At 42.8% G+C, this 140,269-nt stretch overlaps 3 protein-coding genes across 6 annotated transcripts in view; 1 reads left to right on the top strand and 2 right to left on the bottom strand.

The window, feature by feature from the left end:
- The first annotated feature begins 21,663 nt into the window (after positions 1-21,663).
- Positions 21,664-22,527, top strand: LOC139417258 (RING finger protein 223-like). Its single transcript, XM_071166516.1, has one exon. The coding sequence runs from the start codon at positions 21,783-21,785 to the stop codon at positions 22,476-22,478; it is 696 nt and encodes a 231-aa protein (XP_071022617.1). The 5' UTR covers positions 21,664-21,782; the 3' UTR covers positions 22,479-22,527.
- A 5,853-nt stretch (positions 22,528-28,380) lies between these two features.
- LOC139416420 (tyrosine-protein phosphatase non-receptor type 11-like) lies at positions 28,381-85,997 on the bottom strand. 2 transcript variants are annotated; one of them, XM_071165016.1, is made up of 16 exons: positions 85,852-85,997; positions 59,689-59,811; positions 49,768-49,962; positions 49,167-49,359; positions 44,357-44,473; positions 43,990-44,103; positions 43,230-43,326; positions 43,061-43,140; positions 41,970-42,125; positions 39,988-40,119; positions 39,389-39,543; positions 37,405-37,472; positions 36,963-37,114; positions 36,541-36,644; positions 36,190-36,318; positions 28,381-31,753 (listed from the first exon to the last, which is right to left on the bottom strand). In XM_071165016.1, exons 1-15 carry the CDS (start codon positions 85,863-85,865, stop codon positions 36,228-36,230), a joined length of 1,791 nt encoding a protein of 596 aa, XP_071021117.1. In that variant the 5' UTR covers positions 85,866-85,997; the 3' UTR covers positions 28,381-31,753; positions 36,190-36,227. The 2 variants fall into 2 exon arrangements, with proteins under 2 accessions (XP_071021117.1, XP_071021116.1); XM_071165015.1 differs by having other exon boundaries at positions 44,357-44,476; positions 85,852-85,987.
- An 11,351-nt stretch (positions 85,998-97,348) lies between these two features.
- The window catches only part of LOC139416419 (agrin-like), a 275,974-nt gene continuing 233,053 nt past the window's right edge, over positions 97,349-140,269 (bottom strand). For all 3 annotated transcript variants that reach the window (XM_071165012.1, XM_071165013.1, XM_071165014.1), the window contains 21 exons: positions 140,203-140,269; positions 139,740-139,845; positions 134,898-135,317; positions 133,178-133,303; positions 131,058-131,185; positions 129,538-129,652; positions 127,905-128,024; positions 127,361-127,702; positions 126,057-126,249; positions 123,085-123,300; positions 122,291-122,520; positions 120,894-121,028; positions 118,606-118,696; positions 114,588-114,752; positions 114,111-114,222; positions 110,118-110,234; positions 109,047-109,230; positions 108,607-108,694; positions 102,498-102,722; positions 101,372-101,475; positions 97,349-100,075 (listed from right to left, as the gene is read on the bottom strand). The exon at positions 140,203-140,269 is cut by the window's right edge and continues 58 nt beyond it. In XM_071165012.1, coding sequence (XP_071021113.1) covers positions 99,894-100,075; positions 101,372-101,475; positions 102,498-102,722; positions 108,607-108,694; positions 109,047-109,230; positions 110,118-110,234; positions 114,111-114,222; positions 114,588-114,752; positions 118,606-118,696; positions 120,894-121,028; positions 122,291-122,520; positions 123,085-123,300; positions 126,057-126,249; positions 127,361-127,702; positions 127,905-128,024; positions 129,538-129,652; positions 131,058-131,185; positions 133,178-133,303; positions 134,898-135,317; positions 139,740-139,845; positions 140,203-140,269 — 3,466 coding nt within the window. In that variant the 3' untranslated portion in view covers positions 97,349-99,893. The remainder of the gene's footprint in view (positions 100,076-101,371; positions 101,476-102,497; positions 102,723-108,606; positions 108,695-109,046; positions 109,231-110,117; positions 110,235-114,110; positions 114,223-114,587; positions 114,753-118,605; positions 118,697-120,893; positions 121,029-122,290; positions 122,521-123,084; positions 123,301-126,056; positions 126,250-127,360; positions 127,703-127,904; positions 128,025-129,537; positions 129,653-131,057; positions 131,186-133,177; positions 133,304-134,897; positions 135,318-139,739; positions 139,846-140,202) is intronic.

The raw sequence follows: 140,269 nt of genomic DNA, 5'->3' as shown, positions 1-140,269 counted from the left end.
CAACACCATATTACCCTGAAAGCTCATCACTAAGCTAAGGATCCTGGGACTAAACACCTCCCTCTGCAACTGGATCCTGGACTTCCTGACGAGCCGCCCCCAGGTGGTGAGGGTAGGTAGCAACACATCTGCCATGCTGATCCTCAACACTGGAGCCCCCCAGGGGTGGGTGCTCAGTCCCCTCCTGTACTCCCTGTTCACCCATGACTGCATGGCAAGGTACGACTCCAACACCATCATTAAGTTTGCAGACGACACAACAGCGGTGGGCCTGATCACTGACAACGATGAGACAGCCTATAGGGAGGAGGTCAGAGACCTGGCCGGGTGGTGCCAGAATAACAGCCCATCCCTCAACGTAACCAAGACTAAGGAGATGATTGTGGACTACAGGAAAAGGAGGACCGAGCACGCCCCAATTCTCATCGACGGGGCTGTCGTGGAGCAGGTTGAGAGCTTCAAGTTCCTTGGTGTCCACATCAACAACATACTAGAATGGTCCAAACACACCAAGACAGTCGTGAAGAGGGAACGACAAAGCCTATTCCCCCTCAGGAAACTAAAAAGATTTGGCATGGGTCCTGTGATCCTCAAAAGGTTCTACAGCTGCAACATCGAGAGCATCCTGACTGGTTGCATCACTGCCTGGTACGGCAATTGCTCAGCCTCCGACCGCAAGGCACTACAGAGGGTAGTGCGTACGGCCCAGTACATCACTGGGGCTAAGCTGCCTGCCATCCAGGACCTCTACACCAGTCGGTGTCAGAGGAAGGCCCTAAAAGTTGTCAAAGACCCCAGCCACCCCAGTCATAGACTGTTCTCTCTACTACCACATGGCAAGTGGTACCGGAGTCCCAAGTCTAGGACATAAAGGCTTCTAAACCGTTTTTACCCCCAAGCCATAAGACTCCTGAACAGGTAATGAAATGGCTACCCGGACTATCTGCATTGTGTGCCACCCCCCAACCCCTCTTTTACGCTGCCGCTACTCTGTTTATCATATATGCATAGTCACTTTAACCATATCTACATATACATACTACCTCAATCAGCCTGACTAACCGGTGTCTGTATGTAGCCTCGCTACTTTTATGTTTCAAATATTTTTATTAAACACACACAAGAATGGTGTATAGGTATACAAGACAGGTATACAATTCTTATCTAAACATACAAGAGCATACAAGAACAACAAGACCCAGAGTTCTGGGTGCAGAACAAATAATACAAAGCACGACATACAAAACAAGGACACGTAGAAAGAAAGAGGGAAGATGTCCCCCCCTATCCCCCCCCCCCCCTCCCCCCTCCCCTCCCAACTGCTCGGGTGGCAGGGCCATCACATGCTGCCCAAAGGTAGATTAAAATATTACAATTGAGAGTGCGTTAATAAGTACAAATTCACAGCGCCGACTCGTCCAAGTAGGAGAGGAAAGGCTGCCAGATTTGATCAAATGTTGATAATTTATTGTTCAGAATATATCTAATTCTTTCTAAGTGTACAGTGTTTGCCAATTCACTGAGCCATAATTTGGTAGAGGGCGCTTCCCTCCTCTTCCAAAACAACAATATTAGTTTTTTTGCCGAGATGAGACCGTACGAGATTAGTTGTTTTTGGGGGTTGGTTAATCCGTTTAGGGACTCAGATACTCCCAGGATTATCAGAAGCGGGTCTGGATCTATTGAAGTCTCCAAAACTTCAGAGAGGATCCCAAAAATTCCACTCCAATAACCATGCAAGCTAGAGCATAGGGCAAAGCAGTGGAGTAGTGTACCCTCCGTAGCCTGACATTTATCACATGTAGGGGATGTGTCAGGAAATATCCTATGCAGTTTAGTTTTGGAATAGTGTAATCTGTGTAATACCTTGAATTGTATGAGACGATGTCTGGAATTAATGGAGCATGTGTAGATATACTCCAAGCTCTCTTCCCAGTCTGCCACCGAGATGTCAGTCCCTAGTTCTTCCTCCCATTTTGCCTTGATGGCATCAGTGGAAGGTGTGCTAACAGATTGAAAAGCATCATATAGACGCGATATCAGTTTATCGGAGGTGGGGCATATTTTTATGCATCCGTCAAACATGGAAGGTTTAGCATTCCCAAATGTTGGGAGGTGTTTTCTAACGTAGTCTCTGATTTGTAGGTATCTGAAAAAATTACTTCTGGGAAGGTTATAAGTTTCCCTCAGCAACTCAAAGGAAGCAAAGGTCCCTTCTATGTATAAATCCCCTATGGTACTTATCCCCAACTCTCCCCATCGCTCAAAGGTGTTATCAAGGTTAGAAGGGGCAAAGGAGGGATTCCTGGCGACAGGGAGCATGAATGACATTGGTCTAAGCTCAAAGTGGACTTTAATTTGCTTCCAGATTCGGACTGTGCTATGTATAATAGGATTGTTACAATAAAGTGACATCTCCAGATTGACAGGCGACAAAATCACAGCGCCAATAGAGAAGGGGTGACACTCCTCACGCTCCATACCAAGCCAGCTGGATGCCGGAAGTACGTCATCCAGCAGAAACGTAACAATGCGGAGGTTAGCGGCCCAGTAATAAAATATAAAATTTGGGAGAGACAATCCTCCTTCCATCTTGGATTTACAGAGGTGTTTTTTTACCTATCCTGTGTGTTTTATAATCCCAGATGAAAGGATTGATAATTGAGTCCAGTTGTTTATGAAAGGATTTAGGTATGAATACTGGGATGTTCTGATATAGGTAGAGCAGTTGTGGGAGGAAGACCATTTTAATGGCATTAATTCTTCCGAGCAGAGAAATTGGGAGAGTTCTCCAAAATAGTATGTTTGCTTTGAGTTTTTGTATCAGAGAGGGGAAATTCTCTTTAAATAGTAAGGAGTATTGTTTGGTAACTACAATTCCTAGGTAGGTAAATTTTTCTGAAGATAACTTAAATGGGAGATGTTCTAGCCAGGAGGTATTTTGCGACCGTATGGGCATTAATTCACTCTTGTTCCAATTTATTCTGTATCCCGAGAAGGTACCAAACAAATTGATCACATCAAGAATAGCTGGGATACTAGCATGGGGTTCTGTTACATAGAGGAGGATGTCATCTGCGTATAGGGAGATCTTATTTAGAGTATCTTTAGTATTATAGCCGTGTATTGCTGCATGAGATCTAATCGTCTGAGCGAGCGGTTCGATAATTAGGGCGAAGAGCATAGGCGACAGTGCACAACCCTGCCTTGTCCCCCTGTTGAGGTTAAATCGGGGCGACAATGATTGGTTAGTGAGTATTCTGGCACAGGGGTTCCTATATAAAAGCTGGATCCAATTTATGAACTTATCTCCAATATTAAATTTCTGTAGGACCTTGAATAGATAGGGCCACTCAACTTGGTCAAAGGCCTTTTCGGCGTCAAGAGATATGACGGCAAGGTCCACGTTGGGTAAACTCTGAGAATACACAATATTGAAGAGGCGCCTGAGATTGAAGAATGAGTTTCTGTTAGGGATAAAGCCGGTCTGATCCGAATGGACCAATTTGCCAATTAAAGTGCTAAGCCTGTTAGCCAGAGTTTTTGCTAAAATCTTTTGGTCTGTATTAAGGAGAGATATTGGTCTGTATGACCCTACCTCTTCTGGATCTATACCCTTCTTATGTATAACTGTAATGAACGCTTCGTCCAAAGTAGAAGGGAGAGCTCCATCCTCATTGGCCTGAACCAACATTTTGTGCAGATAGGGAGAGAGCATGTTGCTGAATGTTTTATAGAATTCACCAGGGTATCCATCTGGGCCCGGGGTCTTGCCACTCTTTAGAGATTTAATTGTTTCTCGAATTTCATCAAGAGATATTTCCTTATTCAGGAAGTTAGAATCTTCCTGGTTCAGGGCAGGAAGACTACAGTCCTCCAAAAATGTTTGCATAATTAAGGGGTTAGGATCCGCTTTAGATGTATATAGAGTCTCATAAAACTGCCGGAATCTGTCATTGATGTCTTTGGGGGAAGAGAGTAATTCCCCAGATGCAGATTTAACCCTGTGAATCATTCGGTCACTCACATTTTTTCGAAGTTGTCTGGCGAGTAATTTGTGTGGTTTGTCACCAAACTCAAAATATTTTTACTTGGCATAGAGAAAAGATTTAGCAATTTTAGCTGAGAGAATCTGATTATATTCAAATTTTAAAGAGGTAATTTTTTTATGTTTCTCCATAGATGGGTGGCTAGCATTCTCCCTATCCAGTAAGTGAATTTGTCCCTCCAGTTCTTCCAGTTTTCCTCTGTTTTGCCTACTCCTGGCAGCCTGAAAGGAGATGATACAGCCTCTCAGATAAGCCTTCAGTGTTTCCCACAATAATGCTGGGGAGGTCTCTGTGTTGTCGTTGGTATCAAAGAAAAATGTAATTTGGTCTTTAAGATATTCACAGAATGTTGGTTCTGTGAGGAGCTGAGGATTCAACCTCCAGACCCTCTTGTTTGGTACAATGTCACCCAATCTCAGGGAGAAGGTGAGTGGACTGTGGTCCGAGATTATAATATCATGATACCTCACATTACAGGTATAGGGGAGTAGTCTAGCATCCAACCAAAAGTAGTCAATTCGAGTGTAAACCTTGTGAACATGAGAGTAAAAGGAGTATTCCCTACCCGTAGGGTTAGCGATCCTCCATATATCAAATAAGTTAGAATTTTTTATGTAGGTATTCAAGAATTCGCTTGAATAGGAGGTAGGAGTTCGCCGGGTAGAGGATCTATCCAAATATTGGTCTAGCACACAGTTAAGGTCCCCTCCAATGACCAGGTTAGTATGGGAGATATCTGGAATCAGGGCAAGGACTCTTTTGAAAAAAGAGGGGTTGTCAATGTTTGGCCCATAGATATTTAGTAGAGTTACTGAGGTAGAGTGGATTTCTCCTATTGCGATCACATACCGACCCTCTTTATCCGCAATAGTGGTTTTATGTAGAAAGGGAATTCCTTTCCGTACCAGAATCGCTGTGCCTCTCGTTTTGGCAGAGAAGTTAGAGTGATACACTTGCCCCACCCACCTACACTTAAGTCTGCTATGAGAGTTATTCTTCAGATGGGTTTCTTGCAAAAATATAATATCAGACGAGAGTGCTTTCAAGTGGGCTAGGACCTTGCCCCTCTTAATTGGTTCGTTTAAACCCTTGACATTCCAGGAAGTGAATGTAAGCCCCGCCCTCCTCTCGTTTGTAGTTCCTTTGGTGGCCTGCATACCATGTAACTTGATAAAAAGGTAAGAAAGCGCACCAAACCATCACGATCATCATATGTAGCACCTACACCCGAGCAGTATCCAACCCACCCCTCCCCCCTGCAAGCACCTTTACTTCCCACCCTGTTCCCCTAATTTCCCCAACACTTACCCCCCCCCCATCAACCCACATTTAACAGGCATGTACAAACAGGAGAGAAAAAAAAGGAAAAAGAAAAATAATAAACACATTGTCTGGCCGATGCCAAAAAAGCACGGCGCGACCTCGAACAAGAGGTAAAACAAAAATAAAATCCCAACTATACGTTCACCTCTCACTATCCTAGAACTTCTACTAACATATGAACTGAGGAGGCTCCCGCGAGTTAAGTGTTCAGTTAACATCTAATAAACCTAAACAGAATAAGTTGCAACTTAAACATATTGCGCATTTAAGCGTCATCCTGGGTCAATCCCAGAGATAAGCAAGATCTAGCCTCAAGATTATATTGCTAAGCACTGCCGGTCAAAAAATAAACCATCCGCAACCGACATAGTCAGCCGTACCTTTACATACTGTGGGTCAGGAGATCGGAACAAGGATTTGTTAAATTAAACGTTCCCCCCATAAACAAAATATGTTTAATAAAAAATAAATAAAAATATTAACACACACACACACACACACACACATATATATATATATATACACATATACATATATATATATATATACACATATACATACATATACACACACATACACACACATACATATACACATACATACACACATACATACACACACATACATATACATACATACATACATATATATACATACACACACACATACATACATAAATACATACATATATACACACATACATACACATATACATACACACATATACACATATACACACACACACACACACACACACACACACACACACACACACACACACACACACACACACACACACATATAGATACACATACCTATATATACACATATATATACATACACACACACACACACACACACATATACATGTATGTATACATACCCACACAAAAAAATCATATATAAAAATATAGATTTAAAGAATATGTATATACATCCATATGCACATATACACATACAAACATTCATACCCCAGACTAACAATCTACACTGATTTAAAATATACACATACATAATACTAAAATGCTAAGAGAAAAATAGTAATAAAGTACAAATAGTAATTATATGTACGCACACCTACACAGACATAGGCACTACAGAGGGCTGGTGGGACTCTAGTCGGGAGAGAGGCCCACGGCCAGAAAGGCAGAACGGCACAAAACATCAACCTGCTAACCAGGTGTCTGCCCCCTCCCAACCATCACCCCCAGTCCCCTGCAAGCAATAAATAAATGGTATGGTAGTAAGAATAATGTAAGGATTGTAAAATAAATAACGAAACAAAACAAAAGTGGGGGAATATAAGTATATCCGTCCGAATGTGTCAGTGATCAAACCTGGAAGTAAAAAATATGCATCGCTGAGCACAGCCGGGATGAAAGTGAATGTAACGTTAATTGAGAGCTCTGACCGCCATCCATTGGTCTGCTCAGCGTCTTACATGTTCGGTAGCCCTTGTTGAGCCCGTTTAATACGTTTTCATCCAATATGGTATAGTATGGATTTGAGTCCATGAGCAGACCCTAGCACGCAATAACAAGGCGCTCTAACCTGTACGGGGGATTGGTGTATATCCCCGGATAAACTTCTCTGCGTCCAAAACCGAGGAGAGCCAAATCTTCTCACCGGAAGGCGAGGTAATTCTTAGTCTTGCAGGGAAGAGTAAGGCTGGGCGAAGATGGAGTTTGTAGAGTTTGGTCATGACATCTCTGTAGTCGGCGCGATGCTTTGCCACATCCGGCGCATAATCCTCATAGACACGGAATGGATGCCCTTTATGTGACAGGTTGCCCCTCATTCGAGCTTCACGCAGGATAAGATCCTTGGTCTTGAAACTGTGACAACAGATGATTACTGGGCGAGGACGTTTGCCCGGTCCAGGCACTGGGACAAGGGAGCGATGTGCGCGGTCCAGCTGGGGATCCGAATCCAAAACATCCGATCCCATTGCATCCTTCAAAAGCTTGGCGAAGAAGTCGGTGGGGCGAGAGCCCGCCTCTACCCCCTCTGCCAGACCAACAACGCGAATGTTATTACGTCTGGATCGGCCCTCCAGGTCCACCACTTTCACAGAAAGCCTCTGCACAGTATCTTGCAATGACGTGCATAGCTTCTCTAACTCGTCGATCCTACCAGCGTTGAATTCAGAAGCTTTCTCAAGGTCCACAATACTCTGGCCATGCGAAGCGACCGTTCGAAAGATGCTCTCGATTTTGGTGTCCAGTTCAGCAATAGTGGCCTTAAGATCCTCAGCTATAGCAACACGTAGCTCCCCCAAAGCCCGGGTAAGTTCTGTGAGTGTCACGTTGTTGCATGTGCCTCCCGCCATGTCTGTCTCGTTGTTTAGTGGGGAGTAGGCCTCCGCTGTGGATTTATTGTCCTTTGGTCGCTTATTACTCGGCATTTTCATATAAAAAGTTACAATCTTGTACTAGAAAGAAACGTTTGTTGTAAAAAGTGCCATAAAGTAGGTTAAATTAGATTATTTCGCAAAAAAGTTGCAGGAGCCTCTCACGCACAGCCGTTCACTCCAACATGCTAGCTCCGCCCCCCGCCTCGCTACTTTTATAGCCTTGCTACTGTATATAGCCTCGCTACTGTTTTTTCCCTGTTGTTTTTATTTCTTTACTTACCTATTGTTCACCTAATACCTTTTTTGCACTATTGGTTAGTAAGCATTTCACAGTAAGGTCTACACCTGTTGTATTAGGTGCACGTGATAAACTTTGATTTAATCTATCCCTGGTTTCTGGTTGGGTAGGTTTTAATAGTCACAGTGGGTACATATTCTATACACTTCCTGATAAACTCAGTCACCGTATCAGTGTATTTGCCAATGTTATTCTCAGAGGCTATCTGGAACATATCCCAGTCCACGTGGTCAAAACAATCTTGAAGCGTGGATTCCGATTAGTCAGACGAACATTGACCAACGTTGAAGTCCTTAGAACGGGTAGTTTCTGCCTATAGGAAGGGAGGAGCAAAATGGAGCTGTGATCACATTTGCCGAAGGGAGGGTTGGGGATGGTCTTGTAGGCATCCCGGAAGTTGGAGTAGCAGTGGTTGAGTGTTTTAGCAGCGCGAGTACTACAGTCAATGTGTTGATAGAACTTCAGTAGCGTTTTCCTCAAATTTGCTGTGTTAAATGCGTGAAGTGTGTATACCCCCTCTACAGGCCAATGGATGTATCCAGAAAAACAACATATAAATGTATTATTCTTTTTCAACTTGAATCAAACTCTGGACATTGGATATGTACAGTATGCGTCAAAACGAAGATTTCACCACTCTCTTTTGTGGCTAAAGGATTAGAATATAAATTGTATTGGGACAATTATCTCGGACATTTTAGCCACTACAGCTATCCTGCAACAATGGTTTTTGGTTCAGGGATGCGCGCTTCACTCAAACATGACGTTGGCTTGTTAACAAAAAAGGGCTCTATGAAAAATAATTATTTTTCTATGTGAAGGCCCCTTAAAGCGGCGTCCATTTTGACAAGCACATTTCTGTGGGCAAAGATTATTTGCAATTACCATTTTACCAGATGGCAGCAATAAAGATATAGATAGTTCTTGTATTACGGTGGCATTTTGGGAAAAATGTTTTTCTAGATTGGTTTTATTTAAACGTGTTTGGGTATTATCCCATTCCAAGTCAACTAATACATTATTGCAGGTTAATGACTTTAAAAAAAGGTTTACCATTCGGATAACACCAATGATGGTAACACCATTGAGACATTTTAGGTTGAGGATTTTCACATATGCTTAAATTTAAGACCATTAACACAAAAAAATGTACTCAAGTTATGCTTAATAATTTAGCTCACAATGTAATTGACCTTCCTTTAAATTGAATAACACCAAGTGACACTTTGTATTTAGACACACTAAAGGTCAATGGAATCCTCAAATGTATGACATACTACAAGCTATTTAAAAATATATCTAGAGACACCTCCCCCGATAACAGTTTGCCATTGGAGGAAATGCTCAAGGTCCTTGTATATCTTTGTAATGAGTGATTTTCAAGGTGGTAACATCACAAAAAGGTTAAGGTTTTGCAGTATGCCTCCCGATTGGTGGAGCAGTCTAAGGCAGTTCATCGCAGTGCTTGAGGCGTCACTACAGACCTGGGTTCGATCCTGGGCTGGACATTGGACCCACGAGGCGGCACACAATTGGCCCACCGTTGTCCGGGATAGGGGAGTGTTTGGCCGGCCGGGATTCCCTTGTCCCATCACACTCTAGTGACTCCTGTGGCGGGCCGGGTGCATGCATGCTGACATAGTAGCCAGTTGTACGGTGTTTCCTCCGACACATTGGTGCGGCAGGCTTCCGGGTCAAGAAGCAGTGCGTCTTGGCAGGGTTGTGTTTCGGAGGATGCATGGCTCTCGACCTTCACCTCTCCCAGTATGTACGGGACAAGACTGTAACTTCCAATTAGATATCACGAAATCGGGGAGAAAAGGGGGTAAAAAAATAAATAATACGTTTTGCAGTATAAATTACTTGCATTATGTTTTATCATTGATAAATAGTTCAATATAAACAAAAATGATGTATTACTATTTGTCATTTTAAAGTGTTTTCATGGTTGCAAAGCCAAGGGACGCCAATGCCACTGTAATTCAAGAACAACCCATATGAGTTTGATCAAATTCTGTTTAGAGAAAACGTTGTAATTGTTGGTAGTAAACCTATCTTCTTTCGGAGTCATTGTTTATCTTTTGAGAAGAGAACCAGTTTGACCTGACAAGCGACGCCCCATATAGCCTCGGTGGTCAGTAAACACTTAAAGATGCACTCCAGCTATTTTGGAATGTTTCCTGTTGAAAAACAATATCCCAGGTATAAATACAGTAATGTAAACACACTTGTTTTGAGCAAAATAGTGTTTTTTAGACACAAGTGAAAACTTCATGGAGTAGGCCATTCAAGGAACTGTTCTGATTGTGCCCAACTGAAGTCATCGCCCCCCCCCCCCCCCCTCCCTTGCTTGAGGAACAATAGAGAAGCAATACAGAACGAAAGGCCCCACCCCTCCATTTGTACCATGTCATGAGGATATCTGGACATCAGCCAGGAAGCATAGGAACTGAGAAGTGGTCTGTGGTCCCCACCTGCAGAACCACTCCTTTATTGGGGGTGTCTTGCTAATTGCCTATAATTTCCACCTGTTGTCTATTCCATTTGCACAACAGCATGTGCAATTTATTGTCAATCAGTGTTGCTTCCTAAGTGGACAGTTTGATTTCACAGAAGTGTGATTGACTTGGAGTTACATTGTGTTGTTTAAGTGTGGGTTTTGATCATTTTTGTGTGATTTTGTTGTCAGCACATTCAACTATGTAAAGAAAAAAGTATTTAATAAGAATATTTCATTCATTCAGATCTAGTATGTGTTGTTTTAGTGTTCCCTTTATTTTTTTGAGAAGTGTATATATATATAAATATGTGTGTGTGTAACAGTATAACTTTAGACTGTCCCCTCGCCCATACCCGGGCGCGAACCAGGGACCCTCTGCACACATCAACAACAGTCACTCATGAAGCATCGTTACCCATTGCTCCACAAAAGCCGCGGCCCTTGCAGAGCAAGGGGAACTACTACTTCAAGGTCTCAGAGCAAGTGACGTCACTGATTGAAACGCTATTTAGCGCGCACCGCTAACTAAGCTAGCCGTTTCACATCCGTTACACACACACACACACACACACACAGTATGTGTATGGGATGTAGAGACATTATGGACAGTTTGTGGATAGAATATTTTGTATAGCTGTATAATACGTAGTATAGAATAGTCTATACACAGCAATAGCGGAATAGGATGGCATTGGCTAGAATACAGTATATACATATGAAATGAGTAAAGCAGTTTGTAAACATTATTAAAGTGAACAGTGATTCCATGTCTATGTGCATAGGGCAGCAGCCTCTAAGGTGCAGGGTTGAGTAGCAGGGTGGAAGCCAGCTAGTGACAAAAGCTGTTTTTCAGTCTCTCAGTCCCAGATTTGATGCACCTGTACTGACCTCGCCTAGCAGGGTGAACAGGCCATGCCTCGGGTGGTTGATGTCCTTGTTGATCTTTTTGGCCTTCCTGTGACATCGGGTGCTGTAGATGTCCTGGAGGGCAGGCAGTGTGCCGTCGGAGATGTGTTGGGCAGACCGCACCACCCTCTGGAGAGCTCTGCGGTTGTGGTTGGTGCAGTTGCCATACCAGTCGGTGATACAGCCCGACAGGATACTCTCAATGGTTCATCTGTAAAAGTTTGTTAGGGTCTTTGGGGCCAAGCCAAATATCTTCAGCCTCCTGAGGTTGAAGAGGATCTGTTGCGCCTTCTTCACTACGCTGTCTGTGTGGGTGGACCATTTCAGGTTGTCAGTGATGTGTACGCCGAGGAACTTGAAGCTTTACACTTCCACAGATGCTCCGTCGATGTGGATGGGGGGTGCTCTCTCTGCTGTCCCCTGAAGTCCACGATCAGCTCCTTTGTTTTGTTGACGTTGAAGGAGAGGTTATTTTCCTGGCACCACTCTGCCAGGGCCCTCACCTTCTCCCTGTAAGCTGTCTCGTCATATGTTACAACAGGTGTAAATATATGGGTCATGACAGTGTTAAGACCATATTATGACAGGTTATGACACGTTATGTCAGCGGGTTATGACATATTATGACATGATTATGACCGTGTTATAACACTGTGTGTCAAGTTAGGTGTTACCAAATGTTTGAGTGCAAAAATATAGGCTTACATGAGAAAATTCTGAATATTTTAAATAATAGTTCATTAGTATGTTTAATATGCTATTCAATAAGGGTTGAATTCTAACTTCCCATTGACGTCAGTCCATTACATTGGAGGGAAAATGCAACATAAGCAAGTGGAACTTCGGATTGGCACTTACATCTCGGAGAGTCTCGTTCATTGCATCAGAGATGCATGGAATAGAAGAATAGGACCACTGCGTTGGCCTTCACTGTACTAAAATAATCTGTTAGCTCCATTCACAGGCCCAGGAAGGCCACTGCGCTAATAAGCGCTGTAAAAAAAAAAAAAAAAAAATCTTTGAATTGAGATGCATTGTATCTGTGGTTTCCCTTGTCAGTGGCCCATGATTCAGTGCCAGGGTTTTATAGTTTAGATTTTACTGGAATGGTTTAATCTATTCATGGTGTGTGCTGAACCGTGGACTGAGGGGAGGGGGGGGGGGGGGGGGGGGGGGGCAAAGACCAAAGACAGGTAGCTGCTGGTTAATGGAGGGTGGAGAAGAAATGCCCTTAAAGTGTATGATTTTCTTTCCACCTCTGATCTGTTGGACTCTATCAATTCAGAGAAATGCTGTTCAGTATAAATAGTAGCCTGGGTGCTTTTTGAGTTGAGCAGTTCAGAGTTTAGTAATACATTGACCATCAAATCCCTCGGTTGACAGCGCTGGCTAATTTAATCACATGCTGCATTGACTGAGTATTAATGACCCATGCATTCCTGGATAACTATAAAATACACAGAAATAGTCATGACTGATTGACTTACCGTGACGCTTCTTGTATTTGTTGCAAGGCATATTTCATATTTTAAATATACAGATCTTGAAGCACTCAAACTAAGTTGAATGCCCCCCAAAATTGTCTTTAAAAAACTAACACGACAATATTTTACAAGACACTTGTGACTTGTGATAACTGAAACCAAATCGCTTCCTTCCTATCTTGCTTTAAGAAAATTCTCCAACAGGCCCAGAGTAAACGGCCATGTAGACAGTAAACATAATATTGTTTTATTGCCCTCTCCAGGGGCTGGTTGCACCCGCCTGGCCCTTCAATGACCTACACCTGGGCGTAGACCCTACACCCAGTAGGGAGCTGGCGTAAGGTGTTAAAATGGGATTGTTCTTTCATGACATACACAGAAAATAATATACATATTTTCAAAATGGTGAGTCTAGTGTTCATGTTTCATAAGCTCTACAGGCTTTTCGAGTTGCCTATGCTTGATAGCAAAATAATGTACTTGATTTATGCTACATAGCATGCTAAATGTGTCTGATCGGATATTAGCAAACAAATAGATGAGCTGCCCCCTCCACTTATTTGCCCAGGCTGAGATCAAATAACCAAATATACAGACGGAGATTCAGTGAAACAAAATCACATTGATTGATCATCAGACAAGTCAAGGTCTGGTTATAGCTTAGACTACTACGCGAGTGAAGAGAAAAATAACCCACCTGTTATGCTAGGCTAGCATAGGCTACATAGCTAGCTAACATGCTAGCTAAATGTTCTGAGAACACTGATAGATTAGCTAACTAGACTAAAGATTATCACCATGAGCACTCATCTCAATTTGGCTAACATTTTCCCTGCCTAATTGTAACCAAATATCAAAACCTAGATTATGTGAGAAAAAAATCGGACATTGATTGATTTATCATTTATCATGAGTCCCCACGCTTGTCTCAAAGAAGTGAGATAACACTGTCCCAATCAGAACTATGCTGAAATTATAGTTGACCACACACGGCTATTGCTTTAAAGTATTTAAACGGTTGGATGAGTTTCAGTAACCATCAACCATAACTGTCCACTCACATGGGGGCACCAGCTACCTCTAGCAACCAATGGATAAAACAGCCTTCTTTCTCATTGGTGGCTGTGTGCGTTGATGCTTATCTTCGTTTCAGTCACACATTTTCCTGCCTCGCAACATATTTATGGGCAAACACACAAATTCCAGGTAGGATAAGGACGTTTATTAAAGGAAGTTTACCTCTCTTACTGTACTTGACCCCTCCCTTCCACCCGCCTCCAAGCCCCCACACCTCAGCAACCAATAAATTACAGTGATACAGCAGTATTTGTATTCCAGTTACTAAATGACATGTGGGCTATGATAGCTGTTATCACTGGGACAAGGTATTGCTAATGGACCAGACCCATGTCACCGTAAACTGCCATGCGTAATCAAACAGATATTTTTCCCTGAAGCAAGCGGATGTCTGATACACCGTTTCCCATGCACCACCTGGTGATAAAACAACGTTGATTTAGGATGGATGTCTAGATTGTCTGTTTGCCATAAAGCAATATGATTGAATATGATGAACATTTAAACCTTTTACTGCAGTGGGGTAAAACCCTAACCCTAACCCCACAGTGATTCTTGGTAGTCTTAAATACATCGACTTTGAAACAAAAGTATACAACTCACACACATTGTTATGGGCTTCAAAAAGTAGACACCTGTAACATGTCAGATATAGATTTGAAATGTATTACATTTTGAATTTGCATCACAATATTACACTTTATATACATCACAGAAGACTAAAATAACAAAACTGTTTGACAGAAATACTGGATTTTCATGGTTTAAAACACTTTAAAAAAATGAATTATGAAAATATGAAAAATATGAATAACGTTCCGCCCATGAGGCCAAAGAGGACGCTTTTGGTCATTGACTGCAGGAAAGGGCTACTATGAGGTGGTGATGTAAGTTTGTAGCCAATGGACCAAATAAAAATAAAAATGACGCCTTTGAACAACGACTTGTCATCTAGTGTTTTGTGTGACTGTTCCAAATTGGAGCCAGTGTAAAGTAGGGGACCCAATGTAGATACACAAATGACTGGGTATTGCAATCAGCTTGTTAATGCAGTCAATGAGGGAACTGTAGTGATTAAATGTCAGGAATTAAGTTGAGTTTAAGTGTATTTGTCTAAGGTGTATGTTAACTTCCGACTTCAACTGTAGGTGTACATTACATAAAACAACCAGCCATTTCCAGCTACAATAGTCATTTACAACATTAACAATGTCTACACTGTATTTCTGATCAATTTGATGTTATTTTAATGGACAAAAAAAATGCTTTTCTTTCAAAAACAAGGAGATTTCTAAGTGACCCCAAACTTTTCAACGGCAGTGTGTTTCCCATGCCAATAAAGCCCCTTGAATTGATTTGAGAGAGAGAGAGAGAGAGAGAGAGAGAGAGAGAGAGAGAGAGAGAGAGAGAGAGAGAGAGAGAGAGAGAGAGAGAGAGAGAGAGAGAGAGAGAGAGAGAGAGAGAGAGAGAGAGAGAGAGAGAGAGAGAGAGAGAGAGAGAGAGAGAGAGAGAGAGAGAGAGAGAGAGAGAGAGAGAGAGAGAGAGAGAGAGAGAGAGAGAGAGAGAGAGAGAGAGAGAGAGAGAGAGAGAGAGAGAGAGAGAGAGAAACGAAAGGGAAGGCAAGGTAGCGCGCCAATAATGTTAGTTTCACTCCTGATGGAGGCTCCCCAGCCTATCCCTATCCCCTCCCCCTACCTGCCTCCCCCTCCTCCTCTGACACTCCCTCAAGTCCACCTTATTGTTCCCTGCATATCAATGTCATTACATTGAGTTGAAAAGGGAGTCGGCAGAGCAGGGAAAGTGAGTCGACCAACGGACACAGTGAGAGAAGGACCTCCAGGCTAATACTAACGCTAACCCTTATGTTACTTTGAAGGCTTTGTGAGCACACCTGCAGCAGCTTGACTTCCACTCGTTTAGCCTATCTAGCGTAGCACCCAAGGACCAGGGAGCACTGTATAGTGATCCCCATAGCTTACACCTTCTCCGTGGTACCCCCCACCCCCCCCACCCCCCCAGTCATCCAGCTTGGCAGGAAGATGTGTTTTAGTCTACAGAAGGCTGGACCAAATACACTGTAATACACTACAAAGAGAAAGAGAGGGGATAATCTGGCATCATTAAACCGGTAAGAACAAACTTTTTCAGGAATTGTATAACTGTTGTTGAGTATAGTACAAACAATGTTATGGATGATATTTTAACAGCAATACTGGGAAGTGGTACCATGAAATAAACATTGATTGTCACAACTGGTAAATACAGGATAAAAACAGGATAAAACAGGATAAAGACATGATAAGAGTTGTAGGATGTTTTTTTTTCACGTGGGTCAATTAACTTCATATTAGACGGTGCAAGTATTAAGCAGAGCAGTATGCTGTTGCACACCTCACGTTTCTGAGGATCAAGTTACGTGTACTTTACAATTGGAGAACAGGTAGAGCAGCAATGGAAGAGAGGCAGTTTAACTGTCTACTCTTAAGGCTTCAACAGATGACCTCACAATAAACCCGGCTGAAGAACACAACGGCCACGCTAGTCAGTTGAAAACACTGTCTGCTGCCCTAAAAAGTCAACATAACTCTACTGGCTTTGTTTCATCGTATCATCGTAACATAATGTTCTTACCTTACCATTTAAAAAAGGGAGACCTGGTAACACTTTAAAATAGCTATCATATATAAGCACTGATAAACTATTTATATACTGTTAATAAATAAGTTTTTTATTATTTGTAAACATTAATATACAATGCCTTCAGAAAGTATTCACACCCCTCGACTTTTTCCACATTTTGTTGTGTTACAGCCTGAATTTAAAATGTACTAACTTGAGAATTGGTGCCACTGATCTACACACAATATCCCAAAATGCCAACGTGGAATTTTGTTTTTAGAAATTAATTAAACATTAAAAGACGAAATGTCTTGAGTCAATAAGTATTCAACCCCTTTGTTATGGCAAGACTAAATAAGTTCAGAAGTACAAATTTGTTTAACAAGACACATAATAAGTTGCATCGACTCACTCTGTGTGCAATAATAGTGTTTAACATTATTTTTGAATGATTACCTCATCTCTGTACACATACAGATAATTGTAAGGTCCCTCAGTCGAATAGTGATTTTCAAGCACATATTCAACCAAAAAAGACCAGGGAGATTTTCCAATGCCTCGCAAAGAAGGGCACCTATTGGTACATGGGTAAACATTAAAACAGACATTGAATATCCCTTTGAGCATGGTGAAGTTACTAATTACACGTTGGATTGTGTATCAGTACACCCAGTAACAAAGATACAGCGTTCTTCCTAACTCAGTTGCCGGAGAGGAAGGAAACCGCTCAAGGATTTCAACATGAGGCCAATTTTAAAACAGTTACATAGTTTAATGGCTGTGATAGGAGACAACTGAGGATGGAACAACAACATTGTAGTTTCTCCACACTTCTAACCTAAATGACAGAGTGAAAAGAAGGACGTCTGTACAGAATAAGAATATTCCACAAGATGCATCCTGTTTGCAGTAAGGCACTAAAGTATTACAGCAACATAAAAAACTGGCTAAGAAATGTAACTTTTTGCCCTGAATACAAAGCATTATGCTTGTGGCAAATCCAACACAACACTGAGTACCACTTTTGTGGCTATCTCATGTTATGGATATGCTCGTCACCGGCAAGGACTAAGGAGTTTTTTTTAGGATAAAAATAATTGGAATAGAGCTAAGCACAGGCAAAATCCTAGAGGAAAACCTGGTTCAGTCTGCTTTCCAACAGACACTAGCAGATGAAATCACCTTTCAGCAGGACAATAACCTAACATTCAAGAACAAATATACACTGGAGTTGCTTACCAAGACGACATTGAATGTTCCTGAGTGGCAGAGTTACAGTTTTGACTTAAATCGTCTTGAAAATCCATGGCAAGACTTGAAAATGGCTGTCTGTCAATGATCAACAACCAATTTGTGCTTAAAGAATTTAGAAAATAATAATGGGCAGATATTGTACAATCCAGGTGTGCAAAGCTCTTAGAGACTTAACATTACCCAGAAAGACTCACAGCTAAATCGCTGCCAAAGGGGATTCTAACATGTATTGACTCAAGGGGTTGAATACTTATCTAATCAAGATATGTTTTATTTTTCATTCATCTTTAAAAAATAAGAGTATTTTATGTAAAAAAAGACAAATCCATTTGAATCCCAATTTGTAACACAACAAAATGTGTAAAAAGTCAAGGGGTGTGAATACATTGATGGCACTGCATAATGGGTTATTCATGTAAGTTATTATACAATGTTACCAAAAACTTTAAACAAGCTAAGGTTCCACTCTGAAACACACTAATTTCAAAATATCTCAACTCAAGCAGCATGTATAGATTTGGAGGCAGTGACAAAACCAGGTCAGTCGGCTAAGCTGGCGATAGGGCAAAAATGTGTCGTATAGATAGTGACAGGGAGAGTAGGGCGCACAAGTGTTCAAGGCAAAACAAAGGCTCTTCTGCCTCATGCTCCTATGGTAGACAATAAGGTTCCGACTTGCCTGACAGAAATTAGTTTAATGACTAACTGTCATTTGTCCCGCACACTAAAATGTGCCCCTAAGCACCTGATCTATAGTCAGTGTTGTGGTTTGTTGACTGTTAAATAAACCTGATTGTTCCAGTTAAGAGTTCGGGAGGGTAAGCTGATCCTAGCTCTGTGCTTCGTTGGTAACTTATACCTGAATTCCAAACAGTGGATTCGGGATCGTGGTAGGACTCAGTTAAAAGTGGTTTAAACAAGTTTAATTGACAAGAAATACGTTTTTATCAGCTCCATTAAAGTGAAGGTTGGAATGAAATCCATAGGCCACAAACAAGCTGGAGATATTCTCACTAGGTCCACTTAGTGATTGTTGTCCATATTTCCCAATGTCAGAGCAGTTGCTACATTGTAGTTTGCGGAGGAGGTTGGGGTGGTCCACCGAGACCTCTATTTGAGGGCCTTAAATTGTTACGGTCTGTGACATGGTGGTGAGACAGAGAGTGAGAGAGAGAGCGAGAAAGAGGAGGCCTGGGCAGAGGCTGGCCCTGCAGGAATGCCAAGGGTAGATGGAGCGATGAGAGGAGAAGGAGAACAAGCAGGCACATTGTGTCAGCCGGCTAGCAGAGCTGGGGCCGGACAGAGAGAGACAGGGGTAGGGCTGCCCCCGCAGGGCACGGCGAGGGGAACACCTGCAACTCAACCACCCCCCACGTCCCAAGCCGCCACCTCATCACAGCTCTCACCTGTCCTGGACCTACTATCTACCTACCTATCCTAAAGGAAGACAAGTGTCAATCACACTCGAACCAATACCAGAGAGTTTGCCATTTGTCAGGCATACATAGTTACAGCTATTCTGACTGCTTCTATACAACAGTAATCCAATCATGTTTTTTTTAACACTTATCCCATACCCATGTATCTATGATAACAACCCCCCCCCCCCCCCCCCCCCCCCCCCCCCCCGAGACTGACAGCTGGCTGGGTGACTTAGAGGTTCTGGCCAGAGGGAGGTCTCTGTCATGGGTGCTCATGCTGACGTCTGTGAGAACAGGGAGTAACAAAGCACTCTGTGTCCGTCCCTAGTACTGCCTGATGAGAGTCCCACATAACCATTCCCCCGTCACTAGAAAGATGCTTTCAACAGCTGGGGCCTCGTTCAGCCGGCGCACAATGTTTGTGGCACGCTCAGATGCGCTTGTTTTAGATGATGTGTTAAACTGTTTGGATCATAAAAATCCTTGTGCCGCCTTATTTATAGACCTTCCCAAGGCCTTCGACACCGTTGACCATCACATTCTCATTTAAAGGCGGACTGAAATAGGCCTGGATCAGGCATCTTGCGAGTGGTTTGAAAATGATCTGTCAGACAGGACTCAATGTGTGATCTCTGATGGTTTTAACTCTAGTTTCCTGGATATTACAAAAACTGTACCGCAGGGGTCAGTCGTGGGGCCTGTTCTCTTTACTATTAATGAAAATAATATTCGGTCTATCTGTTAAAATTTGTAATATGAATCTGTATGCAGATGACAAGGTTATTGGCCATTGCTCCAAGTGTTGATCAGGCTGTTAGAGCAGCAATCGGACTATTTTACCTTACAGAGAGCCCTGGTTGGTTTAAAACTTGTACTTAATGCAGGCAAGACTAAATGCATGTTGTTCTCTAGTTCTCGCAAGAATGTTTCAGATGGACTACATATTTATTCATTGGATGGTTCTCCCATTGATAGGTTCCCACCTACAAGTATCTGGGAATTTGGATTGACAAAGACAATGTTTTAAAAAAAACATATGGATGAGCTAGTTAAAAAGCTATGATTTAAAGTGGCCTTCTTTTTGGAAATAGACCTTACATCTCCCTAAATAATAGGAAGCAGATTGTACAGTCAACTTTCCTGCCAGTTCTTGATTATGGTGACACCATTTACCAGATTGCAGCAGCCACTAGTCTTAAACCTTTGGATGCCGTCTACCACAGCGCTGTTCGTTTTATCCCTGGGGACAGGTTTAATACTCACCACTGCATCCTGTATCAGAGGTTTGGCTGATCTTCATTAAAGTCCCGTAGATCAATTGATTACTCAATTTTTCCTTTACAAAGCCCTACTACACAAGTTTCAACTTACCTAAATTTGCTGCCAACGTATTAAAGAATGAGCGACCAAACCCGCTCGCAGGATTGGTTAACTCTTGAGGTCCCTCTGGTCTCAACCAATTTAAAATCCTCCTTTAGTTTTAGTGCCCCCCCAATTGTTGAAATAACCTACAAAATGGATTCCCTGGTGCCGCTAGGGCAGTTTAAGACTCTGGTATTGAATTAATTAATTGAGGATTGCAGTTGTTTCGATAGATTGTAGGGTTTTAATTGTTGAAATTGTGGTGTTGAGGTTGTGGTTATTTTTTATTCTTCTTGTTTTAATTATAATGTAAATTGTTCTTCCTGTTGTGAGAAAAATGTTGTACTCAGGGCACCGTTGGGAATCAGACCCGGGTCTCCATTGGGCTACCCTGAAGAAGAAAAACATTCTGATATAGGTTTCCAGGTCACCCCTTGTAAAAGAGGTATCTTAATTCAAGGGTCGTTCCTGGTTAAACAAAAGTGATAGAAAATATAGAAATATATTATGTGGAACAAAGAAGCCTCTGACATGTAGAATGAGGAATCGTGTCAGTTCTATTAATGCCATTAATGACAACGTTTCCCTGATGAACGTGGCCCAGGGAATGCAAGAGGTTGCTCAGGGACTTTAGTGGGTTTAGTGAATGGAAGTCAATCAGCCCCATACTGTATAAAGTAGAGAGTAAGCAAGAAATGAATTGTAGATGGCATGGTCTGATATTAAAAGCAAAAAAATTATAGACATATTTAAATTATAGACATATTTATATTCCACCAAATGCTGAATTATTTGTGACTACTGTGTAACCTCTAGAATAGTTCAGAATGTAATCGTATTCTGAAGGGAATAACATAATGGTATTGCAACTCCGTCTGCATGGGGTCATAAACCTTAAACCTACTGTATTTTATAATATGCACTTGACACAAAAATCACAAAAATCCTGTGAACAGTTTGGGATTATGTCCACACTGCATGATTTTAAAAATAGATTTTACTCACCATCTGAGCACGTTATTAAGAGATAATCTGCATTTCCATTCATTCTCAGATAATCCACATCAAGTACAAAGAAGAGAAAGGGGGACAACGACTAAAGGAAGCGGGAAAAGGATACAGAACATCCCTTCAAAATGGCGCAGATCCCTCAGGTGTGGCACACCCAGGAAGAGAAAGTGGACCTGGATATAATGGGGGCTGTTGGCAGCCAACCCGAGTGCTCCATCTGCTTCAACACCTACGACAACGTCTTCAAGACGCCCAAGCTGCTGGACTGTGCCCACACCTTCTGCCTCGAGTGTCTGTCACGCCTCATGGCCATTTCACTGGGAGAGCAGGAAGGAGGAGGCAGCAGCAAGATCCTGTGTCCCTTCTGCCGCCATCCCACCCTCCTGACCAAGGAGGGTCCCCCGGCCCTGGCCACCAGCAGCGAGGTACTGTGTAAGCTGCCCAGCCACCAGCAGCACGAGGAGCCTGTGTGGCTAGATGGAGAGAAGCTGTGCTACAAACGGGCCTTGGAGGCCAGCCCCGAGGCCTCTAGCTCCACCTCGACCTTCTGCATCTGCATCGACATAGGGGCCAGCAAAGCAGGCGAGGTCCCGGCTCAGACACACCCCCACAGCACGGCCTTTATGAGGCGTCTGACCAGCTGTAGGCGGCTGCTGCTCTTCATGGTGCTGATGGTGCTGCTAGTGGTCATCGTGCTGTGGCCCCTGCAGTGCATCATCACCACAGGCAACATGTACTGCATGCCTCGCCCTGTGGGCTCAATACAAGGCTCCATCACCACCACAGCTACCCCATTCACCAGCATAAACCATTCCACATAGGGAGCCTTTCATTAAAATACATGTATGTAGTATGCCAGATTCCACCGCTGCCACATTCTCCTTCAGCTCCACTAAAGGGTATCCAGCCACAGCCCCCCCCCCCTCCCCCCGCCGGATATAGACTGGATAGAGAACACAACTGTGAGAAACTCTGCGCACTATCCAGTTGTTTTAGCAATTGATATTGGCATGCTCAGCGTCATTATTCTGACAAGGAAGTTAGAAATTCATACATGAATTCCAATTCTTGCACTTTGATTAACTGATTTTCCTTTTCTCTTTATAACGTCATTTTGCTGTAGAAATATAATATGTGGATGAAATGTGTTGTACTATTCAGACTACACAGACCATCTGGGTGAAATTTATTCATATCTACATTATCAGATCTGATGGCCACAGTGTAATCCCAACTCAAAATGTTCAGTTAAGAAAAATGTGCAAGTTTATTGCTGTTTTGAAAAAATGGTATGCCAAAACATGAAATTGTAAGTGTATATACATGTATAGTTGATTGTACTATTTTGATATATATTTTGTTTACAAAATTACAATAAATGAAAAACAAAACAGGCATGGTCAAGGTTTTAGTTCTGAAAAATATTCTGTATGTCACGGTTTTCCTCCTCTTCGTCTGAAGAAGAGGCGAGAAGGATCGGAGGACCAATATGCGGCGTGGTAAGTGTCCATAGTTTTAATAGGAAAACTCAAACATGAACACAACTACAAAACAAACGTGAAAACCGAAACAGTCCTAACTGGTGCATAAAACACAAAGACAGGAAACAATAACCCACAAAATACCCAAAGAATATGGCTGCCTAAATATGGCTCCCAATCAGAGACAATGATAAACACCTGCCTCTGATTGAGAACCACTCTAGGGAACCATAGACTTACCTAGACAACTAAACTGAACACAACCCCATTAATCTAATAATCCCCTAGACAAGACAAACACAATAAATCACCCATGTCACACTCTGGCCTAAACCAAAAATAATAAAGAAAACAAAGATAACTAAGGCCAGGGCGTGACACTGTAGCTTTGTTTATGATAGTCTTTGAACAAAATGAAGTACAGTAGACATGGGTTGTTGGCCGAGGTAGGAACTAATGATTACTGGACTACCATTCCCCACTTGCTGTTAGGATCTTATCTGGGCGCACACCAGTAACCTGTAAGGATTTTCCAAATACACAACGATTATTACTAACAACAAGGTGTTGTAAACTGCTTCAATGAAATTGTGAACCCTTCCTCATAGATTAAGGAGTGGTCATAACAGTAAGGAGTGGAATTTCCTGTATTGGTGTGAAATTACTGGATAGGTGTGTACAGGAGACCAAAGGTGAGGTCTGGGGGAGAATCTCAAATGCATTTCCTTGATTCCTTGCGTCCTCTGTTTCCTTCTCAAAATCCATTGGTTGAAATGGTGATTGTATAGACTATTTTGTAGAGTCTTTGTGATGCAAGGTCACAAGTGTTGGGTCGTTCCACGAAACGAGTGCCTTTGATATTTTAAGTAGCACCAGTATTGATTATTTTACTATTAATAAAGACTTGCTAAATTGTCAAAATTCAGCATTTTGGCATGTCCCTTTGTGCACCTTCTGACTTCTAGGAAGATTTTAATCCACTTAACCCCCAAATTCCTCAAAGTTTCCTGCATCAATGTAAATCCTTAGTTATTTTGTTGCTTTGACAAAGTCATTTCTGGAGAATAATTATTGACAGTATTTCATGCGACCAGTGAAACATTTGAAGGTTCAACAAGACCTGTCCGTAAGGTCGACCCTGATAAGTGAACTGAACTCTCGTTTTAATGTGGCGAAACGATTCCTTATGAAATAGTTTTTCAAAAGAAGCATTAAACAGCTACTCAAATCCTAGTGTAAAAGCAGGTGAGTTGGTTCTACTTTTTTGGGCCATTTTCTGGTGTTTTGTGGTGGAAAACTGAGCAGGCTGAGCATCACGCACCAACCATGTTACCCGTAGATAGACAGGTTCGAAATGTTTTAACAATAAAATTAAATTGTTAAAGGGGATTTATGGCTGATTTAAGATGAAATCGTCAACTGTGTTATGGTCAACACTGTTACATTATTCGGCACTTAATAGGCACTTACTATCCTCATTTTTTAAATTTTATTTAACCTTGCGATGGTAACGTGTTATTTATTAAGTTGAACTAGTGCTCTTTTGATCAAAGTATATTGGTCACATACACAGTTTAGTTTATGTCATAGTGGGTGCAGCAAAATGCTTATTTTACTAGCTCCTAACAATGCAGTAAAATGCCAAACAAGTACAAAATATATATATATATATTCCAGAAATGTCAGAATCCAGTTGACATCCCAAATGGCCCTGTAACAGTAGTTCAAATGCAATCTATACATTATATACACCGGATGAACTTACACCAGATACACTAAGAACGATATGTACAGCAGTAGATATATTAGTGACCTATATCAATAATCCAGTATATACATAAATATGTAGTGTGTACAGTATAAACAGCGTAACTAAAACGCAGTAGTAGAAATATGTTGAGAAAATAATATTTAAATACACAGTGTAAGACAGGAAGTGTCTGGTGGTTTAATGTCTCTATAACATGGGACAGCAGCGTTGGCTGTGTATGCGTTTGAGTGTGTGTGTCTGTGATAGATTGTGTGTGTGCGCACATCACCTGGTATAGACTGCTAGTGATGGCTGTTCAACAGTCTGATGGTCTGGTAATAGAAGCTATCAAGTCATCGGTGATAACATAAAATTCTTTAAAAAAGGAGTCAGAACAGGTACATCAGAGCCGGGACCCAGAGAGTGAAAAACAGCTTCTATTACCAGACCATCAGACTGTTGAACAGCTTCTAATACCAGACCATCTGTTACGCACGCCTCTATGAAGAGAGAACGCAACACCCTGCTACAACTAAACTCTCCGTGAAGCGAAAGAGGTATGGACGGACTGTAGGCGTGAGTAAGGATGACAACAGGCAAAATGTGGTACCGTTTACAAAGACTTTATTCCTTTACACTGTAATATGGGGAAAAGGGGCTGGACGGAACCAAAGCAAAGAAAGTAAATCTCAAAGCCCCCCCCTCTCCTATCTTACCTGCCTACCCACTACTTACCTAATTTAGCACCACCTGGTGCCCGAACCAAAATACAGGGGGTGGTCCACCCAAGTCTTACCTATTGTGCCTAGACAATGAATATACTACGGGTATATGTATGCCCGCGGGCCTCTTGCCTAAGCACTCCCTAGGTGCCTTCCCCTTCCCCCCTGGGAACAAATGAAACAGAATATTAAACAATTTCACAAACAAACTAAGAAACAAAGGACATCAAATAAGCTCTACCTGAGCAACAAACTCACATAACATACCAACTGCTACCAACAACTAACATAGTAAATTATCCACAGCCATCAGCCTCCTCTCTCAGCAATGACCTCCCTCACATTCAATCTCTCTGCAATGACTTCCCAGCAAAATCAACCTCCCTCCTGAACAGAACACTGGCTTTTATATAGCTTCTGAAGGAATGGGTAATTGGAGACAGCTGTGTCTTGACGAGGGGGCGGGGTCAGCTCTCCAATTAGCCATGGAGTCGACCAATCAGCTGCTTGAGGGATTTCAGGAAGCCATTTCCTGAAATAAACACATGCAAATACACAAACTACAACACAAACTGGGGAACGTAACACCATCAGACTGTTGAACAGCTTCTATTACCACCAGACTGTTGAACAGCTTCTATTACCACCAGACTGTTGAACAGCTTCTACTACCAGGCCACCAGACTGTTGAACAGCTTCTACTACCAGGCCACCAGACTGTTGAACAGCTTCTACTACCAGGCCACCAGACTGTTGAACAGCTTCTACTACCAGGCCACCAGACTGTTGAACAGCTTCTATTACCAGGCCACCAGACTATTGAACAGCTTCTATTACCACCAGACTGTTGAACAGCTTCTATCACCAGACCATCAGACTGTTGAACAGCTTCTATTACCATCAGACTGTTGAACAGCTTCTATTACCATCAGACTGTTGAACAGCTTCTATTACCACCAGACTGCTGAACAGCTTCTATCACCAGACCATCAGACTGTTGAACAGCTTCTATCACCAGACCGCCAGACTGTTGAACAGCTTCTATCACCAGACCGTCAGACTGTTGAACAGCTTCTATTACCATCAGACTGCTGAACAGCTTCTAATACCAGACCATCAGACTGTTGAACAGCTTCTATTACCATCAGACTGTTGAACAGCTTCTATTACCATCAGACTGTTGAACATCTTCTATTACCACCAGACTGTTGAACATCTTCTATTACCACCAGACTGTTGAACAGCTTCTATTACCACCAGACTGCTGAACAGCTTCTAATACCAGACCATCAGACTGTTGAACAGCTTCAATCACCAGAACATCAGACTGTTTAACAGCTTCTATTACCATCAGACTGTTGAACAGCTTCTATTACCATCAGACTGTTGAACATCTTCTATTACCATCAGACTGTTGAACATCTTCTATTACCACCAGACTGTTGAACAGCTTCTATTACCACCAGACTGCTGAACAGCTTCTATCACCAGACCATCAGACTGTTGAACAGCTTCTATTACCAGGCCACCAGACTGTTGAACAGCTTCTATTACCAGGCCACCAGACTGTTGAACAGCTTCTATCACCAGACCATCAGACTGTTGAACAGCTTCTATCACCAGGCCACCAGACTGTTGAACAGCTTCTATTACCAGACCATCAGACTGTTGAACAGCTTCTATTACCAGACCATCAGACTGTTGAACAGCTTCCATTACCACCAGACTGTTGAACAGCTTCTATCACCAGACCATCAGACTGTTGAACAGCTTCTATTACCATCAGACTGTTGAACAGCTTCTATTACCACCAGACTGTTGAACAGCTTCTATTACCATCAGACTGTTGAACAGCTTCTATTACCATCAGACTGTTGAACAGCTTCTATTACCATCAGACTGTTGAACAGCTTCTATTACCATCAGACTGTTGAACAGCTTCTATTACCAGACCATCAGACTGTTGAACAGCTTCTATTACCAGGCCACCAGACTGTTCAACAGTCTGATGGTCTGGTATTAGAAGCTGTTCAACAGTCTGATGGTAATAGAAGCTGTTCAACAGTCTGGTGGCCTGGTAATAGAAGCTGTTCAACAGTCTGGTGGCCTGGTAATAGAAGCTGTTCAACAGTCTGATGGTAATAGAAGCTGTCCAACAGTCTGGTGGCCTGGTAATAGAAGCTGTTCAACAGTCTGGTGGCCTGGTAATAGAAGCTGTTTTTCACTCTCTGGGTCCCGGCTCTGATGTACCTGTTCTGACTCCTTTTTTAAAGAATTGTATGTTATCACCGATGACTTGACATGGACCAACAACACCACCACTCTTGTCAAGAGGGCACAACAGCGCCTATAATTCATAAGGCGGCTGAAGAAATTTGACATGCCACCCTGGGTCCTCTCCAAATACTACCGCTGCGCCATCGAGAGTGTCCTGACCAGTTGTTCACCGCCTGGTAAGGGAATTGCTCCATCCACGACCACAAGGCTCTCCAGTGGGTGGTATTATTTCTTATTGTCTTTGCATTGTCGAGAAGGAACCTGCAAGTAAGCATTTTATTGGACTGTGTACACCATGTGTATCCTGTACTTACGACTAATACAACTTGGGAAATTTTGTAAAATAGAATGTTTTTTGCATTTTGCTTTTACCTAATAAATAACCAATCAGTCCACATTTCCCTGCATATAAAGAGAAGGTTGTGCCATCTGTCCACGGACATCAGCGACAGGAAGTCCCATTATATCAGCATACAAGAAGGCACTTGACATATTTCATTCATAGATTTTTATTAAACTATTACATTTTGAATCATTTTGTCGTCATTTCTGACATTCTCATTGCATCAGCGCTATAGGCCTGGACAGAAGGCGTTAAGGCTGAGCCAGTGCAAGAGGGAAAAACAGTCTTCACCTGAATACAGGAACAGTCAGTATACCACTACTCAAATCAGGCATATCGCAACCAACTATGTCAACATCATATTCAAGTAAATTAAGGAGCAGAAATAAGATAACTCATATAATTTCTGTATACTTTCAAGAACACCTGCTTAACTGACAATTCATTATCATTATGTTATTATCAACGGTGTAATAACACCAAATAGAAACTAAAATAATAACAATAATCAAACAAATAATCTTACACAATATAAAATGCACCAACAGGAAATGTAAAATTCGAAACACCTCAGTAAATGAAAATTAAATTTACAACACTGATGTCATACTTCTAGCAGACTGTCAACATACTGTACTCTTTTAAAACAGCCAATGGGCATCCTGACAGTCACAGATCACAAGTCTGCAGCTACAGGATTTAGCCATTTTGAATAGAATTTCAAGTATTGAAGTGTTAAGAGCGAACACTAATTTCCACTTTAGTCACATTTTCACATCGTCTCCCACTGACATCAATGCATAACTCAATGAAAATTCATCTTTAAGCTAAGTAGGATTCACCCCTCAATGTTTCACCACATCATACAAAGTTGACCTTTAGAGGCAAAGTGAAATACAATAAAAAATCATCATCAACAACAGTGCAACATAATTAAAGGACTCTAATCAATCACATCCGATTTAGCCGACATCCACACAGTAGTAATTTTGGCAGTGCTGTAGGTGGAACAGCGTTAGAGCTGTCAAATGCATAAGTGTTCTCCTATCATTATACATAAAGCGGACATTGCCATTGGCTGCACGGAGTCACATTAAGAGTTCGAAGACTGGAATGTGAGACGTAATCTACACCTCGATTAGGCTGATAGAAATCCTCATTATTTTGTTTAATGATTTTCAATTTGAGCGTCATTATTTCTATGTAGGCTAAACTTTCTCCTTCTGAACTAACGCGAGTGGGACAGGGGTGGCTTTGTGACAATGATCACAAGAGCAGCTCTTCACCGATTTGACAGCGCCAATGCAGTTCCACTTGCCGACACCGCCAAAACATCAGCTATGCGAGTGTCGGCTATCACCGGTTAACGATTGATCTGATCGAATCTAGGCCTAAGAAAATAGAAACTAAACATTTCCATTTTCATTCATTGGACAAGATTGAAAGTTCGGCCGACAGTTGAACAATGGAGAAGGTTCATTTGACAAAGATTTTCAATGTTCACTTCAGGATAGCATACCATTTATAGCATACCACTTATAGCATGAGTATTATATCAACAACTAAACTGCAGCGAAATATGTGTCCTATAACACTTACTGAACTTACTGAAACATTATTTGAAGGGAAATACTGAATCATCAGACTTTCAGTATTGCGGAAAGTTACTGCACTGGTGTTAGGATGAGCAAGGGATGACGTAGTCAAGCCCTAGTTGAAAGGCCTGAACACTATGTACAAGAACAGCTCTGCACAACCAGCAGATGACACTGCACAGCCTCTATCTAGCCAACCAGCAGGGTCGCTCAAAAGGATGACATCATTGAGCCACTGGCTAAATCCAGTGTGAACACCTTAGACATTAGATTTTTATGCAAAATGCTAAGAATAGTTAAGAAAGAAGCCACTGCCCAATATATATATATATAACTGAAGGCTCTTTGCTGTGTGGTGTCACCCTTCCTATGACATCATCACTGATGTCGGTTTTTACTCTCCCAAACAAAGTCAAGCCTGGATTATAACCATCTTGTAAATTACTTTTTGGAGACAAATCCACTCTTTAATCTTGGGCTGTAGGCCATCTGGCCCAGTAATATTTATAAAGACTTCAGTGATGGCAGCCTGGCTGGCATCCTAACATTTCTTCTCCCCTATCCCATTTTCTGCTACCCTTGTCTATCTCTCACTTGGCAAAGGTTTAACCCTGTTTATTCTGCCATTCGATTAGGAGGAAAACCGTCGCTGAATCCAACGGGAGTTATAACCTACACAGAGAGAGAAAGACTGCAGATCTGACCGATTTTATCGTTTGACGTTGACCTCAAATTTCCCACATATAAAACAGGATCTGCAAAGCAACTGCAAATTCAGAGAATTGTGCTTTTTGTCGCCTGATAATAATGGAATTGGATCTAACATTAAAAACTATGTCCTGTACATTACAAAATCACACTAATAATAACAATAAAAGAAACAAGAATGAATTGAAAGGACACAGATTAAAACTAAATAAATAGAAAAATTGCACAAGTAAATTGGTGCTTCAAGCTCCCCCTCCTTGAGCTTCAAGCTCCCCCTTCCAGCAACCACAGGACAAGAAACAAAATGGAGTCCGGAGAGGAGCTCATTATCCTTGATTCAATAGGCTCTCAGTAGCTGTGATGGTGGAAGCACTACAGTAGATGAGCATGGCACAAAAGACCATCGGTGGAACCAATAAGATAAACAAATCAGGTCCCCACTGACAAAGGCCCATTAGGAATATCCTGACTTTCCTCTTGCCTTTCATGGGAAAGGGTCGTGTAAGGACTTTGCTTGTCCGTGCCAGTGCCTCAGTGGTAGCAGATCACTTCAATGTTTCCCCGCCATTACTCAACGCTGCAGTAATGACTGCTGCTAGCAAAAACAGAACATCGCTAGAGTCTTTGGTTCAAGTAGATGATAGCCAGCAGAGAGAGTGAGCACTTTGAATTGAGAGAGAGAGAGAGAGAGAGAATAGATTGGGATTCCAACAGCGCAAAGAGAAACGGCATAGCTTTACCCATTCTTGTCCCGTCCACCCCATTCATGGTTGAACACGATGGAGCAAAACATCACTTGAACATTGAGTACACCATTGTTTGTTTCTCACGTCGATTTAGTTCGAGAGTCGACAGAAATAAGCAAAGGATATTTGTTGGGTTGGGCGATGAGACGGAACAACTGTGGGACCAAATACGGGGGTTACAGACATGTATGTAGACGAGGCACTTTGTCCGTAGACAGGAGAGGTTGTAGAGACTTGAAGTCATTGAGAGAGAGAAAGAGAAAGAGAGAGAGAGAGAGAAAGAAAGAGAGAAAGAAAGAGAAAGAGAGAGAGAGAGAAGGACAAGAGCACTGTGCTGTACCCCTCTATCCTTGGAGAGGGAGGCTCCAGACAGCCAGCAGGGCAGCGGGGGGGGGGTTCCACTGCCAGAGGGTCAGGGGCCAGAGCTGCAGAGGTCCCCCATGGTGCGCTGGCGAAGCGGCACCTCTGTTGAAACTGAAGCACACACAAACAGCACACCACTTTAGACATACACAGTACCACTCTGCATAGAAACGCACACAAACACAGTTGTCCGCATGACATCCTAATAAATACTAGAATCACTATGATGGTCAACAGCAAAATGTGTTTTTGTGACGTCTTCCCTCATCTGGAATATGTCTGGAACCAATTCATTGGAAAAAAACTGACATTTCTGTCCTGTGTTGCTAGAACAAACAATAACAACTGCTTGTCTGTAGACACTGAGTTCTGTATTTTCAAAGGTTTACTGGGTCGAATTCTGTTGAGATTTGATTATTTATTCACCCCCCCCCCCTCGTATACCCAAGTATATACACAATGACACAGTTTTACCCTGCCTTGGTGTTCCCTTTTTAGGGAGCGGGATCTTTAAAAACTCTTGAAAGGAACCCAACAGTATGCAGAAGTGCATCTCAAATATGATGGTTTATTAACACTTGACAGATGAGAAGACATAACTGCTTGCTAACATCTCTCCATCTGCGCCCGCTCACAGGGTAGCAGAGGATATATCCCAGGCCCATAGCCAATGAGGACCTAACAATTAAGACAGTTATAACCAATCACACACATGCATTCTTTGATCATGCACTGAACAAGTTCATGTACATTTTAGCCAATGGTGCTAACACTGCTGTATATTCTCGTACACAACATTTCCCTCACCCCACCTGCATTGTTTTTTCAGATATCGGCTCTACTGTAATCATTGTACTCAGTTGAAGAGTGCTAAATCTGATTGAAATGTTAAGTTTAACCACCCTATTAAACTTGTATATCCTCCTAACCTCCACATCTTCTGTACGTTGTTATAGTTTGTTATGCAAACCGTTATATGACACAAAGAACATTTGTCAAAACAGACAATAAAACGCCTTCTTAAATCTTCTTTGCCAATAATGATTATTTTTCCTATTACTAATTAAACTGTTTAATGTTGGTTACTTTCTAAATGTAATCAGTTAGTTACTAGTTACCTGGCCAAATTCAGAATCAGTAATATAACCTTTGGATTACCCAAACTCTAATATAATCTGATTACTTTCAGTTACTTTTAAAATGGTGTTCCCCTAAAGAGGTATTAAAAGAAGTTTGTAGGAATGTTACCAATTGAATGACATTATTGTAGGATAAATCAATGTTAGAGTTTACATAGCTGGCCATAAATGGATGTTGCGTTTTAGTTTATGGGTAAATACACTTAGGTTGGAGTCATTAAAACTAGTTTTTCAACCACTCCACAAATTTCTTTGACAAGTCGGTTAGGACATCTACTTTGTGCATGACACAAGTCATTATTCCAACAATTGTTTACAGACAGATTATTTCACTGTATCACAATTCCAGTGGTTCAGAAGTTTACATACACTAAGTTGACTGTGCCTTTAAACACCTTGGAAAATTCCAGAAAATTATGTCATAGCATTAGAAGCTTCTGGCTAATTGACATTTTTGAGGCAATTGTAGGTGCACCTGTGGATGTATTTCAAAGCTTACCTACAAACTCAGTGCCACTTTGCTTGACATCATGTGAAAATCAAAAGAAATCAGCCAAGTCTGTTTCAGTCTGTTTCGTCCTTGGGAGCAAATTCCAAATGCCTGAAGGTACCACGTTCATCTGGACAAACAATAGTACGCAAGTATTAACACCATGGGACAACACAGCCGTCATACCGCTCAGGAAGGAGACGCGTTCCGTCTCCTAGAGATGAACGTACTTTGGTGCGAAAAGTGCAAATCAATCCCAGAACAACAGCAAAGGACCTTGTGAAGATGCTGGAGGAAACATGTACAAAAGTATCTATATCCACAGTAAAAACGAGTCCTATATCGACATAACCTGAAAGGCTGCTCAGCAAGGAAAAAGCCACTGCTCCAAAACCGCCATGAAAAAGCCAGACTACAGTTTGCAACTGCACATGGGGACAAACATCGTACTTTTTGGAGAAATGTCCTCTGGTCTGATGAAACAAAAATAGAACTGTTTGGCCATAATTACCATCGTTATGTTTGGAGGAAAAATGGGAAGGCTTGCAAGCCAAAGAACAACATCCCAACCGTGAAGCACGGGTGTGGCAGCATCATGTTGTGGGGGTGCTTTGCTACAGGAGGGACTGCTGAACTTCACAAAATAGATGGCATCATGAGGAAGAACATTTATGTGGATAGATTGAAGCAACATCTCAAGATTCAGTCAGGAAGTTAAAGCTTGGGTCACAAATGGGTCTTACAAATGGACAAAGCATACTTCCAAGCATACTTCCAAAGTTGTGGCAAAATGACTTAAGGACAACAAAGTCAAGGTATTGGAGTGGCCGTCACAAAGCCCTGACCTCAATCCCATAGAAGATTTGTGGGCAGAACTGAAAAAGCGTGTGCGAGCAAGGAGGACAACAAACCTGACTCAGTTACACCAGCTCTGTCAGGAGGAATGGGCCAAAATTCAACCAACTTATTGTGGGAAGCTTGTGGAAGGCTACCCGAAACGTTTGACCCAAGTTAAACAATTTAAAGGCAATGTTACCAAATACTAATTGAAAGTACATAAACTTCTGACCTACTGGGAATGTAATGAAAGAAATAAAAGCTGAAATAAATAATTCTCTCTACTATTATTCTGACATTTCACATTCGTAAAATAAAGTGTTGATCCTAACGGACCTAAAACAGGGAATTTTTACTTGGATTAAAATGTCAGGAATCATGAAAAACTGAGTTTAAATGTATTTGGCTAAGGTGCATGTAAACTTACAACTTCAAATCTAGGCTTCTTTCTAACCAATTTCTTTCTACTACAGATAATAATACGATTAGGCTAGATTTTTACGTTAAAACGTCTGTCAGATTTCCAGTCATTCCAATTCATTTAATACCCCTTAATCTTCAAGAATAAGAAATGGAAATATGGAAATATAGATTAGCCAAATTGTTTTACCTGAGCATAACTTATTAGCCTACTCTGTTGTTTATGATTTTGTTGTCATGGAGGACTGATTGCTTTGCGTTGAAAAATAAAGGCTGCTCTCATGGAATGGCATGCTTTGAGCACTACCAAAAAGTGCTATATGCATGTGAAAAAGGTACTGGTGCTGCATTTGCTATAGGCTTATGTTTTAGTTGGTGACACCATAGAATACTTCATTATTTTATATAGATTTTTTATTGTCACATACACCAGATAGCTGCAGTGAAATGTGTTGTTTTACAGGGTCAGTCGTAGAAATAGGGAACCCCTGGAGCAAATGTGGGTTAAGTGCCTTGCTCAAAGGCACGTCAACAGATTTTTCACCTTGTGTCGGCTTGGTTATTCGAACCAGCGGCCTTTCGGTTACTGGCCCAACACTCTAAACGCTAGGCTACCTGTCGCCCAGGATCTAAGGATTTAATACAATCTCTATTGGTGACACTTTGATATCTCCATAATTTGCAGTCTATCAAAAGTGCGGGAGTTTAAGCACGTGTCCATTAGGCCTTTGGATTATTTTATTTATCAGCATGAATTACATTGAGCAATAAAAGCCCCACTCGTGGTCTTTGTAAATTAAACTAGTATGGAGCTCAATACCACGGAGGTGTTGGGAGGAACATTTTTCACTGGCTGTCCACTGGTCTCAAAAACAAGGATTTATAGGCAGCTTAAACTTCTTAAATTCAACAATTATTGGGTTAAAATACAGAAATACATTTGTGAAGAGCCATTCACAACAACCACAATCCGCAAGGCGCAAATAGCTAAACGAGAGAGCAGCAGTGTGATTCACATCAATGCTCTATGTAGATATCAATAATAAGTGATATCCGTATCGCCTGTAGGCTACACCACTGCTGTCATCCTTACCTCCAAGCGTTTATTCAAATTGGATCATCTTTGGATGCAGACAGCAGTCACACCATTGAAAGACATAGCTTGGACTGTAGCCTATAAATGTCTATTCCTACTCTTTTCCCCGCGATCCATCAAACACATTTGACGCATTCGCTCAGGCGGAACAAACATAAACTGATTTGAATGTAATTGAGAAAACAGAAAGGTGTTTTTTTTTTCCGCAAACCACCTTTAAAAGTAAAAGTGAATTCAAAAGTAATCCTAGAAGTAATCATCTAGTTTTTCAACAGTATCTGTAATCTGATTACAATATATTTGCTGGTAATGTAATGGATTACCCTCTTTTTTTTGTGTACATGTAATCCATTATAATAATCCCTAACCCTGTAAATCAAATATAGCAATTATATGGAGCAGGTCCTCAACAAAAAGTTAACAATGATTTAGCTAAGAAAATAACAATAACACTTTACTTAGGTATGCCGGTATGATGCTTCGTAACTTGTTATAAGCAGGTATGATCCTTTATAATATCTTATATAATGTATAACTAAACAAGCCACAGTAATTTAACACTCACAGAGAGGTTGAGAGAGGCAGAGGTCTGTGGCTGAACTTTTACTTCCTGGTGTTACTGCTGTTCCCAGAGGTACTTGGGTTCTTGATGTTCAGGTTCTCATACACAGCGGACGGGTCTTCGTTCGTCACTCTGCATCACACAAAAATGGACACGCGCACACACGCACACACACACGCAGGCACACACAGACAAAACATGGTGAGATGAAATTCCGATTCCTGTTCATTCGGACAATGTTCATTGAATTTGGATGGAATGATATAAATGACAGCGGTAGTGTGTATTTAGAGAGAATAAAACACTATTTGCCTGTGTACTATATGAGCAGTGTGTATTTGCAGGGCTACTCACACAGAGGAGGAGCGTGACACACAGGTCATGTTGGGTTTTGACCGAGCGTTGGTCATCTGGGGGTATTTGATATTGGAGTACTCCCTCTCCTTTGTCTTATTCCTCTGCAATGAAAGCAGCAACAATAAACCATATTCTTTTAGCTTGAAAAATAAGATTATCATTGAAACATTGAGGCAAGATAACACACACCTGGCCAACTTGCTTAGCTGGTTGACACCATGAAATGTAATACCTGTATCTCGGGTTTATCTTGATTGTTCCTTTGAATGAAGCTATCATGAAATGCTTGGGGCTCCAACTGTAAGGCAGTCACTTTTGAAAACATGTACTGCGATAATACTGTTGGTGTGTGTGGTAGTTACTGGTACCTTTCAAATTAAACTACTACTGTAGTGGCAATATTATAGTATAACTACTACCTGCTCCTCCTCCAGTCTCTTCTGTGCCGTGTCAATGTACTGCTGGACAGCCATGTAGATGAACTTATACTGGGCCTCTGTCTGCACCATGCCTGACCGCTGCTGACGAACCCTCTGGATGGTCTTAGGGATGTCGATGTCACAGTCTAATCCTGAAACACACACAAGCACAAAAGGTCAAAAGGCAGCATATTTAGCACGGTTACACTAATACCTAATACACACAGATCCCTCCCAAGACTGGATCTCAGAGCCGTAACATTTGGATAGGACTGATATCTAAGTTATAACATTAGGATATGACTGTATTCAGAGCTGAAACGTTTGGATAGGACTGATGTCGGTGCGGTAATGTTTGGATAGGACTGATTTTATTGGTCGGTAACGTTTGGATGGGACTGATGTCAGAACCATCATGTTTGAAAGTTCAACATTCTCTTACCTTGTCTGTTGATGATGTCAATGAGAATATCAATGACAATGATGGTGCCTGTTCTCCCGATTCCTGCACTGGAGAGACAAAAGAGACAATAAGGTGTCATTTTCATAACGGACATACTGCGATTCTGCTAAAGTTCCAAGTAGAATTTTGGGCATGTGCTCCTGAGGACTCCTACGCTAATAATAAGTTACACTTGTAAATATGAACAAATCTATATGAAAGACAGTTCAGCTTGTGCTTGTGAAAATAAAATATATAACTTAAACGTTAAAATGTTTCAACAAAATTGGGATCCTTAACATTAAGACAAATCACTATCCAAAAAAACAATGTTTTTTTTGCCCACAAATTTTAAATCACAGTGCAGTCAACACAAAACATATTATTTTCCGTGTTATAGCCTAACTAGACAATAGGCTATGAAGGCCTGGGGAAAGTTGTGTAATTTAAAGCTAAAACCATAAGAAGCAGATGCAGAAAGTAAACATCAGAAAGAAAACATCCACTGTTTTGGTGCCCTACACATGGGCAGATAGTGGGTGTGACTGTGTGAGAGTAAAGTGTTGCATCTCGCACATCTTAATATCCTACCCTATTAATTGATGATTGGCCCTGCTTTACTGAAGTTGCGAGACATTGCAAGCCAAGAAATTGCGAGATACAATATTCCATTTGGTGGTACAGCTTTTTTGTATTGATGATAGATGTGCCCCGTGCACAGTTCTGACTCTTGTCTGCCTGGTGGCCAACCTGACTATACTGTGCCCCTACCCTCTCTCTCTCTCTCTCTCTCTGTCCCTCACTAGCTCGCTATAAAAGATGCTAGCGTTCATGTTCTCAGAAGTACGGCAACTAATCCATCTCCTCCTTTCCAAAAATACAGAATCTTAGGAGTCGATTCCTCGTGGAACTGAATCTTGACACTCAGAAATGGGAGTCGACACGGAGTCGAATACATTATTTTGGAGTCGACTCTCCACCACTACGGCATCGACGTTAACAGCTGAAAAAAAGTGGCAGAGAAAGGCAAGTGACAGCAGCTAAATGAGAAGGAAATGCAAGCTTTGCGAAGTGGAATTGAGGTACAGTAATAGGAGTACCGGTGCAATGCGTGAAACTGTTAGTTATAGATCTGTTAGTTATAGATGGTCAATGTCATCGAAAGCAAGTCTAAGAAGAGGCAGAAATGTTCTATGTGCACTATTTCTATGCTTCCCATGCTCTAGGCCTAAGCCTATTTAACTGCTTTTCAGTGACTGCTGCAACTAAAAAAAACGAGGCTATTTGCCAGGCTATTCGCCACGAGCGTGCTTAAAACAATCCACAGCTCATTTTTAAAAGAAGCTGAAGATCCTCTGTGGCCAAATCACGCTCTCTGGTGTAGTATTTTGAATGATTTCATTTATTTCTGTATAGGCACGAGTCATTATATAGCCATTTTTTTTGCAAATGTAATTCTATTTATTTTAAGGGAAGCTTATCTTCCCCTAGCCTATTGCACGCGCCGCCTATGCCGACATCAATGTGATGGTAAACCGGTGCGTAAAACAGCACTCAGGCTTACAAGGTGCGCAGGTTGGCATCTGCTCTCTGAGCGATGCTCCGCATGGTCCTAAAGCCAGCCACTCAAACAATATGCTAAAACAGACGTTGCATTTTCAACGGGATTGGAATGATTTTAGTGTACTTTTTTTGTAACATACTTTTACATTTTTGGTCTTGAGCTAGGGTATGGTGACTGCCCTGCCATACCCAACTGACGCAAGTGGACGTTTGTAGACTGTCCTAGACTACTAGATCTATAATTCTAGCTTCATGTTTTGCCAAACATAACAAATAAGAATGGTCAACTCAAACAGGCCCGGTCAACGTGGTGCAGGCATTTAGGCGTTTGTTATGACTGATGTTATGTCAGTAGGGCTTAGAGAGGTGTTGTGTCTGATACATGCGGTCTGTCACAATGTGTGCACCCTGTGTGTTTTACCTGCAGTGGACCACAATGGGCCCGGTGTCTCGAATGGTGGTCTGCGTGCGGTTGACCTGCTCCAGGAAGCTGAGCACACCCCCAGGCTCGTTGGGAACACCGTGGTCAGGCCAGCTCAGGTACTGGTAGTGCCAGATATACCTCATCGGCTCCCTCTGCAGATCGGGAGAGTTAGCGCTACAGTTTACAGGCCTATTCCAGCATGTGTTTTACCTGGTATTTGCTAGGTCTTGGTAAGACACTCTATGATAAAAACAGGTGCTTTATGGTTCTAACTTCAATTCATAAAAAAATGATTATTTAGCTATGTTATTGTTACATAAAAATAAATTCAACATACTACCTTAAAATGTCTACGTAAATATCAGGTAAAGTGGGCTGCAAAATAATGCAAAACTCCAATTTTAACAAGTCAATCAGAAATGGCCCATGTGATACAGGTTCATTAGGAATTACATTTCATACAACCAGAACGTTATACCTAAATCAAGCCCCCAGCAGAAGTGGGCTTATTGTGAAAGAATGTGCCATACTAAAACAGACCACTTTTATAAAGATCCTCCTTTGATTTTTGTGGTCACGACACGGGGCTGTCTTACCCGGTCCAAACGCGTCACCTCCAGTTCCCTCAGGATGTAGTCCTGAGCCGGACGCTCCTCAACGTTCTTCACACACACTTTCCCAAACTCCTTAGTGGCGTTGAGGTCAGGCCAGTAGCGCACACACTTGTTCTGACGAGGACAAAGTGGAACATTAGACAATCTAGAAGGCCCAACTTTTCTTTTCAAGCAGCTTAAACAATCACCTTAGCTGTCATACTATCCTGGTAATCCTGACCCATCCCCAAACCCCACGTCGCTCATCTCCACTCCTAGAATAAAAAAATATATACATACTGAACAAAAATATAAACGTAAAGTGTTGGACCCATGTTTCATGAACTGAAATAAAAGATCCCATACATTTTTCAAGCACACAAAAAAGCTTATTCATCTCACATTTTGTAAAGAATTTTTCATTTGCCAATATAATCCATCCACCTGACAGTTATGGTATATCAAGAAGCTGATTAAACAACATGATCATTATACAGGTGCACCTTGTGCTGGGGACAATAAAAGGCCACTCTAAAAGGGGCAGTTTTGTCACACAACACAATGCCACAGATGTCTCAAGTTTTGAGGGAGCGTGCATTTGGCATGGTGACTGTAGGAATGTCCCCCAGAGCTGTTGCCATAGAATTTCATGTTAATTTCTTTGCCATAAGCCGCCTCCTAAGTCATTTTGGAGAATTTGGCAGTACGTCCAACCGGCCTCACAATCGCAGACCACGTGTAACCACGGCAGCCCAGGACCTCCACATCCGGCTCCTTCACCTGATTGTCTGAGACCAGTCACCCCAAAACTGATGAAACTTAGAATTATTTCTGTATGTAATAAATTTATTTGGATTGGCTGGGCCTGGCTCCCAAGTGGGTGGGCCTGCCCAGTCATGTGAAATCCATAGATTAGGGTTTAATTTATTTATTTCAATTGACTGATTTCCTTATATGAACTGTAACTCAGTAAAATAATTTAAATTATTGCATGTAAAATATAAACATTTAAGCTGCCTCCCACATAATATTAGAGAATTTTGCAGTACGTCCAACCGGCCTCACAACCGCAGATCACGTGTAACCACGCCAGCCCAGGACCTCCACATCCGGGCTTATTCACCTGCGGGATCGTCTGAGACCAGCCACCCGGAAAGTTGATACAACTGTGGATTTGCACAACCGAAGAATTTGTCGTCCTCATCAGGATCTTGACCTGACAGCAGTTTGGTGTCGTAACCGACTTCAGTGGGCGAATTCTCACTTTCAATGGCCACTGGCATGCTGGAATAGTAGTCTTCATAGATGAATCCCGGTTTCAGCTTACCGGGCAGATGGTAGAAAGCATGTACAGTGTTGTATGGGTGAGCAGTTTGCTGATGTCAACATTTTGAGTGCCCCATGGTGGTGGTGGGGTTATGGTATGGACAGGCATAAACTACAGACAACGAACACAATTGCATTTTATCAATGGCAATTTCAGTGCACAGGGATACTGTGACAAGATCCTAAGGCCCATTGTCGTGCCATTCATGTCCAGCAACTTCACATAGCCATTGAGGAGAAGTGGGACAACATTCCACAGGCCACAATCAACAGCCTGATCAACTCTACGTGAAGGAGATGTGTCACGCTGCATGAGGCAAATGGTGGTCACATCAGATACTGACTGGTTTTCTGATCCACACCCCTAACGTTTTAAGGTATCTGTGACCAACAGATGCATATCTGAATTTATTTCAATTGACTGATTTCCTTATATGAACTGTAACTCAGTAAAATTGTTGCATGTTGCGTTTTTGTTCAGTGTAGCATTATATTGACTTGAATATGAATGCCTGATCTAATAATTATATTTTGTTCTCTGAACATATTATTTTTTGGGTTGAAAAGAGCAAACTGGGATCCACACCACGGGGGGGATTATGTGACTCCATAGACGAGACCGATATCGCCCGTTCATAATTCTATTTCTATGAACTCACCCGTCCTCTCTCCATCTCCTTGGTGGTCATGACAATGACGTGCGTGTTCTCCTGGTAGACCATCTTCCAGAAGTCCACCACAGTGTTCTGAAGGCAGCCCTGGGTGGCGATGAACACCTTGCCCTCCTCCACGTGACAGCCCTCTTCATGCATACTCTGAGGGGAGAGAAACATATTTCATTCATTCCATGTCTTCATTGGTGAGGAACATATAAAACGTTGATAGCCTAGTGGTGGTTCAGTCTGTTGGTGCTTTAGCCAACTCCTCACTGCATTAATTCATTTTCATGCCAAACATGGAAGAGTTGGCTGCGACAGCGCATAGGCTACAGTATAGGACCCGGACAAATCTTTAGGGCCCGTCTGTGACAATATGTACGGATCCGTTACTAGAGACATTGTGAGAAACTTCCAGAGTTTCCAGTGCACAGATCAGTTTCAAGTTACGTGTTTCACATCAGAATATGGTCATCGATGAACATGATAGGCATCTCATTCTGCATTTCTAACAGTTGTTTATTATGGTGCTTTAATATTTAATTGTAAGGGGCGAATTAAATTCAAGCCACATTTTCACTTAGTCGTGCATTGATGAAGTGGAAGTTAGGATTCGCCCCTAAGTGCCATGTAAATTATTCCACTCAGCAATAGACACGTGGGTTGCTTAGCAACAAAACTGATGCATGGGGCAAAACAGACAGGGTTGGCTTACATTGTCGACAACATGTAAACTATATTTCGTCGCGAATGTTTATTGAAAACATAAATAGCCCTGGTTGTCTCTCAAATACATCATTACAGTTGTTGGTTAGCTAGCTAGCGAATTTTAGCTAAATTAGCATTGACGTGACATCAATCAAAACACCTCAAAACAAGACATGGTACCAAGAACAAGATAAAACGAGCCACCTATGATTCCCCACATGGCCGCTTACTGTCACCGTTGCTAGCCATCTGACCAACCCAGAATCACAACACATGGACTTCTGCCCCATTGAAGAGCGCGCATCATTTTTGTGACCTCGTCAGATAACCCATCTATAAAGTGCATCGCTAAATTATTGATTCTATCAGTCATCTCCAGAACTCACTCTGATGTAGTTGGCATTGATGTAGTCTGAGCCAGGCACATCTGCATCTGCTTCCCTGATCTCCACCCGCGTAGTGTCGACTGGAACATAGATACACAGGGACGAGGGCCTTTAGTCTCGCACACGCACAGTTTTGTAGACAGGATGTACAGGTCGGTATTTCACTCACAAGGGAGGATGTTCTTGTATCTGTTTTTACTCTTGTTCTCTGCGGTCTGTCCTTCTTTCCTGGGGTAGAGGAGCTTACACTCCTGCTGCTGTAGCACCTGGAAGGAGACAGGATAAAGAAGAGAAGAACAAAAAGAGATTAGGAAAAAAATGAAAGGTTATAGAGAAAGAAGAGATACAATAAAATCATACAGAGGCAGCATCTGAAATGGCATTCCTTCTATCAAGTGCACAACTTTTGACCAGAGCCTTAGGGAGCTATTGTTTGACTCCCCCTTGTGAAGAGCCTGACGTGAGCCACAGACAACCCAATTTATGCTTAACTATATTTATGCTTAACTGAACTAAGCTAGTTCAGTTTGTTTTAGGACCGCTTTTTGTGTGTTTGGCCACACATACAGTAGGGGTCTCTATGGAGAAGATGAAATCAAATCAAAACTCTGCTAGAAAACAGGAGGCTGAAAGTTAAATCTCTCACCACAAGAGGTCACAATGAGACAAATCCCTTAGACCCAGGCTGTGTCCTAAATGGCACCATATTCTCTAGTGTCCTACCTTTGACCAGGGCCATGAACCAGACCATGACAGGAACCAGTGGTGTCTGTCTTAGAGTTAACAATAGTGTTCCTTGGGTTGTCCCTCAGACAATGCCTCATGAACATACTGGACATGACTTTCATGTTTTGGAATATGAGATGATATATGTGATCTAGAATCATTGAAACACACTGATGGTGGTGTTGACATCACCCCCCTTGTACCTCAAACTCTTCCCAGAACCCTTGTTTGGGCTTCTCGGAGTTGTCCGCCACTTTGTTGAGCTCCTTTACCCTGTTCTCAATGTTGGCTGCATTTATTCTGGTGGCATTGAAGGGCTTTCGTTGGAAAAAGGGAAGAGAAATACATTCATAAATTAATTCCATGGATTATCATATGATCCACCATTCACATTCAAGTATATGTTATAGAACTTGCAGCTTAACCACACTTGGACTTACACATAATTCCATATTTAACACACCCGATTTTCAGAGTAGATGTTCTAGAAACAACGTGGCTTCCATTTCTTTTACAAGGACATCACTGTTTTATGTACTGCTGTCTGAACGCACTGGTCCAGTCTCTCACCTGTTTGAGGTGAACAACAATTCCGCTCTTCTCCACCATGGGGTTTTTCTTGTAGTGATCCACCAGGTCAGCTAGCGTGTCAAACCTCTCTCCTCCGCCCACGTCATACTTCCCATCCTGCTGGGGCCACACAGAAACTCTGTTTAGTAGGGATGGAGAACATTCAGCCTGCTTCATAGTCAATATGGAAGCTCTAGTCTACAGTGCCTGGCATTGCCTTATGTCAGATGGCATCACTCCTTCGTGACACTCGTCCCTCAATCAGTGCAGGCGGAATTGCCGTGCTATCTGACCTAAGACAATTGAATGCCCGGCTAAAGAAGAAGCTTTTTAAAACTCTCCATAGTTGAACTAGTTGCAATTTTTTTTAAATCTATGAGTGTGCTTTATTAACTATCATCCTAAATCGAAATATTGAATCATTTTGACAAATGTAATTATTTTATATTACGCAAATGTCGTCTATGGTTGAGTGAACATCTTACTACATTACACAGACTAAAGTTAACACAAAATAATTAAAAGAAATTCACATCCTGTTTACCTTAGATTGGTGATGTTAGTGTAAAAGTTTATAGTCATCACGATCTCACAACATCAATTGCTTAAAACATAACAATATCTTTGGTTTAGTATATATGTTTTTGTCATAGTGTGCCAGTCCGTAGTGGAACAGAAAACACAGCTGCTTATAAATGTCTCTGACCTGACATGAATTCACAGATTTTATGGTTAGCTATCACTCAAATGAAAGCCAACCTCTGTCGCTATTTAGAAACCGATGTGAGGTGGTGATTCGTTGAAATGATCCAGTCAAGAAAAGTGTTAACTTTTTCGTATTAGCCATCTACCGGAAAAAAAATCTTACAGAGATATATAAGTTGATAAATGGCTACTACAGGTTTTCATCTACCGACTGGTGTATGTAGTATACCCAATATCTTTGAGTTTGATCTCTTAGAAGAGTTTAAAAGGGACATGTCGCCGCAGTTATTTTCCCACTTCCATTGATCTCAATACAATATTGATTTGAGTGATTAATTTTGCTCGCTATTGATTACAGTAGAACAAGGCCGCTTGGTAAATATAGGTGCGTGTGCACTTCTAAGGTACTAATTAAGCAATCTGTGACACGTATGTTTAGACACAAATGTTTATGTTTTGGTGTTCCAAATATCATGACATATTTCAGCATATTGATTATGAGTTTGGACATTTAAAACCTGTGTTTTGACACTAGGCTTTTAATTTAAAAAAGTAGAAATGTTACTTTTAACAATATTTTTTCGATGGGATTCTGCTTAATCAGGTAAAAACTACTGAATGAGCCCAAAAAACCTGCTATGATTGATTTTAATGTCATTGGTGAAATCATGAAAATGTGTTTCTTGCCTTCTGTTAGCGCTGTTTGCTACCCCTACTAGCCTGCTAGCCCCTATTATCCTGCTAGCCTTACAAGCCTGCTTTCCCTACTAGCCTGCTAGCCCTGCCAGATAGGCCAATCTAGCTGGCAGGATAGGGGCTACAAGCATGCTAGTTCCTGCTAGTCTGCCAGCTAGCTTGCTAGCCCTACAAGCCTGCTAGTCCCTATATTCCTAGCTGCCCTACTGGTCTTCTAGCCCTGCCAGGTAACCTGCTAGACCCTAAGCCAAAGGCCTTTCTATAATAAAAGCTAGCCTGTAAGAGTTAGCCTACTGCTAGCTAGGCCTGTTTTCAACTAATCAAGCCCCTGTTAATTTGAATCAGGTGTGCTTGTGTTAGGATATATGGAATACTGGTTGGGCCCACGACAGATTGAGAAAGGCTGCTCTAGCTCTTAGTCTAAACAATTAAGTCTATCAAAGTATGTGCTCTACAAATTGCTTACCAAGGTGTGTTATGCAAAGATGGTATATTATAAGAGTAACAATTGCAGTGCCATCCGGCTCACAGAAGGCGCAGGGTAGTGAGTACCTGTCAGGTGAGCCAGAAGCGATGACTCTCATTGTATTTTTTTATATTTCCTTCTGGAGACACAGTGACAACTAGGAAAGACTAGTTCACAACCATGAAAGTATGGTGACAGCTAGGAAAGACTGCTGATATCTGGGAAAGACCAGAGACGGGGAGGCTTGGCAGGCTGAAGCACGACCTTTACAAGGAGATACCCACTATCAATTACTATGGAAAGATATATAATAAGACCCCCAAGGTCGGACGAGAGTGGGGTAGGATGATCGACCTACAGGACAGACCATTGTTGAGACGGGGGAGATTCCAGGGTAGGAGCCAAACCACAGTCCCCAGAATCTCCATATGCAACATCACTGAAGCATCAGGGGAGACAGACGACCAACAGGAGAGACAAGGCAATCTGTATTGAACACCAACACAGGAGAGACCAGGAAGCAACCTGTGGAATGGACTGCTGCATCAGCAACAAAGGAATCGGAGATGTTCAATTGAGATGTAAACCAAGGGCTGGAGGTAACCCTCACAGGAGATGTAGGGAAGAAAATCTGAGCAATGTCAACTATCATCTGGATCATAGGGGCTGACTGCTTTGGAAAGGAGGAGAGGAAATCCAAGGCAAACATCAAGACAAAAGAAAACCGACGTCTGAAGGACATAACACTAAGAGGCGACTTGCGCAGGCTTATGAAGGCTTTTCAAAAACCAAGGGGGGAAGAGAAACTACCATTGAAGAACATCCGTGACAACCTGACAGAGTGCATTCAGACTTTGTGGTGAGCTGAGTACCATCGCAGGGCCAGAAGGAGGCCGATGAAGGAGAGGAGAGACTTTACAAAGAACCCCTTCCAGTATCTATCAAAACTCCTGGGGGACAAAATATCAGGAGAGCTAAAAGCAATGAAGGAAGAGGTGGAGGAGCACCTTCATGGAGTGCACAGTGACCTCAGACGTGAGATGTCAGAAGTCAGCTGGTGGAGGTGAATGACTTTCTCAAAAAGGCCAGGGGAAGATCAAAGCCAGAGCCTAATGGTATTCCATTACAAATACTGCAAGAGGCTCAGGAAGAGAGACTGAGGCTGCTGAAAGGGGCATGGAGGAAAAACTATCTGGCAGAAAGCTGGCTAGTTGCCGAGGGGTGTTTCATTCCAAATGAAGAAAAGTCCACAAACATCAAGCAATTCCGAACAATCTCACTCTTCAAGCGGAGACTTTACCACCACATGGCAGAGGCATGAGAGGGGCATCGTGACCGGGTGCACTCTCAGTCATTGCTTTTTCTGCCGCGATGAACTTCCTTGTGAGACGGGGTGCGATACTGGCAAGCGGCGTTCATGGACGATCTGGCGATTACAGCTAAGTCAGTCCCGGAAGGCATATCGATTTTGCAGGATCTGGAAGAGCTCACCAAATTGTCCAGAATGGAGTTAAAAATCAAGAAGTCTATTCCTGAAAAATATGTCCAGGAACGGTACCGATTCATAACCGGAGAGGAAACCATCTCCACCATCAGAGAGAAGCCTGTGAAGAGCTTGGGGAAGTGGTATGGGGCAGAGATTAATGACAAAGAGAGTGCACTCAATGACATCTACGTGTGCAGGCCAACACGTAGATGACATCTGTGGATAAGTGCGGCCTACCTGGCAAGTGTAAGGCATGGGGCTTCCAACACGGGGTACTTCCTAGACTCCTTTGGCCAATGCTTGAATATGAGGTACCTCTTTTAAAAGTGAAGGCACTAGGAAGGAAACTTAACAACTTCCTCAGGAGATGGCTAGCGGTCCCAACAAGCTTCTGCTCCATCGGTCTGTACAGCACAGGCAGCAAGCTGCAGCTGCCAATATCATCTGTGGTAGAGGAGTTCAAGGCAACAAAAGCAAGTCAAGTCCTGATGCTTTGGGACAGCAAGGATGAAATGGTTTGCCAGGTACTTCCACAGGTCAGGAGAGAGTGCAGCAAAGAGAACAAGGACCAAAGGGATACTTGCCACAGCAGGCAACTGGGAGATGCAGGCAGACCTCAAGAAGCAGCTGCTCTCCCAGAGGAGATAGCCAGCACAAGCCTAAGACCAGATATAGTCCTCTGATCTAGAAGCACAAACCAGGTGGTCCTCGTCGAGCTTACAGTGCCCTGGGAGGAGAGAATGGATGCAAAATAAACACCAGTCCCTCATCCTTGAGAGTCAGCAAAATGGATGGAGCCTGGAATCTACCACTTGAGGTTGGCTGAAGGGCCTTCACAGGCAATTCACTCTGGAGAACCCTGGGGCTGCTCAGCATTGAAGGAGTGGCAATGAAGAAGCTGGTGGCTGATATCAGCAAGCAGGCAGAAGAGGCATCTCGTTGAATCTGGCTGAAGAGGAATGAACGGTGGCAGAGCCAAGCAGGCATTAGGGAGGCTGAGTTGAGTGGTGGGATCGAGGGGGTAATTCCAGAATGCTGGTTCTGCCGCTGAGGCCCTCCGAAGTGTCGTGTGCTTATCGACGAAACACCAGTCGAGGGGGGTACCACACTTCAGAAGTCCCACTCCAGTTACGTGTGGAGCGCCTTGAAGGAGGAAGAATGAGTAGCGATTGCAGTGCCATTTGGCTCACAGTAGGTGCAGGGTAGCGTGTACCTGTCAGGTACGCCGGCAGCGATGACACTCATCGTATTTTGATAAAACCAGAACTAGTTCAGTCTGCAATGTTGGCATCAAACAATGTTAATAACCGTGTTATGACCTGCCTAAAACGTTTGGTGCTAACATGGCACCCATTAAAAGTCTACATCTCAAACATTGCTTGCCAAACTATATGCATAGCTCTGGCTCAGTGTAGGCCCTAGCTGGTCTTACCTGATATCGGATCATGACGTGTTACCTGGTATCGGATCATGACGTGGGTAACCTTGGTCTTGCGGTCCACATTTTCATGCTTCTCCTCGTTGGTGAGGACAGAGAGCACGAAGTCACCTGGTTTACTCTGGCTCTCGCGCACCAGGAAACTGCCAGGCTTGCCCTTGTCCGTAAGCAGCTTCTCAGCGTCGCGCCCAGAGAGGTGCCCGTGGTACCACCTAGGGTAGATTGGTAGATGTAGAGCCAGACAATTTATGACATGACTATTACGTTTGAATATACTAATACCATTGAAAAGCAATGAGGACTGAAATGAAAGTCACCCCAACCCAGCCGTATATATTGAATTGTTAACTTAAGAAATCAAAAAGTGTGTTTGTTTCTGAGTTGAGTTTGCACACGTGATGGTGTTACAAAGAAACTTGAATAGTGTGTGCCTCTGCATGTCTGTGTCTGTATGAGAGCTTGCATATGTGAATGTGTAGAAGGTTCCAACAAGAGGTCTCAGCAGGTGTTTCATGGAGAAGCCACAGAAACCATGCTTGACAGAGATCACACATTGTTCTTAGAAATAGATACATTGTACGTCACAATGTGTGGTTGTTCATTTCTGTGTGTGTGCGTACCTCTCGGAGGTGGGGTCTTTGCAGTTGAGTGGGTACTTGAGCTCGATGACGTCTCCATTCCTCTCTCTGAGGAGGTCGTGCTGCTCTGTGTAGTACTGCACCAGCTCTGCCAGCGTGGCAAACTTCTCCCCTCCATAGAGGTCGTAGTAGTCCCCTGAATTCTGGATCTTAATATGGGTGACCTCATCACTCCGCCTGACACACACACACACACACACACACACACGGAAGAGAGTCAGGGAAGAGAGTTAGTCACAGCGCACATTGTTCAAATAGGTCACTTTTTATTAGGTAACCGGTTTACCCTGCAGTATGTAGCAGAGGTTAGGTTAATTAGTCCCTCCAGGATTTCGCAGGGATTTTTGTGTTTTTGCGGGGTAATATGCTATGAATTTCTAACATTTGTCGCGAAAATGCACCGATGAGAACAAAAGTCTGTTGACTTGTGGCTTGATTGAACCATATTATGTGGTAAATGTTAGGTTGATATGGCGAGCCCTCTTTCTACACTACGGTGATGGGTCAGTTTTGCAATGCTTTGACAATGAGGTAATTATGCAGTGAGTGGTCAAATTTGCAAGCCTTCGCATAATATTTGGGGCATTGTTGATTTTGGTAAAAATGTGGCCATCGCAGAATCCTGTAGGGTTGGCTAATAGAGGTTAGATTACCACTGTTCTGTGTGTGTGTGAGCGTGTGTGTGTGTGAGCGTGTGTGTGTGTGTGTGTGTGTGTGTGTGTGTGTGTGTGTGTGTGTGTGTGTATACAAACAGAGCAAGACCACAAAAACCTGCATGAAAACAACAGGTTGATTTGATCAGTGGTACAGTGAATACCCAATCATTTCTAAACAATAGGAAACCGTTTTTTCAACAAATCTGTACAGAAATAAGACTGTTTCCCTTCTAGAAAAAAACCTTATCAGACAATATTATCCCTCTATAATACCATGTTTATTTCATATTAAAGGCTTAAAAGAGATTTTATTTGAGGTGAGTATTTGAAAGAAGCTGCTTTTCATTAAATGCAGGTGACTAGAGAGCACAGCTCAGACAAGGTCATAAAACAGTCACTGCCACTTTACAAGATACACAGCCACAAACAGACAGTGACACACACACACACACACACACACAGCATTCTAAACCGAAACATTCTTATCAGTATGGAAACAAGTCAGACTTCTTCAATTTTTTCCATTGCAGTAAAAATATCAGAGCACCATTTTTCTGCAGCAACAAGCAAAACCAACCTTCAAAACATACGCTTTGTTGTCTAAGTACACCTACACATTCAGAAGACCGTTTTTGAGCATGCAGCCAACCACAACTCCCACTCCACGCACTTTTACAAAAAAGATCATAGCTAGCGATCTAACACAGGCAATTAGAAAAGTGACAACACTGCACATTACGCTATCTGATATCTAGTTTGAATGTAATTAGCAAGCCTTCGCTCTGCAAATTGATGATCAAGTAACAGTCATAAAAAGTGTAGCTAATCATATCTCCCTCCCTCCCTCCGTTACTCTGCTTCCCATCACTCTCTCTCTCTCCACTTCTCTCGCCATCCATCTCTATCTTGCCTATAAACCTGCACTCCCTCCTTCCCTGTAATTGTGTTATGAATGTTTGAGTGGAGTAGTATGCCTCCCTGTCTGTGGCTACTAATGGCCAGCGACGGCTGCAATGTGCGCGCGTGCATGTGGCAGGCTGTTTTGAGGGAATTTAACACGATTAATGACATCTCAATGAGCCAAAAACATCCAACTAGATTTTACTCTGCAGATGGGCTTGGCCTGTTGCAGACTTGGAGACATTGCACACATTATCAATGTGCCATACTTCATCCTTGAATCTACTAGATACTAGCTCCTGTACCTGATTATGACAACTGCAATATCAAGTAGTACCGCAAAAATAACGGCTGTTAAATGTATAACTGATCAACGAACCATTATACCAGGTCATTTAATGCTTAAAAATGTAAACAAAAATGGATGAATAAGATATTTTGCTATAGAAACGCTGGATTTGGCTCCATTCATTGTGCACTCTACAGTCCGCAAAAACACTACAGTTTAACTATAGTAATACTACAGTATTTAATTTGCTTATACCATGCACATTTCCTTCCCCCATATCCTAATTTGTGCCACCCATAAGTGAGAAACCTACATATCAAGTAAAGTTACTTCTACAAACTAAGGGGTGTGAATACTTATGCAAATAAGATATTTCTGTATATTCATTTCAATAAAAAAAAATCTAAAAACATTTTTTCACTTTGTAATTATGGGGTATTTCTTGTAGCTGGGTGAGAGAATAAAAAAAAAATCCATTTTGAATTCAGGGCAACAGGTAGCCTAGTGGTTAGAGCGTTGCACTAGTAACCGAAAAGTTGCAAGATCGAATCCCTGAGCTGACAAGGTAAAAAAAAATCTGTCATTCTTAACAAGGCAGTTAACCCACTGTTCCTAGGCCGTCATTGAAAATAAGAATTTGTTCTTAACTGACTTTCCTAGTTAAATAAAGGTACAAATATATATATATATAATAATTCAGGTTGTAACACAAAACTCAAACTGTTGTAATATCTGAGCTGTAAAAGTCTAACCTGTAACAACTGGTCTCACCTAGCTATGTTTCAATTAACTTGTTCAGTTATATTTTTGTGGACAATTAGAAAGTTTGCATAGAAAATAGATGTGACAATTGACTGCTACAGTGCGTTTCCATTTAATTGTCTTGGTGTCAATAAAAACCGCTGCCTGGAAGTAATGACATCACAAAAAATATATAATAAAAAAGTAACAGCTGGTGTCGAATAATAATGGGAGTTGAAGCGTTTCCATTATCCATTTAGGCAAACTGTGCATTAATAAATAACAATCCATATGCCCTCACCTATCGGTTTCGTGTCTCAGGTAGCCCGCAGAAGCCAGTTTGGATAGAATGCAAGTAAGTCATCTAATAACTCTAAAGTGCCAATATTTTTTTGTAATGGTGGATTCAATTTAGATTTTTTTTGTTACTGACCTACACACAATACCCCATAATGTCAAATTGCAATTATATTTTCTAAATGTGTACAAATGAATAAAAAATGAAAAGCTGAATTGTCTTGAGTCAATAGGGATTTAACCCCTTTGTTATGGCAAGCCTAAATAAGTTCAGGTGTAAAAATATGCTTAACAAGTCACATAATAAGTTGCATGGACTCACTCTGTGTGCAATAATAGTGTTTAACATGATTTTTGAATGACTAGCTCATCTCTGTATCCCCACACATTCAATTATCTGTAAAGGCCCTCAGTAGAGCAGTTAATTTCAAACAAAGATTCAACAACAAAGACCAGGGAAGTTTTGCAATGCCTCGCAAAGGGCACCTATGGTAGATGGGTAAGAATTTAAAAAAGCAGACAATGAATATTCCTTTGAGCATGGAGAAGTTAATAATTACACTTCGGAATGTGTATCAATACACCCAGTCACTACAAAGATACAGGCGTCCTTCCTAACTAACTCAGTTGCCGGAGAAGCAGGAAACCGCTCAGGAATTTCACCACGAGGCCAATGGTGACTTTAAAACAGTCACAGAGTTGAATGGCTGTGACAGGAGAAAACTGAGAATGGATCAACAACATTGTAGTTACTCCACCATAATAAACTCATTGACAGAGTGAAAAGAATGAAGACTTTGCAGAAAAAAATCTATTCCTAAACATGCATCCTGTTCGCAACAAGGCACTAAAGTAATACTGCAAAAATTATGGCAAAGCAATTAACTTTTTATCCTGAATAGTGTTAAGTTTAGGGAAAATCCAATACATTACGGAGTACCTCTCTATATTTTAAATAATAGTGGTGGCTGTATCATGTCATGGGTATGCTTGTAATCGTTAAGGACTGGGGAGTTTTAAGGATAAAAAAGAAACGGAATGGAGCTAAGCACAGGCAAAATCCTAGAGGAAAACCTGGTTCTGTCTGCTTTCCACCAGACACTGGGAGATGATTTCACCTTTCAGCAGGAAAATAACCTAAAACACAAGGCCAAATCTACACTGGAGTTTCTTACCAAGAAGCCAGTGAATGTTCCTGAGTGGCCGAGTTACAGTTTTGACTTAAATTTACGTGAAAATCTACGGCAAGACCTGAAAATGGTTGTCAACCAATTTGAAAGACCTTGAAGAATAATGGGCAAATGTTGTACAACCCAGGTGTGGAAAGCTCTTAGAGACTTACCCAGAAAGACCCAGAAGCACTTCTACAAAGTATTCACTCAGGGGTGTGAATACTTCATCTCCGTATTTCATTTTCAATAAATTTGTCATCAATTTGTCATTGTCTATTGTGTGTAGATGGGTGAGAAAAAAAATCGAATACATTTTGAACTCAGGCTGTAACAACAAAATGAATAAATCAATGAGTATGAATACTTTCTGAAGGCGCTGTACATGTCCTCAAAGATGGCAAGCTCAGGTATGACCATTCTAGCTAACGATAGGGCAGATATCTATGTGAACAACAGGCACAACTAAGTCGTTTTTTTCTCCAAAGTTGCCAGAATGCCAATTGCATCAACTTATATCAGTACATTTGTAACAGCCTAAACATTACTAAACTTCTATTTCGATCAAATAAGCCTCACATAATTCAACATTCTCTCATAGACTTCCATACAAAAAAGAGATAGTTGATAGTAGCTTTAGTTGCCTGATGACATGCAGTACCAGTTAAAAGTTTGGACACACCTACTCATTCAAAGGCTTTTCTTTATTTTTACTATTTTCTACATTGTACAATAACAGTGAAGACATCCAATCTATGAAATAACGCATATGAAAGCATGTACTAACCAAAAAAGTAGCCACCTTTTGCCTTGATGACAGCTTTCACACTCTTGGCATTCTCTCAACCAGCTTCATCTGGAATGCATTTCCAACAGTCTTGAAGTACCCACATATACTGAGCACTTGTTGGCTGCTTTTCCTTCACTTTGCAGTCCAACTCATCCCAAACCATCTCAATTGGGTTGAGGTTGGGGGATTGTGGAGGCCAGGTCATCTGATGGAGCAGTCCATCACCCTTCTTGGTCAAATAGCCCTTAGACAGCCTGGAGGTGTGTTGGGTCATTGCCCTGTTGAAAAACAAATGATAGTGGGACTAAGCACAAACCAGATGAGATGGCTTATCGCTGCAGAATGCTGTGGTAGCCATGCTGGTTAAGTGTGCCTTGAATTCTAAATAAATCACTGACAGTGTCACCAGCAAAGCACCCCCACACCATCACACCTCCTCCTCCATGCTTCACGGTGAGAATCACACATGCGGACATCATCCGTTCACCTACTCTGCATCTCAAAAAGACACGGCGGTTGGAACCAAAAATCTCAAACTTGGACTCACCAGACCAAAGGACAGATTTCCACCGGTTTAATGTCCATTGCTCATGTTTCTTGGACCAAGCAAGTCTCTTTGTATTATTGGTGTCCCTTAGTAGTGCTTTCTTTGCAGCAATTCAACCATGAAGGCCTGATTCACGCAGTCTCCTCTGAACAGTTCATGTTGAGATGTGTCTGTTACTTGAACTCTGTGAAGCATTTATTTGGACTGCAATCTGAGGTGCAGTTAACTCTAATGAACTTATCCTCTGCAGCAGAGGTAACTCTGGGTCGTCCTTTCCTGTGGCGGTCCTCATGAGAGCCAGTTTCATCATAGCGGTTGATTTTTCCCCCGACTACACTTGAAGAAACTTTCAAAGTTATTTACATTTTCCGGATTGACTTAAAGTAATGGACTGGCAAAGGGTGGCTACTTTAAAACATCTTAAATATAAAATATATTTAGATTTGTTGAACACTTTTTTGATTACTACATGATTCCATGTGTTATTTCATAGTTTTGATGTCTTCACTATTATTCTACAATGTAGAAAATAGTAAAAATAAAGAAAAACCCTGAAATGAGGTGTCCCCAAACTTTTGACTGGTGCGTGATCATGTGCCCTGTGTACCTTCAAAATGATTCGGCACTCATCATTTATTTGAAAAACAGTTTCCATCCTCATTTGTCGCAATAAAAGAAAGTTAGACAAAATATAAATCCACCCGTCAAACAGATAACATTTTTGTCGATCTTTAGAAAATGCCTCCTATGTCAGCCATTTTTACATTACACAACGCAAAGATTTTTTTTGATGACATTACTTTTGTCAAATAAACCTGGGTCAATGGAAACCAGCCTACTTAAATACACATTACTCTAGAAGGGTCTCTGACTCCAGACCCTACTGGAACAGTTAACATCACAATGTTTAACCTTCCCCATCCCCCACTACCCCTCCTGGCCTCCCCCTGCCATCCAGCCCGGGCCAGGAAAGAAGGGAGAGATAAGCAAAGGGAAAAGCAGGGAGAATGAGACAACACAGCCTAGTGGAGTCCCAGGACGTCCATTACAATGAGAGAGAGTCGAGCTGGATTTCCCTCATCTAACATCTACTATAAACTGGGTGGGTTGAGCCCTGAATGCTGATTGGCTGACAGCCGTGGTATATCAGATTGTATACCTCGGGTATGACAGAACATGTATTTTTACTGCTCCAATTCTGTTGGTAACCAGTTTATGTAGCAATATTGGCCATATACCACACCCCCTCGGGTCTTATGCTTAAACCTATTAACAACCTTTTTTTTCAATTTTCGCCTAAAATGACATACCTAAATCTAACTGCCTGTAGCCCAGGACCTGAAACAAGGATATGCATATTCTTGATACCATTTGAGAGGAAACACTTTGAAGTTTGTGGAAATGTAAAATTAATGTAGGAGAATATAACACATTAGATCTGGTAAAGGATAATACAAAAAAAAAAACATGCGTTCTTTTTGGAGTTTTTCCCCCATCATCTTTGAAATGCAAGCAGTATGGGTGCAACGTTTCAGACTGATCCAGTGAAGAATTGGTCAATTGATACATTTTCATTGTACATAACTATAGAGAACATACAAAAATGCTTTGGTAATAAAAATGTTTACACACCCCCAGGAATGTCATGTTGGATCATTATCTTATTCACTAACTTTCACACATCTACATGGTCGGGCGGGGTGGGTGTGGAGCCAAAGACAGCAGTGGGGTCAAAATGTAGACCCCAGTCCCTACATTTGAACATAAAAATAGATTTGATCAAACAAAACTATGCAACATTTTATCTCTGGGACCCTCAGGATGACAAATCAGAGCAAAATGACTGAATGTAAGTACATTATTTACCTTCAGAGGTGAATGTATCAAACCAGTTGCCGTGATAAACATTTGTTGTTGTTGTGCACTCTCCTCAAACAATAGCATGGTACTTTTTCACTGCAATAGCTACTATTAATTGGACACCGCAGTTAGATTAACAAGAATTTAAGCTTTCTGCCCAAATAAGACATGTCTATGACCCGGCTGTTGTATACAACGTCATTCTAGTCACATTAGCGCACGTTAGCAACCACCCATCCCGTGGAGGTTAAGTAAGTAGACACTCTACTAATAACTTGTTAATTACTCTCTCATTGAGTGTGTCTGTGAGAGGAGTGTCTGTGATGTGTGATTGTGTGTGAGTATATACACAATTGAGAGAGAGTGTTAAATGCAAGTGTGTGAGAGTGTGTGTGTGATATGAGTGTGTGAGTAGTGTAATCTCTCACGCAAATAAATGTGTTCGAAAATGGAATCTTATCCATTGATGTCGGTGCAGAGCCTACTTTCAATAGCAAAACAGTGCAGACACAAAATAAGGCTGCCAATTCTCAATCACACACACAGGCAGCCCAAAGTCACCACATAGCCACAGGCATCAGCCAGGTCAGACCTCGACATGGACCCCCGGCCTTAATGTTATTAAGAGCTACTGCCTGGCCTGCCACACTCACCACTCACTGCTGCTGCCAGCCTAACTGCTCTCTCCCCGTCTCTCTCTCTCCCTCTCTCTGCTAAAGAGCGGTGCGCTAAAGGCCGACGCTGGACCTTTTCCAGGAGCTTTTTCCAACTCATGAGCCTCTTAAAAGCTTCCGTTGCCAAAGCAGAGCCACTCTCTCTCTCCTCGCACTGCAGGAAGTCACAGAGGCCTGCTGTTTACCAGAACTCCACACTTCTCTTTTGTAGTCAGCTCTCCAAATAGAGAACTGTTCTACAACTGTTCATAATTCAGTGAAATGTAATGTCATGGGACAGGGTTAGACTTGACGATTTCATACACGGAGGTCAAAAGAGGTCATATTCCTCAAAGGGCTGTTGTGGCGTAAAGGTCGTTCTATATGAATTCAATCACTTTCTGACTGCACTCCTTTTGAGTTGAATGAAACCTTCCTTACATGCGTGCTCATGGTAGAAGTGTTCAGAAATACCACATTTCAGACAGAAGCTGTGGTAAGTTTATATGACCTCCTTTCAAACAGCCCCTTATTTACATTTACCCATTTATACATACCAGTGGGTAACTGGCAAATTGGGAGGGGTGGGGATTGTTGTTAAACCATGGCAGCTGTTTGCAGTTCAAATTAGGGAAGTGTTAATGAATTTACCTGCAGAAAAGCAGAGAACCATTCACACAAAAATGAAAATGCAGTAATCATGACTAGGTCTTTAGGTGGCTTTTATTTTCTATGCCTTTTACCCCCTACACCTTTCAGATATGCAAAAAATCTGGTATAAAATGCAAGCATGTAAAATTAGTGGGATTTTGGTCTGTGTATGAAAGGGATAAATATCCTTTTATGAGCGCTTGGCTCTGAAGTCAATTTGCCGTTGCTGCCACATAATTATGGACACTCCCATCCTGCACACGCTTAGAAACACACACACACACTCCCTATACCCCTACGCACCCTTCTGAACAACAATTACAGACGTCCCAAAGCCAACTCTATAATGTGCGTTTGTCTGAGTGGAAGAAGTACATAGTAGTGGGGACGTGGTGGTGTGGTGTCACGTTGAGAGGTGACATGTGGCACTGGAGATAACATCTCAGGACAGATTGGAGAGGCCATCTGGAGGTCTGGATGAGTGTCCGCAGTGAAAGGGATCAGTTGGACAGGGAAGAGTGAGTGAGCTGTCAGAGATCTGGAAAGTTCCAATATGATACGGGCCTTTGTCTGACGGTGATGTAAATCCATTTAAATTCAATCACTTTTTGACAGCATCCCTTTTAATTGAAACAAAACTTTCCATACATGTTTGCCCATGGAAGAAGTGGTCAGAAAGTTACATTTTGGGCCGGAATCAGGAGATAGAGGTGCTCAAAGTTGACCCATTTTGCATACCCCACCCTACCAAAATACATCCATGTCTTAATCACTGAAAACGATAAACGGTTGAGTTTGATATCATTTGAAAGCTTTCAACATGTCTGCCAGGGTTATGATTACAGGTCCAAAAGTCACCTTCTGACCTCTTCTACATTGGGCAAACACTTAACACTTAAACCTTATGTATGGTAAGGTTTCGTTCAAATTAGAATTCTTGTGAAAGGTTCTTACACCAGTTTTATACTTTTTTTTTCAACCGAGGGGGGAAACAAACGTTCTCCATTTCCTAGAAACTCGGGAGAGCAACAAAGGTATATTTGAGGAGCGATTATTTCCCATTTCAGCTTGGCCAACTGTGCACAGATGACATGCGGCTTGACTCCTGCCTTCATTAAAATTGCTCAGCCGTCCCCAGGAGACAATATACCCGAGTTTGGTTCTCTCTGAATGCTGAAGTTGACATCAGTGACAATGTTGTGGTGTATAGGCGGCTAGCGTTAGGCTAAAGCGCTAGGCTAAAGCGCTAGGAGATAACAATGCTGTTCTCCTTTGGTTATTGGACAAATAACTTTCCCACAACATTTTGGCAACCAAAATGTGACATGCTGTTAACATGGACGCTGCTACCTGACAGAGAGAGTAAAATCCCCCGGGTTGCTCTTGCTCGGCCGGGCTAGGAAACTGCCGTGGACCCCCCGCGTCAACAGGAGCTGCTCTGCCTCGATGCCGGTGATGTTGGGGTGGAACCACCTTGAAGAACACAGAGAGAGTGAGAGAGAGAAAGAGAGAGAATAGTTTTGATCACAAAAGCCAAATCCAGAGTCACCAGTGTTTCTCTATACATCCCTAAGGGACTTCCAGGCGTATACAGAACGTTAGTTAATTACCTTCAAATAACCTACCATTTCCATTCTCAGAACGTTAATAAAACCTCCCAGGAAAACTGTTAGAACCTCCCTGCAACCTAAACATTTACATTCCCAGAACAGGCAAAAAAAAATTTAAACTTAACATTTTACCGGTCAGGAAACTTATGGGTTTGGTCCCAAAACCAATGGGAAACCCACAACTTCCATAGAACCAAATGTGCTAGCTGGGTCAGTTTGGTGACAGTAGTTAGATACACATAAAAAGTGAGATATAAACTTTTGGAAAGCAGAACACCAATATTTACAGAGCTTAATATAACTGGCAAATGTTTACTTCCTCTGTTATATAACCAAGTAGAGAGTAAAAGATAACATTTACTCCATCCAGCTCACATTTTGATAAACCCTATCGTCCACTATCAACCATTACAAATTTGGATGTTACATTGTCCACCAACCTAAAGTAATATAGAGAAATACACACTAGCGTAATTGAAAAGTATGGCTCTGGTCTGTGTCCTTCTATCACTATCTCCCCCTACATATATCCCTACTGTTCTGTCATAAATAAATAAAAAAATCAATAATCAATAATGTTTTTTCCTCTTCATAATGTGTGTTTTTCATCATTGTTAGTATGCTAAAGTAGTGAAGCATGTCAGTAAGTCAGTTGTTTGGAGTTGCAGCTCATGGTTCAGTTAGTTCACAGGGTTCCAACCTTTTCTAGCATGAGAGCTAGTGTCATGTGTTTGTTCACCTGCACCCGGACGCATTTGCTAATAACCCATCTGCAACCGCACAACTATATATGTGATGAAGTGAAATTCTTAAGCACGCACCTGATCCTAACCCATAAATATAGAAAATGCACTGTACAGTCAGAGATAGTGGAATTCATTTTTGACAGGCCTTTTAGATATTAGCCTGTTTCTGCTTATCATTTCCAGCCATTTGGCAGTGGTGTAAAGTACTTAAGTAAAATTACTCTATGGTACTACTTAAGTCGTTTTTTGGGGTATTTATATTTTTTGTCAACTTTCACTTCACTGCATTCCTATAGAAAATAATGTACTTTTTACTCTTTACATTTTCCCTGACACCCAAAAGTACTCATTACATTTTGAACGTTTAGCAGGACAGAAAATGGTCAAATTCAAGCACTTATCAAGAGAACATCCCTGGTCCTCTCTACTGTCTCTGATCTGGCGAGCTCACTAAACACACATGCTTCGTTTGTAAATTATGTCTGAGTGTTGGAGTGTGCCCCTGGCTATCCGTACATTTAAATAACAAGAAAATGGCACAGTCTGGTTTGCTTAATATAAGGAATTAGAAATTATTTATACTTTTACTTTTGATATTTAAGTATATTTTAGCAATTACATTTACTTTTGATACTTAATTATATTTAAAACCAAAATACTCTCAAGTAGTATTTTACTGGGTTTTCTATTAAGGTATCTTGACTTTATGACAACTGGGTACTTTTTCCACCACTGCAATTTGGTAGGCTATTTGTTAGTCAACTTGACTATCATTAGATACATACAGCTTCTTTTCTGTCATTACTGGTTGCCCTATAAGACTAAATAAACCTTTGCTCACAAGAATAATGTTGTGGCGGAGATCTTTGTGTGCTATACTCAGCCTTGTCTCAGGATGGTAAGTTGGTGGTTGAATATCCCTCTAGTGGTGTGGGGGCTGTGCTTTGGCAAAATGGGTGGGGTTATATCCTTCCTGTTTGGCCCTGTCCGGGGGTGTCCTCGGATGGGGCCACAGTGTCTCCTGACCCCTCCTGTCTCAGCCTCCAGTATTTATGCTGCAGTAGTTTGTGTCGGGGGGCTAGGGTCAGTTTGTTATATCTGGAGTACTTCTCCTGTCCTATTCGGTGTCCTGTGTGAATTTAAGTGTGCTCTCTCTAATTCTCTCTCTCTCTTTCTTTCTCTTTCTCGGAGGACCTGAGCCCTAGGACCATGCCTCAGGACTACCTGACATGATGACTCCTTGCTGTCCCCAGTCCACCTGGCCGTGCTGCTGCTCCAGTTTCAACTGTTCTGCCTTATTATTATTGGACCATGCTGGTCATTTATGAACATTTGAACATCTTGGCCATGTTCTGTTATAATCTCCACCCGGCACAGCCAGAAGAGGACTGGCCACCTTACATAGCCTGGTTCCTCTCTAGGTTTCATCCTAGGTTTTTGGCCTTTCTAGGGAGTTTTTCCTAGCCACCGTGCTTCTACACCTGCATTGCTTACTGTTTGGGGTTTTAGGCTGGGTTTCTGTACAGCACTTTGAGATATCAGCTGATGTACGAAGGGCTATATAAATAAATTTGATTTGGCAGTAAAGATGTTTATGAACCGAGGAGAAAATGCTAACTGATGCCATTTCCAAATGGCATCAGACCGGTTTGAAGGACATTAAAAGCTGTTACATCATGTTAAGATTTCAGTTTGGCTCGGATGCCTATTTTATATCATCTCTTAAGATGCTGAAAGAAATAAAACATATTTCTCCTCTCCCGTTCACGAAAAAATTACATTTGGTGTATAATTTTACTGCAAGAAATACTTAATTCTGCAGGAGTTAATATTATATGAGGCTATGTTAGATGTTATAGACCTACGGACAGTGGCTAGGTTTCCATCCAATTGGTGAATATTCAAAAATCGCATAAAAACAATCTGTGCATTTTCCCACCAGTGATGTTTCCATCAAATTGACTTGTTGCGAATAAAAGGGTGTTGCTTGATGACATAGTGTACATAAAAATACCATTTGTAGTTCAATTCCTATGTACCGTGGCATTTTCAACTCTACTGATGGTTTTCTCACAAAAAAATGTTCCGTTATATAGCGAGTCTGCCCACTGCGCACTGTTGGCTAGAGCACACATATGACTAACGGACAAAAGAATGAGATGATTTTTATTTGTCAAACGGCAGCCAACAATCGATTATCATGTCACCAGAATAAGACCCTTAATATTTATTGGAAAGGAGCATCAACCTCATCACCTTGCACTTTCACCATCCTGTGAAGTTCATAATTTATTTAATCTGTAACCTAATAAACTGCATGCTTTCCCGAGTCTAAAGTGGGAGGACCACACAACATGTCATCGCGTGACTAAGTTTACTTCGATATGGTTATTTATATGAATATTTACACATAATTCTTGCATAATTAATTTTAAAAAGACAAAAACATCCCACCTAGAAGTCCCCATCATGTAACTGTCTAATTTGTATAGCACCTCACAAACATAACACTGCCATCATCCTCTTTCACCACATCTTTCCCAAACATTAGATGACTGTTCTGTTCCTCCCTTCTAGATATTTTAAACTCTCCATTTTGCAGCTTTTCTCTTCTTGAATGAATCTCCATTGTTCATTTTGCCTCAGTGGATCAACGTTAACTTTTTCTGCCCAAGTTTCCAAAAGCATTTGGCAATTGATGTGTATTGGTGCGCTACAGTTAGCCCTAAAGCTTAGGCTACGCACTAACGGCAGATTAACATAATGAAAAAAATACGAATATTCAACCTGACCGCCGCCCTTCATCTACACAATATTTCTTGACCCTAAACCCGCCCCGCGGATATAACCGTGCGGACTGCGGGTTATGAGTCAACTTGCACATCACTAATGAGAGCAACTCATTAATGTCTTCCTAGCTTTCAAATAATCACTTGTATTTTCCCGAATGTAGCTTACTGTTATATTTTTCCTTTTAAATTGAATTACATTTTTTTTTAATTTTTTTTTACAAATTACAATTATTAGTAGAGAAACAATGACAATTGATGCCAATGCTTAAATCACATCAGAAGACCATTCTTGAGGGTAAAATATTTGAGTGTAATACCCCTCTAATTGAGAATTTTAGGAGCGAAGAATGTGCTGGTCTAGCAATATTTTTGCTCCTGCATATGTCATGACAGAGTTTGCAAAACAAAAGCCCACCCGATTGATACTGTAGAAAGAATCCTGATATACACTGAGTGTACAAAACATTAAGAACACCTTTTGCCTCAGAACAGCCTCAATTCGTCGGGCAAGGACTCTATAAGGTGTCGAAAGCGTTCCACAGGGATGCTGACCCATGTTGACGCCAATGCTTCCCACAGTTGTGTCAAGTTCTTGACAAACCGGTGCGCTTGGCACCTACTACCATACCCCGTTCAAAGGCACTTAATATTTTGTCTTGCCCATTCACCCTCTGAATGACACACATTCACAATCCATGTTGCAATTGTCCCAAGGCTTAAAAATCCTTATTTAACCTGTCTCCTCCCCTTCATCTACACTGATTGAAGTGGATTTAACAAGTGACATCAATAAGGGATCATAGCTTTCACCTGGACTTACCTAGTTAGTCTACGTCATGGAAATAGCAGCTGTTCTTGATGTTTTGTACACTCAGTGAAATTCTGCCAGGTATACTTACTTTGCAGTTACCATTTAATCGTGAAGGTTTTGGGGAAAGTCTTTGCCTACTCAGAAGACAGTTATCGTTATTGCTAACTGGCTACACAAAGTGAACGATAAACAGAGGCAATATTCCTAGAAATGAATTGGCAGATATTATGTTACGTTTGGCTTTTTAAGCCAATTGTGTCTAACCAAGGGTGGGACAATGTCAATGTGGATTTAATTATATAGTATCTCGGAGCTTGCGGTATCTGATACTTGTGAGATTTGTTTGTGACAGATTGCGGTGGAGCGTGTGAAAAATACAGGCCCTTTCTGAATTATTTGGCAAGCTACTCATACAGTAGGTGGGCTGAGAGCTACTGGTAGCTCACAATCAAACTGTTGGAGACCCCTGCTATCACTACTGTGAGGCTAATCTATTACTTATTAGCGTCGCAAGGCCCATTTCCACAAGTGGCTGCTATGGCCAATGAATTCACAGCAAAATAAAACAGCAAAAGCCAAACCTCAAGACCTAGTTCACTGCTTTACCAATACCACCCTTTCCTACAACTGCTTGCTACTGCACATCTCCATCAGTTGCTTCAGAATCCAAACCATTTAGCGAGCAACAGCACACGAGAGTTTCCATTGAAGTACGCATAAAGTATGCATACTTCCTTAAAGTATGCATTTTCACATTCCCCGTCATGGATTTACAGGCATTGTATAGGTACTGTATAAGCTTTGGGTGGGGGTAGTTTTCGACATTGTTAAATCCCATGACTGTGAGTGTGCAAGTGCACACTTTAGGAGAAGTGTGAAGAACCAGGTCGTAGCTACAGTGAATGTAGTGGTGGTTTAAATACAGCCCTACTTTCAGAACACTGTTTACAATGTGTTAAGAAAAACACTGCAGGGGACTTTTGAAGATGACTTAATACAAAATATCAGCGATAAGAGGGGGATTTTGTTAAATGCCAGTGATTCAACACGAGTGGGAAAAGAATAGATTGACACTAACATTTAGAGAAACAGTGAGTCACACAGCCCATTCATTTCCACAGCAAACGATTGCTTTCCTTCCCCCGCGCTTCCCAAAGAAGCATGGACAGTGATACATGCAGCGAGCGCAACAACAAGAGATCATTTTATTAAACTCCACATACAATCTTTACCAGATCACGTTTCTATGCCCTGGCACAGTAGTGAGTATTTGGGTATTTTCATGTTCATATTTAGGACAGCAAAAAAAACATGACCAGTGTCAGAAAGAAGTTTTTTTTTCTCTTAAGGGACTGTATTCATAAGATAAGGACATCAACAGACATGTTAACACTAGATCTACTTACAAGCCTTGTGAGACTTTCGTACAGCCTTCAAGTAGCCGTGAAACACACATCCTTTCATATTTCTGTTTGATGGCAAAACTATGGATCCAATTTAACCGGACTCGTGGGGAGCTTGAGCTCAACCGCTGGGCAAACATCTATATCGATTAAGTCCCTACAACGTCAAACGAGTAAAACCCAGTCCTTGGAATGGCGGATCGTTGTCCTGTGCCTTCGCTCCGAACCTCCGGTGGAATTGCACTCAGATCAGGATGAATCACGCTTTATTGACAGCTTGTCATTCACAAGCAGATTCACATGAGAGAAAAAGAGAGAGACAGAGGGAGAAACAGAGAGAGAGAGAGAGATGTCAACAGTAGACAGTAGTGGAGCTGATGGAAGAGGGAACAGACGGGGCCAAAGCCACGGGAAGCTGCAGACATCTGGGGACTGACACTGGCCCAGATTGCACCTGACCCCCTCATCCACCCAGGCACCATGCTTTTTCTCATTCCAAGCCCAGGAGATTACTGAGGAACTTTTCAAACAGCAGCAGCAAATCATAACCGATTACCACTGGCATTCACCAAGGGATTAGACACAAAGACATGGCAGGGGGGGGAATGAACAAGGCTCTCTCTGATATCATCAAATGCCCAAGCTGTGGCATTAACATTGGACTGGGATATAGAGCAATTGTTTTTGCGTGTGGAGACTCAGAAACACACCTGATGTACTGTAGAATAGGGATCACTATGGTCCACCTGGTTCAAAAACAAGCAGTCAGTAGGAGATAAGAGGAATTACAAGAACATGACTGTTACCAGTACAATACATTGTATTGCTGTAGTAGCAAGATGACAGCAATGTAGTGTTTTATTCTTTTTTTTGGTATTCAATCTTTTTCTGTGAGTTGTTGAGCACGTTTGACATTTCTAACAGTCAACTTTTTCTCTGTTTGAAATTTCAGCAGCACCATGCTCTGTCTACCAAGCTATAATAACTACAAATCCCATTCTCGGAGCCAAAATCAATGGTTCTGTCAAGGATGGCGAGGAACACCAAACACTTTACATCCTGTGCATTACCACAGGCCTCAATGTTCCATGACTGCCATGACCTCAAGACAAACCAAACCAAACAGCAGGGTCGTATGTACTAGGCACCAAATGGAAGAAAACACACTGAAACAGGGAGTGACTACATGAATTTGTCGAATAAGATACACTTGATTTTGTTTTCCTTTGTTAAAATGTTTTGCTACAGTGTGCACAAATGAATACGGCCCAATATGTGTGAAAACGTAACAATAAAATGTCGTTCCAGTTCCTTGTTTCAATCACAGCGGACAAGAATCAAGCTCATCTCACTAAGCAGTATAGCCTTACGTGCCAGTCTTCCAGATTATCCTACGATACAACGCGAGTATGGCGTCAGGCTTTGCAAAACCTAACTATGCACTTTACAGAGAATACCATACGGCAGAGGTTGGACATAGCTACATAAAACTGTTGTGTCTTCTATAATACTCCACTTTGTATGACAGTACCTTTAACATTCAACAAATCAGTTCTGTACTATTCTACACACGGCTCTGTGGCTTAGCTGTGCAGAAGAGGGAACTATTGCTCAGTACAGGGGGAGGAAGAGGGAAAGAAAAAACGAAATGTAAAGGAGAAATACTGTAGCGCACATTTTTATGTCTATTAGATTTCTGCTGTACAACCAGTCCTTTCATAATCATATATAGTATTATAATTACACTATTACATAATGTGGTAATAAAAAAAAAGAGGTAAATCTAAATAAACAACAAGCTCCACATCCTCCTGATCACACTGCTGCCCACCAGTTGTTACTTGAACTATGAGTATGTACAGTACCAGTCAAAAGTTTGAACACACCTACTCGTTCATGGGTTTTTCTTCATTTTTACTATTTTCTACATTGTAGAACAATAGTGAAGACCACAAAAGGACGAAATAACACATATGGAATCATGTAGTAACCAAAAAAAAGTGTTAAACATATTTTATATTTTTTACAGTAGACACCCTTTGCCTTGATGACAGCATTGCACACTCTTGGCAAAACATTGAAAAAGTTATCCTTTTTAAATAAAACTAAATTAGTCATATGTTCACCAAATAATGGATTTAAACACACAGTTTTGCAATGAAGGTCTACAGTAGCCTCAACAGCACTCTGTAGGATAGCACCATGGTGTAGCCGGAGGACAGCTAGCTTCTGTACTCTTCTGGGTACATTTACTTCAATACAAAACCTAGGAGGGTCATAGTTCTCACCCCCTTCCATAGACTTAAGACAGTAATTATGACATCTTCCGGAGGACATCCTCCAATCTATCAGAGCTCTTGAAGCATGAACTGATATGTTGTCCACCCAATCAAAGGATCAGATAATGAATCTAGTACTGAAAGCATAAGCTGCAGCTAGGTAGCACTGCAGTGCATAACATGTGGTGAGTAGTTGACTCAAAGAGAGGGAAAGACAATAGTTGAATAGTTTTGAGCAAATTAATTTCTTCCAAAATGAAGGAGAAGCAAGAGAAAGACGAAGACAGGTGTCATTATTTATTTTTCACTTTCTTAGCTAGCAAATGGAGCTAGCTACTTTAGCCTACTCAAACACCTTGCTCAATCAGAGGGATACTATGTTAGCTAGCTGGCTATGACTATCCAACACAACACTGGAACTCTTCAAAGTCAAGGTAAGCTTTTGGTTTTACAAATGTATTGCCACCGGGGCACACCGGTGTAACTGCTAAACTGCTTACTGACGGTACACTAACATTACTGCATGATTGTAGCGAGTTTACTAACGCATTAGTTTTATTAGCTATGCTGATTATGATGTTACTTTAGCTAATATTGTGACAACGATGTAGGCCGTGTATAGCGGTTATAAATTGTTTTGTCTTGAAAAGTTTTTTGTTTTGTTTTGCCTGGTCACATACAGCTGATCTGTTGTGCATTGAAGTCCACAAGTGAAGGTTAATTAGGCAAGTCAGTTAAGAACAAATTCTTATTTACAATGACGACCTACCAAAAGGCAAAAGGCCTCCTGTGGGGATGGGACCTGAGATTAAAAATAATAAAAATAAATAGAGGACAAAAACACACATCACGAAAAGAGAGACAACACTACATAAAAGAGAGACCTAAAACAACATAGCAAGGTAGCAACATGACAACACAGCATGGTAGCAACACAACATGACAACAATATGGTAGTAACAACATGGTAGCTGCACAAAACATGAAACAAACACTATTGGGCACAGATAACAGCACAAAGGGCAAGAAGGTAGAGACAACAATACATCACGCAAAGCAGCCACAACTCTCAGTAAGAGTGTCCATGATTGAGTCTTTGAATGAAGAGAGTTTGAGTGTTTGTTGCAGCTCGTTCCAGTCGTTAGCTGCAGCGAACTGAAAAGACGAGCGACCCAGGGATGTGTGTGCTTTCTGGACCTTTAACAGAATGTGGCTGGCAGAACGGGTGTTTTATGTGGAGGATGAGGGCTGCAGTAGATATCTCAGATAGGGAGGAGTGAGGCCTAAAAGGGTTTTATAAATAAGTTGATGCGAGAAGAAATGCAATGTGGCTGCTGTGAAAGTGAACTGTGTTTACTCGTGATCAGGGGTGTATTCATTCCGCCGATTTCGTTGCAAAACACTTCTTAAACGGAAGCAAATGGAACGAAACGGGGATAAACATACCTGAATTTGTCCAATGGAAACTCGTTTGCAACTAATGATTTCACCCTAGATCTGCTAGATGCAGGCAAGAATGTGCAAGGCCGTCACCTCAAATTTCTCTCGACCTGTGTGCACCTACGTTGTAAACTTTCATTCATAGGCTAGGTTGTAGCAACCTCATGATGGGTATAGGGAACATTTGAGTTTCATGTAGTAGCCTAAACCTATCGCTGTTACATTGAACTGGGTGAATGGAATATGAATGACAGCCATCCAATGTGCTGTAATAGAAATAAGGCCATGCTCATAAAAAAAAACGGCACCGACCACCACTGGGACATACAGTATATGGTATTCTGGGGTGCTGCCATCTTGAATACACAGTCCCGTAGAGTACACCACTTGGGTTGTATTGTGTTGACTGGGGTCCAGACTAGACTAGATTTTGTTATTAATCTGACATTTTTTACTGGGTCATGGGAAAAAAAATGTCTACCAATCAGAAAAAAAATGCCATGTGTTACTATAGTAATCCCAGACAAGCAGCTTTTTAAGTCAGCCCAGCATTGCTGTCACTCGTTTCAACTGATGAAACAATGGCAGCCCACTCAGACCATGTAGTCTCGGAATCCGTTAAAGCATAAAAGATACACTTGTTGACCCTGCGAAAATCACCATTGCTCTGTAATAACAACTAACAACCAACATTACTGGTATCTTTTCTGCACAACTTATACAACAGTTTTTGGAGTGAATCACATTTTTTGTATTTTATTAGGATCCCCCCTTAGCTGTTGCAAAAGCACCAGCTACTCTTCCTGGGGTCCACACAAAACACGAAACATGACATAATACAGAACATTAATAGACAAGAACAGCTGAAGTACAGAATTACATAAAAAATGTTTTAAAGACACACGTAGCCTACATATAAATACATACACACAAACTATCTAGGTCAAATAGGGGAGAGGCATTGTGCTGTGAGGTGTTGCTATATATATATATATGTTTTTTTAAACCAGGTTTGCTGTTTATTTGAGCAATATGAGATGGAACGGAATTCCATGCAAAAATGGCTCTATATAATACCGTATGCTTTCTTGAATTTGTTCTGGATTTGGAGACTGTGAAAAGACCCCTGGTGGCATGTCAGGTGGGATAAGTGTGTGTGTCAGAGTTGTGTGTAAGTTGACTATGCAAACCATTTGGGATTTAACACATTGTTTCTTATAAAAATAAGTGATGCAGTCAGTCTCTCCTCAACTCTTAGCCAAGAGAGACTGCATAGAATGTATATCAGCCCTTGGAATACAATGAAGAGCAAGATGTGCTGCTCTGTTCTGGGCCGCCTGCAGCTCAACTAGGTCTTTCCTTGCAGCACTGGACCACACGACTGGACAATAATCAGGTTAAGACAAAACTAGAGCCTGCAGGACTTGCTTTTTGGAGTGTGCTGTCAGAAAAGCAGAGCATGGCCTCCCGGGTGGCCCAGCTGTGCCACCAGATACTCTGGGTTTGCGCCCAGGCTCTGTCGCAGCCAGACGTGACCGGGAGGTCCGTGGGGCGACGCACAATTGGCCTAGCGTTGTCCGGGTTAGGGAGGGTTTGGCCGGCAGGGATATCCTTGGCTCTTCGTGCACTAGCAACTCCTGTGGCAGGCCGGGCGCAGTGCACGCTGATCAGGTTGCCAGGTGCATGGTGTTTCTTCCGACACATTGGTGCGGCTGGCTTCCGGGTTGGATGCACGCTGTGTTAAGAAGCAGTGCGGCTTGGTTGGGTTGTGTTTCGGAGGATGCATGGCTTTCGACCTTCGTCTCTCCCGAGCCCGTACGGGAGTTACAGACAGACAGACCTCTCCCCATATTTACAACCATTGAATCTATATGTTTTGACCATGACAGTTTACAATCTATGGCAACGTCAAGTAATTTAGTCTACTCAACTACACCATTAATTTCCATAGAACATAGGGAATGATTTGTACCAAATACAATGCTTTTAGTTTTAGAGTTGTTCAGGACCAGTTTATCACTGGCCACCCATTCCAAAACACATACAACAATGTTCAGAGAGCTTTGTTTTGTTTGTTTTGATATTGAAACAAATGCCCGACAAAGTGGCCGACGCTTTGTGTCCATTGCAGGTCAACGGGCAAGAGAGAGCGGTCAGTATCCTTTTCTGTTTTGGGCTTTAGTCCGCAACCCCCACCCCAATGCACTTAAACACACACGCACACATACACTCGCCTGCCTGCTAATGGGGATCAGGCAGGAGGTCACCCCTTGTTTGACCCCTGACCCCTCAATAGAACAAAGAGCACTTCTTACCAATTACTGCACTAATCCTCCCCTCTCCCTCTCTCTCTCTCTCTCCCTGGCCTGACCTACTCTGAGAGGGACCACACTGCCCAGGTCTATCCCCAAACACTTAACAGTTAGCAGGCTCACTTCCCTCAGAAAGCTCTAACACGGACCACATGTCCACAAATAAGCACACCCACTCAGTCCACTCCAGCCAGACCCTCCAAAATGCACACAAGGTTATGAACTGTCAACCATTGAAGCATGAGACCAACTTGACCAAGTGCGTTGCACTAGCAACATAACAGCAGCAATCTAATGGTAAGACCCAATGCATGTGGGTGGGAAAAAAAAGAGGCTGTTAATGAATGTCAGGAAGTGAATGAGAGTTTTCTCCCCCTACCTAACCATTCTGGTCGGAGCTTGTCAGAGCCCCCCGGTTCAGTTGCCTCAGAGTTTAGTAATCCAGCCCGGCACGGTTACACAAGGAGAGGAAGGGAGGGAGGAACGAGGGGGGAGGGCAGGGACTTGTAGGAGTGCTGCCTCTGCGGGTTTAAGCAAGAGAGGCGGGGGCATTTAATCTGGGATTTGGATGAGTGCAAAGGGCCTTGATAGGATCATCGGAGCGGCTATCAGGCTGTCCCTCTGGGGACCTACATGACACGGCACCGTCTCCACTCCATCTGAAGACTGCTACTCCTAATTCAGACTTCCTTCCTTGTGGTTGCCAGTTCCCAAGCAAGGCACATTGAAAGGTCTAGTCTACATGCGCAGTAGGACATTACTGACCTCCTTGCCTAGTAAGGATGTATAAACATAGAAAACTATGTCTCTACTGGCATATTGGAGTCTATGTTGCTGTTATGTGGGAGATAATGGTGGACATACAGTACTGGTAGATACAGTAGTATTGGTGGATACAGTTGTACTGGTGGATACAGTAGCTGGCCTACATGAGTTCTGGCATTTTCAAATGATGATGCCTGACGAAATGCTTAAATTACATTGCGACACAATATTAAATGCATTCAACACAAATGAAACAAATGAAGAATATCTTGAAATTGATCAAATCGGATAGAAGATGAAAGCACTGAAATTAGACATGCCAATGATTGCACTCTTTTAAGAATGGCAAGATAGTGGTTTCGGAAAGTATTCAGACCCTTGACTTTTTCCACATTCTGTTAGGTTACAGCCTTATTCTAGAAATTATTAAATTGTTTTTTTCCCCTCAAACACACAATACCCCATAATGTGAAAGCAAAAACAGGTTAAGAAATGTTGGCTAATTTATAAAAAATGTAATTTAAAATATTCAGTATTCAGACCCTTTACTCAGTACTTTGTTGACGCACCTTTGGTAGGGATTACAGCCTCGAGTCTTCTTGGGTATGGCGCTACAAGCTTGGCACACCTGTATCTAGGGAGTTTATCCCATTCTTTTCTGCAGATCCTCTCAAGCTCTACCATGTTGGATGGAAGCGTTGCTGCACAGCTATTTTCAGGTCTCTTCAGAGATATTCGATCGGCTTCAAGTTCGGGCTCTGGCTGGGCTACCCAAGGACATTGAGACTTGTCCCGAAGCCCCTCCAGCGCTGTCTTGGCTGTGTGCTTAGGGTCGTTGTCCTGTTGGAAGGTGAACCTTTGCCCCATTCTAATGTCCTGAGCAGGTTGTCATCAAGGGCCTCTCTGTACTGCGCTCCGTTCATCTTTGCCTCAATCCTGACGAGTCTCTCAGTCCCTGCCGCTGAAAAACATCCCCACAGCATGATGCTGCCGACCACCATGCTTCACGGTATTGATGGTGCCAGGTTTCCTCCAGACGTGACACTTGGCATTCAGCCCTAGGAGTGTGATCTTGGTTTCATCAGACCAGAGAATCTAGTTTTCTTTAGGTGCCTTTTGGCAAACTCCAAGCGGGCTGTCATGTGCCTTTTACTGAGGAGTGGCTTCCGTCTGGCCACTACCATAATGGTCTGATTGGCGGAGAGCTGCAGAGATGGTTGTCCTTCTGGAAGGTTCTCCCATCTCCACAGAGGAACTCTGGAGCTCTGTCAGAGTGACCATCGGTTCTTGGTCACCTCCCTGACGAAGGCCCTTCTCCCGATTGCTCAATTTGGCCCGGGCGGCCAGCTCTAGGAAGAGTCTTGGTGGTTCCAAACTTCTTCCATTTAAGAATGATGGAGGCCCCTGTGTTCTTGGGGACCTTCAATTCTGCAGACATTTTTTGGTACCCTTCCCCAGATCTGTGCCTCGACACAATCGTGTCTCGGAGCTCTACGGACAATTCCTTTGACCTCATGGCTTGGTTTTTGCTCTGACATGCACTGTCAACTGTGGGACCTTATATAGACAGGTGTGTGCCTTTCCAAATCATGTCCAATCAATTGAATTTACCACAGGTGGACTCCAATCAAGTTCTAGAAACATCTCAAGGATGATCAATGGAAACAGGATGCACCTGAGCTCAATTTCGAGTCTCATAGCAAAGGGCCTGAATACTTATGTAAATAAGTTATTTCTGTTTTTTATTTTAATACATTTGCAAAAATTCTAAAAACCTGCTTTTGCTATGTCATTTTGGGGCATTGTGCGTAGACTGCTGATTTATTTATTTTTTAATCCATTTTAGGTTATTAAGGCTGTAATGTAACAAAATGTGGGAAAAGTCTAAGGGTCTGAATACTTTCCGAAGGCACTGTATATGATTACTTTCATTTGAGAGGAATAATCACTATGGAGAATTGCTACTGCATGTCAAGCAAGACATTGTGGATGAATAAAGATAGACATGACGCTGACAAGAACAAAAGCAAACATTTTAATTTTGAGCAGCATTCAATGCTCAGCCATGCCATCTACTTCGCCAATAAATAAAGAATATACATTATAATTATAGGTCACACTGAAGTCAAGAAACCAGTTGACTTTTCCCAGAAAGCTCACGTCACTAGCAGCCTGTACCCAGACATGACACCTTGAGGCCAGGCCAGTTGATTAAGAGTTTCCCATTTTAAACCCCGTGCTTAAGCTTGATCCAGTCCCAGGGGTCCTATTCAGTCTGCTATGAAGATGCTAATGGTTAACAAGTTCACCCTCAAGAGCCTGCAGGCTCCTCTATTGCCTTTCATTGGCATTGGTGCATAAAGAGACATTATAAGCATTGTTCTAAGAAATTATAAAGGCTAATACATGTTAATAACAAGTTGTAAAGCATTATACCTGAATGCTTTAGGTAAAATGTTACAATGGTATTCATACAATAAACCAATGTGATGTGGTATGAGTGGACAGCCCTTCCGTGTACCTTTTCGCTGAAAACCAGAATGGGATTTTTTTGTCAAACTATGATTTGGTTGGTTGTTGTGTAAGTCTGGGGCAAATGTGTTTGCCCTTTCACTTTTTCTGTATGCAGAGTTGAATGATTAACTGGTAGTATCCATGCTTGTCCCATCTCTCACTGAGAAATCGCTTTCGGAAAAAAGGGGAAAATCTTGTTTCTCGTTTTGTTTACCCATTTAGACAACTTGACTTACTGTACTATAAATTACACAAGTTAAAAATACAATTAGAAATATAAAAATACATGAAGTATGCCCTTTCTGTGGTGTCCTCATGCTACAAGTATCATAGTTATCTCCACAGAACATGACTGCAGGAGTGACTCAGGGCTTTCCAAGAATAGGTTTTCCTTGACAACTACCAGGCGCTTTACTTCCTTGTATTATGCATTGAGCACTGGGAGGGAGAGAGAAAGAGAGCGAAAGAGGAGAGAGAAATAAAACTGTCATTGAGAGACTTGCATAAAATTCGACATACAGAGCGAGAGAGCATGAGGTAGAGCGAGGGAGAAGGGTAGAAGAAGGGAAAGAGAGGAAGGGAGAGCAACACAGTCAGAGCCATGGCTCAGCGGACAAACATAGCAGAGCGCTAGCTTGCTCAGACAGACAGGGGAAACAGAGGCCCCACGTGCATCCAGCACGCCAGGCTCTCTATCCTCTTACATAATGTCTCAAGTTCAATACAGCCGTTTCTATTTAAAGTCCTGGCTAGGCCTGGTGACAAAAAGGTGATATACTTAGTGCCCCGAATGCTGCATGAAAGCCCCGTTAGGGCTATATCGGTCACAGACAAGCCCTGGGGTGTGGATTTTGGTCATGCTGCTGGTATTTTTAGAACAGCTGATGATCTTGGGTTATTTACAGTACATGCAGTGCAAACCCACCCTCAGCGGATAGATGCCTCACATCACTATGTAGCCAGCTAGCGTCTAGAAGCTTGCAGTTAACGTAGTGCTTTGATGTTGCGCATGATAGCCATATAAGTATTTGAGGGATATTATGGACTAACCCCATCTGTTTTCAGGGGATGGCTAACTAATCTTCCTGATTGTGTGCACTGATTTTGAAAATCAGGGGGGGGGGGGGGGGGGAAGAGGGCTTTTACACTTAATTAAAGGACAAGACATTTAACTTGCATGAGCAAGCTAGCCAGGCTATGCACACAGTTTTAAGAGAGCGCAATCATGCTACTCTGGTTACATGGAGCTATGGGTTCAACTATGGCCAGACAAGGAGTGTGGCATTGGTGTTTTAATATAACCTGACCGTTATACATTGTCTGAGAGTGTACATTGTCATGGCCCATGCCTTGAACCACCATTGCACATGTGTTGAAGCAAACAGGTTGATCAGTCATAATTTAGAAGAAAGCAGAAAGAAAAACTGACAGTTAAAAATAACCATAGAACGCCTAGACTGCTCTCTTAAAAATGCAACTTTAGCCCCTGGTTGTTAAAATGTATGTTATTGTAATTCCAATTGGAGCAATATTATGAAGTCAGAAATGTACACGTTTAAAGGGATAGTTTTTCATATTTCAAAAACTTTGTCTCTGGTAGTTGTGAGCTGCCCCTTTAAATGGTATTAGGTAGTCATTAGCCAGTAACAGTGACTTCCCTTTTTCTCTGACCTAAACCTGTTGCCTTTTTTTCACCACACACAAAAACTGCATAGACTTTGAATCATACAGCTACAAATAACAGAAGAAACCCATTTCCAACCAAACCAACCAACGAAATGACAAACTGGCACATACATTTGAGAGTGCTGTGTATATGCATCAAACAGGTGCTGGAAATTATATCAAAATGTGATAACTCAAACGCAGCAGGAAGGAAGATTAGAGGATTTGATTCCATTGGTAATTATAGCAGCTCTTATCGTGAAGTCCTGGTGACGAGAGAAAGGGCTTCACAGAGTGTCGGAAACATGAGTACTGCTAGTGCTAATGAGAACGGCAATTTGGTGCAAAAGAAGGGTGCATATTAGGCGGTATGGCAGTATTTCGGCTACAGGCGAACTGATGTCAACCAAATGCAAGTGTTATGCAAAAAGAGCTTCAGAGTTGTGGCAACAACAAGAGGCAACCTGACACATTTATTGAACCATTTGAATAAGAACCAGCCCTTACTTTACAACAATTGCAGCAAACACCCTCAGCCATAGCCAGCCACCTGCGTTAAACAGACATTGATTGCCAATGCGTTTTCAAGTGTAACACTCTACGAAAAAACATTGAAATCCCAGAGGCCATCACCGATCTATCACAGTGTCAACAAGAATCATGTCTTTGGCTGTGAGCAAAGACAGCTTCAAGAAGATCACAAACACGCTGGACAGGAGATTAAAGATACCATCTCACACATACAGTGCTTTCAGAAAGTATTCACACCCCTTGACTTTTTACACATCTGGTTGCGTTACAAGGTGAGATTGAAATGCCCTCAGAACAGCCTCAACTCATCGGGGCATTGACTCTACACGGTGTCGAAAGTGTTCCACAGGGATGCTGGCCCATATTGACTCCAATGCTTCCCACAGATGTGTCAAGTTGGCTGGATGTCCTTTGGGTGGTGGACCATTCTTGATACACACGGGAAACTGTCAAATTTGATTTGAAACCCAGCAGCGTTGCAGTATTTTTAAAACTGCACTGTCGGTTAGGGGCTCGTAAGTAAGTATTTCACGGTAAGGTTATATTCGGCGCATGTGACTAATAAAACTTGATTTGATTCTTGACACAAACTGGTGCGCCGGCACCTACTACCATACCCTGTCTTGCCCATTCACCCTCTGAATGGCACACACACAAAATCCATGTCTCAATTGTCTCAAGGCTTAAAAATCCTTCTTTAACCTGTCTCCCCCCTTCATCTACACTGATTGAAGAGGATTTAACAGGTAACATCAATAAGGGATCGTAGCTTTCAACTGGATTCACCTGGACAGTCTATTCAGTGTTTCCCAAACTCGGTCCTGGGGACCCCAATGGGTGCATAGCTGATAATCAGCTGTGTAGCACTAGTGCAAAAACCAAAATGTGAACCCCTGTGGGTCTCCAGGACTGAGTTTGGGAAACACTGCTATGTCATGGAAAGAGCATTCAACCTCCTGAGTCAATGTTAAAAGCACATTTGGCAACAATTACAGCTTTAAGTCTTTCTGGGTAAGTCTCTAAGAGCTTTGCACCTGTTTTGTACAATATTTGCACATTATTCTTTAAATTCTTCAAGCTCTGTTAAGTTGGTTGTAGATCATTGCTATGTAGCCATTTTCAAGTCTTGCCATTGATTTGAGCCGATTTAAGTCAAACCTGTAACTCGGCCACTCAGGAACATACAATGTCGTCTTGGTAAGCAACTCCAGTGTAGACTTGGCCTTGAGTTTTAGGTTATTGTCCTGCTGAAAGGATTTGTGAATTTGTCTCCCAGTATCTGTTGGAAAGCAGACTGAACCAGGTTTTCCTCTAGGATTTTACCTGTGCTTGGCTCTATTCTGTTTCTTTTCACCCCAAAAACTCCATAGTCCTTGCCGATGACAAGCACACACGATGCAGCAACCACCGTGCTTAAAAATATGAAGAGTGGTACTCAGTGATGTGTTATGTTTTGGTCAACTCCAACACAACGCTTTGTATTCAGGACATAAAGTTCATTTCTTTCCCATATTTTTTGCAGTTTTACTGCAGGGTGCATGTTTTGGAATATTTATATTCTGTGCAGGCGTCCTCCTTTCACTCCGTCAGTTAGGTTAGTATTGTCGTCAATTAGGTTAGTATTGTGGGGTAACTACAATGTTGTTGATCCATCCTCAGTTTAATGACTGTGATAAGAGAAAACTATGTAACGGTTTTAAAAAGTCACCATTGGCCTCATGTTGAAATCCCTGAGCGGTTTCCTTCCTCTCCGGCAACTGAGTTAGGAAGGACGCCTGTATCTTTGTTGTGACTGGGTGTAACATCCAAAGTGTAATTTAATAACTTCACCATGCTCAAAGGGATATTCAATGTCTGCTTTTATTTACTCATCTACCAGTAAGTGCCCTTCTTTGCGAGGCATTGGAAAACCTCCCTGGTCTTTGAGGTTAACTCTGTGTTTGAAATTCATTGCTCAACTGAGGGGCTTACAGATACTTTTATTTGTGGGTTACAAAATCATGTTAACCACAGAGTGAGTCCATGCAATTTGTTGTGACTTGTTAAGCACATTTCTATTCCTGAACTTATTTAGGCGTGCCATAACAGAGGGGTTGAATACTTATTGACTCAAGACATTTCAGCTTTTAATTTTTTATTTATTAGTTTTAAAAAATAAAATAAAAAAATTAAAGATTATTCCACTTTGACATTGAGTATTGTGTGTGTAGGTCAGTGACACACCTCAATTTTAATCAATCTAAAATTCAGGCTGTAACAACAAAATGTTGAAAAAGTCAAGGGGTGAGAATACTTTCTAAAGGCATTGTATTTCTCCCAAATTGTCATCCCAACACTGTATAACAAAATTAAGGGAGAAGTTGAAACTCACACGTTGATTATTACCTTTGGCCTAGTAGAACAACCAAGCCCTACATTAGTTTGAAAGTACACTTTATTGATGAGAAGTTTCAACCGAATTATTGGTGCTTGCAAAAGAAGAAAACAACAGTCTGGGGTTGAGAGACGCTTTAGCTGCCTGGCGCCTGAATGCGGAACAGCAAGTGTGATTTACGATAACGCCGCAAACGTGGGCCAGACTCCAATGTTTTGGACACAGGCTGCACCTTTGCAATTGGTAGGCTACGTGTTACATGTTAAGGCACTGACTTAAATTTTAATTATAATAATGATTGAGACTACTTATACATAATTACACAATCATACGCTTCCTATTCCATCTGCAGCCTATGGTGCCCGACTAAATAATTAACTTAATTAATTAATAACATTAATAACCTAAGTGCTGCTCTTATAGCACACAATATTTTGATGATCATGTTAATTTAAAAATGTGTTTGTTTTGTTAATTTGCAGGTGTAATAATCCTATCTATTAGCATACGTATAACAATGTTGTTTCAATTGGTTTTGTATTCAGTTAGCACAGTATGTCTTCATTCAAATGATCTCATTTCAGCAGCGACGTTATCTAACCTGACACTTGTCTGATGGAATAACCAGGTTTTTCCCCAAGTGCTTGAAAATCTCAATTCATAAGCGCAATTGCAATATCTGGCAAAATAGTCGCAATTAGATATTTTGTCCAAATCGTGCAGCCAAGCAAAATCAAGCTCTATCTGACTCTGCTGGTGATCCTTAAAAAACAGTAAATGCACTGAAGCGTACAAACTCCTCTTTTACCCTGGCTAAGAAAGTTCTGACTGACTCTGGCATCATAACTGAGAATAATAAACGCATCACTTATGCCAATCTGCATTTTATCTCAGCAGGCTTTTTATTTGAGAGAAACAGTGGTTTAATTGACCCTGGTCAGTCAATAGGCTGCTCTTCCCTCTGCCAGCCTCTAGCTGACTCGACGGTTAACCCGTCACGTTCTAGTGACTCGTTGTTATTTCAACAATTTACTTCCTGTGATGAGCTAGATGCCTTCCTTAAAAGTGGGACTGACAGCGTTTTAACTACTCTGCAGATATGAAACAAACGGACAATCGTAATATCAGTAAAAAATATATATCAAATTCCCAGTTAATGCTTCAAAACCCAACTTTATAGGTTTTAAAAATAGGTTCTATTTGACCCAAAATTACATGACGTACAGTAAGGCATTTGTTGGTGTAATAGATGAATGCAGGGTAGCCTAGTGGTTAGAGCGTTGGACTAGTAACTGGAAGGTTGCAAGTTCAAATCCCCGAGCTGACAAGGTACAAATCTGTCATTCTGCCCCTGAACAGGCAGTTAACCCACTGTTCCTAGGCCGTCATTGAAAATAAGAATTTGTTCTTAACTGACTTGCCTAGTTAAATAAAGGTTAATAATAATAATATAATTCACCAATACATTTCTTGGTAGTCCAAAACACATTGCTATCAGGTTGTAAATCACAGCTAACCTGGTACATTGTTTGCTGCCTCCACCCACCCACTGTTTTGAGTTTCAATCATTTTGAACAAAAAAAACCTGACAATTTTAACTAAGGCTGGAAATGTACTAATAGTTGATTGTATTGACATGTACATGTGTGTGTACTGACATGTATGTATAACTGATAGATGCACACACACGCTACATGTTAATGTTTTTAAATGTATGTAAATGGTAAAGTCTTTTGTCTGTAATTCATTTCTCGTTATACGTCAGACCCCAGTAATACTAGCTGTCGCCACTGGCGTCAGCTAATGGGGATCCTAATAAACCAAATCAAAATCCAGTCATAACGTGGCTAATAGGCCAGCACACATATCAAACACAAGGCCCGCGGGCTTAATGGGACACACAAACAAGAATAAATGAGTCAATAGTTGAGTAATCTACTTTCTGAAATTACAGCCTGATGCGCTCGTATCGGTGAATTCAATTGCGCCGCTTTCGTGTCTCCGGTTTACAGCGCGCAGCAGAGGGAGAGTGTACACACACATGCCACAGTCCAAGCTAGACCACTAAAATGTTGCAGTCTGGCTTCAGTTTTTAAAAAAGATTGACAATGAGGAGCCAAAAAACTAAACCTGCAACAAAACACCATGCAGAGGACAAATATGTAGGTCTATTACAGCAACATTTGAGCAGTAGCCTAGGCTGACTTCTCAAGTACAATACAATTGGAGTGCACCATAAAGCGAGTCTGTATTCAACCGCAATGGTGATCCGTGCAGTTCAAAACAGCTACCACTTCAATAAAGCCATTAGATGCGGTTCACTGTGCTTTATTACAGGCGACAGTTTTAGTACTCATCACTGCATCATCTACCAGAAAGTTGGTTGGCCCTCTTTGAAGTCACGTAGGTTAATACATGGCTATTTTTTCATGTATAACAAAAAAAAACTTTAACAAAAACTCCCACAGTACCTATCATTACTAAACTTTAGATTTATGAGTTACCACAATCAGTCTCCGGGGTGGCTAACTCTGGAAATTCCTTCGGTCTCTACTGTGTCAACTAAAAGCTGATTTACCTTTCTTGCCCCTTATTTGTGAAACGATCTTCAAAATGTACTTACATTTGATGTTCTGGTGCTTCTAGGGCAATTCAGAAAGCTGATTGAGCTTACTGATGAATGTGTTTGTTTTTCTTTCTGCTTGCATTGAGTATTTATACTGTTTAACAAAACATTAGGAACACCTGCTCTTTCCATGACACAGACTGACCAGGTGAATACAGGTAAATGCTATGATTCTTTATTGATGTCACCTGTTAAATCCACTCCAATCAGTGTAGATGAAGGCTGGAGACATGTTAAAGAAGGATGTTTAAGCCTTGAGACAATCAAGACAAGGATTTTGCATGTGTGCCATTTAGAGGGTGAATGAGCAAGACTAAATATTTAAGTGCATTTGAACAGGGTATGGTAGGTACCAGGAACTGCAACGCTGCTGGGTTTTTCACGCTCAACAGTTTCCTGTGTGTATCAAGAATGGTCCACCACCCAAAGGACACCCAGCCAACTTGACACAATTGTGGGAAGCATTGGAGTCAATGTGGGCCAGCATCCCTGTGGAATGCTTTTGACACCTTTATAGAGTCCATGCCCTGACGAATTGAGGCTGTTTTTAGGGCAAAAGTGGGTGCAACGCAATATTAGGAATGTGTTCCTAATGTTCTGTACACTCTGTGTATATTTTCATATGTGTATTTCCTATAGATCAGGGCTCATCTGTAAAAAAAAAAAAATGATAAAAAAAGAGACATTGGTCTCAGTATGACTCCCTGATGAAATAAAGGTTAAATAAAATATACAGCACCGGTTTTAGAATCTTTGGGATGTGCCTTACTGAAAATGATACCGTTCATTGAACTCAATGTCACGAACTACTTTGCATTTCATAACAAAACGTAATAGAGGAGAAACACGATAACTATTGGTTGATCTGAAGTGAAAACTGAGACTCAAAAGTTGACTGCTAAATGGTAAGTTCGGTCTTTCCAAGATGGCGCCCAGGCTATTGTTCAGATGACTGTGTCAGAAACTGTTATCCTGTGGCTCACAGGAGCAGGAAGTACTGAGCCTCACACTAAACAGAACTGATGACAAAGGATGGAAAAACACCCACTAACCAACTAGGTTATCACGATACCAGCATTATGTTTTCCAGAAATATGAAAGGAAAACAAAACATGAAGCAGACTTCCATTTCTTGAGAAAAAGTGTCCTAATGTTACTCAGTCCCATTGCTTATTTTCCAAGCTATAAAGGACTATGAAGGTTGGTCTGCCTAATGTTTTCCTTTTTTTTGCCATGGAAAATACCAGTATCAAAATAATATGATACTATATCGTGACAACCTATAACCAACTAACTCCAATTCAATACTACTAGTGTTTCCCCTACCATTACTTAGATGATGGAAGCCCCTCTGCCTATATCAACTGCCAGAATAAATGCACCGAATCTAACGCCACATCCAGGCAGTATTAATGATGCACTTTGTCAAAGAACAGAAACATAAGCCTTTGCATTTTCTCACAATGACTGCATTGCTAAATGAAATTGTTGTTATCTAACATCCATGAATTTGTTTGCACAGCTTTACTTCTACCATACCGTGGCAATCCCGCTTTTGGAAACTTTGATGTGATGCATCTCTCTCACTCAGAGCGTACTCTTATAGGGGTGTCTATGTACACTGTCAACCCGTAGGATTGCTGACATGGTGCATTTTGAGTCCATACTCTTCATAATAAACATCTCTTCGTCCACAGACTCAGCAGAACATTGGAAAATACTGCCCAAGACAACATTTGTGGGTAAATCTCAAATCAACTTCCCGATGCCTTCATCTGTATCAATCCAAAATAGCCCTATACCCCCCTCCACTTTTTTACAGTTATTATATTACGGTACAACTGGTTAAAAACACAAACCTCATGGTTTGTTTCGGATTTTGTCAAATGTTTGATGTTTATGAATGTTATTTTGTGTACTGTGGGCCAATTCGGCTTGCAGGTATATGCAACTGCCCACCTGTAGACTAGATGTCAACAAAGGCATTACCAGAGATACGCATATAATGACGATATAATGTCTCCGCCCTAACAATGGGATTTGTTGTCCACAGAGCAGAAGGGCGGGCTTTCAAGCTTCTGCCTATTCCTCTCTTTGGATTGGTGGACACACCTAATTGAATAATTTGGGGAATATTTGATGAGGGGTATTCAATGCAGAGTGAGATGATATTCTAGCCTCATGACTATGCATATACAGTCTCGAATTTCACTTCTATTAGAATAAGCCTCAAATATCAAAATAGCAATTCATGTTTATCTTGACTAAATTTGACACTCTTATTGCTCCACATACAAACAAATTCTCACCTGCTTAATAATTAAGGATCTGCTTAGGGTGGACAGATTTTGGGTAGAGATAGGGCTCTCGGTTTGGCTCTCTCTAAGCATAACATAACCACACAGAAGTAGATTTATGAGTAAAGTTACACACTTCCCCCAAAAAGCATAATATACATATGGTATGATGGTTTGACCTTGTACAGAAAATGTAACAAAAATGTCTTGATTGATATTGCAACGAACAGCCTTTGCTGAACTCAAATACATCCTACAGTTGTGGTACTTAAGTGGTTGTACTACAGTTAAAGGCCCAGTGGGCAGCTTTCTGGGGCGACCCTTGAGAGGAAGAGAAGAGAGAGGTTTCACTCTTGCCAGAATCTGTAAACAATTTCTTTTTTTAAATCGCCCAACGCGTTTCTATGAGTTCATTTTGGACCGAAGCTTGTCGCCTGCCTTCCTGCCTTTGGGATAACAACTCCCATTGTTAAGGCATGAGACATGAGCATCTCATCATTATACAGATCTCTGGCGACCTGACCAAATTAACATAGAAATGTGAGTTATAGATCTATCATTCTCATTGAAAGCAAGTCTGAGAATCAGATCTATGGTGGCTACATTCAGATTATTTTAGCATTTTCTTATGAGGCGACTGACACTACCCACTGGACACAGAAATCAACTAAACATCTATTCCAACGTTGATCAACCAGTGCGTGCCCACTGGGTACATTTAAACATGTCTTATTTACTGACATTAATAAGATATGAGGGGACACATTTCAGTTAATAATTGAACAACTTTGTTGCATTCCAACGACAAATACAGAGCACTCTGCAAAAGCCAAACCATGCACCTTGATATCAAAGGCCAACTTCTGCCCATTTCCTACACAGCAGAGAGAGAGAGAGAGAGCGAGCGCACTGGGGCTAGAGCAAATAAGACCCTCGTTTAAAGAAGACCCATCCACCCAATTAACAGTCGCTTTTATATCAATCTATTATTCAACGGCACATTAGTTTAGCGATGTCCCATAGCTTACAAGCGTAAAATGATCAGACGAAAGTAATAGCGTATTCCACCTAATTGCCAATGACAGTTTTATTCAAACTCTGAACTCACATTAAATAACTTTTGTCACACAAATAGGCTACAAGATGCCGCCAAAGCGAAAAATACCCCTAATTGAAGCAACCATTGTGGGCTTCGTGCGTTTTAAAGAGTCGGAGAAAATGCATAGTACTTTTGCTCGTAAGCGGAAGGTCCCAAACATGTCCTGTGATAAATCATGAAACACTGTTTATAATGGGTGAAAGGACTATTCCCGGTTCGTTCCATGGTTTTCGATAAAACTCGTCTTACCTGCGAGACGTCATAGCAGTCTTAGAAAGCTGTCTTCGAATGAGAAGGGAAAGTCAAATAAAGTGAACGTTCCCTTTACGTCTTCGCCGTGTCGCTGTTGGACAGCGTGCACTCAGGAGGGCGTTTATTGAACAATGTTCAACTCCAAAGGCAAGTTATCGCAGCACACCCCGCCTCCAAAACCCACAGTCATATTCATTGTACCACGCGGTCCCTGCAGCTTAAACATAAACTACACACTTTTAGTCTATTCCAGGGGCGCAACTTTAGTTTTAGAAGTGGGGGGTAACTTGATGGGGGGTCTGGGGTTCCTCCCATTTTTGCGGGCATCCATGACCCTTCTAGCCTTCTCTATTTAGAGCAACATAAAATCAGCAAAAATGGCCAGTCATCAAGCTAGGTAAGAGATCATTATTAAATATGTTTAAGTGACTGATAAGACTGAACTAGATCATTGATAATTCAATAATCAATATTATCTTGTGTTGCACCTTTAATCAATAGCTTAACAAATGAACAACTCTTACAAATAAAGTACAAATACTTTTCATTGTCTTTATTAAGACATCCTCTATATCATATTTCAGCCAGACAGCCTAGCCAGCCTGAGTCACCTGCACGCCCAACCCCCACCAGTCTAGTCAATAACTCAACTCCATCTTTTTATATGTCAAGGAAAGGTTTGGAAAACAAAAGTTTTATAAAAACACACATACATACCTACACATTAACACACAGAAACAGTACACCCTCCATATAATTCATATCATAGGCCTAATAGTACTGCAGAGCTCTTTTTACTTGTACACAATCTAGCTGGGTCACCCAGTCCTGCCCCTAGGGGTCCACGGCTCTGCAGTACCCCAACCCAACACACTCAGCTTTAGGATCTTAGTGAAACATGTATTATTGGTTTCAGGTGTGTTAGGCCAAGCCCAGAGTGTCAACCAACAGTACGGCAGAGCCCCAGGGCCAGGACTGAGCAGCCCAGCAGCTAGGGATTATCTAAATAGGTATCTCCCCTGATGTGGGCATGTTTTCAATACAGACTCTGTTTGTCATACTGTATTTCATATAATGCAGACAGACCTTACGGAAGTTACACAGTATACCCTTAATCTATTGATATTTAATTTGACATTTCTTCCATCAATTGTGGGAGGATAGCCAACCTTCCAATTAATGTCAATGCATTTCTTAGAGGGTATAAATGCTAGGATCCTGGCTGAATGGCGGCTCTGGCGGAACCTGGCAGACTGGCGGCTCCTTGCAGACTGGCGGCTCTGGCAGCTCCTTGCAGACTGGCGACTCTGGCGGCTCCTTGCAGACTGGCGACTCTGGCGGCTCCTTGCAGACTGGCGACTCTGGCGGCTCCTTGCAGACTGGCGGCTCCTTGCAGACTGGCAACTCTGGCGGCTCCTTCAAGACTGGCGACTCTGGCGGCTCAGGACAGACGGGAGCCTCTGGCGGCTCAGGACAGGAGGAAGGCTCTGGCAGCGCTGGACAGATAAGGCGCACTGTAGGCCTGGTGCGTGGTGCCGGCACTGGTGGTACTGGGCCGAGGACGCGCACCTCAGGGCGAGTGCGAGGAGGAGGAACAGGGAGTACTGGGCTCTGGACACGCACAGGAAGCCTGGTGCGGGGGGCTGCCACCGGAGGGCTGGTGCGTGGAGATGGCACCGGATACACCGGCCCAAGAAGGCGTACTGGAGGTCTCGAGCACCGAGCCTGCCCAACCTTACCTGGTTGAATGCTCCCCGTAGCCTGACCAGTGCGGCGAGGTGGAATAGGCCGTACTCGGCTGTGAAAGCGAACCGTACGCTGGCCCGAGGAGACGCACTGGAGACCAGATGCGTAAAGCCGGCTTCATGGCACCTGGCTCGATGCTCAACCTAGCCCGGCCGATACGAGGAGCTGGGATGTACCGCACCGGGCTAAGCACGCATACTGGGGACACCGTGCGCTCCACCGCATAACACAGTGCCTGACCAGTACGACGCCCTCTCTCACTCCGGTAAGCACCGGTAAGCACGGGAAGCTGGCGCAGGTCTCCTACCTGCCTTAGCCACACTCCCCGTGTGCCCTCCCCCAATACATTTTTTTGGGGCTGCCTCTCGGGCTTCCAGCCCTGCTTCCGTGCTGCCTCTTCAAACTGCCGCCTCTCCGCTTTGGCTGCCTCCAGCTCTGCCTTGGGGTGGCGATATTCCCCCGGCTGCGTCCAGCGTCCATCTCCATCCAGTTTCTCCTCCCAAGTTCAATAGTCCTGATTGCGCTGCTCCTCCTGCCGCTGCCTGTCACCACGCTGCTTGGTCCTGTTTTGGTGGGTGGTTCTGTCACGGCAGATTTCCTCCTCTTCCTCTGAAGAGGTGAAACAAGGATCGGACCAATATGCGGCGTGATAAGTGTCCATGGTATTTAATATGAAAACTCAACATGAACACAAATACAAAACAACAAAGTGAACTGGCAACGAAACAGTCCCATATAGCACAACCACCCACAAAATACCCAAAGAACATGGCTGCCTAAATATGGTTCCCAATCAGAGACAACGAAAAGCACCTGCCTCTAATTGAGAACCAATCTAGGCAACCATAGACTTACATAAACACCTAGAAAGGAAAGAGCCCCATAAACATACAAAACCCATAGACAAGACAAAACACATACAGTGCCTTGCGAAAGTATTCGCCCCCCTTGAACTTTGCAACCTTTTGCCACATTTCAGGCTTCAAACATAAAGTTATAAAACTGTATTTTTTTGTGAAGAATCAACAACAAGTGGGACACAATCATGAAGTGGAACGACATTTATTGGATATTTCAAACTTTTTTAACAAATCAAAAACTGAAAAATTGGGCGTGCAAAATTATGTAGCCCCTTTACTTTCAGTGCAGCAAACTCTCTCCAGAAGTTCAGTGAGGATCTCTGAATGATCCAATGTTGACCTAAATGACTAATGATGATAAATACAATCCACCTGTGTGTAATCAAGTCTCTGTATAAATGCACCTGCACTGTGATAGTCTCAGAGGTCCGTCAAAAGCGCAGAGAGCATCATGAAGAACAAGGAACACACCAGCCAGGTCCGAGATACTGTTGTGAAGAAGTTTAAAGACGGATTTGGATACAAAAAGATTTCCCAAGCTTTAAACATCCCAAGGAGCACTGTGCAAGCGATAATATTGAAATGGAAGGAGTATCAGACCACTGCAAATCTACCAAGACCTGGCCGTCCCTCTAAACTTTCAGCTCATACAAGGAGAAGACTGATCAGAGATGCAGCCAAGAGGCCCATGATCACTCTGGATGAACTGCAGAGATCTACAGCTGAGGTGGGAGACTCTGTCCATAGGACAACAATCAGTCGTATATTGCACAAATCTGGCCTTTATGGAAGAGTGGCAAGAAGAAAGCCATTTCTTAAAGATATCCATAAAAAGTGTCGTTTAAAGTTTGCCACAAGCCACCTGGGAGACACACCAAACATGTGGAAGAAGGTGCTCTGGTCAGATGAAACCAAAATTGAACTTTTTGGCAACAATGCAAAACGTTATGTTTGGCGTAAAAGCAACACAGCTCATCACACTGAACACACCATCCCCACTGTCAAACATGGTGGTGGCAGCATCATGGTTTGGGCCTGCTTTTCTTCAGCAGGGACAGGGAAGATGGTTAAAATTGATGGGAAGATGGATGGAGCCAAATACAGGACCATTTTGGAAGAAAACCTGATGGAGTCTGCAAAAGACCTGAGACTGGGACGGAGATTTGTCTTCCAACAAGACAATGATCCAAAACATAAAGCAAAATCTACAATGGAATGGTTCAAAAATAAACATATCCAGGTGTTGGCCAAGTCAAAGTCCAGACCTGAATCCAATCGAGAATCTGTGGAAAGAACCTAAAACTGCTGTTCACAAATGCTCTCCATCCAACCTCACTGAGCTCGAGCTGTTTTGCAAGGAGGAATGGGAAAGAATTTCAGTCTCTCGATGTGCAAAACTGATAGAGACATACCCCAAGCGACTTACAGCTGTAATCACAGCAAAAGGTGGCGCTACAAAGTATTAACTTAAGGGGGCTGAATAATTTTGCACGCCCAATTTTTCAGTTTTTGATTTGTTAAAAAAGTTTGAAATATCCAATAAATGTCGTTCCACTTCATGATTGTGTCCCACTTGTTGTTGATTCTTCACAAAAAAATACAGTTTTATATCTTTATGTTTGAAGCCTGAAATGTGGCAAAAGGTTGCAAAGTTCAAGGGGGCCGAATACTTTCGCAAGGCACTGTACAATCAATGGATAAATAATTGAAATGACCATTATTCCCAGATCCTAGACTGTTGCAGAGAGAGAAGGAGAGTGTAGCCTTGAAAAACGTATAGTAAAACCCTGGAAATCAAGCAATCCGCCATCATTAAAACAATGTGAAAATCTAATGATTTATTATTGAAATGTTGAAATAGTATGGGCGACTGAGAAAAACTAATTGGTAGGCTACAAGAAGGCCATGTGTCAAACAATAATGCAGCCACTAGGGATGGGTTTGAGCATGTGGGCCTGGGCAGATTAAATGTAGTCGTTTGTGTGCGTATGTGCTGTGCCTTCGGGAAAGTATTCAGACGCCTTGACGTTTGAATCAATGAATCAAATGACCATGATCCCCAGATCCCAGACTGTAGCCTACCCATCAATTCAATACGGAACTTTGTATTCATTCACTTATTGTTATACTACACTGGACATTTCACCTGAGCTCCATAGACTGGTCTTGCCTGGCTGTCTGATCCTGCAGGGACACCTGTCACCATCTGATCCTGCTAAGACATGATGAGCATAGTGTTGTGTACTAACTGTGCACCATGACAGTGAAGCCTGTAGAGCTGTTTATACCGTGTCAGTGTGAAAAGTAGGGCATTAGCTACGGAAAATGACAGATAAATACATTGCTATACTGACTAATAAAAACTCACATTGCACTGAAAAGGTAGCCTATTGGTTAGAGCGTTGGGACAGTAACCAAAAGTTTGCTGGATCAAATCCCTGAGCTGACAAGGTAAAAATGTGTTGTTCTGCCTATGAACAAGGCAGTTAACCCACTATTCCTAGGTTGTCATTGTAAATAAGAATGTATTCTTAACTGACTTGCCTAGAAAAATGAAAACAGCTAGAGGCTAGCTGAGCTGGCAGCTAGTTAACTACTGTAATTGCTAGTAGATCCTTCAGTTGAGAGGGGATGAATCATTAGCTAGTTACACTACTAGCTCAGCGCTGGGAGTAATTGTTTTCTTCTTCTGTCAAACAGCAGTTACATTGCCAGCTAGATCAGTCAACTAAAGATTAGCCAGTTTCTGCTCTACTTGCTTTTACAACTCAGAGAAAAAGCGCAACACAGACAGCAGCTCTGTTCATCTCTCCTTTGCTGGTCCTGTACGCCAGCCTTTCAGAAGCTTTGCCTTCACACAGCTTGTCTGCATGCTCTGTGGTGTCTGTGTGGTCCTTCGCATTGTCCAAAAGCACACTGGAGCTGTATTTTCTATCACAGTGCAATCATAAAATTGGGGGGACAAAAATCCCCCCCCCCCAGTGAAAGTTGCACCCATGGCTTATTCTTTAGTACGGTGTCCATAGCAACTTGGTTCATGTCAGATTGCTTACAGGTGGAATCGCAGACAACCATGACGAGTAGACTGGAAAGGAGCATGCTTGTAGGCCTATCAAACATTTGCTAGTATGTTATATAATTTAATTCCATTTTAGTACACAGCCTCTAAAACCAAAAGGGAGGGCAATGCAAGTTGAATCCAGTTCTAGATCACAACTCCATCACACATCATATAAGTGCAGTTCATGAGAGGGTAACTGAACGAACGTTCGGTATGCTACATAGGCTACTGCCAATTTTCGTATTAAAATAGGTCTACATGATTACACATGTCTTGATTAGAAAATAGTCATCCGCGAACTCCCTGTTATTTATAGCAGCAATGCAATTAATGGACGTCATTATGAAATGTTTTGCTCCGCTATTGTCTCGCAAAGGAGGATAATGGCAAATCTATTTAAATATTCTTGCCTCCGTTCACGTCATCTTTCCATGAACGCAAATTGTAGGTTGCAGAGGGAGAGACGTATAGTAAAAACCTGCAAATCAAGCAATCTGCCATCATTAACACAATGTGAAAATCTAATGATTTATTATTGAAACATTGAAATAGCATGGGCGACCGAGAAAAACGAATTGGTTGGCTGCAAATTAAGGCCACGTGTCAAACAATAATGCAGCCACTAGGGATGGGTTTGAGCATGTGGGTCTGGGCAGATTAAATGTAGTCGTTTGTGTGTTTATGTACGGTGCCTTCGGAAAGTATTCAGACCCCTTGACTTTTTTTCACATGTTGTTACGTTACAGCCATATTCTAAAATTGAATATATATATATATATATATATATATATTCAATTTATATATATATATATATATTTATATATATATATATATATATATATATATATATATATATATATATATATATATATATGTATATATATATTTCCTCAGCAATCTACACACAATATCACAAAATGACAAAGCGATAACCGGATTTTAGACATTTTTGCAAATGTATTAAAAATTAAAAATAAACAGAAAAAACGTATTTATTTATTCAGACCCTTTGCTATGTGATTGGAAATTGAGCTCAGGTGCATCCTGTTTCCATTGATCATCCTTGAGATGTTTCTATAACTTGGTTGGAGTCCACCTGTGGTCAATTCAATTGATTGGACATGATTTGGAAAGGCACACACCTGTCTATACTGTATGTCCCACAGATGCTGCATTCAATTCGCATTCAAAATCGCAAATCACTATCAAGGCGATGGGTCAGAACAGAGGTGCTTCCATTTCTGCAGTATTGACGTCATCAGGCTGTGTGGTTATCAGCAGAATGTAATCTGCCGGGGTATGGGGTTATGCAATATCTGAGGCCACAGGGCTTTTTCTCTATGGATTTGCTTTGCACTGATAAAGTTTGACCTGCCGGGCCACTGTAGTGCAACTGTAATGTGGTCCTGTATGGCTAAGTTGGAATGAGCATGGTGCTTGCAATGCCAAAGGATGTGGGTTTGATTCCTGCTGGGGCCACCCATATGTAAGATGTATACATTGCTTTGGATAAAAGTGTCTGTTAAATGGTATATATTAACTCGACTAGTAATTACATGTTTTTGTAGGCACTAACTCCGCCATAGCTCGTAGAGCAAAGCCTATGGGAAAATTAATGGAGTTTTTATAGGGTTTTTCGATAAACGCTGAAAATAAGGTCTGTGGTAAATACAGGCTTAGGTTCTTATACGTTTTGTTCTATGAAATAATTTTCATCAGCTGATGTCACTTTTTGTGAAATTTTAAGCATTTACATAATGATAAAAATCATAAATATGTAAGAAGAATCAACTACCTTTATCAACCTTTATCTGACAGAAAGAGAAAGGAAAAAACAATGACGTCATGGCACATTCGTCATGTTATGTTTATGTAATATTAAACGTGTATCACAAACGGGGGCTGCAACACCAGCAAAAACATAAGCAATACAACCCATCTTCACAAATCTATCAGTTCACAGCCAACTTGTGTGTTTGTGTGTGTTTCTGTTCAACCAAACAAGATTATCTGGTTTATCTTCAAGAAGACTGCGTTCCAGAGAGGTGGTCGTTTGGTTTCTCAAGACTGATGACAGTTGTCCACAAGCAGAGAATATTCTCTCCACTAACACTTGGGATGCAGGGGCAGAAACCAGATCCAGTGCCACATGGCACAGCTTTGGATAAAAAGCCATCCTTGCCTGCCAGAACTGAAGAGGTGATGCGGTAAACATGCCCCCCTTCACCTCTTCCAGGTATTGTCGCAGCTCACACAGGGCACTTATTGCCTTGCCAAGGTTGACCTTCCGGCTGGACAGCGACCTTAGACATAAACTTTGATGCGAGGATGCTATATTTCTGAAGCATTGTGGTCGAGATGCTTGCTGGATTCACTGTCGTGGCATCTTCCTGGGGTCCTGCTGCTCCATGGCTGTACTCTCTGATTTGCTGAAGTACAAAATACTCTGCTTCCCTCATCAATGGCTCGATCTCCGTTGAGCGAAGTTCCAGAGACACACTTTGGTCCATCAGGCAATCAGCTGCAGGGGTTGGATCGAAGTTGGCTGCCAGAGGATTCAGTATGCATGTGAAGCACTCATGCAGTGACTTCAGGAGGACCTGTGCAATCTGTTTTGCAACAGTAGTTGACTGTATGTGTGCCTCAAGGTTGAGAAGGCAGAGCACCACACCAGACAGTGACTTGCTGTCATTTTGAAGTCGGTTGGTGTGCATTGCGAACGGCTCCAGCAACTTCTCAAGCTGTTCTAGCTTGGCCCAGTCACGCTCTGGACTCACCCTCTGATTTATTCCCTGTTAGCTAGGGATAGCTAGTGATTCACAACGTAGGCCTATTTGAAACATCGGCATCTACTGGCAGTATTTACCCGAAAGTATTTACCCATTTGATTTTTGACCAAAGTTTAGAAAGAATTTTATTTTATTTTTTTAAAATATTTTTGTTCATTTTGCAGTCAAAGATAATAGTTTCAGTATAGTTAAAAAAATATATTTTTTATTCAGTTTACTAAATAGTTTTTCCAATTGAGTTTTATTTTTATTTCAGTTGTCATTTACTATAATAACCTTGCCATGGAGAAAAAACATGTTTTGTTGCATTTTCTATCTAGGCACAAGGTGAGACCCAGATGCAGACACAGGAGGCAGATGGTTGAAGTCTTACAATGTTTATTAATCCATAGGGGTAGGCAAGAGCATGGTCATGGACAGGCAAAAAGGTCAAAACCAGATCAGAGTCAAGGAGGTACAGAGTGGCAAACAGGCTTGTGGTCAAGGCAGGCAGAATGGTCAGGCAGGCAGGTACAAAGTCCAGAAACAGGCAAGGGTCAAAACCAGGAGGACTAGAAAAAGGAGAATTCAAAAAGCAGGAAACGGGAAAACCGCTGGTTGACTTGGAAACATACAAGACGAACTGGTACAGAGAGACAGAAAACACAGGGATAAATACACTGGGGAAAATCAGCAACACTTGGAGGGGATGGAGACAATCACAAGGACAGGTGAAACAGCCTCAAGTCTTTTTGGGTATGACGCTACAAGTTTGGCACACCTGTATTTGGGGAGTTTATCCCATTATTCTCTGCAGATCTTCTCAATATCTCTGTTCTCTGTTTTCAGGTCTCTCCAGAGATGTTCGATCGGGTTCAAGTCCGGGCTCTGGCTGGGCCACCCAAGGACATTCAGAGACTTGTCCCGAAGCCACTCCTGCCTTGTCTTGGCTGTGTGCTTAGGGTCGTTGTCCTGTTGGAAGGTGAACCTTCGGCCCAGTCTGAGGTCCTGAGTGGTATGGAGGAGCAAAGCGTCTCAATACTTAATTCATTTTTCATACATTTGCTAAAATGTCCAAAAACTGTTCTTGCTTTGTTATTATGGGGTGTTATGAGGAAATTGATGAGGGGAAAAAAATATTTAATCAATTTTAGATTAAGGCTGTAACGTAACAAAATGTGGATGAAGTCAAAGCGTCTGGACACTTTCCAAGTGCACTGTAGGAGAGTGTGAACAACAAATGGGACACAACCTATAAAAAGGACAGAAAACTAGTCCATGAAAAGGGATTGGAACACAACCTCTAAAAAGGACAACAAACTAGTTAAAAAGGAGAGAAAACTATTGCATGAAAAGGGATTTGGACACAACCTGGGATGGGGTGACTGTGTATGCCGACTCAAGCTCAGTGTTCAGCAGCATAAAACGGTTCTCTAGAACCAGGCCAAAACCGAAAAAGAAGACCCTGTTTAGTGTCCTCTCGCTCTCTGTTCCCTCTCTGTCCCGAGGTGATTGGTTCCAGGCTGACCTTTTGACATTTTCGCCCGAAGACTTAAGAGTCTTCTGGTCCAAAATAAAATCCCAGGAAGAGAAACAAAGGGGACTCACATCGAATCCTATGGAGCAGGACAGCTAGGGCCTTGTTATGGACAGAAAAATAGAGCCTTTATTGCAGCCAACCAGGGCCTAGCTAGTAACCCCCCTTCCCAAAAGAAAAGAGCCCTCTCATCCAAGCTCCGATCACTTCATCATTATTTCACATTGGGCCGCAGAAATCAAACCCAGTGCGTTTGTATTTTTGCAGATATAAGTCATGAGAAAAGCTCATGGATGCCGTTTTTTTCTCCAGGCTAGCCGCCTCTCCTCTGCTGCTCTGAAGATCTGCTGATGACCTTTCAGTTGGAAAAGGCCTGGCATTGTTGCATAATTCATAAATCCACTTTGACCTTTGTAAAAAATATAATTGAAAGTAACTGCCCAGTGAAAATCTCACTGTTAAAAGTTCATATTTTGTTAACTTGTATCCAAATAATGTTGACTCGTCCTATGTGTGTGTGTGTGTCGTTCTATCTAGAAAACCACAAGAAAGAGGATTTCGACACCCACCATCCCAGATTGTTCTGAAATTGTTTCTGTAGTTAGTAACAAATACGATTAGCATTTCTGAAACATTATTTTGTTGAAATATAATTTGATCTCTGATAAATTAAGCTAATTGATTGCACCCAAATTGGCCATTTTAATTTATAGGATTCAGATCATATTCAATAAATATAGTACTCAACATCTGATTTGGACCAAAATTCTTCTGACCAATGAGTATGGAGAAGCAATACTCCAAGCCACAGCTTCATACTACTTGTCAAACATAGTGAACTGATACTATATACAAGCTGTTGGGGTGGGATTGGCATGTGGTGTGAGGCATCTGTAGGTGGCTTTTGAAATTGTTTGTGATTCCTTATGTCTTACTCATTGGTAGAAAGAAGTTTGGTCCAAATTGGATGTTGGGTAATATATTTACTGAATCGTATAAATGAATATCAATTAGCTTTATTTTTCAGAGATAAAATAAAACGTCAATGAAATAATGTTTCAGGAATGGCAATCCTATCTGTTTCTAACTACAGATTTTTTTAGAACAATCTGAGATAGTGGGTGTCATGGCTTGCTGAAATGACATGGAACAACTCAAGTGGTCAGAGCATAAATTGGAGATAAAACAATAAAAAAAATGATTATCTGTGAGGGTATGCTTGTAAATACTTATTTCACTATAGCTGAATTGTGTATGTGTATAAATTCATTCTGCACAGAAACTTGTATACTTTATATAATTAAACCAGCCAAGAGAAAACTACCTAAAGTTTGTGGAGAACGAATAACACTAATACGCACGAGTAAACACATTTTGTCCTTATTGACTTACTGTGAACAGTAGGAATCGGTCCGTGTTTAGGTAATGCCGGTGTGCATTGCTTACGATGGTGTTAAGTAATCATTATTTCATTCAACTGGAAGGGGATTCATTCCACGGAGACAGGTGATAGAGTCGGGTCTGTTTGTTTGACACTTTATTTCATGGTGGTAGGAACACAAGACAAAGGTAATAAAGTTAGTAATGATCAGGTCATGCCACTCTTACTCAGTGCACTGCCCTTCAGGAGTGTCTCAATCAAACAGTAGTTTACAGAGGCCAGACGGAATCCACATGAAGACATAAATAAGGAACAGAAAATAGATTTAAACAGTAAATAGTATATTTTATGTAAAGCCAGAGGTCGACCATTTGTGCGTCCCTCTGAGGATTTGTATGAGAATTATTAATATAATTATTATGTATTAATTTACATGAAGATGATGAGGCTAGTATGCTGGCCAAAGTAAGAGCACAGAACAGTATGGACAATGACTTTGTCAACCTGTAGGCCGCTGACCTGTTTTAAGGCAATTCATAGATAGTTTTTACCACCCCGACATTAGATCGTGTCGTCTCACTCTTGAGCCTACTTGTCTTCTGAGTGCCACTAACACAGGAACCCACTGCTCATGAACTACTACTGGAATAGGTCAAATTCAACAGTAATACAACATGTAAATACAGTGGTGTACACACACACACCCAGGGTTCCTGGTCTTGGAATGGACACTAGTCCTTGATTACACTCAAAAGCCATATACTTCGATGCTCTTCCCCTCCTCATTGACATAGGAACATCATTATTGTGTGTAGTGAACAGACAAGTCAGACTTATTTCCAGTGTATAGCACTAAAAACATAACCTCTACAGTTTTACACATTGCAAAATTTTCACTTACAAATTTCAGGGCTGTACAAAATGGCCGTTTTTGTATCGCGGGGGGGAAATAATGAAGAACTTAAACAAACTAATACAATACCACTGATACTCAACCTTGAACAAGCATTTGTTTTCTCTTATAATATTGCCAAGTATCTTATATATCAAAACAGAGTGGGTTTATGTCAGTCATTGCAGTTTAGTTTTTGCATTGCATTATGAGTTTTTGGATGTTACAGAATTCATCTCGACAATACAAACCCATGCATAAGTACGTTTATTAGTAATTGCGATTATGTTTGCTATTTTTTTCCTCATTTTGCTGCCAAATGTCCCAACTCATCACATTATCACTTTTCCAACAGCAAGAGATGGATCACTCTTAATGCAAGAGAAAGTATAACCCAGTCTTCATTCCAATTTGATCAAAAAATGGACTTTGAAGTTTGAAAGACTGAAGAATTTCATTGACTACTGAACATTCCATGACTGAGCATTTGAGGGTCCTATTGTCTCCTATGGTATGATACAGTATCTCGCTTCTTCCTCTTGGTCGGTCCTCTCTTCAGCCTGAGCTTATAGCACTCCCACCAGGCCAGTTGCGGTAACAACAACAACCTGTCCTTTTGAGCCATTCCAAGTCCAGCAAAACAAACTCCAATAGAAAAACAAGTGCTCAAAAAAGGACCCCACCAAAATGAAATAGTTATCCTAGCTCAGTGGAACCAGATAGTTGAACCGTTTTGTAAAACACAACGCGTGTTTGCGACAGGTAATCCACTTGGCCGGCAACACAGTGAAACCAAACCAAAACAAAATCAACACTGCAGAAACTGCATGCAACTAATGGTCATCCTGATTGTAAAATAGAAAGCACAATACATGAGATTCACAATTCTTGAGAAGAGAACCAATCTTACATATTCACAGTCTCAGGTATTTATATAGTCTATATTTATTACATTTATTTAATTCAATTATTATTACATTTCTTGATTGATGCATGTTGTGGAATGATGATATGTGTGTTGTCCTTGAATGCAGGGCACTTTGTTTTTGTTCAGCTCTGGGGGTTTGCGAATAATTTCAAAACTCAAGTCGTTGATTGAGAGGCAATGTAGAGCATTTGCGCTGTTTGAGGAGTTTGATTAAGCGGTTTCAGAAGTTCGTTCTGAGCAGCCCTACTGGTTACAAGCAGATGCTTCTAGGATACCATTGTCCTGTTCATTAGGCACAAAACGGAAGAAAACAGACACGCCCAATAAAACATGCCCCTTTTCATTTTCCGTCGCAAAATGTTTTAAAAAACCTTTTGTAACAGTGTGCTCTAATGACAATGACCAAGGAAACAGCGGTGTGTCTCGACTGCATTTATCTCACAGGGGAATGTTTGTATGTATTTCTATAGGCTGTGTTGTGTGGTAGTGAATGATATGGCATCAAGACAAGGAAATAATAGAGAGCACCAATGTGATTCACCAGTGTTCAAGTAATGAGCGAGGGAGAGGTTTTGTTCATGTTTGTTTTAAAACAACAAAACAACACAATGAATACAGCTTACACTTGTCTCGCGACGTCACACAAAAGTACGCGTATATGTACGGTATGTACACCTGCGTTTCAGGGCGGGGATAATGAATGAACAGGAGGCGCAGAAAAAAAATATATATATATATAAAAAAAAAAAAATTAAAACAACGTATTCTTTTTATTTTCAATATAAAAAGCAATGAAAAGTATACAAAAATATAAAATAATTACAGCAGTAGACATGGCGTTTATGGAGGGAGTGATTTTAGCCAGGCTATTTTTTGGCCGTGGCGGCTGTGCCAGAGGTGGAACAGTGTAATATTTTGGGGCTGTTCAGGGCGTCCTCCACCAGGTGGAGCTCCACGCCGTCCACCGCGACATCCTTTACACAGCCCACAAAACCTGTGCTGTAGGCCTTAGGCAGTCTCCGGGCCACAGCCAACTCCTCCAAGCCACCTGTGAGAATAAGAAGGATGGGGGAGGGGAGAGATTTAGAACTCATGAAAAGAGACCCACAGTGTCTGAGATGCACGGAGAGACAAACACACACACACACACACACAGGTCACATCCCTTACATCTCCCTACAAGTGAACTTGTTTCATGCCACAAAGGGTAACTGACTGCTGTGTGATGTGAGGATCTGTGATGTTGACACTGGCAGTAGATGAAGAGAGAAAGACACAAGTAGCTCTGGTGAACAGGGACAGCAAACAGGTGGTTCTCTCTGGAGGAGTGCTCTAGCACAATCACTGGAACTTACCTCACTTTCATTTTCAAGGGGAGTCGTCCTTCTGATAGGTCACCTGTATTACTCTCTCTCGCTCATTCCCTCTTTCTACCTGCTCTCCTGCTCCTCGTTTAATCCGCCGCGCCGCGAGTTTGCCTCTCCGTCGAGCTCTTTCCCACCTTCCCTCTCTTCTCTCTGTCCCCTCTAATCGGATTGCGTGCCTCTGAATCGGGGATCGACAGGGCTAATTTCATGCGAGTTACAGATGAATTAATGATGAGCGGTGAAAGAGGGGGATTTAAGAGAGCAGCCGCTTGATGTACGGCCTGCTGAAAGGATAATGTATTCTAGCCGCGGGGTGTGCTCAGCACCTGTTTGGAGCCACAGCAGTGCACTTGTGTGCTGTGTCATTAGCGTGTGCCTGTGAGTTTGTGTGTGTGTGAGTGAGTGAGTGAGAGAGATAGTGTGTGTATGTGTGTCATGGCTCTCCTCGCTCAAACATACACCTTCCCACCACACTGCATGACCACATGCATTTGAAAGTCATTTTTTCCCTATTTCCTCAGAACGTTCCACCTAGACACAGCGGGTGCTCTCTCGGAAGCCATTTCTCTGAGCGAAGTTCAGGGCCAAATGGTACTCAAAAAGATAACGGGACGACTTTAGTCGTTTCAAATTCCCGAGAGCGGAGAACCTTTGAGTTTAGTCAGACCGTTTAATACACCTGAATAGAGAGGGACAATCATCTGTGTCACATTTCAGACCAATTCTTTGCATGCCCAGTGAGCTCTCCGTCATCCATTACATTCCTCATTTCTGCCACACTTTAACATCGCTATTCCATGTTCTATACACTGTCAGAGGAATGCTGGAAGTGCTCTGGTAAGCATTTCCTCACTAAAAAAACAACATTTTATTGTCTCTTTGATATATTCAGAACCAACCAAACCAGAGGAGTGTGTCTGTGTTTCTGTCTGTCTGCGTGTGTAAACCCCAACACGCAAGCTCGTTAGTGGACCTACCCAACCAGAGGGCTCCGTCTGTGTCCAGCTGAGTGGCTGCCAGGGGCGACGACCCTGTGACCGCTGCCTCGTTGCCCACCTGGAGAGAGCCGTCCCTAAGTGCTCTAAGAGAGGGGGAGGACGAGGAAGATGGAGAAAGAGAGGTAGAGGGAGGGGAGTGAGAGAGAAGGGGGAGGTAGAGCGAGAGAGGGGATAGATATAGGCAGGGGGAGAGAAACAGGAGATAGGGGGAGAACATTTGTTTACAGCCTGTCTGCTACATTATTTTAAATTCCACTTCAACTGGCATGTAGCAAACATCAAGACTTCAATGAGAGTAATCAAGTCTTCACTGCTCTGATGATTGTGTGCTTAGCAGTTGATTGAGGGAATGGGAGAGAGAAATTGCATCCCAAATGGCACCCTATTCCTTATAAAAGTTTTGACCAGAAAAAGTAGTGTACTTTATAGTGAATAGGGTGCCATTTCAGACACAGACAGTCACTTAGCAGTCTGTCAATTACAGAGACCAACTTCCATGGATTCAAAGGAATCAAATCTCCACTATGTGGTAAGTAAGCAGTTACGTCATGGGACGACGCGGGCAGGCAGCACTCAGTGTGTTTCGAGCAGAAGAGATGTCAGACAAAGTAATAACATTCATAACACATGACCTCAGACTTAAAGGAAAAATGAATATTTGGGACGGTATTATCAGTGGACTAATGAAAATGTAAAAAAATATATATTTTGAGAGGATTTTTCTTTTAAATGCTGTGGCATTAAAGCTAACCAAAAGCTAGCTTGTCGGTTTGCTTACAAGCAGACTGAAATTGAAGGCGAATATGAAAACCATACACTCTGTATGCTGTGTATGGTTTGTAACACTCTGTAACATTTCACAAACTTTGTTCCACTCTTTGGTCCTTTTCTATAACTCAATTATTACTAACATGAATATTCATTTAGGGGTGAACCACATAACTTACACTTAAGTCAAATGTTCACTTTTCAAGTCAAGTGTGGATTTGACCCTAATACAACATTTTACCAATACAGGCTATCCTACACTTCAACAACAACAACATTCATGGAACCACCGGTATACCATGAGTAAACCACGTGGTCATGTTCGACACCGTCTTACCTGCTGGCCTTGATGTGGATCCAGCGGTTGGTGTTGACGCGGACCGTCGAGCGCAGCACCACAGGCTTGGAGCCCAGGTCGTAGGTCATCTGCACACGGCCGTCCACCACCGCCAGGGCGATGTAGTCAGATCGCTCCACGCCCTTACCACTCCACAGCACCAGGCCCTGAGTGGCCTCGGTCTTAATGCTCAGTTCAAACTTGTTCACCAGCAGGGCTTTCTCACTGCGGGGGAGGGGGAGGACAGTTACAATGACTTATGTTAGTGAAGTGAAGAGGACGTTAGGTGATCGTGACATTTGCACGTTTGCATACTGGCTGAGGTGACTCAGGGTTGATAGTGACAGGGTGCATCCAAAATGATAGTGGCCGGTGATGGCTCTGTCCTGAAACACTACTGGCATCCTAATTCCTTGTCTAGATTCCTTCATGACTATTGATCTGAAAGCACTTGCCAGGGTCATGGTGGGAAACCTCTAAGGTTCTTTAACCTGCCGCTGCCTATGGGGCAGAGGAGACGATGACAGTGAAAGAAAGATTAGGTAAAGACTATATTGGATCAGCTATGATGTTTTCCCTTCACTCTGGGTATTTCCAGCTCTCTCTCTCTCTCTCTCTCTCTCTCTCTCTCTCTCTCTCTCTCTCTCTCTCTCTCTCTCGCTCTCTCTCTCTCTCTCTCTCTCTCTCTCTCTCTCTCTCTCTCTCTCTCTCTCTCCTTGGCTAACTGTGCAGTAGCTCTCCTCTCTTCTTCCTGTGAGGTGGTGGTTGTTGTCGGGAGGGGGGAGAGGGGGGCAGGATGCAGGGGGGGTTGGAGCTAGCTGTCTGAAGTGCTGTTTGATCATAGTCTCTGGACTGCCAGTGCTACGGGGGAGTCAGGGAGCTGGGGACAGGGGTGGAGACCTGGGGACATCCTGGCTTGTCCTATGGAGGAGTGCTCTGTGTCACTGTCACAGCTGTGTCTGCTCTGGGAGAGTGGGGCCGCTGCTCAAAGCCTGACTGGAGCTGGGGTGGTTTGCACACACACACACGTTCATGCACTCACACGTTCATGCACTCGCTCACACACACAGGAACACATTCATGCACGCGTGCACACACACACACACACACACACACACACACACACACACACACACACACACACACACACACACACACACACACACACACAGCTCCATTTGGTACAGACCTCAAACACAAACACTCCTGAAGGGATGCTATTTTTAAAAATAGCTCCTTTGTTCTCCACTGTTCCCCCTGTGTGTGTGTGTGTGTGTCACCAATCGGTATCGCTGTAATGTATTGTGATGCCGACTAGGCTCAACTACTTTCACAGTTTTCAAAAGGATCTTAAACAAAAAACGGAGACAAACACAGGCAAAGCACACAGAGGATAGAGAGCACACAACACAGAACAGAATGACACGGGAACACAAGACACAGATCACACGAGACAGACATGACACGTACACGAAACGAGTCAGCACAGCAAACAGACAGAGAGGCTCATGGGAGCACAGGGGGTTATACACAGGACATGAGGAGAGGTAAAGAGAAAATGACAGCAGACTACGCCTAAATCGATCCACTTTAAATAAAGTTGGATTTGATTCTGTCATCAGGCCAAAAACGAGGCTACTGCCAATGAGCTAACAGGAGTGAAGAGATTGGACTGATTGTTTAATTAATGTTTCTAATTTGGTTTCTGCTCAGGTATGGCCAACAGGGGTTTGACACATGTACAGTATTCGACCCAGCAGAGAGGAAGGAGTGCAAAGTAGAATTGGATGCGTCTCTTAATACACCGCAACCACATTTGGGTTTAAGACTTCCAAGGGAAACCGTTCCATTCTAAAAAAAACAATTCACTGGAGCACAAACAAAACAGAGTGCCTAATGAATGATTGGTCATAGAAACCCACTGGACACAAACGGTCAGTAGAAAAAAACGCATACAATATTTGGACTCCTTTCCCTAGGTCTAACCCTCACAGTACCCAGGGGCCCCAAATAAATCATAAGCTGTGTCCGAAATGGCACCCTATTCCCTATATAGTGCACTACTTTTGAACAGAGCTCTATATGGACCGTGGTCAAAAGTAGTGCACTATAAAGGGCGGCAGGTAGCCTCGTGGTTAGAGCGTTGGACCAGTAACCGAAAGGATGCGAATCCCTGAGCTGACAAGGTAAAAAATCTGTCATTCTGCCCCTGAACAAGGCAGTTAACCCACTGTTCCTAGGCTGTCATTGTAAAGAATTTGTTCTTAACTGACTTGCCTAGTTAAATAAAATAAAGGAAATCATTTCTGGCAAAGCCATAGTGTTACACATCAAACTTCTATGGCAATAGCCTAGGGACATGGTTCAATAAAACCTCAGCAGGATGGATTGTCAGGAATAATAAGGCCACGGTCATCAAAATAAGGATATACTATACTAGACTTATTATGCGTTGGACCCTGCAGGGACAAAGTTTGAAATTAATTAAGGATAGCATGTGAAACAAGGCAGGTATTTTAAATGCTATCAAGGTGGTTGATTTACTGGATTAATAATGTGTATTTTATTCCTCATTGATTGAAGTAAATAAAAATAAAAGGGCTCAGAATGCTATGCACCCCATCACCTCTAGATGGCAGTAGTAAATAGAGCATTGCTAGGCTTCTACGGAGAACATAGCGAGGCTGGATGCTGTTTTGGCTGCTAGTGCTGTAGATTATTGGTACCACTGAGCTACTCTGTCTTAATAGACCCTGGGTGCCATTGCAACAGCTAATGGGGATCCAGAATAACAAATAAATAAGTAGGGCCATAGAATACTGTCTCTATAAGTGGCCCAGTTTATAGAGTAGCGTGGCCCTCCAATGCTTTCTCTATGGGGCGCAGTGTACAGATTAGTGTGGCCCTTTAACACTTCTCTCTATGGGGGCCCAGAGTATTGAATAGTGTGGCTCTCCAATACTGTTTCTATGGGTAATTCTCCACTACTGTTTACTTGGGCTGTGAGAGGTTAGGTTGCAGCCTGCGGGTGGTTGTGTCAGGTGGGTGGGGATGGGTGGGGAGGGAGCATGCTAGCGGTTGGTTGGACAGCGCTGGTTACAGGCTCCAGGCTGCAGGGGACACTCACCTTTGCTCTGACGGGTTCTCCAGTGACTCTGGACTTTAAGGGAGCAGGGGAGAGAATGTAAGGGCATGCGATAAGCGCAAGAAAGGGGGGCGAGAAGAGGACCCACGAGGACCCTTACAGGGTGACGCATCGTCACCCCAGCATAGAGAGGAGCTTCATAGACAAGGAGACGTGGCGAACTGAGCAAGATATTTGCTCGAGAGCTGGGAAAGCAGGACCATACTAGCATACTGCTTAAAATGCATGCCCAATGCATTACTACATTCCAAGTAATATGGTAGTATGGATATACTACGAAGTACTAGGAGCTTTACTGTGATCAGAGATACAGTACTGCAGATCCATTGCGATCACGGTTCAGAAGCAACAGCAACATAATGAGATCCTCAGAGGAGGATGACCACACCACCACTCAGACTCCAAGTCAATGCCCAAGACGTGTCTTAAGGGGAGAGTTGGGCAACAATGTAATGATTTTTAAAATAATTTGGCTGCAAAACCAATTTCCCCTTAGGGATAATAAAATGTTCCACTACTACTACTATTACTGAATCCGATGACAGTGTTGTGTGTGTGTGTGTGTGTGTGTGTAGCCTTCTTGAGTGAAGGAAGCACCAAATTAGAAACATTGGGTAATCAACAAAAATGGGGTCAAATATCGTATTACCAGAGAGGAGCCCTATATCATTGGTTGCTCCAATAATGATGCGTGAGAGAATCGACCCAAGGTTTCAAAAGAGGAGGCATCAGCCAATGAAGACTGATCTTGGCTGCTGTAAATAGTAACAGCAACATTGGCCCAGGGTGACAGTGGTGGTCTGTGTGTTGTAATCACGTTGTAATAACGTTCCTCTGAGGAATTCATTCATTCATTTGTTAATTCACTCATTAATCCCTGTTCCAACACCAGATAATGTTGAATCGATGCCACTCGCTCGGAGAGAGAGTGCCGGCAAGCTCTGGTTTGGCCTAGATTGGCCGCTAATCGCACCCTTCACCCTTACAGGAAGTGACAACTAATAAAGCTCTGGCCAGTCCAGCTGGAAGGACCACGATCATCGCCCTAACGGATATCGATGCCCTCTCGGGCCTCAATTTGAGGTCTTTCTTTGAAATCATTTTTCAAAGAGGAAATAACTCCTTGATTAACACGACAGTCGTCCTTCTCCGCCGCCGACGACTCGATAATTATTCCTAATTACAGTTGGAAATTGGATTAAGCGGAAATGACAGGGGCTTGAATCTGTATATCGAATTATCTGGTGAATCTGCTTGGCATAAATCAACCTAAATCCAACTTCCCTGCGTTCTGTTGTTCTTTCAGGAGGTTACTTACCAAGCTAAGAACAGCGAAGAGGAAACTAATAACAAACTAAAATCAAATTGTTACCCAAGAGGAGTCAGTTAAAGAATCGATGCAGGACTGAGGAAGGGGAAACATGTTGGTCCATAATCTTGCAGTTAAGAAGGGGTCTCGTTCATTTCAACATGACAGTTAATACCATCCAATATAAGGTGCGTGGATACATTTCTGGTCGTGGCGAATGTAGTTACAACCATGCATACAGTATAGCACCTGCTTTCTGTGGATTCATGCAGTCATGCGTTCATTTAGACTGGAGTGTGATGAGGAATTTGGAATGAGAAAAAAAAAATCTAATCCAATTATGGGCATGGAGTTTGAAGGTAAAATCCTGTAGGCCTATTTAAATATGATACACATGATAGCTATCTGCATAGAGGAAGGTGATGAAGATGACATAGACGGAACATAAAGATATCATCTGTCACTTTGTGTTAACTATCGTAATGTATTAGTCTGGCTTTGTATTAGTTAGGTTAGTCTGGCTTTGTATTAGTTAGGTTAGTCTGGCTTTGACTAAACCTGGGAATGTTGGGGACTCATTTGAGCGTACTTACTCGGGAATCTCATTGGTCAGTTGGCTTGAGTGCAGCAGAAGGACAGACAAGGAACACTCATATGAGACGGACAGACAAGAGACAGAAGAAGACAGACGGACAGATGGACTGCAGCACAGACATCTGACAGCCTTAACGAGGACAACAGACAGGGGATAAAGACAGATCTTAAAATTCTCTCTCACGATGCGCCCTGTGTGCGCGCGTGCATGCACATGTGCTCCGTGTTTGTGTGCTCATAAGACCACAAATTAACTGTCGGTTTCTCCCATTTTCACGCCTTGGAATGTTGTGCGAACACTTGTGAAGGATCTGGATGGGCAGCCTTATGTTCCATGTCTTTTCAGGTTCCTCATCACAAACATTTCATGCGTGCCAACCTGCAGGCGGGTGTGCCAGCATGGAAGACGTGGAAGGATGGTAGAGGACCAAATGTATAAGTGGCCGCCTGGAAGGCAGGAAACGTTTTTCTCTTCCACACCCAGTATAGAAACCATTTACACCTACAGCATCCGGCTATTCCTGTTATAGCTGGTGTGTCTTTAAAAATTGCCACAGACACTTTAGGACTGCTAATTTGAAGGACACAGTCACACATACTGTAAGTCTAAAATAAGATTAAATTGAACCCCATTTTAACAAAAGCCTATGATGATGCTATGCTGGTATAGTATGGCATTGTGTGTGTGTGTGTGTGTGTATATAAGTGTGTGTCGGCTCAGTCCGCCTCGGCGCACAGAGGGCGAGGGGGGTGCTCGGGGCGATGCCGTAATTGTTCGCCGTGCCGCTAATTACCAAAATTCAGTCAAAACCAGAGACAGTGCAGGGGAAGTGGTTGAACTATTAGCTAACGCCCGGTTCACTACGGAGCCTCTAATGGGCCTGGAATAATCAACCCTGTCACCACCACTTACTGCAGTGGAATATGAATGGGGAGGCCATTAGCCATTTCGCAACTTCCGGTTAGTGTTAACATCGGAGGCAATTTCGCTCAACCCAATTAGCACTAGCATCGGAGGCCATTAGCATTAGAATTGATGGACAAGATGGCCTCTACTTTACCTCTTGGTGACAGCGTTGTGGTACTCAATGAATGTCCGGCCGTCAAAGGCGATGGACTCCGTTTCCCCGGCAGACTTCTCGAAGATGGCTGCGAGGAAGAGGACAAGGAGGAAGACGAACATTGAACATGATCACATGAATCAATAGGAAAACATGGCTCCTTTAAGTAGAGTCAGGCAATGGTGATGGGATGAGCGTTCATGCACTTATGGTTTGAAGGGACAGTAGGGCATACGGCCAAGGTTAATGGGAATGGTGAAGTGTATGTGTGTGTAGTATGCACGTGTGTGTGTAGCATGTATGTCTGTCTGTGTGCGTACATGTGAAAATGATAAAACAGAGGGGAAACTCTAACCTTCAAGAGGGGGACACCAAGACTAGCATGACGTCGATATTACTGACAAAACGTTGCATTGAGTTCAGGATCGTTGTTCGCTTACTGTTCTGACAGTGTGTGCCTGTGAAGCCGAGGAGGCACACACACTCATAGCTCTCCAGCAGGGGGTTGCAGCGACCCCCGTTGTGGCAGGGCTCACGGCTGCAGGAGTGGCCCTCGAACATGGCCACGTCACTGGAGTGCAGCGCGTTCTCCTGCCGGAGGATGGGCGTGCCCATCAGGGTGATCTGACCAGGGAGAATAGAGAGGGAGGGGACTTAGACCTGTCATAGTGCACTGTGTAGCCTTGATTTACCTCAGGTCCCAGGTCTGAATCAGTCCTTGATTAGAAGGAAACAGTGAAAAGCAGCAGGGCTATGGCCCTCGAGGACTGTAATTAAATAGCCATGACAAGTCGATGCAGCATACATACTGCATACAACACATTACACATTTCAACTCCCCTCGTCTCAAACTCGAGACACATGAATAACGACTTTACTTTACAAGTCACTTACTAATTAATTCAGCAAATAACTGCTAAAACATAATTTTAGACTGAGCTTTAATTAACTTGGTGCTTTCAAAGGAAAGTTTTCTAAGAGAAAGAGCTAATGACACGTTGACGCTAGCTAGCATTAAGTAACATCCTGCCTTTGTTGGAAGGCCATTTTTGGCACTCAAAGACGAGCCTTTTGCTGCGGAGGAGCACAAACAAGCTGGAAAGTTGTCAAGGAAAAGATCTGAGCTGAGAAACATGGAGGGACATCAAATGTGTTCTATTCTATTATTAGTACAGTAAGCCAAAAGAAAAGGAGCCACTGTCAGCACTGATAAACTAGCTGACCTTTGACCTTACAATGGTCACTGTAAAGGTCTGCCATCAAGTGTAGGCAGCTGATGTTCTTGTCCATCACTAAATTGTGTTCAAATATAGCTATCCATGTATGTATAAGGTAGATTCAAAATTGTGTCACAGTTAAATGATGTCAAATACCTATTTTACATTTTCAAAAATGTAATCGATAGTTGTTGATCATTTACAGAACTGATAGAAACCTTTGCCAAACCTTCTGAACAGGGTGTGTGGCTAAACATATCTGCTGAGGATTGTGTGTGGGGACAGGACACCCACCTTCTGAATGGTCCCCTTGAAGCCATCTTTGAGCGAGGCGGCCCTTGCTAGCCGGCTGAAATCAGGAGCACCACCCACAAACAGAGACTCCTTCAGGTTGAGAGCGGTGTGTTGGTTCTGGAGAGAGACAATGGGTTAGAACCCTATATAACAGAGACCAAAACTCTAATAATAGGCACTAGAACCCTATAGCAGGTACAATGGAGGCTGCTGAGGGGAGGATGGCTCATAATAATGGCTGGAACGGAGCGAATGGAATGGTATCAAACACATATGTTTGATGTTGTTGATACCTTTCCACCTATTCTGCTCCAGCCATTGCCACGTGCCCGTCCTCCCCAATTAAGGTGCCACCAACCTCCTGTGAACAGGGACTAGAAAGACACCTGACCAACACAAATGAGACCCGTTTTCAGTTTTTTGTTAATTTTTGTTTAGCCATAGCACGAGACTAATAACAGTGAAAAAGATGTCTCCTTTTAAAGATATATCTATCTACATAGTGCAAGGCTATAAAGTGCACTTCTTGTTTTCATCCTCTCCTCCTAATCAGGGAATGACTCAGACATGGGACACCAGGCAGGTCAGTGCAATTAACTACCAGGTAGAAACTAAAACCAGAAGTGATTCGGCCCTCCAGGACCGGAATTAAACAGCCTTGATATAGTGCAGGGCAATTCGCTATAACTAGACTACTTCCTTTTCCACATCAATAAACTTGATATATTACGAAACATAATTGATTTATGCGCCACTCTCCGAACAGTCAATTATTCGTTATCTAGTACAAAACACAAGAAAAGGGCTACAAAGAGAGTCGCCTGGTGCGGCTGGTGAGACGGCATGGAAAGTTTTTTTTAAATGAAAGTCTCTCTAATGAATGGCTGATTATACCGGCGACCTTTCCGGCACCGAGCGAGCCGCGGCCTTTAATTGGCCGTTCATTTGCGCAGCAGACGATCATGAAATCAGGCCCTTGCTCCATCCAGAAAGGTGCAGGAGAGCTGCCTCCAATTACGACAGTATTCCTTCTGCGCAGGAAGTACAGGCCCACTCTTAGGGAGGAATTACGGATCTTTATGTTTATGTAGGGCAGTAATTGCCAGAGGGAAAAGCCGAGGTAATTGGTGGAAAAATAATGAAAGTGGCCAAGTAAACATGGGTTATGTGTGAAGAGAGCTGGCATGGGGTCCTGCTTTTATTTGAGATGGGAGCTGGAGGGTGGAAGGTATAGGCCAGTGGGGTTTTGCTGTGTGGTGCGCCTGGAGTGAGCTCTGACAGAAAGGAAGACCCGGGCCAAGACCTCCAGCCCAGTCGAGTGGGTCACCTGTGGCTGCCTGGGGATAACAAAGTGCCGAAATGGGCCCGGTTTCCTATAATCCCTAACACTAGCTAAAGGGGATGCACAAGTGAAGAGTAACAGTTGGGATCAACTCTATTTTGATTCAGGATTAAAGTTGACATGTGATTCTCCCCGTTATAATGTAAACAACTTGAAGCATTTTAAAAATGGATATATAAATCCAATCCATTAATATTGAGTTTTATAATAATATATAATAAACATGGTTTCTATCCATTTGAATGGTCATATTGGATTCTGAATAGGAGTGAATTGGATGCTGCTAACAGGCCAGTGTAATAGAATGGACGTTGTCAGTGCTGTCGTGTGAGTGAGTGATCGTGTGAGTGAGTGATCGTGTGAGTGAGTGAGTGATCGTGTGAGTGAGTGAGTGATCGTGTGAGTGAGTGAGTGATCGTGTGAGTGAGTGAGTGATCGTGTGAGTGAGTGAGTGATCGTGTGAGTGAGTGAGTGATCGTGTGAGTGAGTGAGTGATTGTGTGAGTGAGTGAGTGATCGTGTGAGTGAGTGAGTGACTTTATGATATGGAGAGTTTTGTTTCTCTTTCACAAAAGAAAGTACATGACAAAAGAACAGCCCGGCTTGGCTTGGCACCCCACTCTCTCTTTACTTTATTCTCGCTCCTCTTCTCGCTCTCGGCTGCTACACGGCGCAGGAGAGAAATCCCCGCCCACGAGAGACTAATGAACACGTTTCATTGTTGCGAGGAACAATGGCGGTCAGAAAGATAACCGACTCCCCTCCTCCCTCCCTCCGCCTACGCAGCAGATGGACTGAGGTGAAAGCCAAACCGAGTTCTTTAACAAATGTCTCTACTTCGGTACTGTGTATGAAATGGTAGCACTAAATACAGACACTTTTCCCCTGTCAGTTCTATCGTCTAATAACTGTCATATGGTGGCGCATGGGAATGAGAAGTGGCGAAATGAAATTGAAGCTGAAAGTGGAGAAATGAAATATGTCTAAGGTGGATGGGACTTATTACCTTCCGTGATTTCTTAGTTTCCAGACAGCACACAGTAAGAGAAAAGGAGGGAAAAAAGGTTATCAGAAGAGAGAGCGAACAACGGATGTCGGTGTGCGGAGAGTCATGCAACACACACACAAATCGAACCAACATAAAACCACACAACACAAACTGTGAAGCCCGAAGGTCAGAAGGCTGCCACGCAAAATAAATGAAAAAGAGAAATTGACCTTAATAAGGAAGTTGCAGCTGGATCTAGAACCACTGTGGCTCAGACAGAATTCAGATCCACCATATAGCCACTGCAGACAGTGTTTTTTCTGTTTGTGTGAGAAAGCATGCATGGATTTGTGGCAAAAATGTTCTGTTGAAAGATATCCTGCAATACTGAAACTACCATCCCAGGTATAATTACTTTTCGTAAGATATCTATATCAAAGACGCACTCTGAGTGCAGCGGGACACCCTGGCTCCCCTCGTCATTGTAAACGCAGGAGTAGGAGAGAATTAGCTGCCAGCTAAATCCTGCATGGAGCCTCTTCGCATTGAGCTCCTCCATCACCAACCTTCGCTCACCCCCCCCCCCCCCTCTCTTTTCCCTTCTCCCTGTTCTACTCTTTTAATATGATTTTCTGCCCATGTTGCTGGAGTGAAACATAATTACCATACAAAGAACAGGAAGAAAAAAAGAAGAGCGAAAAGGAGACAGCAGAGCATCTTGCATGAGGCAGCTTTGGAGTTGACATGCGTGCGGGTGTACATGTTTCTAATCACAAATTACACTGTTTAATATAATTGGATGACTTGCGGACACATCCAGCTATTAGATTTCTCTCACTTAGGCCCATGTATCTGGTTTATTGCTTGGGTATCATTATTTCTTTTCTCCATCTTTCCCATCTATATACAGCATCCCCAAAGAACGCTATTGAAGGTCTTTGCTTCACTCGGAGCTCAAAGGTATCAGTTAAGTCATACTAACGGGTGTATACCACTCGGGCCATAGAGGTTATGTTTCGTGAATGGAACAAATAGGAACAAGATTGTACTAGTGTTTAGACATTTCAGCAGAGTCGAATATGGCAGATAAAAAGGATTTTTAAAAAAAAGGGAGGAGTCATTTCCAGATAAGAGACAACCTGTCAAACGTGCCCTCTACGTCTCGAGCAAACTATTTCTCACCTCGACGAGCTGTCAGAAGACAGTGGAATGTGTTTTCAAACACAACCCCGGTAGTGTGTATGCCCGTCCTCAACTAGGGAAATGTTTTTGCCGAGTCAGCTCTGGTGTATCATCAACAGTGAACTCTGGGAGTATACAGTGCATTAAGTTGAACGCATCCTTTGATAAGGGCATATCACAGGAGGCTGCCGAGGGGAGGATGGCTCATAAAAATGGCTGCAATGGAGCAAATGGAATGGCATCAAAAAGTGGAATGGTTTCCATGTGTTTGATGTATTTGATACCATTCCACTAATTCCACTCCAGCCATTACCACGGACGGGCCCATCCTCCCCAGTAGCGCAGGCTAAGCACAAGCAAAGGCTGCATATGGCCTTGTATGATAGCATACTCATAGCCGGTTTGCCTTGCATGCTAATAGCTAGGCTAATCATAAAGACGTCTGATAAGCCTAGCATGCTAACTCTCTCTGTCTGTCTCACCGGCGACTCTCCTCTGACTGGGTCCTTTCCGTTGATGTTAATCTCTCCCTTTCGATTGGCCCGCTCCAGGTTCACTGTGTTCCACACGCCCATCTTGATCTTATCTTTACTCCTGCATGAGGAACACACACAAACGAGTCAAGAGGTTAGGGACGTCTCAAAACAACACACACAAGTACAATCTAAAATCAAAAGAGACCAAAATAACCCGGCTAACAAGGAGTCCAGACTATGTTCTACAGTCAGTATGGGGTTCAAAAGTCATTATAGGGTTCTGGACTAGAGTTGCAGCGGGTTTCTTTACTAGTCACTATGGGGTTCTAAACTAGAGTAACCATGGGGCTCTAGATTAGTCGCTATGCAATTTTAAACTTGAGTACTATGGGATTCTAGATGAGAGTCACTATGGGGTTCTAGAGTAAAATCACTGTGGGGTTCTAGACTAGAGTCACTATGGGGTTCGAGTGCGGTGCCCACCTGATGACAGCGGGGCCCTTGCCCAAGTCATAGCGGAACTCCAGGATGCCGTCGTTGAGGGAGAGGGAGATGAAGTCACCTTTGCCGTCCGTCTTCTGGCCGCTGTAGAAGATCATGCCGTTGGAGTCATTGGCCATGAGCACCACTGTCATGCTGACCTTTTGGCTGCAGACAAAACACAAACAACAATGGTAAACAACCAGGCAAAGACAAAACACAAACATCACGAGTAAACAAACGCCAGGCAAAAGACAAACGGAAAGCAAATACCGGCACTGAACGGAGGCCAGACTTGGTATTAGCCACTGGTCTACGGTGCTTGTCTGTCTTTCAGTTGTTCTGTCTGTCTATCTGACCTTTTCATAATGTGACACGACCGTGCCTTCAGAAAGTATTCACACCCCTTCTTCTTCTTCCACATTTTGTTGTGTTACAGATTGAATTCAAAACGGATTGTAAAAAAAAGTATAATAATCTTACCCATCTACACAGAATACCCCATAATGACAAAGTGAAAACTTGTTTTTAGAAATTTCTGCAAATACCGAAAAATCTCATTTACATAAGTATTCACGCCCGAGTCAATACATGTTAGAATCAGCTTTGGCATCGATTACACCATCTTTCGTGGTAAGTCTAAGAGCTTTACACATCCTAGATTGTACAATATTTGCCTATTATTATTTAAGTATTTGTGCTCTGTCAAATTGGTTGTTGATCATTGCTAGACAACCATTTTCAATTCTTGACAGATTTTCAAGCAGACTTCAGGCAAAACTGTAACTCGGCCACTCAGGAACATTCACTGTGCTCTTTATAAGCAACTCCAGTGTAGATTTGGTCTTGTGTTTTAGGTTATTTTCCTGCTGAAAGGTGAATTAATCTCCCAGTGTCTGGCGGAAAGCAGACTGAACCAGGTTTTCCTCTAGGATTTTGCCTGTGCTTAGCTCCATTCCGTTTCTTTTATATCCTGGAAAAACTCCCCAGTCCTTAACGATTACAAGCGTACTCATAACATGATGCAGCCACCACTATTATTGAAAATATGGAGAGTGGTACTTAGTAATGTGTTGTATTGGATTTGCCCCAAACATAACACTTTGTATTCTGGACAAATTTGTTTTTTTGGCAGTTTTACTTTAGTACTTAGCAAAGAGGATGTATGTTTTGGAATATTTGTATTCTGTACAGTCTTCCTTCTTTTCCCTCTGTCAATCAGGTAAGTATTACGGAGAAACTACAATGTTGTTGAACCATCCTCAGTTTTCTCCTATCACAGCCATTTAAAACTCTGTAACTGTTTTAAAGACACCATTTCCTTCCTTTATGTCAACTGAGTTAAGAAGGACGCCTGTATCTTTGTAGTGACTGGATGCATTGATACATCATCCAAAGTGTAATTAATAACTTCACCATGCTCAAAGGGATATTCAGTGCCTGCATTTTTTTTACCCATCTACCAGGTGCCCTTCTTGCGAGGCATTGGGAAACCACCCTGGTCTTTGTGGTTGAATCTGTGTTTGAAATTCACTGCTCGACTGAGGGACCTCAGATAAGTGTATGTGTGGGGTATAGAGACGAGGTAATCCTTCAAAAATCATATTAAACACTATTATTGCACAAAGAGGGAGTCCATTCATCTTATTGTGTAACTTGTTAAGCCATTTTTTACTCCTGAACTTATTGCCATGGACTCCAGCCACCCTAGTCATAGACTGTTCTCTCTGCTACCGCACGGCAAGCGGTATCGGAGCGCCAAGTCTAGGACAAAAAGGCTTCTTAACAGCTTCTACCCCCAAGCCATAAGACTCTTGAACAGTTAATCAAATAGCTACCCGGACTATTTGCATTGTCCCCACCCCTCATTTTGACGCTGCTGCTACTCTCTGTTTATTATCCATGCATAGTCACTTAACTTCTACCTACATGTCCAGTTGAAGTCGGAGGTTTACATACAGTTAGGTTGGCGTCATTAAAACTTGTTTTTCAACCACTCCACAAATTTCTTGTTACAAACTATAGTTTTGGCAAGTCGGTTAGGACATCTACTTTGTGCATGACACAAGTCATTTTTCCAACAATTGTTGACGAGACAGATTATTTCACTGTATCACAATTCCAGTGGGTCAGAAATGTACATACGCTAAGTTGACTGTGCCTTTAAACAGCTTGGAAAATTACAGAATATGATGTCATGGCTTTAGAAGCTTCTGATAGGCTAATTGACATCATTTGAGTCAATTGGAGGTGTACCTGTGGATGTATTTCAAGGCCTACCTTCAAACTCAGTGCCTCTTTGCTTGACATCATGGGAAAATCAAAAGAAATCAGCCAAGACCTCAAAAAAAAATTGTAGACTTCCACAAGTCTGGTTCATCCTTGGGAGCAATTTCCAAATACCTGAAAGTACCATGTTCATCTGTACAAACAATAGTACACAAGTATAAACACCATGGGACCACACAGCCATCATACCACTCAGGAAGGAGACTCGTTCTGTCTCCTAGAGATGAACATACTTTGGTGCGAAAAGTGCAACTCAATCCCAGAACAACAGCAAAGGACCTTGTGAAGATGCTGAAGGAAACAGGTTCAAAAGTATTTATATCCACAGTAAAAACGAGTCCTATATCGACATAACCTGAAAGGCCGCTCAGCAAGGAAGAAGAAACTGCTCCAAAACCGCCATAAAAAAGCTAGACTACGGTTTGCAACTGCACATGGGGACAAACATCGTACTTCTTGGAGAAATGTCCTCTGGTCTGATGAAACAAAAATAGAACTGTTTGGTCATAATGACCATCGTTATGGGGAGGGGCTTGCAAGCTGAAGAACACCATCCCAACCGTGAAGCACAGGGGAGGCAGCATCATGTTGTGGGGGTGCTTTGCTTCTGGTACACTTCATAAAATAGATGGCATCATGAGGAAGAACATTTATGTGGATAGATTGAAGCAACATCTCAAGACATCAGTCGGGAAGTTAAAGCTTGATCCCAAATGGGTCTTCCAAATGGACATTGACCCCAAGCATACTTCCAAAATTGTGGCAAAATGGCTTAAGGACAACAATGTCAAGGTATTGGAGTGGCCATCACAAAGCCCTGACCTCAATACCATAGAAAATGTGTGGGCAGAACTGAAAAAGCGTGTGCGAGCAAGGAGGCACACAAACCTGACTCATTTACACCAGCTCTGTCAGGAGGAATGGGCCAAAATTCACCCAACTTATTGTGGGAAGCTTGTGGAAGGCTACCCGAAACGTTTGACCGAAGTTAAACAATTTAAAGCCAACGCTACCAAATACTAATTGAGTGTATGTAAACTTCTGACCCACTGGGGATGTGATGAAAGAAATAAAAGCTGAAATAAATCATTCTCTCTACTATTATTCTGACATTTCACATTCTTAAAATAAAGTGTTGATCCTAACTGACCTAAAACAGGGATTTTTTTACTGGAATTAAATGTCAGGAATTGTGAAAAACTGAGTTTAAATGTACTTGGCTAAGGTGTATGTAAACGTCCAACTTCAACTATACATATTACCTCAACTAACCACTGCCCCCGCACATTGACTCTGTGCCAGAACAGAGTATATAGCCTCGCTACCGTTATTTTATTAAATGTGTAAAAGGTCAAGGGGTGTGAATACCTTCTCAAGACAATGTATGTCCTCTATGTGACTGTAACTGTGCTTGTGTGTTCCTTTGTGTGACCTACACAAGACTGGCAAGGATTCCCACCATAGACGACAACATACAAAATGTAATGAAGTACTTTATATTTCTATAGAATTCTGTTTCTCTGGAGGACGATTCATCTGTTCCGTTCCACTTAATTCTATTCTACTCTATCCACCATAGGACTGTTCTGCCCAAGGCACAGCTTAAAGTATCTATCTGCAATTACATCAATTCACAGCTCCTCAGTACCAACTCCGGTAGATCATGTGGAAACATGCTGTAGTTTGTGTGTAATTCGTAGAGTCTGTGTAGTGAAAAGAGTGTTTGACTTACTGGAGATCGTGACCGTAGGTGTGCAATCCCTTCAGCTCCAGGTAAGAGTCTCCGCTAAAGAACGGCATGTAGGCCCCTTTCTTCTCCAACACTGAAACATTTTTTTTTTGAAAACGGAATGCATTACAACAGGCATTATGTCATCCTTACGACAGCACTATGCATGTGTACGGCAATAATATGGCTTATGCAGCAAGTCAGGGGGACATTGGGTGAACTCGGTGTTACCCACCCAGGGGGTCCGTTTTAGATAACAAGGATTGCCTAGTCTTCATCCACCCAGACTGTGTGCGACACACAGTTTGGGGCTGCAAGGCTCTTTTCATTGGTAATTAGGCAGGATTAGCTCGCTGAGTCAGGGTGGGGAAGGGAGGCAGACGGAGATGAGAAAGCTAATTAGCCATTGCGCAGGAGACGACTAACAACGCTCACAGAGGAGAGGAGAATAGGGGCACCGCTGCAGACAAACTGTCAAACCGGCTGTCATAATAAGGAAAGGAAAGAGCTACCTTGGAACTCAGCCAGTTTACAGAGTGTAGGGGGAGAGGATTTCAGTTCCTTGAGCTACACACACACACACGTACAAAAGGCATGCACACACACACACTACATAGGCTTCGTCACAAGAGAATGTCCAGGTACTCAGATAAGTGTGTGACATCAGATCCCTGTTGTATTTTATTGAACCATTATTAATGGTGAGACCACGGTCTCTTTCGCAGATCAGCCCTGCATTAACACATCAACAAACAACACGCACACTCATCAACTACACAATACACGAAAAGCAAGACACAATCATATGAAACAATCACATTCTTTCGTTTAAAAAAAAAAAGAAAAAAAAAGAAGGAAGGATGATTAGTGAGTGACAAGGTAAAGGAAGGTAAGGAAAGTAGACCGACAGACGGTTTGAACAGAAAATATCACATGGAGTTCCAGGACAGCATCTCTGTGTGGTTGAATGGTGGTCTGCAGACAAATACTAGGGAGTGGCACTCTTATACTTATCAATACATCGATGTCTACCCAGGGCTTCGCTTGGTTGGCCACACCACCTGTCTTTAAAATGTTCCCAGTACAGCCTTTAAAGCATTCGCCACTTAATCATTATTTTTTCATATCTAATCTGAGGGATCCTTTCTTTAAAGGATACATTTTTTATGTCTGTGTCCAGTACGAAGAAAGTTAGAGGTAGTTTCGCGAGCCAATGCTAACTAGCATTAGAGCAATAGCTGGAAGTCTATGGGTATCTACTAGCATGCTACCTCTAACTTCCTTCATACTGGAGACAGAGACATAAACATGGTATCCACGAGTTCATCCGACTCTGGGGAAGTAGAGAACGGGCCTCATTGCCTAAAATCTCGAAGTATCCCTTTAACTGTTCTCAGCACAGCCCTTAACATAAGCCGCTGAAAGAGGGCTTCTTATCTGATCCAAAACCTGTGTTGGCCAGACACTCAGGCTGAGTGACTTCTTCATTAATCACCACAGGCAGAGAATTGATGCCATTAGTCATCTCATTGATTTCATCGAAGCCCTCAGCGCGTAAGACGCTCTTCCCCTCAGTGATTTTCAGTTCCCCCCAATTTATTTTAATCACCTGCTAACTGGGACTTGTAACCCAGTGGGGCTAGGAGTGTGTGTCTTTGTGTACGTGTGTGTGAATGTATGAGCGAGACTGCGCGTATGTGTCTATGCCTGTGTGTCTTAAGAACGAATAAATAGACCACTTTTGAACACCAACCTTCATTCAGTCTTTTATATTCTGACAACATCCATGAGAATTTGGTGGATGTGGTGGGGGGAAAAAGAGAGCAAAAAAAACGGTTGCAAACATAATCGCTGAAAGGGCTAATGCTAAACTTCAAACGGAGCTCCGGTGTGTTAGGATCTCCTCCCAAGCTGTGGCCCTGCGCTTCAACCCGCGTCCCAGGGGAGCTAAGTAGAGGCGAACGCATTTCAACACAACACATGTGAGCGGGAGAGAGACGGAGAAGGGCTATGGTAAGGCTCGCAAACAACCGAAACGACTGCGCTAACCGCCCGACTGGCCAATTGCGATGCTCCTCGGTGCACCGGAGACGCTGGAGGCGGTGGCCCATCTCTCTCTGCATTTGATATCCCTCAGGATGCAGGATGGAGAGATGGAGCGTCACGACACGGAGAGAGAGAAAAATGTTTGTTGTTCAAGTAGGGCTGATATGACATTAAAATGTAAAATCAGATACACTCATACTCGCACACACGCTAGGTTATACTTATTTTAAAGATGGTGGCAGTACCTTTCTCGCAGTGGCGTCCCTCGCGACCCATGGGACACTCGCACTTGTACCCTCCCTCCGGCTGCACCTGGCACTGGGACAAGGGGTGGCATCTGTTGGGCTCGCACGGGTTGTGGGTGTCGGCGCACGTCGGACCTGGAGTTCGCCATCACAAAAAAAATCCAACCTCAAGTTAGAACTCAAACCACCTTCTTTTATAAAAACTAGGGTTGTATTCATTAGGCACCAACGTGAAGAAATGGACTGAAACTACCTGAACTTATCCAATAAGAAACACTCTTTTTCATTTCCCATTACGAAACGCTTTACTATGGTATGCCCTAATAAATACAACCCAATCTTTTCAGACCATTTTGCCTCCATTCCGTGTGAGAAGAGGATGATGATGGATTTCCTCAGTAAAAGAGGTCATTTTCTAATAGGATTTAGAAATATTAAATGTGCAGATTAAGGAAAGACCCAAGCACCCTTTGCTGCCTTTCTGCTGTGCTTATGGAGCCTTAGTTCCTAGATGTGGGAGAGGTGCTTGAATGGCTCCCGGATGGCTGAAATGGCTTTGCCCTACACTAGCCAGGACACATCCCAATTCAGCCATCATTATTTCCATAGCCAGAGCCGCCTGAGGCGAGGAGAATGCTGTAATGAACCCCTCCCACTGAGTTCTGAAGAAAGGCTCTCTCCCATAGCCATCTATTTCACTATCTCTATCCATTTCCATCTCCCCCATCTCTGTTACTCTCCCTCTCACACACATCCTCTCTACCTCTCGTCTCTCCCTCTTTGCATACATACCCAGTCTTAGCATTACCAAGTTCATAAATAGGCTAATCATTAAGCCACAAAGCTCCCGTATTTCTCCTCTCAAACTGGTTCCTAGTCTGTGTGTGTGGAGTGTGCTGCTGGAGGCAGAGAGCAGCAGCATAATTTAAATGCTATAGGGGCCATGCTTCACTAGGCCTGGAGGGTGGCTAGTACCATTTAACAACACTTAGCTTAGACCTAGCAGACTGTGACCACTCTAAAAGAGGCGAGAGGGGGCTAAGTCCAGGCGAGGGGATTTGGTTATAGTCTTTAATGTTTCTGTACTGCATCACACCTAAAAGTCTTATACAAGACGTAATAGCTAAAACCTGGCTGCAGGGAATTCCCTAGAGACGGGTTGAAATAGTATTGGCTTGCTTTCGTATACTTTTGAGCGTTTGTTTGAGCCTGACCGGAGTGCAAGCAAGATGGGCGAGGATTGCACTTTGGGGACTAATCCGTTGTTATTGGTTCCATTTCGTCAGCCGGCAAGCTCAATCAAGAGCAGCCAAAGTATTTCAAAGAAAACAAATCCTATTTGATCCCAGATATATAGGTGAACTGGAGGTCCGTTGTTAGAAAGATGTTTGGCTCACCGGAGTAGCCGTTGATGCACTTGCAGTGGAACATCTCGGCCTCCTTGACCTGGCACGGGGCGCCATTCTTGCAAGGGTTAGGCTGGCACGGATTGTTGCCGCACTCGCCCACGCCGGTGCCGTACAGCACGTTGCCACTCTTCTCCTGCAGGTTGTACACCAGGTTGTTGACGTCCAGCATGCGCACACAGCCCACCAGACCCGTACCGATGGAGGTCCTCTCCTTCACACTGTGGATGGAGGGAGGGGGAGAGAGAGTGTGTGAATGGCAACCATCCGACAGTTATTTAACTCTGTGGAAAAACAGGAAAAAAACAAACATACACTGCTCATTGCATGTGCTTCTCAATAAACCACTATGTGACTACAGGAGAGTTCCTGACATAACGGTTTTCATATAACTCAACAAATAAAATCTTATTTCTCCATCAATCATCTTTTCTCCAAATACATAAGGGATAATCATTGAGGGGCTATGCATTCTATGGGAAATAATTAATGACGTGGAAGATGTGTTCCACGACGGGCTAGCGTAGTGGAACTGACCTTCCACTGAGTTGCATTATTTTCCAGAGAACGCATAGAGCCCTGACTTGATTATCATACCATGGCTATAATTGAACACATTTGCCACTAGAAATGTGTTCCATTTGTTCCATTTAGGGAAATAATGCACGCCCTAGAATACCCTTTAAGCCAATAAGAAACAAGTATTCAACAATGCCATGGTATAATAATATATAACCACACATACATAGCATTTACTTATGTATATGCTTCAAGTCAGGCCTTACTCTGTCATCATGTCTTCGGGAACCCCTCCGATGAACAGGTGAGTGTCCAGGTTGAGGCCGTCGGTGCCGGGGGGGCTGGCGCCGTCGATGTGGGTCTCATTGTCCACGCTCAGCATGGCGTTGCGCCGGTTCCTTGTCACTACCAGCTGATGCCAGCGACCCTGCTTAACCTGGACCTTGCTGACCAAGGTGCCTGTGCCCGAACCTGTGTTGAACCTGGGGGTGGGAAGCAAAACATTAGCTTTATACACAGTGTACAAAACATTAACAACAACTTCCTAATATTGAGTTGCATGTCCCCCCCTCCCCTACAAGGTGTCGAAAGTGTTCGACAGGGATGCTGGCCCATGCTGTTCTTGACACAAACCGGTGCGCCTGGCACCAACTACCATACCCCGTTCAAAGGCACTTCAATATTTTGTCTTGCACGTTCACCCTCTGAATGGCACACATTCACAATCCATGTCTGAATTGTCTCAAGGCTTAGAAATCTTTCTTTAACTCGTCTCCTCCCCTTCATCTACACTGATTGAATTGGATTTAACATGTGACATCAATAAGGGATCATAGCTTTCACCTGGATTCACCTGGATCCACTTGGTCAGTCTGTGTCATGGACAGAGCAGGGGTTCATAATGTTTTGTACACTCAGTGTATATGCTCAATGGATAATCTGCGATGAAAAAAGTGCTGTTTAGTCCAGTAATAGGCTTAATGTTGATATGGGAAACTGGATATGAGAAACCCATACTGCATACAAAGGTAGACCTGGAGAAAGGCAACAGTTTTGAGATTCATGGGTGCACAGACACACCTGATTAACTGTCATATTTGTACCTAAAGCTAACTTGGTTGAGAATGTATGGTATTATATTTCTTTACTTTATTTTATTTATAAGCAAGTCACTGTGATCCTTAGAGCTCGATACTCATTGACATTAACATAATGTTCTATTCTCTTTTATTTCAAGAAGGATTTGATTTACAGTTGCCAAGAGATGTGTGAACAGAGAGAGATTAATGTATTAACACATGTGTTAATAGAGATTTGTGTATTAATACACGTGTGCAAAGAGAGAGATTCATGTATTAATACACATTTCTGAATAGAGAGAGAGAGATTCATGTATTAATACACATTTCTGAATAGAGAGAGAGAGATTCATGTATTAATACACATTTCTGAATAGAGAGAGAGAGATTCATGTTTTAATACACATTTCTGAATAGAGAGAGAGATTCATGTAGTAATACACATTTCTGAATAGAGAGAGAGATTCATGTATTAATACACATTTCTGAATAGAGAGAGAGATTCATGTAGTAATACACATTTCTGAATAGAGAGAGAGATTCATGTATTAATACACATTTCTGAATAGAGAGAGAGATTCATGTATTAATACACATTTCTGAATAGAGAGAGAGATTCATGTATTAATACACATTTCTGAATAGAGAGAGAGATTCATGTATTAATACACATTTCTGAATAGAGAGAGAGATTCATGTAGTAATACACATTTCTGAATAGAGAGAGAGATTCATGTAGTAATACACATTTCTGAATAGAGAGAGAGATTAATGTATTAATACACATTTCTGAATAGAGAGAGAGATTCATGTATTAATACACATTTCTGAATAGAGAGAGAGATTCATGTATTAATACACATTTCTGAATAGAGAGAGAGATTCATGTATTAATACACATTTCTGAATAGAGAGAGAGATTCATGTATTAATACACATTTCTGAATAGAGAGAGAGATTCATGTATTAATACACATTTCTGAATAGAGAGAGAGAGATTCATGTAGTAATACACATTTCTGAATAGAGAGAGAGATTCATGTATTAATACACATTTCTGAATAGAGAGAGAGATTCATGTAGTAATACACATTTCTGAATAGAGAGAGAGATTCATGTATTAATACACATTTCTGAATAGAGAGAGAGAGATTCATGTATTAATACACATTTCTGAATAGAGAGAGAGATTCATGTATTAATACACATTTCTGAATAGAGAGAGAGAGATTCATGTATTAATACACATTTCTGAATAGAGAGAGATTCATGTATTAATACACATTTCTGAATAAAGAGAGAGATTCATGTATTAATACACATTTCTGAATAGAGAGAGAGATTCATGTAGTAATACACATTTCTGAATAGAGAGAGAGATTCATGTATTAATACACATTTCTGAATAGAGAGAGAGATTCATGTATTAATACACATTTCTGAATAGAGAGAGAGATTCATGTAGTAATACACATTTCTGAATAGAGAGAGAGATTCATGTATTAATACACATTTCTGAATAGAGAGAGAGATTCATGTATTAATACACATTTCTGAATAGAGAGATTCATGTAGTAATACACATTTCTGAATAGAGAGAGAGAGATTCATGTATTAATATACATGTGTAAATAGAGAGATTCACGTATTAATACACGTGTAAATAGAGAGAGAGAGATTCAATATTAATACACGTGTAAATAGAGAGAGATTCACGTATTAATACACATGTGTAAATAGAGAAGAGATTCACGTATTAATACATGTGTAAATAAAGAGATTCACGTATTAATACACATGTGTAAATAGAGAAGAGATTCATGTATTAATACACATGTGTAAATAAAGAGAGATTCATGTATTAATACACATGTGTGAATAGAGCGAGAGAGATACATGTATTAATACACATGTGTAAATAGAGAGAGAGAGATTCACATATTAATACACGTGTGAATAGAGCAAGAGTGTGTGCATGTGTGTGAAAAAAAAGATTAAAAGTGGTCTCATTTTAGCCTCTACCCCTTCATTCATCCCAAACAAAACCAAGCTTATGTCGTTCTGGGTCCATCTACAGCTCACTGTTTTCACATCCCTGTTAACTGAATCTCTTCCTGGTTTATTACTTTCTGTTTCATCCCCTCCTCCCGTCAACTCACTTGAGCTCCACCTTGCCGTTGACCAGGGTGAGAGACAGGAAGTCCTTCTTGCCGTCCTGGCCGTTGAAGAGGAGGATGCCCGTCATCTCGGCGGCCCTGAATTCCATGGCGATGCGGACCGTGTGGTAAGCCTTCATGGTGTCAAAGGCCAGGTAGGACTTACCCCCGAACGACGGAATGAAGTACTTGATCACTAAGAAAACAGGGGCGATGGGAGGGTGTCACATACTGTATAAGGTGTAATGTTCGTACCATAGAGTTGGATAGAGGTAAACACGCTAACCATAAAGCCTGTGGCAGAAGCGACAATGGCAAAGATAAGGTGTGGGCCCTCTTTCCAACTCTATGGTTGGTACATGTTAAACAGTTGGAGACAAGAGCCTAGTTCAGCTATTCTGGCCCAACAAACAGACGGAAGGAGAGAACCCGTGGCTAACAGAATGTGTGCTGGTGTGTATCGTCAGGGAGGAAAAGACAGCATGATGACGTATTTTCGACTTTATAATCAGATTTTTGTACACACACACTATTATATCATCATTCTCATCCTTTTCGCCAAACTCAACAGACTCCTGAGCCGCCTCTCTCCGTCTAGGGAGAATGGTGGTTGATCAAATCCTCTCATCTAATGATTTGATTGATCCAAGGGAGGCTACGGTGTTGTGCCGCAGCCGTCACTTAGCCACTCACACACACTCCGACTCAAACACACACTGATTTCTACCAACTAATCCCTATCAAAGAAATTAGGGTCAATTATGTTAAGATGCAGCTGTGTGAGGTGGTTCCTTATCAGAGACCACCAAAGGGGAGAAACGAAAGGAAAAAGCTCAGAGTGCTCCGACGGCACTCCAAGCTTGATTTTGTGGCTCGGCGCAGCAGACGCTGATTTGATATGAGTTTACTTTAGCGTTGATTGGTAAAGTGCTCAGTGGTCGCTAACCTCATTGGTTATTAAGATAGCGGGTGTAGGGACTTTGGTAGATGCTGGATGTCTATTGAGTCAAATAGATTGGAATCTAATATAAGCTGTATGGATTTGGGTTTTGTCTTTAATGCACGGTAGGGGGTCAGTTCTAGCTCAGCACTGTCAGTTCAGGACATCAATAGGAACCTAATGTGTTCTCTTATGGGATTGTGTTGAACTTTCTGCATTTTATTCCAACTCCTTTTCAAAGATCATTAATGGCACTGACCCAAACTCTGAAGAGAAACTACCTAGGGTGTGTGTCTGTGTGTGTGTGTGTCTGCGTGTGTGTGTGCGTGTGGGTCAAAGGAAGGAAGGAGGGGGGCTCCACACTCACGTTTCTCGCAGACGGCACCCCCTCTCCCGGCGGGGCAGATGCAGGTGAAGTCAGCACCGTCGTCCTCGCAGGTGCCCCCGTGGCGGCAGGGGTGGGAGTCGCAGGGCCGCTGGGCCTTGGTGTGGTGGGGCACAGGCCTGGTCCTGTGGAGGGGGGTGATGGTAGTAGTGGAGGCCGGGGTGGTCACTGGCGATGGGACGGTGGTGGTCCGGCGGCTGGTGTAAGGGCGGCGGGTGGTGCCCGGGGGACGGCTTGTGATGAAGGGGGAGGGGCTGGCAGTGGGGGTGGTGGCTGTGGCCGTTGTAGTGGTGGTTGTGGTGAAGTAGGGGAGGGAGGAGAGGCCTGGTGGAGAGAGAGAGACATTCAGAGACAACAAATGTCAAGGAGAGCGTAAGTCTTGGACTTGTTTTATTCAACGACCAAAAAACGCCTAATCATGCCTTCATTTTATTTAATAATTTTTATAAATGTAATCTCCTTATACCACTTCATATTTGCAATTACAGTAAACAATGCAAGCCAATACTGCAGGTGCTTGTCCTACCGTAGTTGGTGAAGCGAATGTTCTCCTCCTCTGGCTTCTTCACCATGATGGCTGTCTCCTTGGCTGCCTTCAGCTGCTTGAGCAGGGCTCCCTCGATGTCCTCCACTGTGTACCTGCTTTCTGTGGCACAACATGGGAGACAAGGTCGTTCACAACAAGACTCAACCAGGACAGCTGTTCTATGTGCTCCCATGTATTTCATCTATCGCAGGGCGAGCACACCTGATTCCATTTGTCAACTAATCATCAAGCCCTTGATTAATGAATCAGGTGAGGCTAAAACAGAACTGTGAAACATCTTGTCCCAGAGGAAAGGTTTGAGAAAGACTGAACAAGCAGGCAGAGCAATATCCTAAAACATAGAAAATGAATTCCCCTCTCCTTAGCTCAAAACAGCAAATTTATAAGAGAGCGATCGAGGTCGCTATGATACAACAACACACCCAGGGGATCAGTTGTCCTCCAACCGTCCAACAAGGTTCCACTGAGGTTCAGATTAATCGTTCTCATAATGTTTTCCACAGATGGCTGTTTTAACTGGCCAGAGCAGAGCGCCTTTATGGCATCGTCTCCTGTGCGAATGTAAAAGACGCTGAGCGAAGCCCGTAAAAAGAGAAGAGGAGGGCGAGATTTGTATCTGATAAAATCTGGTAAAAACAGTACTCACTAACAGTACTCTGGGGGGAGGGGCTGAAATGAAGCCAGCTCCAAATATACAACGCCACCAAGCTCACTCTGAGGATTTGGTTGTTGTTGATGTCGTTTTGTTATTTTTGTCCCTTTTGGCTCTGACAATAACAAATATATCCCCCCTCCGGATAAAAGAAAAAGGAAAATAACAAAGCCAAGGTTTAAAATGACAAAGCCAAGGTGCTTTGTAAAATGTAATGACTTTCAGTGTTGTTGTAACGCGTAGCAATTATGTTAGTGAGGGAGAGATGAATTTGGTATCAAAGGAAAAATAACTATTGAGGGGAAATGATCATTCTGACACTTTCCATAAAGATCGCAGCCTAACCAGTAACAAAAGTGTCACTAACATTATATATGATGGCATACTATGTGATTATTGAAAAAGGGATTTAGGAACAGTCTTTTTTTAAAGAATGTGTACCATTAGCCATAACAGTACATTTGCCATGCAGTAAACAAGTGTGTTTTATCACGGTTGGTGTCAATTCCATTTGAATTCAGTCAATTCAGGAAGTAAACTGAAATTCCAAAAGGAATTTTCTTGCAGAAAATGTTTGATTTGAAGTTTCCAGGTGTATTATGATGGTGGCCCCATGTACTTACCACAAACGCCTCATTTGCAAAGTTTGCTGTATTGTACAGTGCTCTCTGTTATTATTATTTTTGTATGGGCATTAGCACAGTATATATCATCCCAATTTTAGCTCCAAGACGGCATCAATAAAAAAAAACTAAAAAAAAAAAGTTGATTGTGCTAATTTATTGGCACATTGAACCATGTCATGCGCCTTAGTTTAAGAATGAATAGTGCTGGAAAAGATGAATGAATAGTGCTGGAAAAGATGACATCATATCTGAATTCCTTTTATGCACCTTCGCCACTGAACCCAACTCTTCTTCTTACCACGATTTTTCCCAAAACTGTCCTGTCCTGTGTTACCTGAGTCAAAGTGGGCCTCGACGAAGGCCAAGATGGAGTTGCTGGGAGCCAGGCTGCGGACGCGGACACTCATGAAGTCTTTCTGCACCTCTGACTTCCGGAACAACTCGTTCAGCTGAGCCAGGGACGAAGAAACACACATGGATTAGTACACACCAAAGCAATACATTTAGCAAAGGAGAACTAAATCAAGCATTTCTTATTGGACACGTTCAGGTAGTCTGTTTCAGTCCGTATGTTCCTTTTTGTGCCAAATAAATACCTAGCAATGATCAATGAGCGAGGTGATAACCTCTGTGCAGTGGCTCGTTCAATTTGAGTGCAGTGAACTCATTCTCCAGAAGAATGGGGGAAGACTATATCTACATCACAAATGGGGCTCTACACTGACCCCTACGGGTCCTGGTCAAAAGTAATGCACTATATAGAGAGTAGGGTGCTATTTGGGATGCACCTATGTCAGTGGATAGGTCTACAACTGTGTAGAACCCCATTGGGCCCAGTCTGGGTGCACAAATTGACATTTAACTGGAGCTGGGGAATAATTAAATGAACATGTTATTTTTCAGAGACAGTTGTAAATGTCAGGTAAGCGTGATGCACGTTGGCTGCTGATTGGTTTAGCTTCCGATTCACACTGTGTGTGTGTGTGTGTGCGTGCTTTCGGTGCCCAACCTGAGGTCTAAATCATTGTCAGGAAGGAAATAGCTCAACTGTACACAATCCACATGGATTCATACTTCCCTACTAACAAGAGAATAACATTCATAATGTATCTCACTCGACCGACTCAAGTTGATAACATAAGGGAGACATACGCTACTGTACCAAGTGCCTGACCTAATTTGAATCAGTGCTTATCGCTGCTAACCCACACGTCAAATGATCTTGAAGTGTACACTTAGTTCTGCTGTTCTCTTCCTCCTCTGTTCACTCAACATTGCTTGTACGGGGGTGAGAGACAACACTCCCACTCCACTTCTTTCCAAACTCTATTCCATTATCCATAATAGCATGCTGGAATTATTGCACAGGGGGCCCCTGCTGTGTGGAGGATGGAACTACAGGCAGTGTGGCAAAGCCAATCTGTGTCTACATTCAGTGTGTGTGCTTGTGTGTGCCCAGACAAGCCAGGTCTCTCAAAATCCCCCCACCGGCACACTGACCCAGACACATGGCCACTTCTCCCCCTCTCTAGTTTTCACCTTAGGTGATATCCACACACAGTCTCTACCAGACACACACAGAGGGCTAGAGGGGGCATTGTGTCGCTATCTAATGCCACAACTGGCCCCTGCGAGGAGTATGATGCACACACACACAGACACACAGTGTTGTGAGGCGGTAGATTAGGCCTCGGCGGGGGCCAGTGATACCAATACAACAGCTGGCATGCTGTTGGAGGCGAGTAGCATACATGCACGCGCACAGCCCTAGCTTTGACAAAGTACACTTTCTCGATAGACTGACAATGAACCACTGAATGTAGCCTATCTATGGCTCCTAGTGCTGCTACTCACAGCACTCTCGATGCTCCTGGCCGTTTCCCCAAACAGCTCAGACTTGGGATCCTCCATCTCAGGGGTGTAGAAGACCTCCTGGCCCTCCACCTGGTCTAGGTGCAGGAAGCCGCTGAACCTCATGGTGGCTGGCAGGAAATGGTGTCACATGTTAGAAAAACACTACTTCCCGTGCCTAGAAGGCATGCGGTGCCTCCAACCACCCGCCCTCAGCTTCAGACAGTGACCGTTTGGGGTAGTGCCAGTCCGGGGTTAGTGATGGAGTGTGTGTGCATATGTGGGAAGGAGGGTTAGTGTGGTCGTTGTTGATTGGTTGGTTGGTTGGGTGGGTGGGGCTGTAGGGAGTTGGGGTGGAGCCTGTGACTGGCCGCGGTGAAAGTGGAAAGTGTGGATTGTGGGATATGGAGGAGTGAAAGAAGAAGGGAAGAGGAGGAGGAGGAAAAGCGGAAGGGGTGGAGGAATGGACTGGAGTTTACCAGACCGAGACTCGTCCCAAAAGTTGGCAGAGGCACGGAGGACTGAGTAGAGAGAGATCAGTTAGACAGACAACACACATAGTTAAAATGAAGAAACTGTTCAAAGTCCCTGGCTTCGGCAAAGACATTCCCCCATTTGCTCTTAAACATCCCCATTCCCTGTTCAAAACCCATCAACCCCCTATGGCCTCTCGCTTCTGTTCCGCCAACACAGTGCCAGCGACACTGAAGACAACGTGAAGGAGAAGAGTATAATAAAGCATAAAGGAAGAGAGAAGGAGAGGGGGAGGCACTGATGCTGAGGCTTCATGCCGTGGATCGCCGAACAAATTGCCCAAATCAATCATGGTGCCTTGCTCGGAGTTTGCCTGGGAAAAAGGGAAGAGCACTTGTATGATTATCGTGACAGATAGCCATAATTGTCTCCTAATGTCGCCAAACCGGTGACTGACATAGGCTGGTTAAAATTGCATGATAACAACGATAAGGACTTGTTTTGGTCGCACATCGGTTCAATTCTAACGGGGCGGCTATCGACAAGGAGCAAATGGGGGAGGTTTGGATGGGAAGGAGATAGAAGACGGGAGGAGAGAGATAGATCAGATCTAGAAGACAAACATCAGACGAGCCGGATCCGTGACGGACGAAGAGAGGGATGACTATCAGATCACTTTGAACTGTGACAAGGCCTCATCGAAGTTTAACTCGCCTCTTGCAACTTGCATTGGAAGTGTAGTATTACATGGGAAACCATGCACATTTCATTCAAATATATAAAACTTAGCATAACATACAGTACTACACTTTTCAGATGGTTAAATGATGTGGCAACAAAGTATTAGTAATTAGAATCACTCCCACTGATGCTTATCTTGGCTACCCCGGATCAAATCTTGCGACTACGCGGATGCATCATTTTTTTTTGTTGGTGTACAGTGGGGATTCTCTACGGTTAACGGAACAAAAACACAATCACTATGTCCAACAGTGCACCACTACCATTTCTCCACACCTTCTGATAACTTCATATCGCCCGATAAACGCTGTCATCTAAGGCTTCAGACGACAGGTGTTAGCGACTAGCGGTTAGCTCTTCTCAGAGAGATCACTGACACTTTGTCAATACAGGAGGAAGATACAGCGAGACGCTCCGCTGATAGATATTGCACCTGGCTGGTCGCCACAGACTTGTCATTCCCATCCTAATGACTGTGATATCTGGGTTGACAGGCCTAACCCGGGAGGAGAAATAGGTCCGGCGTATTGATTAAGGCGCGAGACGCTCTATTATTGGTAACAGTTTGGCTGAATGAGCTATCGATCGATCGGTGATGGGTGGGTGTGACATCATCATTAGCACCTTGCCACAGCCGACACACAAGGATATTCACGATGCGTTTCATCATTCGTGATGTGGCGGGCTGCAAATGTGGTTTGACATAACGCACTTCATGGACGGTAGTGACTATTTACGTTGCCGTTTGCGTGGCGAGAGTGAAGCAACGCAGCTCCAGATTCAATATGAGAATATTGTTTCATATTCAAAATGGGTGCCTACTTACGGAGTTGAAGAAGGGGGGTGGGGAGGTCGGGGAGGGGAGCGGGAGGAGGGGGGAAAAGGAGGGAGGTTTTGGGGTTACTTACGGGGGCAATTGGCTCCCTCAGGGCTGCTGGAGGCCGTCTTGCCGTCGGGACAGCAGCCGAAGGGAGAGTTGTCACACGACGAGCGATCTTCCGCCGTGGGGATGGTGGTGGCCGCAGCTGTGGGGTCTGGGGACGAGATGATTCATAATGCTTAATAACACTTCACAACGGTTCATAACAATTAATCACGCCCTCTTAACCCCAGCCTCAAATAGCTGCATCTGGAGCTCATCTGCATAATGTGAACCCTCCTGTAGTGGCTACATAATAGTGAGCAGACCGTAATAATGGCACTAAGTACTTTGTGACGAGGGCAGGTAAATAAATAACCACATAAACAGCTAATCTCTTCCACTGATTGGGCGATCGCTATCGCTAACTTTCTACTGATTGGGCGATGGCTATCTCCAAGTCTTTGTCCCAGAGAACATTGCCTTTGCTGTAAATCTAGGAGTACCCTGGCTGTCTCCAACGGGGTAAAGTGGCTACTCTCACAGTACGTGAGGTAATGACCTGCAACCGTTTCTCTCTTATGGGGCTCGGTGTTCTCTGAGGAGCAGCTTTACGGTCACCCCGAGATTAGAAATGATCGCCGAGCAAAGAACCACGGCTCACTGAATAAGTCGTAAAGACGTCAGGCTGTCTCTTCAACGACTCTCGCTGTCACCCCCGAGAGCAAAACCGAAGCCGCCGGGACAGCCGCTGCATCCCTGGAGAAACGGCTGTGGAAAAGGAGTTGGAGGGATGGAGGAGGTTAGAATCTACGGGGCATCTTTACGGGCACGGCGATTAAGTTGTGGGGGGTGTGGGGGTGCTACGGCTCAGAGACTATGCATTGCTTCACTGAGAGCCATGGAACTGGCTAACAAACATCCACCCACCGCAAACCCTCCCCCCAATCACACACACATAGACTTAGACACACATGCACACACACAGACAGGAGACCCAGGTCTCCTTGGCAGACAGGCCATGGGCACTCCAGTCCACTGCTGACAAGAGAATAAATCTGCAAGGGGGGTAAGCGACTGAGGAAGTGCAGAGGCTTGTGTTCCATCAATTCAGGAGTGTCACAGCACGCTGTTGGGCGACTGAGGGGTCACAGAGCTTTGGAATGGTCAAAAAAACTGATTGTAAATGGTTCGTCTAGCAGTCTCTGAAGTGTGGTGCATTGTGGAGTGGTTTAGCTATAAGGCCAGAATGCGGTAGAGGGATTTTAGTGTGTAGAAAGAGAGTCGTGTTTCCGTATCAGTATGTAGCAATGACAAGGTAAGAGATATTCTTATCAAGCTAACAACTCAGGCTTGAAACAATCCCCCGACATAAGCCAATAACCTCATCAGCTTTTCTGTTTTCCAATTCTCCAAAATCAGTTACGTGGTGAGAGAAACATTTCAAATGTGAAAATAGCTTGATATTTTGAAAGAATGGAGGATACCGTGACAACAGTCTTGGGTTTAGAATGCATTCTGGTATTCCTCTGCCTAACATTTTGGATTAGTCCTAACTGAAAGCAAAGGACACTTTGAAAATGCACACCTCTATGATGGTCGTATAATATCAGATAGTGACCTGTTTAAATGTTTTATGATGTAGCAATGAGACATATCAAACCGTGAGTCAGGTCAGAGGCCCATATTCAACCCTATCCTCCCACTCAGACCTCTGACCTCCAGCAGAGCAGCATTATGGGTAATGAAGTGAAAGAGCTTAGATTTACCAACAGGCTCCTCTCCGCTCGCCTCCAGAACTCCGAAGGCGCTACCTTCTTCCTCATTCTCCTCCTCTTCCGCCACCTGGTCGTCTCCGCTGGGCTCGCCGCTCCCTGAGTCTTCAAAGGCGGTAGGGGAGGAGCCAGGGCTGGTGTGGCCAAGCAGGTGGGGGGTGGTGGAGTGAGGTGGGTGGCGGGGGGTGGTGACGGGGCGGTTGGTGGTGAGCGCTCTCTCCGTGGCCATGGGGGGTGGCAAGGCTTCCACGAAAGAGGCCGGGAGCCCCTCCATTTGATCATCGTCCCAGGGAGAGAGTGATGCACCGTAGTGCGGCGACGTGAGCCTGACGTGGGCGGTGGAGGGGGTGGTGGCGGCGGCGTGGGAGGTGGGGGGGTAAAGAGTGGATCGGCCGGCCGGCTCTATGATGCTTTCTGCATGGGGAAGGAAGGAAGGGGAGGAGAGGAAGCAAGGAATGGATGAATGGGTAAGCAACGATGGAAATGCTTCGTTTCTTTCTGGCCTTATAGCCCCCATGTACACCTTCAACCCCCCACCCTCTCCATGTTTTTAAACGTTGTACCCTTTATGGTTCAGTCTGAGCACCCAATACTGATCGACATACTGGAAGCATAGGCCAGTCTCATTGCAATATAGAATATACACTGAGTAAACCAAACATTAGGAACACCTTCCTAAAATTGAGTTTTACCTCAGTCCTTCACACCACAGCATACTGTTGAATTCAAATGCACTGCAGTCTGCTTGTGTACAGAGAAGAATAACTTGGCCTATATAGGGTTAAGCTACACTGCAGTTGCACTGACGCGCGCGTGCGTGTGTGTGTGTGTGTGTGTGTGTATATGTGCCAGTGTTGGTGTCTGTGAGTATGAATTATGTATCCATATCCACATGTTGCCCTCCTGTAGTGGAGCTTTAATCACAGACAGTCAGGGCCTCTGGTGATGAATGATTGATATAAATGGGGCAGAAAAAGCAGGATTTTACTTTGGCTTCAAAGACTACAGACTCGGCTCACAGCCTCACAAGCATCCGTCAACTCCGCCGCGTCAGGCAGCCTTGTCAACACAGTCGCACACACCATCTGAAAAAACACTACGAAACCCTTTACCTGCCGTCAGCAGAGAGAGGGACCCGCTTTAAAAAAAAATTGAGCTGTGACCGCCATTACCCATGCAAGGCTTTGGTACAAAGACAAACATTTCTCGGCTAGAACCGATACAAAACATTACCAGGGTGAGAGGTGAGTCGAGAGCTGGCGGGGATTGAGACACTATGAAGTGTAGCTGCTTGGATGACAGCGAGCCAGCCAGGCATAACGATACTGACGCTCCTACCCCATCCATTGTGTGTGGAGGGGGAAAAGAAAAACCTCATTTGAAATCGGCTAACATTATGAGTAGGATTTAATTGCACACTAATAATCTCTTATTTGATCGGCAATTACGTTGTGAAGTGTGAAATGTGATACCTTGACGAAGCGCTGGATATTATCAGCCAGGCACCCCGCTATCTTCCACCCTGCTAGGCTCCAGAGGAGAGGAGGCAGAGGAGCCAGCCTGGAGAGATACAGTATGTCAGCTTAGCCCTGAGAGTGCAGCAGCGATTGCTATAGCCGTGAGCGAGGCGGTGGCACATTTTGCTTTTCCTCTTGGCTACACCTGTCACTCATGTGCCAAGCCTTGCGTCTGGCGGCACCTGGGGAGCGGGTGTCTGGGAACCGGCATCCGTTGGCGGCAATTGCACCAGGATGGGTGGGTAAAAGAAAAAACAGAGAAAGCGAGAGAAAGAAAGATGGGAAGAACAACTGGCAGAGTAGTCAGTTCGGTGGAAGCTTTCCTTAATCAGGTTTTAACGCTCCATTTGCAGGCAGTTTTATCGGCGGGCGGGCGGGAGAAAAATCATTGTCATCTTCACTTGTCTGGACTATGTAGTTATCTTTGAAAGGCGGTTATTAAGATTGTTTGCAGTGTCTGCCATGATCAGTGGGGAGGAGGAATCTGATATTGGAATGTGGAGAGGAAATGGAAGAGGGAGAAAAACAGGGGCGGAGGGGGAGAAAGAGAACACGAAAGAGACCGAGACAGGAACAGAGGAAATAAGTCGAACAAGTTAAGAAGAAGGGACGAGGGAAAGTATGAGGAGAGAGAAAGAGAGAGAGAGAGAGAGAGAGAGAGAGAGAGAGAAAAGACAAATTAATCTGGGAAAATGGGAGGGTTGATTTCCCAGATTCCCAGATTAATTAGTATTTTCTCTCTCTCTCTCTCTCTTTCTCTCTCCTCATACTTTCCCTCGTCACTTCTTCTTAACTTGTTCGACTTATTTCCTCTGTTCCTGTCTCGGTCTCTTTCGCATTCTCTTTCTCCCCCTCCGCCCCTGTTTAAGACAAGAGAACCCTGACTAACATTCAGGCAGAAAACTGATGATGCCATATGCTTGTGTTCACTGCCAATTTGCCGCAAAAGTAGAGGTGATGACACCATATGGGAGAACCAGGCCACTGGCCAACTTCTGGACAAGATCGGTGCCAGAAGTTTGTCATTCGTTCAAATACCATCTTTTAATGGCTTGTACCTTTCACGCTTTCACCAGTTTTCCCTTGGATTGCTTCCTCTAGCTCTGAGATGGGCAACATAGCCAGAAGCAGTAATACTGTGTAGCATAGAGAAGACTCAAAAGTGCCTGAGAGATGGGTCAGATAACAGCAGTAGCCATTTGATGTGCTTTCTGCTTTCTGCTTCCTTGCTTCAGTGTGGAGCCATTAGCACTGACGTACAATACGACGGTAGAGTTACATCAGACCAAGGAGGCTTGTAGCTCGACTATGGTTTATGCAGGAATGGCATATGCCCTCAGTAGTGCTCCTATGCTGGATGTTAGCATTGAAGTTATTTCTGTAATTCTTACTAAGAGCTGCATCAGATCAGCGGGAGACGAGGGGCGGCGGCGGGAGGAGGGTGGAGCACTGCTAATGCTAATTTGCACCCAGTCACACGTGAAATGAGCTTGCGCTCTAACCCCCAACAGGGGGGCGGCGGAGGAGCCTGCTACCCATGGTGCGACCGCATCCGAGGGAAGAAATGAAAAGAACTGCTGTGACAAGTCGGAGGCCCGCCGTGTTCATCTGGCTTTCCCCTCAGGCTCAGAGAGAGAGAGAGAGAGAGAGAGAGAGAGAGAGAGAGAGAGAGAGAGAGAGAGAGAGAGAGAGTTACAACTCTCTGTTACAACTCTTTTTCCCTCCGAATAAGGCTACACACTAGGTAAGGAATTACATACTACATGTCTCATGTGTGCGGCAGGTAGCCGAGCGGTTCAGTAACTGAAAGGTCGCTGGTTCAAATCCCTGAGCCGGCAAGATGGAAAAACTGCCGTTCTGCCCTTGAGCAAGGCAGTTCATCCCCAACAACAACTGCTCCCCGGGGACCGATTAACAGGGGTTTGGTTAAATTGTGCTGACTAGGTATCCCCTTTCCCTTTCCATCGCCAGGCAACAGAGAACGAGTCGGGAGTGAATTTCACCGGTAACGAATCTCTAATCACCAGATGCTCCGGGCCTATCAAAATGCTGTTGGCCTCTTATAGAGAAAATTACTGTTACTCCTGTGCACCTGCATGTATGAGTCTGCCACATAGCTCTATTTCAGAAGCCTTGGCTAGGGTTTCGAGGTGGAGCCTCCGAAGCAATGCACCTACTTTAGGCCTGACAAACTGCACCAAGATCAGCAGGGAGGAAGAGAATTAGTCGAATTGCTGTTTTTTGCGCACGTCTGATCTGTGGGCACAAGCGATGAGGTGAGCAAACGTTTTCCTGTGCGAGATGCTAGGCACCTGATGCTGGCCCATGGCCAACCTTCCTGTGCCCGCCTGCCAGCACCTTCCCAGTGCCATGCTGTCCCCGCGGGCCCTGCTGTGACGCTTGTTGGTGCTAGGCTCAACACGTCCATCGTACATGAAAGCCACATCCTTGGCGCTTGTCCCAGTGCACACCATACCACTCAGTGCAGTGGTGCACTCAATCCAGCTAAAAGATGCGACAGAGATCGAAGGATTCCCCACAGAGGTTTTGGGAGCTAAACCTCCCTAATCCGCACAGGGTTGCAGGGTATGAAACAGTGAAATGTCACTCCTTTCTGGGGAATCTGTGGCTCAGGCTCCATCCAAACAGCAGCATCTCTATCTACAGGGGAGCACCTCATTTCTCTCCCAAGACTTTGTTTTCCCTCTTCCTTGCTCCTCTCTGTCAGCCACGGTGTTGATTTCACTCGCAGTGACACCGCAATCCCAAGCAGGGAGGATAATGGGTAAAGAGACTCAGCTGTCATCGTGTGCGCTCACAGGTATGTGACGACAAGCCAGCTGTTTGTTATTTCTACAACCGGTGGCCAACAGAGAAACCTTGTGCTTTACTGCTAATTATTGGCATATAGAGCCCACACACACACTACACTATATGCCCACACACTCTGCAATAAAAACACTTGGTGATATCTTGTGAAATCAGTCTCAAAAAGTGTTTTTAAAACAGCTGGCCGTATAAGGGGTTACTACAGTAATGTGTAAAGTAAAATTGATGTACTTCTAAGTATAACTATGCCGGTTATCCACAGACAAACTGAAACCAGTGAAAGAGACGCAATATGAAGCAATATGGCACCAAACCCAAAGTGGACACAACCCATATCCTCTAGTCCCTTGTCTTTGACAAGGAGCCAGATGGAGAGAGGACAGTTGGTCTTTCCGATGCCTGTGGCATTACTCATTATCTTTTGATGTGGGCCTGACAACAGGAGTTGGACATCCTCCAGTATGATGTATGGAGGACAAACGGGGCTCACCTGTACACTGGCCAAAGCGTTCCACTGTGATGTGCTTGTCCTGCCTACAGGCAATGGTCCTCAGCTGGCACTGGTCAGCGTAGGTCACCCCATCAGAGCCACACACCTGCTCGGGAAAAAGCGAGGACAAAAATAAGCTAGGATCACAACTTGTTAACTTTCGCATTGCCTACTACCAACCACCGTCGATACTAAATGCGGAACTGAAGCTTGGTAGTTCCAGGTGCTGGGGTCCGGATTCTGTACAGGACTATTGACAGTATGAACTGATTGGTCATAGAGACGAGGACTGATTGGTCATGGAGAAGAGGATTGATTGGTCATGGAGAAGAGGACTGATTGGTCATGGAGAAGAGGCCTGATTGGTCATGGAGAAGAGGACTGATTGGTCACGGAGAAGAGGACTGATTGGTCATGGAGAAGAGGACTGATTGGTCATGGAGATGAGAATGTAGAGGCCCACCTTGGTCTTGTTCTTCTCGTCACAGTCGGGAGAGGGACATTCGCAGTGGGCTTGACCATTGACCTCG

Source organism: Oncorhynchus clarkii, chromosome 9, assembly GCF_045791955.1.
Source record: "Oncorhynchus clarkii lewisi isolate Uvic-CL-2024 chromosome 9, UVic_Ocla_1.0, whole genome shotgun sequence".
In the NCBI taxonomy this organism is placed as follows: Eukaryota; Metazoa; Chordata; class Actinopteri; order Salmoniformes; family Salmonidae; genus Oncorhynchus; species Oncorhynchus clarkii.
This window is presented reverse-complemented; position numbering and strand designations above follow the sequence as displayed.

Coding starts and splice junctions, on each gene's coding strand:
- LOC139417258 (XM_071166516.1), top strand. CDS start 21,783: ATGGCGCAGATCCCTCAGGTGTGGCACACCCAGGAAGAGAAAGTGGAC.
- LOC139416420 (XM_071165015.1), bottom strand. Junction 43,327..43,989: donor GGTTCTGGGAAGAGTTTGAG/GTACAAGGGGGG, acceptor GTCTCCTTCCAG/GTGCTACAGCAGCAGGAGTG. Junction 36,319..36,540: donor GTGTCACGCTCCTCCTCTGT/GTGAGTAGCCCT, acceptor TGTGTGATGCAG/AGTGACGAACGAAGACCCGT.